Below are 144,179 nucleotides of genomic sequence, written 5' to 3'. Positions count from 1 at the left end.
CTTTAATTATTCAATTTTATTGTTTTTATTAATGTGTAAAATATACATAATCTTATGATAAATGAAATCTTCCTTCTTGGAGCAACATATACTTTTTGATATGCTCCTAGTGTGCACAGTCTTATTAGCTTGTGCTAAATATATACTCACACCACTATGTGTTGGCAAAAGTACAAACTATTTATTTATTTATGTATCTGTTATACTAATTTTCTCCTTTTTTTTTTTCTCTTATTCTATATTTCCTTCTCCAGGTTCCCCTTCTTTTAACAAGTTCTTATGAACGAAACTATGTCCTGGGATTTATAATCTTACCAAAACCATCCCCCTTTGACTCCCTCGGAACATATCAGAATATTGAAATCTGTATTTATTACATTCTCTTTTGCTTTATGTTTTATGCGCCCTATTTCTGTTACTCTCATCCAGTTATATCCATGCTTATATTACTTACATGTCTTGTCAAGGGAGATTCCTTGCTGGTACCGGTGCGCGCGCGCCGACCTGCCGATGGGCGGGCTGTGGGGATGACCTGCGTCGCCGTGCGCGCACGCCTGGGAGTCATGGTGACGCGTCCCGGCCTCCTGGACGTGCGCCTGATTGGCGGCGCTTGTGGCTTCCCCGCCCCTCGGCGGTCGGCGCGTGCGCCGCACCTGTCAGCATTTGTGTGAATCATCTCCCCATTGCCAACACTATTAAAAGTGATACAGCTCCCTCTTTTTTGTATACTGCCCCTGGAAAAAGCGCTCCCTTAGCGAAACGATCGTTGGGGGGGCCCCTCTCCTGCCCTTGGCGACCCTTCATCTCCAAACAGGTAACCATTGAGGTTTTTGTCCCTTTTATTTTGAGAACTATTACACTACTTCCCTCTGTAGTGACAAATACTTGTGCAGAGGGAACATTCCATCTGGATGCACGGTCTATACTGGTTGCCCTAGCACATAGACTGACCACCTAGCCTCCACATGGAGAAATATTCATTTTAATTATATTGTGGCTGATTCGAAATGCCAGTCTGTGTGTTTTGCTATTGCAGCCGCTATTAGATTCAGAACGTGTGTGTTCCCCTGCACACTTTTACTTCCCTCTACTGGACTTGCCCCCACCTTTTTGTTCCTATTACACTGGGTCGTTTCGTGCAGGAGAGGGGTCCTTTTATTGCTACTGTCCTTTTGTGCAGTTGATTCCTTGACATTCTACCTAATCCTTTGTCCCTGACCTAAATGTCTTTTGTATAATAATTTTTTCACTAAATAATAAAATATTTATATTTCACTATTACCCGTCTTTTTGGTTTTGTTCTTTTTTCCTCCGGTTTTCTCACTTGTAGTAATGTGCACTTCCTTATTTACATCCTGTAGCAATGTCTCCTTCTTGTACTAATGTCCCCATCCTTGTCCCCTTCTTGTAGTAATGTTCCCCATCATGGTCCTCATCCTGTAGTCATGTGCCCCATCCTTGTCTCCTTCTTGTAGTAATGTGCCCCATCATTTTCCTCATCCTATAGTAATGTCCCCATCTTGTAGCAATGTGCCCATCCTGGTCCCATCTTGTAGCAGTATGCACATCCTGGTCCCCATCTTGTAGCAATGTGCCAATCCTGGTCCCCATCTTGTAGCAATGTGCCTATACTGGTCCCCAATCTTGTAGCAATGAACCCATCCTGGTCCCCATCTTGTAGCAATGTGCCCATCCTGGTCCCCATCTTGTAGTAATGTGCTCAATGTGGTCCCCATAATATAGTAATGTGCCCATGCAGGGTCTCTTCTTGTAGCAATGTCCCCTTTACTTGACCTCTTCTGGAGATATCCTGGTCCCCATTGTGCCATCACACACAGACAGACAGACAGACAGACAGACAGACAGACAGACAGACACACACACCAAAACTTTCTTCTCAGCTGTTGTCCGTTCCCTCTGTCAGCTCTTCATCTGAAATTCAGATGAATGTTTTTCTGGCGCTGCGCAGTGTGCAGACTCAAGTTTTTCCTTGTTCTCTGTACAACTTAATATCAGCCGCTGGCCAATCAGAGGCAAGCAACTGAGCTCATTCGCGTCACCTGCTTGCCTCTGGTTGGCCGGCAGCTGCCATTGAGTTGTGCAGGGAGAGCTTGACTTTGCAGCGCTGGCAAAACGTTCATCTGAAAAAAAAAGTTCTGATGGCTGCGGCCCCTGCAGCGGCAGTGATCTTTACCAGGTCCATGGGACTGCGAGCCGCAAGAAACAGCCTCAGGAGCCGCATGCCCACATGTTTGAGACCCCTGCTCTACCCCCTTCTGATGTATCTTTATCCTCCTGCCTTTAACTGCATTTGAGTTATAGGGTGCTTGATTTAACTCATGGCACTATAACCTTGTTTGATAGCCTCCACTGTAATGGAGATAGGCTTTATTTTTTCCACTGATATTTTGTCTATAGAGTGTTTAACCCATGCTGTGCCACCATTGTACTTGATATCATTCATGGAATTACCTCTCTCTGACATCTTTGGACACACTGTATGTTAATTGGATACAGTACTTCAATGAAGAATGTGTTGAATATTTTTTCATAGGAATTTGGGAAAGTTACGAAATGTCCTATAAATGGCTGTTCTATTCCTGATCTAAGGCTACATTCACACACAGCGATTTTGCTGCGTTTTTTGAGGATAGGTTTGTCAGCTGCAAAAGCAGATCAGCTTTTTAAAAAACCGCATCAGCTGAAAGGTTTTTGAGCTCATAGAAAATGTTTTCAAAAGCAAAAGCAGATTAGAAAAACGCCACACAAACTGACATGCTCATTCTTTGTGAAAATCCGTTTTTGAGCCCAAAAACGGATCCTCACAAAACGATGTGTCTGAAGGTCATATCTTGAAACCCATTGACTTTGCTGGGATGCCTAGAGTCACTGCATTTCACTGCATTATTTTTACATCAATGTTCGATATGTTTGTGACAACAAAGAAATTGTTACCAAGTCACTGGCAGTAAGGTCAGAATCATACTCTCATACGAGTCTCTCATGGTAGAACCCGGTATGGCCGCACACTATGCATACAGGAGCGTCTGAGCTGCATAGAGATACATGCAACCGAGCCGCTCCTGTCAGGGGAGTGTGCGGCCAAGCCGGGTTCTACCATGAGAGACTCGCGCGAGTTACACGCAAGGCACTAGCAAGTGTGATTCTGGCCTGTAAGATACTAAAGCTCATCACACCTGCCAGTTTCTCCAGGCCTTAGTGGAAAAAGTTCTGCAAGATTATGAACTCAAAAAAGAACAGGTTCTTGCTATTGTAATGCACAATGTTTCTAACATGGTAAGTACAATTAAGCTGATGAATGAGAGTAATGAACAACAGCTAGAAGAAAATTTAGGATTCAGTATATTTGAGATGAAAGGCCACAGTCCTGTTCATATAACTGAGGAAGAAACAGATATTACAACAGAAGAACAGTAGAATGATACTTTAGAATTAGATGATCTTGCTGAAGCTGCTTTAAAACACTTTCATATTCATCACATGCGCTGTGTTGTGAACACGCTCCAGCTGGCAATAAGAGATAGTCTGCAAGAGGGACATGCTGGAAATTTGATTGGAGAAGTGAGGAAATTGGTTATTGCCGCCAGAACCCCTAAAATTGATTCCATCTTGAAGAGACGTGCTGGGAAAGGGGCAATTGTTGATCAAGCCACTCGGTGGGGCAGCACTTATTTAATGATTGAGCGATTGCTTGAACTAAAATCGTTTTTTATAAATATGGTGAACCCTCAGGTAACCCTAAATGAAGGTCAATGGAGACAGGTGGCTGAATTGAAGGAATTGCTTAATCACCCATTTATCATGACTAAAAAATTACAAGCTAAGGATTTTACTCCTTCCATTTTCATAAGGGAGTGGAAGAACTTGCTTAGTGCCTGTCCCAAAGAGGAGGTTTAACCGCAGATGGCATTTCTGCTTCAATGAAACGGAGAGAGACACAGCTATTGGAAAATAAAAATTCTTCTGGCAGCTGTTTATGTGGACCCAAGTCATCTTATACTGCTTGATGATCAACAGCTTACTGAAGGAAAAGAAGCTCTAACTGAGGTAGCAGTTAGGATGAGTGGCCTACAGGACTTCCAGGTGCAAGAGGACTTGGATCCTGACAGTGCTACTGCTGCCATATCTTCATCCTCATCCGATGAAGAGTTTAACTTTGACAAGTATTTGGTTGACATGGAGCAGGCAAAGCGTTGCCGCAAGGAAAGATTTTACTCCGTCTCCTATAGCAAGCAGATTAACCAGATTTCAGCAAAATGTTTCACTTGCTCTCAAAGAAATAGAAAAATTCAACCGTTCATCAAAACTGACTGTGCATGAGGCAATTCCTTTATACTCAGAAATTGTTAGAGATGTTGCCCATGTGGTTATGGCTTTGCCTCCAACCCAAGTTACTGTAGAGAGGTTGCTCTCTAGCCTTAAAATTATTAGGTCAGATTTGAGGTGATCTATGAAGGAGGATCTGATGGAAGCAATTCTATTTCTTAGAACAAATTCATAGACTGCACAAATGTTATTTACTATGTTTTTGTTGAAAACTGTTTTTTTGCCACTTACATAGTTTATTACATAGTGTTATATACATTATAACACTATGTAATAAACGACCGTATTTTTCGCTTTATAAGACGCACCCCCAAATTTGGTGAAGGAAAAGAGAATTTTTTTTAATGTTAAATGCGGTCCATCTTATAATGCCAGTGTCCCTCTAACAAATCATATAGGGTATATGTCCCTCATAGTCCCCCATAGTCCCCCATAGTCCCCCATCCTAAAATTAGCCCCCCTTAATCTGGATATGGCCCCCTTATATTGAATATAGCCCCCTTGTGCTGGGACACGTCCCCCAGTGATGCCACATGTTCCCCATTGATGACACACATCCCCTGTTGCTGGCACATGCCCCTATTTATGGCACATGTACCCCTGTGCTGCCCATGGCCCCCTATGGATTGCACATGTTCCCCTGTGCTGTCCATGGCCCCCTATGGATTGCACATGTCCCCCTGTGCTGCCCATGGCCTCTATAGATGGCATACCTCCCCTGTGTTTGATATGGCCCCCATGTGTGCTGCCCATGGCCCCTATCGATGGCACACCTCCCCTGTGTTAGATATGGCCCCCATGCTGCTGCCCATAGTAAAATAAAACACTCTTTCCCTACCTTCTCAGCGCTGTCCCTCCTCATGTCTCACTCCGTGCTGCTGCTCCTCCTCCACTTCCTGGTTCTCTGTGCCGGTCATGTGATCGGCACAGCAGAGTGATATCATCTCTGCGTGCCTGATCACAGCGGCAGCAGAGACAATGGGAGATCAGCGCTGGAGGTAAGTAAAGCTTTTTTTATTTTACTGTGGGCAGCAGTATAGGGGCCATATCTAACACAGGGGGGATCATGTGGTATCAAAGGGGGGCGCAGGCACATATAATATGCACCGCTGCTCCAGTCCATCACTGCAGTGCGGTTTCAGCACCACGGTGATGGACAGCGGCAATGCATATTATATGAGCGGGAGCAGGAGATCAAAGGCTCCCTCCTGCAGCTTTCACAAGCGCCCAGCACCACTCCAGAGCTGCCCCCACCTCCCCTGGAGCCTGCAGAGTTTGTGTGTGTGTGTGTTTATTATATATATATATATATATATATATATATATATATATATATATATATATATATATATACCCCCCCAGTATATTCAGATTATAAAAGACGCACCCCCTACTTTCCCCCAAAATTTGGGGGAACAAAAGGGCGTCTTATAAAACGAAAAATATGGTATGTAAGTGGCAAACAACAGTTAGCAACAAAAATATACTAAATAATATTTAGTATATTGCTTATATTTAAGTGAAAAATTTATTGTAGTACAATGTGAACATCAGACACCAGACATCAGACATGTGAACATTTACTCATTTTTGTGATACAATAATCAAGATATTTAGATAAAATATATTTATTGGAATACAACCTTAGAATATAAAAAACTAATAAATTGTAAATATGTAATACAATATGTAATATTTATATATATACACACACACACACACACACACACACACACAGTAATATATATATATATATATATATATATATATTACATATTGTATTACATATTTACAATTTATTACAGTTTTGTGTTCTAAAGTTGTATTCCAATAAATATATTTTATGTTCTACCGTATTTTTCGGACTATAAGACGCACCGGACTATAAGACGCACCCTGGTTTTAGAGGAGGAAAATGGGAAAATAAAACTTTAAGCAAAAAAAAGAGAATTTTGTTTACTTACCGTAAATTCTTTTTCTTATAGTTCCGTATTGGGAGACCCAGACATTGGGTGTATAGCTTCTGCCTCCGGAGGACACACAAAGTACTACACTCAAAAGTGTAGCTCCTCCCTCTGAGCTTATACACCCCCTTGAGAACCAGATCTAGCCAGTTTAGTGCAAAAGCTGAAGGAGAATAGCCACCCACAAGTAAAAACAGAGCAAGAACCGGAACAACCGGAGCCTCTGTCTAAGACAACAGCCGGTGATAACACGCGGAACAAGAAACTGCCAATAGGCAACAGGGAGGGTGCTGGGTCTCCCAATACGGAACTATAAGAAAAAGAATTTACGGTAGGTAAACAAAATTCTCTTTTTCTTTATCGTTCCTATGGGAGACCCAGACATTGGGACGTCTCAAAGCAGTCCATGGGTGGGAATAAACAGAAAAACTGAGAAGTAGGCGGAGCCTAACTTCACAAGTGGGCGACAGCCGCCTGAAGGATGCGTCTGCCCAAGCTCGCATCTGCCGAAGCATGAGCATGCACTTGGTAGTGCTTTGAAAAGGTATGCAGGCTAGTCTAATTGGCAGCCTGACAGACTTGCTGAGCCGTAGCCTGGTGCCTGAAAGCCCAAGAGGCACCGACGGCTCTGGTCGAGTGTGCCTTGATCCCCAGCGGGAGAGGCACCTGAGAACACTGGTAGGCATCCGAAATGGTTGACCTAATCCAACGGGCTAAGGTCGGCTTAGAAGCAGAGGGGCCCTTGCGCCGACCTGTGGTTGGCACAAAAAGAGAGGTGCACCGCCTAAGAGCAGCAGTGCGAGACACATAGATCCGGAGCGCCCGCACCAGATCCAGAGTATGCAACGCTTTTTCAAAGCGATGAACAGGAGCCGGACAAAAGGAAGGTAGGGTAATGTCCTGGTTAAGGTGGAAAGGAGAAACCACCTTAGGGAGAAAGTCCGGAGTCGGACGGAGAACCACCTTGTCTTGATGAAAAACCAAAAAAGGTGACTCCGAAGAGAGCGCAGCTAAATCAGAAACTCTCCTGAGGGAAGTTATGGCCACTAGAAAGACCACCTTCTGTGAAAGACAAAACAAAGAAACCTCATTAAGAGGCTCAAAGGGGGGTTTCTGCAAAACCGTGAGAACCAAATTGAGGTCCCAGGGATCCAAGGGCCGCCGGTAAGGCGGGATGATGTGAGACGCACCTTGCATGAAGGTGCGGACCTGAGCCAGCCGGGCGATACGCCGCTGGAACAGAACTGACAAAGCTGAGACTTGTCCCTTGAGAGAGTTGAGGGATAGTCCTAGCTGCAGACCGGACTGTAGAAAAGACAGAAGGGTCGGCAAGGAAAAAGGCCAAGGAGAATGGCCGGAAGAGCGACACCAGGACAGGAAAATCTTCCAAGTCCTGTGATAGATCTTGGCAGAGGAAGACTTATGGGCCCGTGTCATAGTGGAGATGACTTCAGGGGGGATACCAGAAGCCGCCAAGATCCAGGATTCAAGAGCCACGCCGTCAACCTGAGAGCCGCAGAATTCTGGCGGAAAAACGGACCTTGTGAGAGAAGGTCTGGACGGTCCGGGAGATGCCACGGCACCTCTACGGACAGATGGAGCAGGTCTGGGTACCAAGCTCGCCTGGGCCAGTCCGGAGCAATGAGGATGACTCGACGGACCTCCATTCTGATCTTGCGCAGAACTCTGGGCAAGAGGGCTAGAGGGGGAAACACGTAGGACAGACGAAACTGGGACCAGTCTTGAACCAGAGCGTTCGCTCCAAAGGCCTGAGGATCGTGGGAGCGAGCCACGTAAACCGGAACCTTGTTGTTGTGACGGGATGCCATTAGGTCCACTTCTGGAGTGCCCCACTTGCGGCAGATTGACTGAAACACTGCCGGATGCAGGGACCACTCGCCGCTGTCCACGGTTTGACGGCTGAGATAATCTGCTTCCCAGTTTTCCACGCCTGGGATGTGGACTGCGGATATGGTGGACTTGGAGTCCTCCGTCCATTGAAGGATGCGTTGAACCTCCAACATTGCCAGGCGGCTGCGTGTCACGCCTTGGTGATTGATGTAGGCAACTGCTGTCGCGTTGTCTGACTGGACTCGGATGTGCTTGCCCGCCAACAGGTGGTGAAAGGCTAGGAGAGCTAGAAGCACAGCTCTGGTTTCCAGCACATTGATCGAGAGGGCTGACTCGGACGGAGTCCAAGTGCCCTGCGCTCGGTGGTGGAGACATACCTCTCCCCAGCCGGATAGACTGGCATCCGTGGTGAGGATCACCCAGGGCGGGGCCAGGAAGGAGCGCCCCTGCGACAGAGAGAGGGGCCGAAGCCACCACTGAAGAGAGCTCCTGGTCTGTGGCGACAGAGCCACTAGCCTGTGCAAGGAGGAAGGCCGCTTGTCCCAACAGCGGAGAATGTCCAGCTGCAGAGGACGCAGATGGAACTGGGAAAAGGGAACAGCCTCCATTGACGCCACCATCTGACCCAGCACCTGCATCAGGTGCCTGATGGAAAAACGTCGGGGCCTCAGCAGAGAGCGCACCGCCAGGTGGAGGGACTGCTGTTTGACTAAGGGCAGCTTCACAAGTGCCGACAGTCTCGAACTGCATCCCTAGGTATGTGAGCCTCTGGGTCAGAGTCAGAGTGGATTTGGGCAGATTGACAAGCCACCCGAATTGGGCTAGAGTGGCGAGAGTGAGCGAGACACTCCGCTGACAGTCTGCGCTGGATGAAGCCCTGACTAGAAGGTCGTCCAGGTAAGGAATCACTTCCAACCCCTGGAGGTGCAGAACCGCAACCACTGCTGCCATGACCTTGGTGAATACCCGAGGGGCCGTGGCTAACCCGAAGGTGAGAGCCACGAATTGGAAATGTTCCTCTCCGATTGCAAAACGTAGCCAACGCTGGTGTGAAACTGCAATTGGCACATGCAGATAGGCATCTCTGATGTCGATGGATGCCAGGAAATCCCCTTGGGTCATTGAGGCAATGACTGATCGCAGAGACTCCATGCGAAAATGCCGCACCTGAACATGCTTGTTGAGAAGCTTGAGATCCAGGATGGGCCGGAAGGAACCGTCCTTTTTGGGAACTAGGAAGAGATTTGAGTAGAAACCTCTGAACCGTTCCCGGACGGGAACCGGTACAATCACTCCGTTGGCCTGCAAGGATGCCACGGCCTGAGAGAAGGCGGCGGCCTTGGAGCAGGGGGGAGTTGACAGAAAAAATCTGTTTGGCGGGCTGGAAGAGAATTCTATCCTGTAGCCGTGGGAGATGATATCCCGCACCCACTGATCGGAGACGTGTTGAAACCACACGTCGCCAAAGTGGGAGAGCCTGCCACTGACTAAGGACGTTGCTGGCGCGGACAGATAGTCAAGAGGAGGCTGCCTTAGTGGCAGCAGCTCCTGCGGTCTTCTGTGGATGCGCTTTTGTGCGCCAGCTGGATTTTTGGTCCTTGGCTGAGTTAGTGGACGAGGCCGAGGGCTTAGAGGACGACCAGTTGGAGGAACGAAAGGAACGAAACCTCGACTGATTCCTACCCTGGACAGGTTTCCTGGTTTTGGTTTGTGGCATGGAAGTACTATTCCCGCCAGTAGCCTCCTTAATAATTTCATCCAGCTGTTCACCGAACAGCCTGGACCCAGCAAAAGGGAGTCCAGCAAGGAACTTCTTTGAGGAAGCATCTGCCTTCCACTCTCGAAGCCACAGGATCCTGCGGATAGCGAGGGAATTAGCCGAAGCCACCGCAGTGCGGTGAGAAGCCTCCAGCATGGTTGACATGGCATAGGATGAAAAAGCTGAAGATTGGGAAGTTAAAGAAACCATTTCGGGCATAGATTCCCTGGTGAGGGAATGCATCTCCTCTAGAGAAGCAGAGATGGCTTTGAGAGCCCACACTGCTGCAAAAGTTGGGGAGAACGAGGCCCCTGACGCCTCATATACAGATTTGGCCAGAAGGTCAACCTGGCGGTCAGTGGAATCCTTAAGTGAGGTGCCGTCAGCCACTGACACAACGGTCCGGGCTGATAGCCTAGACACCGGAGGGTCTACCTTTGGTGAATGAGCCCACTCCTTGACCACCTCAGGTGGAAATGGAAACCGGTCATCAGAACCACGCTTTGGGAAGCGTTTGTCAGGACAGGCCCTAGGTTTGGACACAGCGGCCTGAAAACTGGAGTGGTTAAAGAACACACTCTTTGTCCTCTTAGGCGAGGTAAACTGGTGCTTTTCTGCCAGAGAGGGTTGCTCCTCTGATACTGGCGGATTGAGATCCAGTACAGAATTAATGGACGCAATCAAATCACTAACATCTGAGTCACTTTCGGACAGATCAATGGGGCACATGGAGTTAGCCTCCGAGCCCCCTGTAAAGGCATCCTCCTCGTCCTGCGAGTCAGCTCCTGAATCAGAGCCGCGGGACGAGGAGGGAGAGGGAGCCCTACGTCTCCTTTTAGGAGGACGGGGTCTGGGACCAGATGATGAATCCTCTGTGAGCTCCGCTGAGAGAGCCCTAACAGCAGAGGCACCCTGTGAAGGGGGCTGATGCATGTTCAGCAAAGTCCTGGACAGCTGTCCCATGGAGTCGGCAAAAGACTGGGAGATAGACCTAGAAAAGGATTCTACCCAAGCCGGGGGTTCAGCCACAGGGACCGGAGCAGCCTGAGAGACCACTGGGGGGGCGATTCCAGGCTGAGGCATCGTCAGGTTAGAGCAGGCATCACAATGTGGATAGGTGCTCGGTTCAGGCAGTAGGAGCTTATATGCAGTGCATACTGAATACAGCTTTGGAGCCTTGCTCCTCGTGTGAGACATGCTGCTGAAGTGGGGGCTCAGCCAGAATGACCCTCAGAGAGTATATACAGAAGATCCACAACCAAAGGTTGTGGCTTACCAGACCGCTGGAGCGGTTTGTGTGCTCTCCAGATCCCAAAGCCCGGACTCCCAAGCACCTCAGCAGGGATGCTGCAGCCAGCGCTGATCGCAGGGAAGAACACTGAGAAAATGGCGCCGGAGTGAAGAGAGGGGGCGGGACTCACTCTGAGAGCGGGATCTGGAGGGCCATAGAGACCTACAGGGGAGGAGACATGAACTCAGTGAGGAGTGTCTCTCCCCTGTGTAGAACGGCCGCTGGGCGGAGCCGCACTGTCCCTCTGCATGAATGACATGCGAGGGCAGTGAAACCGAAAGTAGGCCTCCGGCGAAGCCGGGGCCTAAATTTGAGCGGTCCGGCCGGCGCGCAGGCACCATCGGCGCGGTTCTCAGGCGACAGCCAGAGAACCCGCCGGAAATGTCACAAAAATCACTCAGCACACTCTCCCCCAACAATAAAGTACAAGGGACCCCCATATATAAACGTCTCAGGTACTTAGCTTGCGGAGACGCAGGGTTCCAGGTCCCTGGGGGCGAGTGCTCCGATCCAGCAGGATCCTGAAGGGCTGCGGATGGAGACCGGTCTCCTGCCAAGCATGGAGAACCGTGCTGGCTCCCACTTCAAGCCAGAGCCCAGAGGGATAGTGAAGGAGCACGGCATGTAAGGCTCCAGCCTTGGAATCAACCTTAACAGCACCGCCGACACAGTGGGGTGAGAAGGGACATGCCGGGGGTCCAGGCTAGGACCCGCTTTTCTTCAAACTCTTTCCAAAAATGAAAAATCAGATGAGAATGCATGTGTGGATGTATGCCTCCTGAACACAAAGCGATAAACTGGCTAGATCTGGTTCTCCAGGGGGTGTATAAGCTCAGAGGGAGGAGCTACACTTTTGAGTGTAGTACTTTGTGTGTCCTCCGGAGGCAGAAGCTATACACCCAATGCCTGGGTCTCCCATAGGAACGATAAAGAAAATGTGGTCATGACACACTGTAATGGGGCGAGGATCTGCTGCTGACACTGTTATGGGGGTAATGTCCCCAAATTCTCTACTAAGGTACCCCATTCTGGTAATGATCCTCCTGCCTTGTATATGATCCTGCTGTAAACCCCCATCCTGTTCATATACCCCCATCCTATTGATTTACCCCCCATCCATCCTGCTCATATTCCTCCATCCATCCTGCTCATATACCCCCATCCTGTTCATATACCCCCATCCTATTGATATACCCCCCCATCCATCCGGCTCATATTCCTCCATCCATCCTGCTCATATACCCCCATCCTGTTCATATACCCCCATCCTGTTCATATACTCCCATCCATCCTGCTCATATACTCCCATCCTGTACATATACTCCCATCCTGTTCATATTCCCCCATCCATCCTGCTCATATACTGCCATCCTGTTCATATACCCCCATCCATCCTGCTCATATACTCCCATCCTGTTCATATTCCCCCATCCATCCTGCTCATATACTGCCATCCTGTTCATATACCCCATCCTGTTCATATACCCCCCATCCATCCTGCTCATATACCCCATCCTGTTCATATACCCCCATCCTGTGCATATACCCCCATCCTGTTCATATACTCCCATCCTGCTATATGCCCCCATCGTGCTCATATACCATCCTGGTATATGGCCTGTATCCTATAGCACAGAGAAAAAAAAACAAACGTTTATACTCACCTTTTCCTCATTCCCTGCAGCCGATCATCTTCCTCTCTGCGCCGCTGACCTGTGTGTGTGTGTGTGTGGAGCCTTTCCCCAGCAGCATCGCGATGTCTTCCTGTCTGTGCCGATCAGCTGATCAGCACAGATCAGCTGACCGGCACAGACAGGAAGACATCGCGTGCTGCAGGGGGACGGCTCCACACACGGGGACGGGTGAGTGTACTGATTCACTGCGCCCCGCGCTGATGATGACGCGAGGGGGGCAGTGAATACAGCCGCACATGATCACTCCAGGCTGTAATTGCCAGGGGTGATCATGCGGACCGGCTCTTTACTATGTGCGCGTCCCCGCTCGTCCTCCCGCCCACCTGTCAGTGTCGGCTTCTGCGCTGAGAAATGGGCGGGAGGATGGGCGTGCATATGTAATGAGCGGGCCGACGTGGTCACAGCAGGCTGCTACAGCCTGCTCGTGCCCCCGATGACCCGCTCCACCGCAGCACCTCATTCCCTGCAGCCACAGTCAGACCATAAGACGCACCCCCAACTTTCCCCCAACATTTGGGGGAAAAAAAGTGTGTCTTATGGTCCGAAAAATACGGTAAATATCTTGATTATTGTATCGTAAAAATGATTAAAATGTCTGATGTTCACATTGTACTACAATACATTTTTCACTTAAATATAAGCAATATATGTGATAGTCGGAGTCGTGGAGTCGGGGCAAGGGAATTTGAGGAATTGGAGTCGGAAGTTTGGCTTACCGACTCCACAGCCCTGCTGGTGACATTAAGAAAACAATCTACATATATCAGAAAAAAATGCTTCACCTTACAAAACAGATTTTATTAAACCAAAATAATTTCACATGCAAAATAGAAACTAAAATAGGAGCAGAAATTAAAAGTGCTTGACATTAGACGGTTGTTGATGCAATTTTTCAGGTTTGTCTCTATATAACGTCCAACAGTAATCTGCCACCATGGAGTCATTCCAAAAACCCTGGTAGCGGTGTTCCATTACTTTAATGTCCTGGTGAAACCGCTCGCCTTGTTCATCGCTTACATCCCCAAGATTTTGAGGGAAGAAATCTAAATGTGAATGCAAAAAGTGCATTTTCCCTGCATGCGACATCCAAGACACTGGTATGCATTTAGCAGTTCCTCAACACCAACATATTCTGGAGACTTATTTTTTCATAAGACGTTTTCACAGATCCACTTGAAGCTTCTCCAAGATCTCAATTCCTTATCATTTAGAGTTCTTTCAAACACATCATCTCTCATAAGCTCTCTGATCTGAGGACCAACAAATACCCCTTCCTTCAGTTTTGCTGGTGAAATGCTGGAGAATTTCTGTGAAATTGAACCCTTGTGAATTTGTCTTTGCCATGGCTTTCACAAAGTGTTTAATCAATCCCAACTTTATATGTAGTGGAGGAAGAAAGATTTTTGTTGGCACAACTAAAGGATTATGCTGAACATTGTCTATACCTGGAGCATAAATGTTTCTCTGTCCACAACCACGACAAACAATGCTCTACTGTATTTCTACTGTCCCATAAACACAAGAAGCAACAATATTTTGTGAAACCTCCTTGCATTCCCATTAGTGACCAATCAATCCCTCTCAAATCTCCACAGTTTTTCCATTGATGATGCTTATGTTGTATAGCATCCAAAACAGCTGACAGATTTCTATAACTTTCCTTTAGATGACATGAGTGAGCACTAGGGATTGATGGTTTCATATTTCTATTGTGAAGCAAAACGGTTTTTAAACTTCTCTGGGATGAGTCAATAAACAAATCGTCAATCTGCAACAAAATACTCTTGATTCAGTTCTTTAAAGAGGCTATTCACATTGTTACAGTACACGATTGATCCATCAACTGTGAAAAATTGTGTTTAAGTGTTACTTCTGTTTTGGTAATAACACCTTTGACATCATCATGAAGAAGATTCTTCGGTTTCAACCTAGATGCAAGAAGCTCAGCTTTATCTTTTGACAATGAAAGGTCTCTGAGATCATTTAATTCATGTTGAGTAAAGTATTCTGGCTGCTCAGCTGCTCTATCAGGTACATACTCATCTTGACCTGAGGTCTCCATGTCTTCGCCAGTATCTTCAGCTCCATAGTCTTCATATTCTACTTCATTTTCATCCAATCCAGAAAACGGCGGTACAGGAACTGGCAAGGTATCATCATGTGGAACTGGCCTAAACGCAGATTCAAGTTCAGGGTAATTAATCTTATGTTTGTTCTTTGTAGAAAAGCTCTTCAGTTTGACAAAAGAAAAGTAGCAGTCATCACTATGATTTTTGAATTCTCTCCAAATCATGGGAACAGCAAATAGCATAGCCACTTTCTTCATATTCAACTAGTCACGAAGACCATTTGAACAACTTGAGCATATCACATGAGGGACCCAGCATACATTGAAAATGCAGAAATAACATAATAAAAATACTTCAATAGCAGAAACTTTATGTGATAGAGCAAAACTAAGCATACTTTTGGGATCAGCACATCAAACGCTATAAAACAGACATATTACCTTTGCTGATGATTTTTTTTGTGTGTTGACCAGTTTAACCCCTTTACCCCCGCACGATTTTTTTTTTTTTCGCTCCTGTTCTTCTGAGAGCCATAACTTTTTTTATTTTTCAGTCAATCTTGCCACGCGAGGGCTTGTTTTTTGCAGAACGAGTTATACTTTTAAATGAAGCCATAAGTTTTACCATATAGTGTACTGGAAAACAGCAAAAAAAAATTTCAAATGTGGAAAAATTGCAAAAAAAGTGTGATTGCACAATTGTGTTTGAGATATTTTATTCACTGTGTTCACTATATGGTAAAACTGATGTGTTGATGTGATGCCTCAGGTAGGTGAGTTCGTAGACACCAAACATGTATAGGTTTACAGTGGTACCTTGCTTAACGAGAACAATCCGTTCTGGGACTGTGCTTGTTAATCAAGGTACTCGTTCAGCAGAGCAAGGTTTCCCATAGGAAATCATTGCAATGCTGACAATCCGTTCCACAATGTGTAAAATGTCCCATCCTGGTCCCCTATTCTATCATTCCACACATGTACAAACGCACACAAACATGTACAAACACACATATTATATGCTCACCTTACCTTCCGTTCCATCGCCGGTCTCCTGGGACTTGCTGTTCTCTGGTGCGGGCCGTGTATCAGGTGACCATAACAACGAGGGCGGAACTTCCTGCCAGAGCGCTGACGTCAAAGGCAGAGCCGCTTGCCTCTGATTGGCCAGCGCGCTGCCTTTGACAAGCGGTGACAGGAACCAGGAAGTTCCTGCTTCGTTGTTATGGATGCCGATGCCTGGAGCGGAGCGGCACACTACAGGACCCAGGGGGCCGGCGATGAAATACGTAATTACTTACCGGTAATGTTTTTTCTGAACCCATGACGGCACCACGAGAGAGGGGATCCGCCCTTCAAGGACAGGAAACCTCCAGAATAAAAAGGGGCGGCACCTCTCCCCGCATCAATTGATTACCGAGCATGACAGGACCTCCGAAACAAGCAACATCGTTAAAAAACATATCCCGCCACCATAACCGCCCAGTGAAGAGGAGTGAAAAGGGAAGCAAACTAGCAACCCCCAAGTGCAGGGAGGGAATGTAAGGGTGCCGTCATGGGTTCAGAAAAAACACATTACCGGTAAGTAATTACGTATTTTTCCAGCACCCATGACGGCACCACGAGAGAATTACAGAGAGGAAGACCTAGGGAGGGACAACAGTTTGCAGAACCCGCCTCCCAAAGGTGATGTCGGTGAACGACAAATCAAGACGATAGTGATTAAAAAAGGTGGACGGAGAAGACCAGGTTGCCGCCTTACATATCTGCTCGATGGAGACCTCCGATCTCTCCGCCCAGGAAGATGCCATCGCTCGCGTGGAGTGTGCCTTCAAACCAGGAGGTACGTCTTCCCCCCCGGCTGCGTAGGCAACCGAGATGGCATCCCTGATCCACCTCGCCAAAGTGGATTTAGAAGCCTTAAGCCCCTTCCTACAGCCCTGGAAGACTACAAACAGAGACTTATCCTTCCTCCCCTCCGAGGTGACCAACAGATACCTTTGAAGACAACGCCTAACATCCAGGCAGTGCAATCCCATCTCCTCCGGAGTAGAAGGGTTGGCATAAAAAGAGGGGAGCACTATTTCCTGTGATCGATGGAAGTGGGAATGCACCTTCGGCAAATAGGCAGGGTCAGTACGTAAAACTACTCGGTCCTCAAAAAACTGGGTATACGGAGGAGAAACGGATAAGGCCTGAAGGTCACTAACCCTACGGGCAGAAGTGAGGGCTACCAGGAGAATTGTCTTAAGGGACAGATGCTTGAGAGAGATAGAATCTAAGGGCTCAAATGGGGGCCGTGTTAAAGCTGAAAGGACCAAGTTAAGGTCCCAGGACGGAAGAGGCATGGTTCCCCAAGGCTTAGACCTAGCACAGGACCTAACGAACCTAGATATCCAGGGATTACCAGCCAGGGCATGGTTATACAAGGCGCTCAGTGCGGAGATCTGCACCTTAAGGGTACTAACGGATAGACCCAGTTCCCAACCCTTCTGGAGAAATTCCCGGACAACCGGGACGGAGGGTGGCTTAGTAGGATCCGCACCCGAAGAGGTCAGGAATTTCGCCCAAATACGCCCATAAATGCGAGTAGTGACAGGCTTCCTGCACTGCATCAAGGTGGAGATCAGACCCTGAGAAAACCCCTTAGTGCCTAACAACGACCTCTCAAGAGCCACGCCGTCAGGTGTAACCTGGTGCGCTGTGGGTGGAAGGCTGGCCCCTGGGATAGGAGATCCGGTAGGTCTGGGAGAACCCATGGATCGGTGACTGACAGACGCGTCAGCCAATAAAACCAAGGTCTCTTCGGCCAAAAGGGTGCTATGAGAATCACGACTGCTTGATCCTCCCGTATCTTCCTGAGTACTGCAGGGAGGAGGATGAGTGGAGGGAAGGCATATGCGAGGCGGAAGTCCCACTTGAGCAACAGTGCGTCCACCGAGTGAGGACGATCCCTTGGATCCAGGGAACAGAATCGGGGAACCTTCCTGTTGGCCCGAGTTGCAAAGAGGTCTATCTCGGGAATCCCCCACATCCCTGTTATCCTGTTGAAAACGGACTGATTTAGAGACCATTCGCCCTGGTGAAACGGCGTGCGACTGAGAAAATCCGCCAAATCGTTCTCCTTCCCTCGGATGTGTACTGCCGACAAGGAACCCAGATGAGCCTCCGCCCGAGACATGATCCTGCTTGCGACGGACATGAGGTGTCTGGAGCGAGTACCCCCCTGGTGGTTGAGATAAGCCACTGTCGCTTGGTTGTCCGACAGAACTTTTACATGTTGACCCCTCAACCATGGCATGAAATGACCTAATGCCTTTTCCACCGCCAGCAATTCCCTTGTATTCGAGGAATTTTGAGCTTCTTCTCCAGACCATCGTCCCTGAATGAAATGAGCGTCCAGATGTGCCCCCCAACCGTAGAGACTGGCGTCGGTGGTTACCACCACGGGCTCTGGCGCCCTCCAAGGCACCCCTCTGCCCAAGTGGACTGGATCTAGCCACCAATAGAGGGACTGCAATGTGCGATGTTTGAGAACGATGAGTCTGTCCAGATGGTCCCCGGGAGCCGTCTGATGCTGTAAGATATTCCACTGCAGGACCCTGGTGTGTGCCTGAGCCCATCTGACGGCCGGGATGGTCGCAGTCAGGGAGCCCAGGAGGGACATCGCCCCCCGGAGAGTCAGACGCCGGTGCCTCAGAGTCCGGTCTATCTGGGTCCGAAGGGCTGCCACTTTGGAAGGAGGCAACCGACAGAGTTGAGTGTCGGAGTCCCAAGTGAGTCCCAGAAACAGCTGAACCTTTAATGGAAGTAATCTGGACTTTTCCTCGTTGATCAACCAGCCCAGCTCCCGCAGGGAAACTTGCACCTGCCGGAGAAGGGCCGCGCAATGAAGAGCCGAGGCGCCCACGATCAAGAAGTCGTCCAGATAAGGAATCAGAAGGACCTCTCTCTGACGCAGATATGCCGACATTTCTGCTATTATCTTTGTAAAAATCCTCGGGGCGATGGCCAGACCGAAGGGGAGGGCTTTGTATTGGAAATGGCAGACCCGACCATCCATGTGGAGGGCTATCCTGAGGAAGCATTGGAAGAGAGAGTGGATTGGGACATGATAATATGCATCTCGTAAGTCTATGACAGCCATGTGACAGTGGGGATACAGATATTTCACTATGGACCGCACGGACTCCATCTTGAAGCTGTCTATTTGAAGGAACCGGTTGAGGGCTTTCAGGTTGATGATTGTGCGATAGGAACCGTTGGGCTTCCCTACCAGAAAGAGGGTGGAATAGAACCCTTCTCCCTGTTCCCTTGAGGGAACTTCCACTAGAACCCTCTTGGAGAGGAGGTGACGGACCTCTGCTTCCAATGCCAGCTGTTCCGCCGGGGAACGACGCAGAGGGGTAACCACGAACCGGTGAGGAGGAGGCCGAAGGAAGGGGAGCCGGAGGCCGGAGCGTATAAGGGCCAGTATCCATGCACTTGAGGAAATCCTTTCCCAGGCCGGAAGGAACTGAGAGAGCCTCCCTCCGACCTGGGAAAGCGAGTCACTTGGACGACTTATTCTGATCTTTTGAGGAGCCCTTGAACATGAACCCCTTTCCCTGAGTCTTTCTATCGGACCAGGTATTCCGATCCCGCGGTCGGGTGGGGCGGCAAACAGGCTTCCTCCGAAAGGACCGCCGTGAAGAAGGAAATGATGGAAAGGGAAAGCCGCCCTTCTTGTCGCTAGCTTTTTCCAGGATGTCATCCAGCACCGGCCCGAACAGAAATTCACCTTGACAAGGGATATTGCAGAGTTTAGACTTAGTCTGCAGATCCCCTGGCCAGCATTTCAGTCAGAGAGCCCTTCTAGCCGCATTGGAGAGGGATGCTGACTTTGCAGCCAACTTAGTGGAGTCCGCCGAGGCATCCGCAAGGAAGGCCGCCGCCCCCCGCAATTTGGAGAGGGAGGATGCAATCTCCTCCTTAGGTGCTCGGGATCTAAACTGGTCTTCCAGTTCGTCAATCCATATAGTCAGGGATCTAGCCGTACAGGTAGCCGCAATGGCGGGTCTTAGTCCTCCGGCAGCAGCTTCCCAGGTATTTTTTAGGAAGTGATCAGCTTTCTTATCTAATGGGTCTTTCAGGGAGCCCATGTCCTCAAATGGCAAGGCAAACTTTTTGGATGCCTTAGCGACAGCCACATCCAATTTTGGCGCCTTATCCCATGTGGAGCAGGAGGCCTCCTCAAACGGGTATTTTCTCTTAAAGGCGCCAGGAATGGAATGCTTCTTATCAGGCCTCTTCCATTCCCGGGCAATTAAGGCTTGTATTTTATCCACCACCGGGAAGGAGCGTCGTTTCTTCTGTTCCATGCCCCCAAACATCCTATCCTGGATAGACTTTTCAGGTTTCTCATCCGTGAGGCCCATGGTGGTCCTCACCGCCTTAACTAACTTCTTCATATTATCGAGTGGGAAGCACTGGCGACCCCCTGAGTCACTATCAGAGGAGGAGCGGGAAGTAGAGCCAGAGGAATCACATTCCCCATCAGACCTATCAGAGTCCTCGTGGACCGGCGAAGGAGCCAGAGAACCCCCAGCACTTTGTGCTCCAGACAGTGATCGGAGGGAGTCCCTGACCTCTTCCCGTATGAGGGACCTGAGGTCGGAGGCAAATCCTGGCTGTTCCTCTGACAAAGTTTGCTGAATGCAGCCTTTGCACAATCTCTTAGTCCAAGAACCAGCAAGTTCTTTACAGCACAAGGCACATTCCTTATGTCTGGATTTAGATAAACACTTCTTAGGTTTACTGCGCTCCTATAAAAAAAACACAGACAATATGACCGCCATTAAAAGCGGAACATCTGAGGTGCACTCACCCACCGATGCCCAGAGGCTATACCGGTTCAGCAGGGCCCTCATCTGACTTCCGTCCTCTAGAAGGCCGTCTTCTGTCAGGAGAGTCAGGTTCCTTTCATTTGGAGGACCGGTCATCCGTCCCCCCACGCTTGCCCCCTGAGCCAGCGACACTGTCCTCCTTTCACCCCTTCTGCTGCCGCTTCAGGGAGGCTGTATCATGATCAGAGGGAGGTTTTGGAGAGGAGGGAGGCGAAGGAGACGCTGCTGACTGTTTGTCCGTCATGGCCACACAGCACAGGCACCATAGAGAGGATTGCCGCTCTAATTTTCAAAGACATGCTGGCGACTCCGCCCCCACTTCCGGCGGACGTCCCATCCGGCTCCACAGGCCGCACATTGGAACAAACGCGCGCCTGCGCACATCCCGGTATTTCCTATCCACAATATGGCGCTCCTCGGAAGCGCCACATCCTCAGCTGCCACGAGGACGCCCCGCAGGGATTGCAGCAGCCGCCCCCCCCATCTCGGCCGGCACGCGCCCGGACACTGTGTCCTCCAGAGGCGTCGCGGTTACATCTCTCCACTGACAGCTCCTCAGCAAACAGGACGCCGGTAAGGAGAGTAGGGGGGGAGGAAGGGAAGGAGCCCGTGCGCAGACATAACCCCCGTGGGTATGCTGCGACGGGAGAGCCCTGCGGACAGGTCCCCTGGAGGATCCACTTACCTGCCCCGCAGGCTCCTGGCGCTCCAATCGGGCGCGCTGCACGCACTCCGGACCCCCGTGGGTCTGATGCGGCAGCTCCCCAGCACCGCGGCCGACCGCAGCAGGACCCGTGCCGCTGCCAGAGCCGGTCGACCGGGCGCCGGACTTGAATCTTCGGCCCCTCAGGACCTTCTGGAATCGATTAGATCTCTGGAGGCTCCCTGTTCAAGGACAGGAAACCAACTGATGCGGGGAGAGGTGCCGCCCCTTTTTATTCTGGAGGTTTCCTGTCCTTGAAGGGCGGATCCCCTCTCTCGTGGTGCCGTCATGGGTGCTGGAAAAACGGAAGGTACAGATATTATATGCTCACCTTACCCTCCGTTCCACTGCCGGCCTCATGGTACTTGTAGTTTGCCGCGATGTACCCGGGAACTACAAGAACCATGAGGCCGGCGGTGGAACGGAAGGTAAGATGAGCATAATACTGTATGTGTGTGCATGGGTGTATGTTTGTGTGTGTGTGTGTGTGTGTGTGTGTGTGCGTACATGTGTGTTTGTGTGGATAGTGCAAGTGCGGGTCAGAGTGTGGTGGATGGACGAAACTGGAAGTGTGTGAGGTGAGAATTTCACTCGTACAGCAAAGCTTTCTCGTAAAGCGGGTTACAAATTTACAGAAAGCTTTGCTTGTTCTCGTTAAGAGGGTTATTCGTTAGGCGAGGTACCACTGTACTTTTATATAAGAGGTTAAAGGTTGCGATACAAAAGGTGACATTGTTCATATTTTTTGGAGCTGTCCTAAAATCAGAAGCTTATGGCAGAAAGTGTCTAAAATAATAAATCTGATAATGCACTCAAAAATAAGTCTAACCCCACAATTAGCTCTCTTATCGATAGATTCGGATACAATAAACATAAATTACAGGGCCATCGTAATTCATATCCTTCTAGTTACCAAAATCGAATTGAAGGCACGTTGGAAATCCAATAAAATTCCAAATATTTACGATCTAATAGAAAAAATATCCCTTCATAAGTTCTATGAAGAGAAGCATGCTCTAATTAATAACTCTTGGAACAGATTTCATAAAAAAATGGGACCCATGGACTGACTTTATTAACAACAATACATAAAATTTTAAATCTAATCTAGTTATAATTCTTGTATAAACATAATACACTATACTTATTTAATTAGTTTAACAAGAAAATTGTTTGTTTACATCTATCTCCTGACATATTATTTGAATATCATACTTTGTAAATACTTAATCCGACTGTATGTCATAGTTTTTACCAATGTTATTTGTTTGTTTCTCCTTTTGTATATGTCTACTGTATATTATTTGTTTGATATAGCATGAAGTAATGCTATACAGCACTTTGTTTTATTGTTTTTGTTAGAACTGTTTTATGTATAAACTTTGAAAACCTAATAAAAATTATTGAATCATATATAAGAGGTTAAAAACAGAAAAAAAAAGTGGCCAAAAAAAAAGTGGCGTACATTTTGTGCCATTTTCCACGACCCGTATCGTTCTCATTTTTCGGGATCTATGGCTCAGCCACTGCTTATTCTTTGCATCTCAAGCTGATGTTTTTAACGATACCTTTTTTTGCGCAGATGCTACATTTTGATCGCCTGTTATTGCATTTTGCACAAAATTTGTGGTGACCTTAAAAAACGTAATTTTGGAGTTTGTAATTTTTTTTACCGTTACACTGTTTACTAATCAAATTAATTGATTTTATATGGTGATAGACCAAATGTGTGTATTTTTTTTATTTTATTAACCCTTTAATTTTCAATGGAGCGAAAGGGGGTTGATTTGAACTTTTAGTTTTTTTTTTTTTTCCTTTTACTAGTCCCCCTAGGGGGCCATGAGGATCAGCTGTCTGATCGCTCATTCTTTTCTCCCAATCAGAGCAAGACCGCTCAGATCGGGAGAAATGCTCATCTCTTGTAACAGGCAGTACTCACCTGCTGGTTACAGGACCTGAGTCATTTGAGCTAAAGGTGTCATCACATGACCCTGTGCTACCATAACAGCCATCGGCTACACGTGATCACGTCACATGACTTGCGGTGGTAGCCGGTGAGTAAAGTTTTACCACGACTGCGATTTAAATGGTGCGGTCACATTTTGACAGCGCCATTTAAGGGGTTAATAGGCACGGGAAGATTGTGGATCTACTCATGCCTGCCAGGTACACGTTAGCTGTACAAATCAGGCTGCCTGCAGCAGTCGGTGGGGATTAACACCATGACTGCTAGGACGTAATATTACTGCCCGCTGTCATTAAGGAGTTAATTGATCCTTTGATATCTATACATTTGGTTTTGATTGTGTTGTAACGCCCCCATTTTTCTGTAGCCATTTTTATTAATCAAAGTTATTATGACCTGTCGTGTTTTTTTTTTCTCTCCATTTCTTTGGTTCCGATTTATAATCCGCTTGGTCTGTACTTATTCCTAACCCATGCACTCAGTATATTTAATAAATAAAAGAGTACATTGTACATAAGTATGTTGTGCATGTATGCTTTTTGTCTTGAGTTAATCGGTTCTGTATTAACTAGACACATCTGCCCACTCTATCATGACCATCAGCAAAGGCTTGTCTGTTGACAATAGTGTATGATGCAAAGTGCTATCCTTGACATCATAAATATTATTGGTGGCCATCATTTCTGCTCATCAACTTTCATCAGTTAGCAGTGAGATCTACTGGTCCCTCGTCCTGCAAGATGATGCCTGTGCCTGGTGGTGTGATCAGGTAACAATGCAGGTCATAACACAAAGACCCTCCTGTTGTAAAACGTTTCTATTGGTCTGACGTGACACTTTGTTGCCTCTCACCTCCCTTCCATGTGCCTGGAGTTGTGTGGCATTCATCATCAGGTTCCAAACGGCATTGTTCACAATGGAGTGGTCATTAGTATGAGATGTGGTTAAAGGACATTCACTTCTGTGTCTTTCTGTGACTCTTCCAGTCTCACTGTAGCTCTCTTGCAACCTGCTGATGACACTCTAAGCTTAGTTCCCTCTGAGAATATCCTGCTTTAACACTAGATGTCCCAGGAATTTCAAGCTCCATAGGGTTCCAATGGTAGAAATGTTAAATGACCCCTCTCTGGGACTTCTAGTGTTAAGACTCACAATGGTGAGGTACTGTATATCAATTGTTACATGTCGTCTAAAGGCCGCTTTACACGTAACGACATCGCTAATGAGATGTTTTGGGGGTCACGGTATTCGTGACGCACATCCATTCTCGTTAGCCACGTCGTTGCGTGTGACACGTACGAGCGACCGGTAACGATCAAAAATGCTCACCTTATCGTTGACACGCTGTCCAGTTCCCAAATATCGTTGCTGTTGCAGGATGCAGGTTGTTTGTCGTTGCTGCGGCAGCACACATCACTATGTGTGACACCGCAAGAACAAGGAACCTCACCTTACCTGCAGCAGTCCACAATGAGGAAGGAAGGAGGTGGGCGGGATGCTCGTCCCGCTCATCTCCGCCCCCTCCGCTTCTATTGGGCGGCCGCTTAGTAACGTCGCTGTGACGCCGAACAAACCGCCCCCTAAGAAAGGAGGCGGTTCGCCGGCAACGGCGACGTCGGAGGGAAGGTAAGTCCGTGTGATGGGTACTAGCGGTGTTGTGCGCCACGGACAGCGATTTGCCTGTGACGTACAACAGACGGGGGCAGGAACACACTCTAGTAATATCAGTAACGATATCGCAGCGTGTAAAGTGTCCTTAAGGCTCATGACGTCAAAATGTTAACAGCATGATGAGGAGCACTGTTCAATACCAATTCTAATTAAACCGCGAAAAGTATTGGGCAATTCATGGATCAAATACCTGTGGTGAATTTTGCCCCTGAGCTTCTTGTTACAGAACAGCAAGTTGTGCAAAAACTACCTGATCACTGGACAATTAGACATCTGCATTCAAAAGTTTAGACAAGGTCACATTAAGTTCACCTGAAAATGTAAGAGTGCATTTTAGAATCATCCTGAAATTTCACCCAAGAGCCAAAATATCCCTAATGGTTTGTGAGTAGTGTATGAAACACAAAACAAGCTCAGACATAGAAGACCCCCTAACGCCTAGAGGCACCATGTGTAAACAGATACAGGCAGCAGAATCTCCAGCATAAGTCCAGTTGCACACATTTGTTTTCCTTATAGGTGTAAAATGGTCTGTGTTTCTGTGAAAGTGTACATACAGCACACTTGAGGCGTTTTCAGTGTGCTGGACAAATTTTTGATACATGTGTTAGTTTTTACAATTCCTGTTGCATCCATTTTTTTAAGTGTATAGCGTAGTAGGGGGGGGGGGAGTGAGGGATGAGTGGAGAGAATATGGTTCTTTAATCCATGAAATACACAATATTACAAGATAATACAAGATATTCATTTGCTGTGCATTTTTTTTTAATGTTTATTGATGTGCATTGGCGAGCTTGATCATCACGGATCTAACTAGTACAGGTCTCCATTTTTATTTTGCAAACAATCAGTCCAAAATAGCAAAAAAAAAAAAAAAAAAAGCACATGTAAAACATGCACATTAATGGTATGGAAATGTTCACATGCAACGTTTTTGGTACATTATTTTCTGCCCCCAAAACCAGCTCTCATGTCAGGATTTTTAGTGCCTCGAGTACGGGTCGGATTACACGCGTGCTTCGATTACAGTACATGGTCAGCAACGTTCATTTTATTCACCTAAACACTTCAAAAATGTTTGTTTTTGCACTCAATGCTTTCCAGGGATGAAGAAAAACCCCTGAACGAATTCACATTCTACGGACTTAAAAACTACTGCAGTTCTCAAAATCATTCAGGAAAACCCCCCAAAAAATGTATGCATGAGATTTCTGAAATGTAAGCTTTTGTTGGTACTGGAAAAAGCAGCTGTTAATAGTCAGAAAAAAACACTCCATGTGAACATAGACTAATGGGTTTATGATCTATCCGCAAAACTAACATAGCACACGTGCCAAAACAAAGTGTATATGTGAATCTGGCCTAAGGGAGGAAGGCCATCATCAACACTGAACTATGGACTTGGAGATCTGTTTACATAAGGCAGCCGATTTAGCGTTTCATATGCCATTATATTTTGGTAAATTTTAAACAGAAAGCAGACATCCCTTTTAAAGGCGATCTGTCAGTTCTCATGATTTGTTTTAGCAAATAATTGGATTTTCAATAAACAAAAAACCCCAAAACTAAAAATGTTTTAAGAACTCTGGATTGTGCTGTTTCTTTAAGGCCCTGTGCGAACGCTGCGGACTTAGACACATTTTCTGCGGCAAATTAGCGGTTAACATTGTTGCAGTCCTTCCCCAGCAAAACCTATGGGTATAAAAAAGAAGCTGTGCGCACACTGAGGTTTTTTTTTTTTTTTTTATACCTGCGGGTTTACCCGCGGAATTTCCGCTGCGGAATTAATGTGCATGTCATTTCTTTTCTGCAGGTACCTGAGGTTTTTGCCATAGATAAATGGTAAAAATCCGCAGGCACCAAAACCTGCGGAAAATCCACAGTAAATCCGTACCAAACCGCACCAAAACCGCATGCAGATTTCATTGCGGTTTTGGTGCGCTTTTTTACCTCAGGTGCAGGATTCTTTCAGATGGTCCAGATTTTCCTTTAGAAAAAGTCAGCTTCTAGTGTGGACAAGGGCTTAGTTTCCTGAATGCCTCTAGATGTTTCATTTGACATTCATTTTCTCCATCTACTGCAATACATAGAACAAGTAATCAAATGAATAAAGAAAAAAAAATTCAAATTCCCATTTAACAAAAAAAAAAAAAAAAAAATCACCTTGTCCACATACAACAAAATAATCCAAACAAAACAACAGAATTGCTGTTTGACGTAGCTCATCCCCCCCCAACAATGCAGTAAGGAAAAAAAAAAAAGGAATGTGTATATCTCAAAATGGCTCCAATAAGAACATCAGCTCACCAAGCAAAGAAGGGAATTTTGTTTACTTACCGTAAATTCCTTTTCTTCTAGCTCTAATTGGGAGACCCAGACAATTGGGTGTATAGGCTATGCCTCCGGAGGCCGCACAAAGTATTACACTAAAAGTGTTAAGCCCCTCCCCTTCTGCCTATACACCCCCCGTGCTCCCACGGGCTCCTCAGTTTTGGTGCAAGAGCAAGAAGGAGGAAAAAGAATTATAAACTGGTTTAAAGTAACTTCAATCCGAAGGAATATCGGAGAACTGAAACCATTCAACATGAACAACATGTGTACACAAAAAAACGGGCGGGTGCTGGGTCTCCCAATTAGAGCTAGAAGAAAAGGAATTTACGGTAAGTAAACAAAATTCCCTTCTTCTTTGTCGCTCTATTGGGAGACCCAGACAATTGGGACGTCCAAAAGCAGTCCCTGGGTGGGTAAAATAATACCTCGTAAGAGAGCCGTAAAAACGGCCTCTTCCTACAGGTGGGCAACCGCCGCCTGAAGGACTCGTCTACCTAGGCTGGCATCCGCCGAAGCATAGGTATGCACCTGATAGTGCTTCGTGAAAGTGTGCAGGCTCGACCAGGTAGCCGCCTGACACACCTGCTGAGCCGTAGCCTGGTGCCTCAAAGCCCAGGACGCGCCCACGGCTCTGGTAGAATGGGCCTTCAGCCCTGAGGGAACCGGAAGCCCAGCCGAACGGTAAGCTTCGATAATTGGCTCCTTGATCCACCGAGCCAGGGTTGATTTGGAAGCCTGTGACCCTTTACGCTGGCCAGCGACAAGGACAAAGAGTGCATCCGAGCGGCGCAGGGGCGCCGTACGAGAAATGTAGAGTCTGAGTGCTCTCACCAGATCTAACAAGTGCAAATCCTTTTCACATTGGTGAACTGGATGAGGACAAAAAGAAGGTAAGGAGATATCCTGATTGAGATGAAAGGGGGATACCACCTTAGGGAGAAATTCCGGAACCGGACGCAGAACCACCTTGTCCTGGTGAAACACCAGGAAGGGAGCTTTGCATGACAGTGCAGCTAGCTCAGACACTGTGAAGTGAAGTGACTGCTACTAGAAAAACCATTTTCTGCGAAAGGCGTGAGAGAGAAATATCCCTCATTGGCTCGAATGGTGGTTTCTGAAGAACCATCAGCACCCTGTTCAGATCCCAGGGTTCTAACGGCCGCTTGTAAGGAGGAACGATGTGACGAACCCCCTGCAGGAACGTGCGTACCTGTGGAAGTCTGGCTAGGCGCTTCTGGAAACAACACAGAGCGCGCTGAGACTTGTCCCTTAAGGGAGCCGAGCGACAAACCCTTTTCCAGTCCAGATTGAAGGAAGGACAGAAAAGTGGGCAAGGCCAAAGGCCAGGGAGAAAAACCCCCAGCAGAGCATCATGACAGGAAAATTTTCCACGTCCTGTGGTAGATCTTGGCGGACGTTGGTTTCCTAACCTGTCTCATAGTGGCAATGACCTCTTGAGATAATCCTGAAGACGCTAAGATCCAGGACTCAATGGCCAGTGTCAGGTTGAGGGCCGCAGAATTCAAATGGAAAAACGGCCCTTGAGACAGCAAGTCTGGTCGGTCTGGTAGTGCCCACGTTTGGCCGACCGCGAGATGCCACAGATCCGGGTACCACGACCTCCTCGGCCAGTCTGGAGTGACGAGGATGGCGCGGCGGCAGTCGGCCCTGATCGTGCGTAACACTCTGGGCAACAGTGCCAGTGGAGGAAACACATAAGAGAGTTGAAACTGCGACCAATCCCGAACTAAGGCGTCTGCCGCCAAAGCTCTGTGATCGTGAGATCGTGCCATGAATGCCGTGACCTTGTTGTTGTGCCGGGACGCCATTAGGTCGACTTCCGGCCTCCCCCAGCGGCAACAGATCTCCTGAAACACGTCCGGGTGAAGGGACCATTCCCCTGCGTCCATGCCCTGGCGACTGAGAAAGTCTGCTTCCCAGTTTTCGACGCCCGGGATGTGAACTGCGGAGATGGTGGAGGCCGTGGCTTCCACCCACATCAAAATCCGCCGGACTTCCTGGAAGGCTTGCCGACTGCGTGTTCCGCCTTGGTGGTTGATGTAAGCCACCACTGTGGAGTTGTCCGACTGAATTCGGATCTGCTTGCCTTCCAGCCACTGCTGGAACACGTTTAGGGCAAGATACACTGCCCTGATCTCCAGAACATTGATCTGAAGCGAGGACTCTTGCTGAGTCCACGTACCCTGAGCCCTGTGGCGGAGAAAGACTGCTCCCCACCCTGACAGACTCGCGTCCGTCGTGACCACCTCCCAGGATGGGGGTAGGAAGGATTTCCCATGCAATAAAGAAGTGGGAAGAAAGCCACCCCCGAAGGGAAGCTTTGGTTAGGATGTCCCAATGAAGAGGACGCAGGTGAAACTGCGCGAAAGGGACTGCCTCCATTGCTGCCACCATCTTCCCCAGGAAGTGCATGAGGCCCCTCAAGGTGTGTGCCTGACCTTGAAGGAGAGATTGCACCCCTTTCTGTAGTGAACGCTGCTTGATCAGCGGAAGCTTCACTATCGCTGATAGGGTATGAAACTCCATGCCAAGATATGTCAGCGATTGGGCTGGTGTCAGATTTGACTTTGGAAAATTGATGATCCACCCGAAACTCTGGAGAGCCTCCAGAGAAGCGTCGGGGCTGTGTTGGCATGCCTCTTGAGAGGGTGCCTTGATCAGCAGATCGTCCAAGTAAGGGATCACCGAGTGACCCTGAGAGTGGAGGACCGCTACTACGGGAGCCCTAACCTTGGTGAAAACCCGTGGGGCTGTAGCCAGGCCGAACTGCAGTGCCACGAACTGCAGGTGTTCGTCTCCTATGGTGAAGCGCAAGAAGCGTTGGTGCTCTGGAGCAACCGGTACGTGGAGATAAGCATCTTCGATATCGATCGATGCAAGGAAATCTCCTGGGGACATTGAGGCGATGACGGAGCGGAGGGATTCCATCCGGAACCACCTGGTCTTTACGTGTTTGTTGAGCAGTTACGGGTCCAGGACAGGATGGAAAGACCCGTCCTTCTTTGTAACCACAAACAGGTTGGTGGAAAAAACCTTGACCCTGTTGCTGAAGAGGAACAGGGACCACCACTCCTTCTGCCCTCAGAGTGCCCAGCGCCTGCAGAAGAGCCTTGGCTCGCTCGGGAGGCGGGGATGACCTGAAGAATCGAGTCGGGGGACGAGAGGCGAACTCTAACTTGTAACCGTGAGACAGAATGTCTCTCGCCCAACGGTCTTTTACCCTTGGCAGCCAGGTGTCGCAAAAGCGGGAGAGCCTGCCACCGACCGAGGATGCGGATTGAGGAGACCGAAAGCCATGAAGAAGCCGCTTTGGTAGCGGCACCTCCGGTGGTCTTTCAGGACGTGACTTAGACCGCCATGAATCGGAGTGCCCTTGATCTTTCTGAGGCCTTTTGGACGAGGAGAATTGGGACCTGCCCGCGCCCCGAAAGGACCGAGACCTCGACTGCCCCTTCCTCTGTTGGGGTATGTTCGGTTTGGGTTGGGGTAAGGATGTATCCTTTCCCTTGGATTGTTTGACGATTTCATCCAAACGTTCGCCAAACAATCGGTCGCCAGAAATTGGCAAACTGGTTAAGCGCTTTTTTGGAAACAGAATCTGCCTTCCATTTCCGTAGCCACAAGGCCCTGTGGAGTACCACCGAATTGGCGGATGCAACCGCCGTACGGCTCGCAGAGACCAGGACAGCATTAATAGCGTAAGACGCAAATGCCGACGTCTGTGTGGCTGCGTCAATTTGCGCTTGACCTGCTGATAGCTTGTAGCACCCATACGGCTGCAAATGCTGGGGCAAAAGAAGCGCCGATAGCTTCATAGCTGGATTTCAACCAGAGCTCCATCTGCCTGTGAGTGGCATCTTTGAGTGAAGCCCCATCTTCCACTGCAAGTATGGATCTAGCCGCCAGGCTAGGATCCACCTTGGGACACTGAGTCCAACCTTTGACCACGTCAGGGGAACAGGATAACGTGTATCCTTAAGGCGCTTAGAAAAAAAAAAAAAACGCTTATCAGGACAGGCACGGTGATTCTGGACTGCCTCTCTGAAATCAGAGTGGTCCAGAAACATGCTCAGTGTACGCTTGGGAAACCTGAAACGGAATTTCTCCTGCTGAGAAGCTGACTCCTCCACTGGAGGAACTGAGGGAGAAATATCCAGCATTTGATTGATGGACGCAATAAGATCGTTCAATATGGCGTCCCCGTCAGGCGTATCAAGATTGAGAGCGGCCTCAGGATCAGAATCCTGATCAACTGTCTCCGCTTCATCAACCAGAGGTTCCCCCGCTGAGACCCTGACCAATATGAAGATGTCGAGGGGATTTCCCAGCGAGCTCGCTTAGTCGGTCAGGGGCTGGGGTCTGTATCAGAGACCTCACTCTGGGATCTATGAGACACCCCGGGGGGACTTTGCTGGTCCAACTGAGGGGGGCCAGGGAGCAATGATTCAACAGTGCCCCTGTGCTGAGATACCGGTCTGGATTGCTCAGTGGATCCTGCCGGTAGCGGGGTCGTACATGCGGCGCAGGCAGCATAGTAAGCCTGTGTTTGGCACTCCTGCCTTTTATGGGCGCCATGCTGTTGTCTTCCCTGAGCAACACAATATATATATCCAGAATCAACTGTGCACCATAAAGTGTAAAGTATATCTTATAAACATATAATTTAAAATTACACTCCTGCAGAAATGTGGCCAGCACCACAGATGCTGCATGCCCCCCGCTTAAAGCGGTTGTGAGGCCACCAGGGTCCCTGCCTGGGTCTGTCAGAATTTGTCCCCCTCTGCAGCGTTCAAGGAGCTGACAGGAATGTCCTGAGAGGAGGGAGCCGTGGGCGTGACCCAGAAAGTGCGGGAGCTGGTGCCTGCACTGTGCACAGTGAGGGGAGTGGAGTATGCAAAGCATGCTCCAGCCCTCAGTGCTGCTCGTCCTGTGCAGCGTCCCGCCCTTCCCCTGCTTGTCAGGGCTGTGGGCGGGAGGAAGAAAGACTAGGCCGCAAAAAGCCGGGGACTCGAGTAATAAACGCGGCCGCCGTAAAAGCGCGGCCGCGTGGAAGTCCCCGGCGCACTACAAGTCCCCGGCGCGCCTCAGTGTTAAACATGGCGGCGGCGGTAGTACGGTAGTCTCCCTACATAAACACACTCAGCGATGCTGAGTGTGTAATGGCACATTAACCCGGTCAGCGCCGCGGTCCCCGGTGCACTAGCACACCCAGCAATGCTGGAGTGTTGCTGTGCTCGGTCCCCACGGGGACACAGAGTACCTCCAAGTAGCAGGGCCATGTCCCTTAACGATACCCGGCTCCTATCCATCAGGCTCCCAGGAGTTGTGGATGAAGCCCGGTCTCAGTGCCTGGAGACCGATAGGATCCCACTTCCACCAGAGCCCTGAGGGGGATGGGGAAGGAAAACAGCATGTGGGCTCCAGCCTCCGTACCCGCAATGGATACCTCAACCTTACAACACCGCCGACAAGAGTGGGGTGAGAAGGGAGCATGCTGGGGGCCCTATATGGGCCCACTTTTCTTCCATCCGACATAGTCAGCAGCTGCTGCTGACCAATCTGTGGAGCTGTGCGTGCATGTCTGACCTCCTTCGCACAAAGCAAAAAACTGAGGAGCCCATGGGAGCACGGGGGTGTATAGGCAGAAGGGGAGGGGCTTAACACTTTTAGTGTAATACTTTGTGCGGCCTCCGGAGGCATAGCCTATACACCCAATTGTCTGGGTCTCCCAATAGAGCGACAAAGAAATACAAAGCCTGAAACAACCCCATAGACAGAAGAATATAAGTCTCGTAACGAGGACACACTAACCAAAAGAATGTGGTGAAAAAGAATACTAAAACAGTACGAGTCTATCATCGCCATAATCATACAGTCCTGGAGAATAAAGTTTCCAGGTCATTTTTAGCATGCAATGAATCTCATAAAAACAAAATTCCCAAAAAATAATGGCAGTAATTACATTTTTCACGATTTCACTCCAGTGCTTCTTGATTTCCATGCTTGGGTGCTTAGTACTCGTAACGAGCAGTCTGACAGCTTGACTTGTGTACCGAATATAATGCAAGTCAATGGAGAACTCAAACATTTGTCCAGAAGATCTTCGGGAAAAAGGCTCAAGTTCCTCATTCACTTACATTATACTACATACACGATTTGAGCGTCCAACTGCTCATTACGAGTACCAAGCACCTGAGCATAGTACTCGCTCTTCACTAGATTCAAATGTTTTATCAGCACAGGGCCAAGATATAGGGCCTCGTGCTGCCTAGTCCAAACACGCCCCCACTGATTGGCAGCTTTCGGTGTACAATGTATATTGACAGAAAATTCCTAATCAGTTTGTTGGGCAGGATTATACACAGCCCAGCATTCTGACCTCCACTAGATCTGCAGCAGAAAAAACTACAGTGGAACCTTGGTTTACGAGAACAATCCATTCTGGGACTGTACTCAAACCAATTTACTCATCTAGCAAAGCAAGATTTCCCATAGGAAATCATTGGAATGCAGACAATTCGTTCCACAACTTGTAGTAATATCCCATCCTGGTCCCCTATTGTGCCATTCCACACGCGCACACACATGCAGAAACACACGCGTGCGCGCACACACACACAAACACACGCACATTATGCTCACTTATCCTCCGTTGCCTCGCTATCCTGGTTCTTGCAGTCCGCCGGGAACCATGGCGGTCGATGCAAAAGCTGGCGCTGTCAGGCCTTCAGCGGTTGTCGTCATTGGCATGAGCTGCTTGCCTCTGATTGGTCAGCATGCTGCCATTGGGAAGCACAGCAGCAGGTCCTGTATCGGTCGCACTAGTTACCAGAACCACATATCAGCGGACTACAAGAACCAGGTATGAGGCCGGCGAGGTAACGCAGGATATGTGAGGATAATGTGTGTGTGTTTGTGCGTACGGAACCGAAAGTGTGTGCGGTATTTTGCTCGTACAGCAAAGCTTGCTCGTAAACTGAGATACAAATTTACAGCAAGCTTTGCTCGTATAGCGAAATACTTGCACTCCAAGTTCCTCGTAAACTGAGGTTCCACTGTATGATTCTATCATACCTGACATCCCTGGAATTGGGGTCTCTGTCCCTACATCATGCTGCTGTCAGATTACATACTAAAAGGGAATCTGTCAGCAGGTTTTTATTAAAATTTTTAAGCGGATTGGTTCAGAAAATAAATTTCAAACACCTTGTTCAAGTGTGATGTAATAATAGTGAGAGGAGCGTTGTCCAAATTCAGAAACCTCATTAACTAATCAGAGGGGAGAACATCTACTGCTTTCCAGCAATTTTATAGCAAATTGCTGGGGGTCTCGTTTTCATCTTATTGCCAGCAGACTCCCAAGAACAAGGGATTTTCCAAATACATAAAACCACTTTTTAGACGGCATCGCCATCATACAATAGAGTATGATCATACTGTGTTACAAGAGGTTTGTCAGAGACCCAAGTAACAAAATGATAGTAATGTGGAATTCATCAGATACCTTTATTACCCTTCTCCTTGTAACTATTAGAACTACTGTAATAAAATGACAAATGTAAAATATGCTGGGGTATAAATGCAGAGTTTAGTCAGCGGACCTCAACCTGATCTTCTACTTTATACTGATCTGAGAAAATAAAATATAAACGTGTGAAAACAAATACATCTCAGTGATGTCCACCACAGTACATTAGTCATAGAAAGAATATCAGAGCATGGATTTATTTCAATTCAGCACTCAGTCATCCTTTATTAAAATACATTAGGCATGGAAACCACTTGGCTGTAATAATAATTTTTTACAATTTTCCACACCAAAACAATTACGAGAAGCTCCCACTTCTGGAAATTCCAGAAAAAGGAGTGTTTGAAGACCGTGAAACCCTGATCTTTTGCATGTGTATTGTGCAAATCATTCCAGAACGAGAATCAGAAACTCCAGTCCAAAAGCAGAAGTAGTAACTGTGCCCCTGGATCAGAATATGGTCATATCAGTCAGTAAATTACAAATCATTACATGGTGCCAACCAACACCACGACCCCTTTATAAATTAAACACAGACAAGTATTGGCCAAGGAAGGGAAACACCAATATACTGTATCTTTACCCTTCAACAGCATCAAACCAACCCAAAGTTCATACTAGGTCAGCCCTTTGTGCTACATTATGGCAACTTATACTTATTAGATCCTTCTGGAGATGGTGGTGATGCACAGAGTATGAGGTAACAGAAAAAAAATCTCCATTAAAAAGTAGAGCAATAGCCACTGTTCGCACAAATGTAAAAAAGGAAGACAGGCCGTGGTGTGGTTACTTAGTACGTCCGGTTCATATCTCTTGAAATATTTAGAGTTGCCCCTCACATGCTGGTCAGATCATTGATGCTGGTCTTCATTGCTTGCACTTGGAGTTCGGCTTCTGATCTGACTGCGCAATTGCTCTATTAGTTCTGGGTTCTGTTGCTGCATTTGTTGAGCAAACTGTTGTCCTCTAAGAACAAAAAAAAAAAAAAATATCAAAATTATGTTCCCACAATCAATTAAAACTCTAATATTCATAGAGATTAGCTGAGTGATCAGGTAATAAATGTGCAAAAAAATCCCAGCTAGTAACTCCTCTTGCTGGAGGAAGATACAGCTGCTCATAATTTCTCTTACCGCAAAACAGAAGTACACAGATTACATTCAAATGAATGGGTAACTATGCAATAATAGCTGCTGCTCCCCACTTTGGTTAGGCTGCTTTCACACTACGTTTTTTTAACATGCGTCATGAACGTTTTTTGCTGCAAAAGTGGATCCTGCTTTTACAGCAAAAAAACGCATGCAAACGCATGTGTGTTTATGGGCGGGCATTGGAGTCATGTGACCGGGAGTGAGGGGAATTGAACGTGACAGACTGAGAGCCAGCATCTAACAGCTGTGGAGGCTCGTAACCAAGGTAAGCATCGGGTAACTTGCTTGGATACGCGATATTTACATTGGTTACGAGCGTCTGCAGCTGCTAGGAGCCGGCTCCCTGCACATGTTACCAACGTAAACATCGGGTAACTAAGACCGCGGTTACCCGATGTTTACCTTGGTTACGAGCGTCCTCCGCTCTCAGGCAGGGGAGAGTGGAGAGAGAGGGAGGGGGAGGCAGGGAGGTGGAGAGAGAGAGGGAGGAAGGGAGAGAGGGAGGGAGGTGGAGAGAGAGGGAGAGAGGGGGGAGAGGGAGGGAGGTGGAGAGAGAGGGAGAGAGGGGGGTGAGGGAGGGAGGTGGAGAGAGAGGGAGGGAGGGGGGAGAGGGAGGGAGGTGGAGAGAGAGACTGATCACCCGAGGCTGGTTTCTGTGCATGCTCAGTAGAGCAAGCAGGATCCTGTCAATCAGCATGCCAGCGTTCACATGTGTTTGCGTGCTGTTTAGTCAAGATCCAGCAATTTGCAGTATTTGGACGCAGCTCAAAAACGCTACAAGTAGCGTTTTTGAAATAAGTTAAAAAACTGCAAGTCGCTGGATCCTCACTATAACGCACGCAAACGCAGGTGAACGCATGTTGACGCGAGTCCATTGCAAATGCATTGAAATGAAAACGTATTTGCACTGGATCCGTTTTTGCGTTAAAAAACGTTAATGACGGATGTTAAAAAAACGTAGTGTGAAAGCAGCCTTAATAAGGGTGTTCACTTAGGACCTAAAGCAAACCTCTGCCTCACTTTTACTTTGTTTCATTTAAGGGTTTGTCCAGGCTTGGGGCACAGGTCTGCAGTATCTCAGAGATCCTTCTCAGCGCGCAGTGTGCTCAGGATTCTCTTATACTGGGAGCAGGCAGACACTTGACCCCAAATATGCGATCTGCATATATGTAGTCACGTGTCTGTTAAAGAGAACCTGTCACCACTTTTTTGTCGTATAAGCTGCGGCCACCACCACCGGGCTCTAATATACAGCATTCTAACATACTGTATATAAGAGCCCAGGCCACCCGGGTATAACATAAAAAAAACCACTTTAATACTCACCTAGAAGGTCACTCCGGTGCACAATGGTCGGCTAAAAGAGCCCAGTGTTGACGGCCGCAGCTTACAGGGCAAAAAACTGGTGACAGGTTCCCTTTAAATATGGGTAGCATCATTCAATACAAGTGAATTGAGCAAAGCCGGACAAGTCCACTCGGATTGTGACTGGAAATATCCAAATCACATACTTTCGGTCACCTGACTGCAAGAGAGTGACTGCAGACTTGCTCCCCAAGCCTAGAAATCCCCTTTAATACCCAAAATTGTAAAAGAAAAGAAACCCACTAGCCATAGATTGTTGCCATTCTCATCACTCATTCCGTCCAACGCTGTAGAAAACGTCACTGCTAAATAAATTGACATAATGAACCAATTCAACATTTATCCCAGTTCCTAACCAGGCATATTTTCAAGTTTTTTCATAGCTGCGGTTTAAAACTTCTCGTTTGAATATTCAAGTAATTTTTGTGTCTTTTTCATGATATGGAGTTCCATTTTTATGTCATTGTCATATTCTCTAATTTTTTTTGGAAGATAGTGAAAAAATAAGGGCGATAAGTGTCAAATTCCGATTTATTTTATTTTTTTATGACCACATGAGGCTACTAAGGGCTGATAGTCAGCCTCCAACTCCATCTCCTGCACTGTGACTGCTCCCTGATGTGACCTGAACATGCCACCTGGCTCTCCAGATCACAGCTCTAGGAGGAGACTACCGCCACCATCTCTGTGGAGCCCATAGCGTATACTATGTGCTTCACTTTCCCCCTGAGCATCGGGCCAGCAGTGATCTGTAACCTGGTACTGTACTATAGCTGTCACGCTGCGATCACCGATCAACCCCCTCCTCACATGTGACTCACCACCTTGGACCTCCTCTCCTGGTAGGTCCTCCTGTCTGAGCATTTGCAGGAGGCGCTTCTGAGAGACTGACTGGAGGAACTGCAGGGAGCGGAGGTCCGAGGTGAGTTAATTGTGGGGAGGGGGGGGGGGATTACAGTTTGCCGTCTATAGTACAATACCAGGCCGAGGCTGCAGATCGCCACTGGCCACCACCAGTACTCACTTCAGACCTCCGCTCCCAGGAGCTCCTGTCAGTTCTCTGTGCTCAGCACAGGGGGGGCACAGAGAGGCCGGGGGGGGTGGGGGGCTCGAGGGGCACAGAAAGCCCAGGGAAATACAAGGGGCACAGAGCACTGGAGAACGCAAGAGGCACAGAGAGCACTAGGGGTCGCTGGGTGCACAGCCAGACCTGGGAGATGCTGGGGGCACAGAGAGCACTGGGGGATACAGTAATAGGGGGTCATAGTGATATGGAGGCACAGTATACAGTGGAGCACTATGCCAGCTTTCCCCTGACACATTCCACAGTTCAGGATCACTTTCAGTCACCAACAAAATGGCTCCCCACTATAATCCAGAACTTCCTCCTCCCTTATCCTTTTGCAAACACCCAGAAAAGGAGGGGAGTGAGGTGTGACATCTCAAACATGAGAGCAGATTCCACCCACTTTTACTGCAGTTGTGAGGTAGTTTTACACTAGGTTTTCAGCAGCTGCTCTTCCTAGTGTTTAAGACTGACAAATATCAAACTTTTTACATTATTTTTTATATTTTTCTTAATTAAAAACAAAATGATGATATTTAAACAAAACATTAAAAACATGAATACTTTTCATTTTTTCAGTTACTGAATTTTTTTTTTTCTTGATGGCTACTTCTGGTTAAGGATGGCTACTGCCGTAAATCAAGTGTGCATCCTGCCCCAGATTCCAGAGGACATGCAGTAGGATGGGCTGCGTGAAGAATATCTGCTGATACAGAGGTCATGTCAGAGCAGTGAACTCACATTCCTTTGTTCAGTCAACCTGACAGGACACTGAGCAGAGTAGACTAAAGGAGAAGGTAAACACCTTTCCTGACTGAGAATGAAAATCCATCTCCTACTGATAAAGTAAGTCTTTGTACCGCGTTAGACAGTATCCATCTCATCCATCTCGGGCAGCCGGACCATTTTACTGCAGTGCAGGCAGTACGGCTGTCTTGCTCTTTATGCAGCTGTCATAGAACACTGCTAGATGGAAGTTACCATCTTTAAAATCCTGACAGTGTACTAGATAAAGCATCGCTTCTTGCTAAATAAAAAGTATTTAGAAAAATGAATAAATAAAATAATTTTGAATATTAATCACATTTCTCAGAGAACCCCTTAACAGATTAACAATTTTTTCTTTTAAAACACAAGTTTATCCTGCATAGAGATCTATGAAACAGTTCTATCTTCGTTCCTATAAAAACGTGCATGTAAGTGGCTCCAAAGTCCCTGCTTTTTTATTAGTACTCCAAATTGCATGCAATTTCCGTTGTTTTGCATCAGTCACAATCCGTCGCCTTGAGGAATTACGGTATCCTGCAAAATATTTTGCAGGAATCCTGTTTTTCATCATAGACTTCCATTAGTGACGGATTGCAACTGATGATGCTGCGTTGCATCCGCTGCGTCGCAGTCAGTCGTTTTTTAACTGACCGCCGGGCGGGAGCAACACAGCCTGTAACGTTTTTTGAGCAGCGCGATCCGTAGGATTTTGCTGTGCATGCTCTCACTGGCTCCCTGCACCCGTAACCAGGATACACATCGGGTAACCAAGCAATGCGCTTTGGTTAGTTACCCGATATTTACAGTGGTTACGGGTGCAGGGAGCCCGCGCTAAGCGGTGTACGCTAGTATCCAAGATAAATATCGGGTAACCAAGCAAAAAGTGCTTTGCTTTTAGTTACCCGATATTTACCCTGAATAGAGTGTGCAAGGAGGCCGACACTTCCCCACTCGGCTCCGCCCCCTCCCGCACTCCGCACGTGTACACACACACACACACACTTGTCCCCAGCCCTGCAGTCCCCGCGGCACTGATGTCCTCAGCGCCACGGCCCCGCTTGGCTCCGCCCCCTCGCGCTCCGCCCCCTCCCGCACTCCGCATGTACACACGCATGTAGAGACACACACACACACACACACACACACACACACACACACACACACACTCACCTGTCCCCAGCCATGCAGACCGCGGCACTGACGTCCTCAGCTCCGCCCCCGAGCTCCGCCCCCCGCACACAACGGAGTCCGACAATGAAATTCTTTTCTTTGTCATCCGTTGTAGAACGCATCAGTCACATGCGTCAAGCAACGCATGTGACCGATGCACAACAACGGAAATGTGAACTTAGCCTTAACTGAATGAAAACAAATCCCCTAATAATATATAATGTTTCAGAATATAAAAAAATAATCATGAGGAAAATTAAAACATTTCCATACGCTTGTATAAGACTGGCCAGGTCGGTGGGAGGCGTATTTCCTGCAGCTGCTGCTCCAGCCATGGGATTGCCAGAACCAGATATCATACCGGACATTCTGAAAAGAGAAAAATGGTAAAAACCTGTCTATCCCGCCAAGTTTCAATCTCAACTTGACAAGCTGAATTCATTTTAATAGAATTAATGAGAAAACCTGAAATCATGAATCTGAAACCTTTGCCAGAATTCATAGGCATTGGAATCTTTACTGACAGAGTCTAACAAACGTACACACGGGGTGCAACCAGTTTTGGACTCACTTAAATCAGTTTTTCAAGACATTCAGGATTTAAATGTGGAAAGGGATGATTGGACTGGTAGCAGGTCTCCCGACCCAAATTCACAGCTCATATATGCCTAGGATACTATAGAGTTTGGGCCAGAAGAACCTGCTGCCAGTCCAAACATGACTTCCCACATTCGGGAATATTGGATGTGAGAAGCCGGCCTAACATACCAAGTTCAATTGATGATGGCTTCATGCCGATATGCTTTCTTAATGGTGCTCCTTCTTTTAAACTACTCTGTTAGGCCGGTTTCAGACATCCATGGTTTAGGTACGTGTGACATCCGTTTTTTTACACGGATGCCACGCGTACCCATGTTATTCTATGGGCTTACTCACACTTGCGTGTCACCGTGTGGCTCCACACGCACACACTGAGACATGTCCATATTTTCCTCTGGCAACACCGATGTCACACGGCTCGCACACTGATGTGATCAGTGTGACAGGTACCGGAGACAACACGTACCTTTGAAATAAAATGATTTTCTATACTTACCTGTCTCCAGTGCTTCAGTCTTCAATGCTTTTTTTTCACTTGCTTCTGACCCCTGCTCATTAAGCTCATTCCATATGCACCGCCAGGACAGGTGAGCATCCAGCAGTGTGTGCAGTGATTTCATTGGAGTATCCAATGAACTCTGATGTCCTCCTGACGACACCCCTGCAACATCCGAGTTACCGCTGGTGTCACAACAGTGACTTCATGGGTTCATCAGAGTTCATTGTGAACTACGATGAACCTGTGACGTTACTGCCGCAACACCCGCTGTACCTCAGGTGTCATGGGGGTGTCGTGAGGAGGTCATCAGAGTTCATCGGGAACTCTGATGAACCAGTGACATCACTGCCGCACTCGCACACACACTGCTGAAGGCGCCCCTACAGTAACCTGGGCTCACCTTATGAGATCCAGGTCAACGCAGGGAAGCACACACAGCTGTACTCTTGACTGCTGATTGATCAAAGTGTCATGTCTTCATGAAACGATATGAGATATTTACAAAGCATGAAGGGTGTACTCACTTTTGTGATACACTGTAAATGAGAGAGTATTCTTGAGTAACATACCTTCACGTTCAGTGTTTCTTATACCTCATGTACAAGGAGCTGCTGATAAAACGTTGGCTTTACTCAGAAAGAAACGAGATAGGATGATGAAACTTTATATTTATTCCACATACTCTCCACTGATGTTAACACACTTCTTACATCAGTATTCCAAGTTCTGTAAGCCTTAGCCTAGCAAAAAAAAAAAAAAAGGATTTTGGTTGTGCCTCAAACCGGGCAGGTGTAGCAGCCACGGCATCAGAAATGGTGTGAAATTTGGTACCCAAGGTGTTTCTTCAGCTTTGGAGACTGATAGTTGGAGGGAGCTAGATCTGGTGAATTAGGTGATGATCAACCAGCTCTGCCAGTTTTGCTGTGGTCGCTTGTGCAGTGTGAGCGGACGTGTTGTCTTGCAGGAACAAGATTCTTTTAGACAGCTTGACGCGCCTTTTGGCATTCAGAGCTGCCTTCAATTGGACCAAAAGTTCAATATAATACCTTGCATTGATGGTGGAACCCTTTTGAAGGTAGTCCACTAGCAGCACGCCCTCCTTATCCCAGAACACAGACGCCATCACCTATAGTGCGTGATTCTTGCATCCTGAACTTCTTTGGATGAGGAGAACCACTTTGCCTCCACTCTTTTGACTGCTCATTTTCAGTGTCATACAATTAAATCCAGGTCTCATCCATAGTGACCAGTCGATCCAGGAAGTTCTTTTTCTGGAAACACTGACAAATGGACCGGGAAGTTGTCACGCGCATTCTTCTCTGATCTGTCGTCAAACATTTGGGGACCCACATGGCAGATCGCTTCATCATGTCCAAATGGTCATGGATAATGACACAAACACGTTCATGGGAAATTCCCATCATGTCTGCTATTGCTGTAGCTGAAATTTGTCGATTCTCTAGTATGAGGTTGTGCACAGCATCGTCTTATCTCCGGAACAACCACACCCGGGCGTCCAGGACGTTTCTCATGATTGGTGCTGAAGTGGCCTGTTTTACATTTGGCAACCCAATTCTTAACTGTGGAATATGAAGGGCATTGATCCCCCAATGTCTGCGACATATCACCATTAATATCCTTCACAGACTTTCCTTGCAGAAACAAGAATTTTATCACTCCTCTGTTCTTAGTTGCTGTGAATATCGCATTAGCATCCGCCATTTTATTTTCTCTCATGCGTAGAACAATGTTGCCATAAGCAACAAACACAAACTTTTGGAAACAATATTAGACACATAAGGCTTTCATGTGATGTAACATTAGTTACCAAAGAAACAAAAACAGATCACAAAGCCAAAGACTTATCAGCAGCCTCTCGTAATGCAGGTGAAAAAGTTTCTACTACTGTTTATTCCCACATCTCTTCCATTCCATACCCTGTCCCACAAAGTGGGGTCATGGATGCTGTAGCGGTCACTGATTGTGCTCCTAACAGAACAGAATTATCAAGCAGTCTGGAACCATATGCAGGCAGAGGAATCATCATCCAATCACCTCAATTTCCCTGCTGCTAAAAGAAACGTAGGATCACTGTTTATGTGTTACACATACAGTCATTACAGTAAAAGCTCGTCTGTCAAGCCGTATCACGTTGAACTTAAAACAGCTTTATTTTTTGTGTCATCAAATTTTCATATAACAAAACAACCAAAAAATATATACTTATTTATGGAACATGAAAATTAATGTCGCAAAACTCACAACTGCTGTACTTGGGGGTTATTCATAAGGTTTGATGCCTGGACAAAAACAAAAAAAGACAAAAGTTATTTCTAATTTAAATTGACATTCAGTACTACACAAAAAAAACAAGCCCAAAACATTGGCTTAGATTGATTGTGGACAGCGGATATCCATTGTATGTGTCTTTTATTGGGTAGAATAAGCACTCTGAAAATGGACTGACAGTGTGTATAGTGGATGCATGTGTCAAAAGAAGAATGGCAACAACTTGTCACTGCTGGAATATGTACACATTTGTGTTCAATACTTATGGATCATTACAGATCCCATTTCATTTTTTTTTTTAAATTCTTTATTTAACATTTTAGAATACAACATATATCGGTAGGGAACCATCATGACACTTTCTTACAAATTATGACAATGTGGATTCAGAAAAAACTTTAAGTATATTAACAACTTATAACACTGTCAGGTGGTTTCATGAATAAAGAAAAGGGGATGTAAGAACAAGAAGGTAGAAGGGGATGGGGGGAGAATTATGAGGAAGAATATAGGGGTATAATACGTGAGAGAGTAAGGTAAGAAAGGGGGAGCAACAGGAGCAAAGAGGAAAAATAAAATCTGCTACGTTTTCTGTTTTTTTTTTTTTGGTTTTTTTTTATCGAGCATTGCATGCTGATCAGACGCAACTTTTCAACTAACTTCTTAGTATGATAACGATGCATTTAGCCAAACTTCACAGTCATTTAAATCTTTTCCATGTTTGATTTTTGACAGTCTGATTTTTTCAAGTGTACCTGTCTGGACTGTCTCTCTGATCCATTCTTTAAATGAGGGTGGCTCTTCACTCTTCCAATGTCTTGTTATGACTATTTTAGCAGCATTAACTATTTGTGGTAACAGAATTTTTCCTAAGGAGTGACTTTGAGGGATCTAAGTTGAGGAGAATGAATTCGGAGGATATGGGTATTTCCGTATTGGTCACCTTTTTGGTCTCTAATTTTTTCCCAGTAATTTTGGATTTTTGAGCATTTCACCAGGATATGTGACAGGGTACCTAGTTCAGATCCACATCTCCAGCAGAGTGGGGAAATTGAGCTGTTTATTTTATTTAATATAATTGGAGTTTTAGGCTATATGCGCACGTTGCGTAAATTCATGCAGTTACGCTGCGCTTTGCAGCGCACCGTAACTGCATGCGTCCTGCGTCCCCTGCACAGTCTATGGAGATTGTGCAGGGGCCGTGCGCACGTGGCGTCTCAGAGCGCAGCGCTTCGGCTACTGCCGAAGCGCTGCGCAAAAAGAAGTGACATGTCACTTCTTCCGTGCGCTTTGCCGGCAGCTCCTGCTCTGTCTATGGGAGGAGCTGCAGGCAGAGCGCACGTTCTCGCCGGCACCATGCGCCTCAGAACGGAGCTTTTCAGCTGCGCTCTGAAGCGCACCTTTTACGGTGCTGGGCGAGTACGCAACGTGCGCACATACCCTTATACCATCTTGAGACTATTTTGTAGTTTAATTCTTGATACCTCACCGAAGTAGTGAGGGAGTGAATGTTCCCTAGAATTTTTAAAGGGCATAAGCAGATGCTTAAAGATGTTGTCCCCTTACTTTTACATTGATCCTTAGGATAGGTCATCAATGTCAGATCGGCCGGGGTCCGCCACTTCCCACCCCCGCCGATCAGCTGGCAGCCGAAAATACTGAATTCCGGAGTTGCTCAGTCTTCTGATTGTTCCCACAGCCGGGTACTGCACATCTGCCTTATATTCAGATTTATAGGAGGCCGATGTGCAGAACTCATCCGCGGATACTATCAGAAGACAAAACAGATCCAGAACTGAACATTTCCGGCTGCCTACTGCCGGCACAGAGAAAAGCTGATCGGCGGGAGAGCGGAGTGTCAGACCCTGGCCAAGCTGACATTGATGACCTATCCTAAGGATAGGCCATCATTATAAAAGTAGTAGACAACCCCTTTAAGGGCACGAGAACGGTTATGACAATTTCCGTTGTTACAACAGCTTTAATAATCCGCTTAAAATCAATAAAAACGGTTCAGTTCCAAAAGCAAAACTACATACTGCAAAACACCACAAGAACGAACCTGACCTTACCCCTTTGTGACCACAAATACGACTTTTTACTGACCTGAGATAAGAGAGTAGCATTCCCTATGGGAGAAATTGCAGCAGCTGTTAGCTGTACACTACAACTGACAACCTGCATCATCAGCCACCATCAATGTCACTGGCCATAGCCATTTAACCTCCTAAATGCTGATGTCAATAGTGACACTGGGGCAGGAGGATCTGGGGTGTGTGCCCTGAAAAACGGGCCCCGCGGATGTCCCTCTGGCCTGGGACAGAGCAAGGAGGCTCCACATTAACCCCTCCGCTGTATGGGCCTAAATTATACCTATACTTGGCATCTAGTGGCTGGCGGGTACCCGGGACTCCCTTCACTATACCCTGGCATATGTGAAACTGCCACCTGGCTGCCCAAGTTGGGTGAGAGAGCAGAGATACTCCTCTCTCTGGCTACATATCACAGAGGTACAGGACCAAGCGTGTTGGTGTACAGCAGGAGCGGGACACCTAATCCGCAAATACCCAGTGGGACACTATGAGCTGCCCCAAGCAGTCTGGAGCCATTGATAATTTGCCAGTGGAGATCAGGCAGACACTTCTAGGGCTAAGAGAAAAGCTTCTTTCAAGGGACAAGCATCGGCAGGAGATGATGCTGGAGATCAAGAAGACCTGATTCTGAGACAAGAATATGAACAACTCATGCAGGCGATCTCTACATGTAAAAGTTCTTTTACGGGGAAGATTGAGGAGATACATTCAGAAGTTGGCCTTCTACGCCAGGATGTGGCGACTGTGAGGGCCTTACTGAAGAGGTGAAGACAAGAGTATCTGAACTGGAGGATTAAACGATGCCGCTGACACCAAAGCGGACTAAGGTGGCTGGATCTATGAATGCGTGGCTTCAGAAAGCAGATGATTTGGAAAATCGGATGCACCGAAATAACATAAATTATCGGTCTAACAGAGCACTCTGAGGGCCAGTGCCCTGAACAGTTCTTAGAGGAATGGTTTAGTTTTAATCGACATTTGTGGTTGAAAGGGCACACACCGCCCTATCCAGGTGTGCAACCATAGCCTTTTTAGGCAAAAAAACCCCCCAAAACCTATGGAGGAGAAGCACAATAGGGTAACAATAGGATATATAAAAATTGAGGACCTCCTCTACGGCGGTTGTGCCAGTCACAACCCCTATAATAGCTGAGAATATGGGTGAATCAGCTGCAGCTCCGAGATGGACGTTAAGATTTCAGAGAAGACACGGGTGTTCAGCCGCGCTCACCACATCAGAACGTATTATTAATTTATGTCTTTTATTCTGTATGCTCAGGTCAATGCGTTTCAGGGGTCGCTGCCCCCTTCATCAGGACAACAAGCAAAGAACATAATCTTGTTTATGTTCTCTGCTTGTTGTCCTGATGAAGGGGGCTGTGACCCCTAAAACGTGTTGACCTGAGCATACAGAATAAAAGACATAAATTAATAATACGTTTTGATGTGGTGATAGCGTGGCTGAACACCCGTTTCTTCTCTGCAATCTTCAACGCAGCATTTTTTGGCACAGCTTCACAACTGTAAAAATAGAGATGCAACTCTCCGTCTGGCTCGGCAGAAGGGCCCTATCAAGTACAGCAATGCCACTCTCTCGATCTTCCTGGACTTCTCTGTGGACCTCCAGAAACAGAGGGCTCACTTCATGGAGTAGAAAAGAAAAGAAGGGATCGGAACATTTTGTATCCCATGTTGAATTCTGCTCAACTCCGCATAGGTCTATGAGGGATCGTCCCCGTTCTCTTCAACACCTGCAGAGGTAGAAGACTGGCTCCAACTCCACCCAGGGACTAAGGAGCAAATGCACAGAGACTGTGCTTTTGCTGGACGGTCATTTCTATGCCCCTCCACGGTCTTCCCTTCATATGTTATTTCCCTCATAGACATTCTGGATTTTAACAAGCGATGGAGAAATTGGCAGGGGACTGATACTTGCCGAATGGGAGCCCCGATTCTTGTTTTCCCATATCATCTATACCAGGACACTGTTCAGTGCCGGTATCCCCTTTTATACTTGGGATGCTTTAATGAGACTCTGAGAAGCTGTTTTGGAATTTGTCATGGGTTGTTTTTTTTTTTTTCAGTTTAAGGTTATATATAATAATCCTGTTCTTTCGTAAGGACATGCTCACTGCTGCTGGAACGCTAACTATATTATGTTGCAAGATAAGAAGCAACCGAGGGGAATTCGTAAGAGGTTGGATGTAGGGGGGAGATAATCCACTGGCTACAAGATTTTCCTTCCTACATCTGAGATCCTGGTTCTATTTATGTTGGTTATATAAAATGGGTTCAGAACTAGTGTTCATGACCTGGAATGTCAGGGGCCTCAAATCGCTTAAAAAGCGAATCAAGGCGTTTTCCCAAATCAGCGCTATAAAGCCCAATTGGTGGTGTTAGTCGTGGTCATCTTACGAGGGACACAGCTAGGTTGGTGAAAAAGCCATGGGTCCAACTGTTCATGTACACATTCCACACTAGTTATTCTAGAGGCGTCTCTTTCTTAGTCCATAAATCCGTTCGGTAGGAAGCTAAGGTGGTCAGGAGATATTCAGAGGGGTGAGTTGTCTTTGTGTACGCATCCATTGACTCTGTTCTATTATGCATTCACAATCCCCTGCCAGCTCGCACTTCTGTTCTCAAGCAAGCACTGAGCTTTGCCCTTAATTACCCGGAAGCGTGTGTCCTATGCATGGGAGACTTTAATCTTGTGGTTGACGAGGAGCTGGATAGGCTTCGGCTGGACGGTGGGGGGGACAACAATCAACCTCGACTGATTTGCGGAAATGTATTGAGGGAGGCAGGTGGGTTGACCTATGTAGACTGCGATATTCCAGTACACGGGAATTTACTTGCCACTCTTCTATGAGATGCACAATGTCACGTTTAGATGACATCTTTGGATCAAGTAACGTGGCAGCCTGGGTAGATGGCGTGGTAAACCGGGTACGGGGTATATCAGACCACTGTCCAGTAATTCTCATGCTTAGAGTCGGCCGGAACATCAGCAAACCCCTCTGGCGGCTGAACCCCTTTTGGCTTAAAATTAATTGATCAAAGTGACAGGACCCTAGCTCAATTAGAGGATCATCTAGTAGCTCACCCCAAACCCCGAAACAATAATCTTGTGTGGGATACCCTCAAAGCTTACCTTCGGAAAGGTTTAGCTTCGACCATAACACATATTAAACGATTGACTAAGGTGAAGGGTGAAGTAATTGAAAGAAGACTTAGGAACTCAGACAAGATATATATCTAGCCTGACTGATGGGAACAGGGCGGCTTGGATGCATTCATATACGTCACCGTTGGCTCCTAGAGATCCTGCACGTGTGGGCTTGCCATTCCCGCAGCAGTGTTATCCAGATGCTTGCTTGTCAGCTTCAGACGCGCACTGCACATGCTCAGGAGACTCCTGCGGTTCCGACCATGCGCAGTGCATGTCTAAAACCTACAAGCCAGCACCCGGATAATAAGGCTGCGGGAATGGCTAGCGCGCATGTGTGGGATCTCAAAGCGTTGACGGTGACGTTAATCATGTAAATCCATGGTATCATGCCAACAGGGGCGTGATGCCACGGATAGCATGCAAATGCCCAAGGGGCGATGCGACGGCCAAGGGACTAGACCTCTGATAATTTACATTGGGAACATGTAAGTAATACATTTTTGTTTTATATATTTTTTTCATACATTCATATTACACAATATTACAACACAGGAATGGGTAGGAAGGGGTTTTTAGGTCACACATCACCCTGCTTGTAGGTCAGAATGCATATGGGACCTGACAGGTTCCCTTTAAAATACTGCTAGTTTACTCATGTTAGGATTTAATCACATAGGACTACACAATGACCTTAACACTTAGTATATAGACTGGAGATCAAAATTGGATAACCATTCACAATATTCTATTGGGCGGTCAAGGAAAAGAATTCCATTTCTACCACTAACATTCTTTTAGCACCAGATTGCACATTTTCACAAGGGAGTGGGTAAAAAAGATCATCACAATTTGTCACACAATTTTTGTTGAATGTGGGAATACCTCATACGTGGCTGTACAGTACTGTTTGGTAATACAGCAGGGATCAGGAGGGAAGTAAAGGTATTTGACTCGAAGTAAAGATTTTCTTAGAATAGTTTGCAGACTCCATATGTAGAATGAATCCCTAAGTTCTATAACAGCAAAACCACCCTTCCTGCTCAAGTGTCACAATTTTGCAAACTACACCCCTCTGAGAATTCATTTACAGGCGTAGTGACTAATTTGATTCCACAGTGATTTCAAGAATGGGATTGTGGCATAGTGAAAATTGCAAATATGCCAGAGTAGTGGCCAATAATGTGCGCCTAGCTTGTTCTTCTGGAGACATTCACCCTATCAATTAAGTGGGCTTGCTTCACTACAGCACTGACAATCATGTGGAAGCTAGCTGTGGTTGATTCACACTGTGGGGCTCAAAGGAGGACGACACTTTGGATTTGGGCACTTTCATAGACCGTTTGTGTTCTCAGTAACATGGAAACCCCCTATGTTTCTGGTAAAAGATGATGGACTTGAGTGTGAGCTTATTTTTTTTGTGGATTGAGTTGTAAAACTTTCCTAATAAAAGCTTCAAGACATTTTGAATCACATTTATCCTGTTCTCTACACTGATCAATTACTCAGAGTTTCCATCTAAAATGTCAGAATGATGTGTTTTAGATTAAACCCCTGACCGATACATTCACTATAAATCACTCTTAGCAATAGTGTATCTTTCCAGAAGTGTACAAAATTGTAGTCGACTGTGCTTTTATGCATGCATAAAAAAATAAATCAAAATAAGACACCGACTGATCATGGGCCAGTACAAAGTGACTCCTTCTGCTTCATAGTGAATGTGCCACTGAGGGTGTTGTCTGAATAACACATTGCAGAGCTTTACACATAAACCCTGGAATATGTGCTCAACATAGAGCGCAGGATAAATGTAAGCCGAGCCTTAAGCTGCTTTCACACATCCGTTTTTGCAGTGCGGCTCAATCCGGCTCAAAAACCTATGCAACGGATGCGGCGAAAAAAACGGATCCGTTGCATAAGTTTTTCCATGCGGCCTGTCCGTTTAACGGATGCGGCTTGATACGGAGCATGCGCAGTGCAAAAAACCGCATCCGGCGGCCAGATGCGTTTTTTGCCGCAGGACGCCGCATCAGTCGTCCATAGGCTTGCATTGTAAATCGCGCCACATTGCGCCGGAGCCGGCACGATGCGTTTTTTTCGCTGCACAAAAAAACGTGCCAGGCAACGTTCCATCCGGCTGCCACATGGGCTAAATATGCCGCATCCGGCAAAAAACGGATGCAACGCAAGGCCATGCGGCACAATACGGCGCTAATGCAAGTCTATGCGGAAAAAACGCAACCGGCGGCAAAAAAAAACCCTTGCATTCTTTCTGCAAAGCGCGGTATTGTGCCGCTCAGCAAAAAACGGATGTGTGAAAGCAGCCTTACTGCGATCTCTTAGAGGCAGAACGGAAGACTCAATAGCATGTCAAGCATTGCTTTCATTATTTACGCCATTCACCATGCGGTATAAGTGATAAAAAGGACTATTCTTCAGGTCAGTATTATCACAGCGATAGCAGCTTTATATATTTTTTTATATGCTTGGATACTTTCACAAAGAAAAACCTTTTTGATAAAAAGCTATATCATTTCTATATTTCTGCTGAGTCATTTGATGGCTTGTTTTTTTGCGAGAAGAGTTTAAATTTTTATTGATACCATTTCCGCACACAACATGGATTGCTTTCTATTCTGATTTTTGGGAGGCAGAATGACCAAAAACACAGAAATTCAGAAATTGTTTTATAGGATTATTTTTTTTTTGATAAAGCGATAACTAAGACTGCTTTATTCTTTGGGTCAGTATAAAATTACAGTGATACTACATTTAAATGTTTGTTTGGTTTTTTTTTTTGCTTTGCCTCTTTTGCACAAACGTTTTGATGGAAAAAAAGTTTTTGCATTGCCATATGCTATTCAGAGCTGATCATTATTGGCACTCATTTTTTTTTTTAGAATCTGTACAATATCTTCAGAAATAAATGGAAATGTACTAAAGTTCTATCCTCAGGATTTTTTTAATTAGTGGTCCAAAGTAATACAACAATTAAAACATTGTTTGTCAACTTACATGTGGCAATTTCAAAGAAGAAACAGCGTGTGCAGCCATAAAGCCATCCCTAAATAATACTTGGTTGGAATCCTTTGGCATTGATGACAGCCCACAAATGTTCCTTACAGCCATCTATAAGCTTCTTGCACTTCTCAGGTGTTATTTTCTTCCACTCTCCCTTTGCAGTTTGTTCATGCTCTTGAATGTTTGCAGGATTTTTTTCCCCGATGGCAGATTTCAGCTCACCACAAAGATGTTCAATGGGCTTGAGGCCAGGATTCATTGCTGGCCATTTTAAAAACAGTCGATTTTTTGTTTTTCAACCATTCCTGTGTATTTTTGGATTGCAGGAAAACCCATGATTTTCGACTCAAACCAAAAGTTTTCTTACACTGGGTAGGCATTTTGCTCCATGATCTCTTCATAATGCTCCGATTTCATGATTCCTATGATACGGTTAAGGGCTCCAGTACCAGACGCAGCAAAGCAACCCCACAGCATTATGGATCCTCCACCATGCTTAACTGTTGGTAGGTTGCTCTATTCCGTATAAGCTTCATTGCATTGTCTTTAAAGAAATTGTTGCTTTGCTTTGTGGAAAAGGTCTATTTTTGTTTCATCTGTGGCTTGTCAAGGTACTCTTTGGCAAAGATCATTTGTTCCTTTTTATGTCTTTTCTTTAGCAATGGTTTCTTCCTTTGTCTAAAGACATCTCGTCAATTTTCCTCTTTCCCCACCGCCAGGGAAGTTCCTGACGGTTCCATGCTTGGCAAACTTCTTAACATTGCGCACAGTTGAAACTGGGATACCAAGGTCTTTGGAGATGGTCCTATAACCTTTGGAAGTCTTGTGCTTGCTAGCAATAGCAGTTTCGATGTTCTCGGACAGCTCCTTTGTATTCACCACTGTGACAAAAGGAATGAGGCCTACCATGTGGCTTTTTAAAACACGGACATAGTCATTCATTAGCTAATTCATGTCACATGGGCAATGACAATTTATTAGCGGTAACTCATTTGTGATTACCACAGGTAAGTCTAAATGTGTTTCCATACTAATTTAATGTAAAGGTTCCAATACCAGTGTCACAGCAGCTAAAGGTTTTTCTATTTTTCCATCCAATTTTTTTTTTTAAATATTTGCTCTTTTGTATTTAACATGAGCACTCTATACAAAAGAGCTGTTTCACTTCATGTTTGTCAGGAGATATTCCACATATGTACTTAAACTTCATGGGAGCTAATAACGATGAGCAGGACAGTAGCTTTTTTATTTTTCCGTAGATGGAGCTGAGTGGGGGCTTGTTTTGCTGAGGGATGAAATGATGTTTTCAAGGAAACTACTATTTACATTCTACTTCTTAAATCGCGTTTTATTCTACTTTTCAAAGGTTTTGAAAAAAAAAAAAAAAGCATGATTTTTGCCAAGCTTTTTTCATGGAGTTTACAGAAGTCACCTAATATGACAGTTTTATAATTGGACTGGATGATACAAATATTACCAAAAGTACACATATTTAGTATTTATTGGCATATATTTTGTTGTTTTATTAATACTTTTAAAAAAAAAAATTGTGACAGTTTTGATTTTTAACATGGTCCCTTCATGTGACTTAATAGCTTGATCACTGGTCTAAAACATTGCAATGCATTAGACTTGTGAGAGAGTGTTAAGGCCACTTTACACAGAGATAAATCTGCGGCAGATCTGCGGTTGCAGTGAAATTGTGGGCAATCAGTGCCAGGTTTGTGGCTGTGTACAAATGGAACAATATGTCCATGATTTCACTGCAACCACAGATCTGCCAAAGATTTATCTCTGCGTGTAAAGTGGACTTTACACTGACAAAAAGCCTTTTGAACCCTGCTCTTGGCATGGTCTACCAGGCCACTGTGGCTGGCAGACTAGGAGGTCATTAATGGACCTGCAGCTCTTATGACAACCATCGGGTCCCTGCGATCATGTTGCGGGGGTGCCGATGGGGCTAAACGCATTATTTATTGTGGTATTTAAAAGGAGGGGTGTTGAACAGCCAGGGGCAGTGCAGGCACTGGCCTTGGCTGTCACCACAGAAGCTCGACTGTCACTTAAACCGAGCTCCAGGCAGCGATCATGCAGACACAGCTTCAGTGCACACAATCGCCAAGACGTACGGTACGTCCATTTGTGGGAACGCACTGCAAAGTAGGACGTACCGGTACATCCAATACCGGGAAAGAGTTAGATAGTCATGGAAAAAAAAAACCTGAACTGGTTCATAAAAACCATACATGAAAATCAAACGAAATACTTTTTTTTTTACATTGCAGCAACATTCTAAAAGTTTAAACCGAGCCACTATAATTCACTTACCATACTCATAAAGCCAGGGTTATTCAGGAGCCCAGCCAGATCTAATCCTCCAGGAGCACCCATCTGCAGCAGATAACAAATTCGGTTTTCCAACAAATGCATAAAATACATGTTCCAAGCTTCAGAGAAACTGACCATAAAACTTACTGGACTTGGCATTTCTTTCATCTTCTGTTCGGCAATTTTAAGATTTGCTTTGTACGTGTCATTTTCTGGGTCTAACTCCAAGGCTCTCTTGTAGAAGCCCACAGCTTCAGAGTGTTTATTCAAGCTTGATAGAGCTAATCTGGAGAGAAAAAGTAATTACAAGAACCACAAAGAACAAGAGGAAAAAAAAATAAATACATGTCTAACCTGCCAAAAATTCTTAATGGTGTACTCATTTGTGGTTTGGGATACAATGTCATTTAACCAACATGGATCTATTTGCAAGCCGCAGTGAGAGAACAGCCATTGCATTGCATATGCATTAGTATTGGAGCAGATATTAAATCATCTTCTATTACATTAACTACATATGAGAACATCCCTTTTATCCAGCTGACATTTCCTAGTTAATTAGCTCCTCTCAGAAACCGCAATCATAGCACAAGATATGAAAACCAAATAGCTGTGAACTGCTACGTGGACAGAAATTAAATATCCCAAATATTAAAGGGAACCAATCATCAGGATTTTCGTGTATAAGATAAAGCCAGTGCTATACTGGTACGATCAGGCTGATTCTATACATACCTGTAGTGGTCACCTCTGATGTTTAGGCTTTCAAATCCAAGAAAGTGACGTTTAAAAATTCGTCAGCTTTTTGATTGACAGTTGCACCAGAGCAGATAATAACTGGGTGGGTATTCACCGCCTGTTCCTCCTTCCCTCTGGCTCTATGCTAATTTTTCTATTCAGGAAGATGGCGTCAGAGTTGGCGCCTGTGCATAGCGCTTATCTCAGGCGCCATTTTTCTGAAACCTGCGTTACCCCCTGCTGTTCTATTCTTCAGAGAGGGTGGCGCATATGCCCTCGCATATTCTGCTCTATTGTGACCGCGGGAGCGCGCGCGGTCACAACAGCAGAGGAGAACAGCTGATCGGAGGACACCGCGCCAGCGCCAGGTTGAAAAAGACAGAAAACCAGGATCGTGGAGGGATGAGAGGGAGGAATAAACATGGAGTCCCTAAGTATGTCTGTATATTTATTTCTAATAAAATATTTTTTTCTCTGTGTGGTGTCTTTTTTTAACCCTTTATTGGAGATTCTTAATGGATGGGTCAAACTTGGCCTGACATTAAGAATCTTGGACTTAATAGCAGCTGGTAAAACAAAGCTGGGATTAACCCCTTAATACCAGGGTCACTGGAAGAGTTGGATACAGCGATATAAGATGGCGCTTCTATGAACGCGCCATTTTCGGTGGCGGCTGCGGGAAGGGTGTCGAACAGAAAGCTTGGGCCACCCTGCCCTGCGGAGTCCAGTCTCCAGCTGCCTAGTTGTACCTGGCTAAATACAAAAATTGGGCGAAGCCCATGTCTTTTTTTTTTTTTTAATTATTATTATTATTATAATTATTTCAAGAAATTAATGAAATACTTAAAAAAAAAAAAAAAAAAAAAAAGAAAACAAAAAGGGCTTCCCTATATTTTTGGTTCCCAGTCGGGGACAAATAGGCAGCTGGGTGTTGGGGGTGGCCCGTACCTGCCTGCTGTACCTGGCTAGCATACATAAATATGGCAAAGCCCACGTCATTTGTGTTTGTTTTTTTTTTGTTTTTTTTAAATTCATTAAAAAAAAAAAAAAAATGCGTAGGCTCCTGCTGCATTTTATATTGCTAGCTAAGGGTAACCCAACCCCCAGGTATGTTACCAGCTTTGTTTGACCAGCTGCTATTAAGCCAGAGATTCTTAATGTCAGGCCATTAAGAATCTCAAATAAAAAGTTTAAAAAAAAAACCAAAAAACACCACACAGAGAAAAAAAACTTTATTAGAAATAAATACACAGACACTTAGGGACTCCATGTTTATTACTCCCTCTCACCCCTCCATGATCCTGGTCATCTGTCTTCTTCAACCTGGCGCTGCTACGGTATCCTCCAATCAGCTGTTCTCCTCTACTGTTGTGACCGGTTATTATCTGCTCCGCTGCAACTGTCAATCAAAAAGCTGACGAATTTTTAAACTTCACTTTTTTGGATTTGAAAGCCTAAACATCCGAGCTGACCACTAATGGTATGTAGATAATCTGCCTGATAGTGCCAGTATAGCAATTACTTGATATATGAAAATTCTGATGATTTAATACCTTTAAAGGTATTAACCAAGTAGTAAAATGAAAAAATAGATCTCCTGCAAATGAAAAGAAAAAAGAAAGTGGAGTTATAAAAAAAAAGAAGGGAATTTTGTTTACTTGCCGTAAATTCCTTTTCTTCTAGCTCCTATTGGGAGACCCAGACAATTGGGTGTATAGCTTCTGCCTCCGGAGGCCACACAAAGTATTACACTTTAAAAAGTGTAACCCCTCCCCTCTGCCTATACACCCTCCCGTGCATCACGGGCTCCTCAGTTTTGGTGCAAAAGCAGGAAGGAGGAAACTTATAAATTGGTCTAAGGTAAATTCAATCCGAAGGATGTTCGGAGAACTGAAAACCATGAACCAAAAGAACAATTCAACATGAACAACATGTGTACATAAAAGAACAAACAGCCCGAAGGGAACAGGGGCGGGTGCTGGGTCTCCCAATAGGAGCTAGAAGAAAAGGAATTTACGGTAAGTAAACAAAATTCCCTTCTTCTTTGTCGCTCCATTGGGAGACCCAGACAATTGGGACGTCCAAAAGCAGTCCCTGGGTGGGTAAAAGAATACCTCGATAAAAAGAGCCGAAAACGACCCCCTCTTACAGGTGGGCAACCGCCGCCTGAAGGACTCGCCTACCTAGACTGGCGTCTGCCGAAGCATAGGTATGCACCTGATAGTGTTTCGTGAAAGTGCGCAGACTAGACCAGGTAGCTGCCTGACACACCTGCTGAGCCGTAGCCCGGTGCCGCAATGCCCAGGACGCACCCACGGCTCTGGTAGAATGGGCTTTCAGCCCCAAAGGAAGCGGAAGCCCAGAAGAACGGTAGGCTTCAAGAATCGGTTCCTTGATCCACCGAGCCAAGGTTGACTTGGAAGCCTGCGAACCCTTACGCTGGCCAGCGACAAGGACAAAGAGCGCATCTGAACGGCGAAGGGGCGCCGTGCGAGACACGTAGAGCCGGAGTGCTCTCACCAGATCTAACGAGTGCAAATGCTTTTCACATTGGTGAACTGGATGAGGGCAAAATGAAGGTAAGGAGATATCCTGATTGAGATGAAAAGGGGATACCACCTTAGGGAGAAATTCCGGGACCGGACGCAGAACCACCTTATCCTGGTGAAAAACCAGGAAGGGGGCTTTGCATGACAGCGCTGCCAGCTCCGACACTCTACGGAGCGATGTAACTGCCACTAGAAATGCCACCTTCTGCGAAAGACGTGATAAAGAGACATCCCGCAGCGGCTCGAAAGGTGGTTTCTGAAGAGCCGTTAGCACCCTGTTAAGATCCCAGGGTTCCAGCGGACGCTTGTAAGGTGGGACTATGTGGCAAACTCCCTGCAGGAACGTGCGGACCTGCGGAAGCCTGGCTAGACGCTTTTGAAAAAATACGGATAGCGCCGATACTTGTCCCTTTAGAGAGCCGAGAGACAAACCCTTGTCCATTCCGGATTGAAGGAATGAAAGAAAAGTGGGTAAGGCAAAGGGCCAGGGAGTAAAACCCTTATCAGAGCACCAGGATAAGAAGATCCTCCAAGACCTGTGATAGATCTTGGCGGACGTTGGTTTCCTGGCCTGTCTCATAGTGGCAATGACATCTTTAGATAACCCTGAGGACGCTAGGAACCAGGACTCAATGGCCACACAGTCAGGTTGAGGGCCGCAGAATTCAGATGGAAAAACGGCCCTTGAGACAGCAAGTCTGGGCGGTCTGGGAGCGCCCACGGTTGACCCACCGTGAGATGCCACAGATCCGGGTACCACGACCGCCTCGGCCAATCTGGGACGACGAGAATGGCGCGACGACAGTCTGACCTGATTTTGCGCAGCACTCTGGGCAGCATCGCCAGAGGAGGAAATACATAGGGCAGTCGAAACTGCGACCAATCCTGAACTAATGCGTCCACCGCCAGAGCTCTGTGATCTTGAGACCGGGCCATGAATGCCGGGACTTTGTTGTTGTGCCGTGACGCCATGAGATCGACGTCCGGCGTTCCCCAGCGGCGACAGATCTCTCGAAACACGTCTGGGTGAAGAGACCATTCCCCCACGTCCATGCCCTGTCGGCTGAGAAAATCTGCTTCCCAGTTTTCTACGCCCGGGATGTGAACTGCGGAGATGGTGGAAGCTGTGGCTTCCACCCACTGCAGAATTCGTCGGACTTCCTGGAAGGCTTGACGACTGCGAGTGCCGCCTTGGTGGTTGATGTATGCGACGGCAGTGGCATTGTCCGACTGGATCCGGATCTGCCTGCCCTCCAGCCACCGATGAAAGGCCAATAGGGCTAGATACACTGCCCTTATCTCCAGAATATTGATCTGAAGGGATGACTATCGGAGTCCAGGTTCCCTGAGCCCTGTGGTGGAGAAAAACCGCCCCCACCCTGACAGGCTCGCGTCCGTTGTGACCACAGCCCAGGTGGGGGGTAGGAAGGATTTTCCCTGCGATAGAGAGTTGGGAAGGAGCCACCACTTAAGTGACGTCTTGGTTGCAAGGGAAAGAGACGTTCCTGTCGAGTGAAGTCGACCTCCTGTCCCATTTGCGGAGAATGTCCCACTGGAGTGGCCGCAGATGGAATTGCGTGAAGGGCACTGCCTCCATCGCTGCCACCAACTTCCCCAGGAAGTGCATGAGGCGCCTCAAGGGGTGTGACTGACCCCGAAGAAGAGATTGCACCCCTGCCTGCAGCGAAAGCTGTTTGTCCAGCGGTAGCATGACTACTGCTGACTGAGTATGAAACTCCATCCCAAGGTACGTCAGTGATTGGGTCGGTGTCAACTTGGATTTTGGGAAGTTGATGATCCACCCGAACTGCTGGAGAGTCGCCAGAGCGACGGAAAGGCTGTTTTGACACGCCATCTGAGAGGGTGCCCTGACCAGAAGATCGTCTAAGTAGGGAATCACCGAGTGGCCCTGAGAGTGTAGGACCGCCACAACAGATGCCATGACCTTGGTGAACACCCGTGGGGCTGTCGCCAGGCCGAAAGGCAATGCCACGAACTGAAGGTGTTCGTCCCCGATGGCGAAACGCAAAAAGCGTTGATGTTCGGGTGCGATCGGTACATGGAGATAAGCATCCTTGATGTCGATCGATGCTAGGAAGTCTCCTTGTGACATCGAAGCGATGACAGAGCGGAGAGATTCCATCCGAAACCGTCTGGTGCTCACATGTCTGTTGAGCAATTTGAGGTCCAGAACGGGACGGAACGAGCCGTCCTTCTTTGGCACCACAAACAAGTTGGAGTAAAAGCCGCGACCATGTTCCTGGAGGGGAACAGGGATCACAACTCCTTCTGTCTTCAGAGCGTTCACCGCCTGAAAAAGTGCATCGGCTCGCTCGGGGGGCGGAGATGTTCTGAAGAAACGAGTCGGGGGACGAGAGCTGAACTCTATCCTGTAACCGTGAGACAGAATGTCTCTCACCCATCGGTCTTGAACATGTGGCCACCAGGCGTCGCAAAAGCGGGAGAGCCTGCCACCGACCGAGGATGCGGTTCGGGGATGCCGAGAGTCATGAGGAGGCCGCCTTGGAAGCAGTGCCTCCTGCGGCCTTTTGGGGGCGTGACTTGGACCGCCACGCATAGGAGTTCCTCTGGCCTTTCTCCGGCCTGCTGGACAAAGAGGATTGGGGCTTGGCGGAGGGACGAAAGGACCGAAACCTCGATTGTATTTTCCGTTGCTGAGGTCTCTTTGGTTTGGACTGGGGTAAGGAGGAGTCCTTTCCCTTGGATTCCTTAATAATCTCATCCAATCGTTCACCAAACAAGCGGTCGCCAGCAAACGGCAAACCGGTTAAGAACCTCTTGGAAGCCGAGTCTGCCTTCCATTCGCGCAGCCACATGGCCCTGCGGACTGCCACAGAGTTAGCGGATGCCACCGCTGTACGGCTAGCAGAGTCTAGAACTGCGTTCATGGCGTAGGAAGAAAAAGCTGACGCCTGAGAAGTGAAAGACGCAACCTGCGGAGCAGAATTACGTGTGACCGCATTAATCTCAGCCAGACAAGCTGAGATAGCTTGTAGTGCCCACACGGCTGCAAAGGCCGGGGCAAAGGACGCGCCCGTGGCTTCATAGATGGATTTCACCAGGAGCTCTATCTGCCTGTCAGTGGCATCCTTTAGCGATGATCCATCTGCAACCGATACCACAGATCTAGCCGCCAATCTAGAGACTGGGGGATCCACCTTGGGACATTGAGCCCAACCCTTAACAACGTCAGAGGGGAAGGGGTAACGTGTGTCAGTAAGGCGCTTAGTAAAGCGCTTGTCCGGAACCGCTCTGGGCTTCTGGACAGCATCCCTGAAGTTAGAGTGATCGAAAAACGCACTCCGTGTACGTTTAGGGAACCGAAACTGGTGTTTCTCCTGCTGAGAAGTCGACTCCTCTACAGGTGGCGGCGGGGGAGAGATATTTAACACCTGGTTGATGGACGAGATAAGGTCATTTACTATGGCGTCCCCTTCAGGTGTATCAAGATTGAGAGCAACGTCAGTGTCAGAACCCTGAGCTGCGACGTCCGCCTCGTCCTCCAGAGAGTCCTCACGCTGGGAACCCGAGCAGCGTGAAGAAGTCGGGGAAGATTCCCAGCGGGCCCGCTTAGCCGGTCTGGGACTGTGGTCCGGGCCGGAGTCCTCCACGTGAGACCTAGGGCCCCCCCTGGGAACGTGCTGCGGCGCGGACAGAGAGGGGCCTGGAGGTGAAGATCCAACAGGGCCCGTGGCTTGTGTAAGGACCGGTCTGGACTGCAAAGCTTCAAGCAGCTTGGCAGACCATTTGTCCATAGACTGAGCCATGGATTGTGAGAGTGACTCAGAGTTTTTCAGCAAAAACTGCAAACTCTGTCCCTGCCGCCTGGACAGGGGGAGCAAGGGGTTCTGCCTGAGCCGAGGGGCCCACTAGTGACCGAGGCTCGGGTTGAGGAAGCAAAACAGGGGTTGAGCATTGCTCACAGTGAGGGTAGGTGGAACCCGCAGGTAACTTAGCCGCACAAGAGGTACAGGTCGCAAAATAACCCTGTGCCTTGGCACCCTTGCTCCTTGTGGACGACATGCTATCTCCTAGGAGCGTGATCACTGAGGGTATATGGAAAGGGTATACAGCCCGACCGAACAGAAATATATAAATATATATATAGTATCTATTCCGGCACCCTAAGGGGACCAGCACCGGGTGACCGGTGTGGCTTACCGACCGCTAAAAAGCGGAGTGTGTGTCCTCCAGATTCCCTGCCTTAGGTCTCCCAGCGTTGCAGAGCTCTTTCCAGGAAATCCTCCACAGGCAGAATGCCAAAGAAATGGCTGCCGGAGCTCTCAGGGGAGGAGTGGAGCCGTGGGCGGCGTTAGAAAAGTGCGGGAATCTGGAGTCCCCACAGTGATCAGTGAGGGGGGAGGAAACATACAGGATGCTCCGGCCCTCACAGCCGACGTCAGGCCGGCCGTCCCGCCCTTACCCCTGATAGACAGGCCCGGGGGCGGGAGTTTTGCTACTAGGCCGCAATTGAAGCCGGGGACTAAATTTAAGACCGCGGCCGACAAACAGGCGCGGTCGGCGCGGAAGTCCGCCGGCCGTCACAAATAAGCAGCTGCTGCAGCGTCCGGGATGAAGGCGCTCCATGTACATCCCCCATGGGGATACAGAGTACCTTAGTGATGCAGGGCCCGGTCCCTGAGGATAAATAAACTCCTGTCCGACAGATTCCCACAGGGGCTGCGGAGGGAGCACGGTCCCAGTGAATGGATGACCGCTCAGGATCCCACTTCTCCCAGAGCCGCTAAGGGATGGTGAAGGAGACGGCATGAGGCTCCGGCCTTTGTACCCGCAATGGGTACCTCAACCTTAACAGCACCGCCGACTTAGTGGGGTGAGAAGGGAACATGCCGGGGGCCCCGTGTGGGCCCACTTTTCTTCCAACCGATATAACTAATCTGAGAATGCATGAGTGGATGTGTGCCTCCTTCCACACAAAGCATAAAACTGAGGAGCCCGTGATGCACGGGAGGGTGTATAGGCAGAGGGGAGGGGTTACACTTTTTAAAGTGTAATACTTTGTGTGGCCTCCGGAGGCAGAAGCTATACACCCAATTGTCTGGGTCTCCCAATGGAGCGACAAAGAAAATCATGTTTATTGATATACTTTAAAAGTCATTGAATAAAAGATTGAATTGAAACACTTGTCCTTTGCGTTTTGATCAATAAAACGCTCTTATTCATACCAAAGAGATAATAGAACAAACAGTCATTTCTATGAACAAGTGAATATCAGCTCACCAAAAATCGGGGAAATTCTTAGAGGAGAGTCTGGACGGTGCTCACTGGATAGAGAAGGCTGGAGACAATTAGTAGAAGGCGGATCCCGGCACAAAAACGTCCAAAAATTCCAGAAGTATGTATAAAACTTCACATTTATTAAAAAAAATAAAAAAACAGCATAAAAATAACTCCTCCAATCAACGCGTTTCAGACGCGATCGTCCTTAGTCATGATCATGACTAAGGACGATCGCGTCTGAAACGCGTTGATCGGAGGAGTCATTTCTACGACTATTTGCAAAAAACAAAAGCAAATGCTTTCTCAGCAAGTTCAAAAGGGCACACCCCTAATTAAAAATAAGTGGAAACCGGTTTAGCCTCTACCTTAGGGAAAACGATTAGACATAAACAACAATGGGAACCTTGGGTGACATCTCCTTTTTGTCTCTCCCTTGCTTGTGATTGAGTTGGATATTCTCTCCCTCCGCCCTTTTTTTTTTCCCTTCCCCTATGTGTTTTATTTGTACGGTGGTGGTGGTGGTATGTGAGCATATTATTGCTGCTACAGTGCCATGTCAACTGGCTGCAAGTGTGATTTAGTTATTGCCAACACCTGTTAGGTGCCACAGGTAAGTTACAGGTGCTGTTAATTACACAAATTAGAGAAGCATCACATGATTTTTCAAACAGAGCCAATACTTTTGTCCACCCACTTTTTTATGTTTGGTGTGGAATTATATCCAATTTGGCTTTATGACAATTTTTTTTATTTTTTTTTCATTGCAAGCAAAATAAATGAAGATAATAATACCAAAGAATTTGTGATTGCTATCATTTTCAAGAAGAAACTGAGTATTATCTGACAGAATTGCAGGGGTGCCAATACTTTTGGCCAGCACTGAATGTACAGTTGTGCTCATAAGTTTACATAACCCAGCAGATTTTTTGCTTTCTTGGCTTTTTTTTTTCAGAGAATATGAATGATAAAATCTTTTTTTCCACTCATGGTTAGTGGTTGGGTGAAGCCATTTATTGTCAAACTCCTGTAGCTTTTGAATAGACAGTGGTCCAAATCACTTGGGCCATATTTTTTTCTTTTTGGAGGCAGTCTGGACATCTAGAAAAATGGTAAACAGGGACATATGTGGACCATCCTTGTAAGGGCGGGAGTTTATGGGAACTAGGGCAAGGTGAGCTGAATACAAGACCCCCGATGCCCACCTTTAACTCCGCCTGATGATGGTGCTGTAAAGGACAGGAGGAATCCCTGTATGGGTGAGATCCTTCCAATTCTATATTTTTTGTCGTTAATTGATATTTCTGAGGGACACTTATGATGGCCCAAGTGATTTGGACCACTGTCTATTCAAAAGCTATTTATTCCCTCTATGACTTAGACAAAAATATTTTTTCCTGTATGAATAGTTGATCACATACCTTTGAGGATGGCAACTCTTTTCTATTTATACCCTGCATTGATGTCTATGGGGTGAAACTGCCACTCAAGATAGGTGGTTATTGCACAGTGCACTTTTTAGGGCTCTGTGTTTTTGTATGTTTTGTTTTATAGGTTTGGGTTTTTCAATTTTTTTTTAACAAAATATTAAAGGTTACGTTTAATCCTATCCCTCACCTTGGTGCTATAGCTTGTTATAATTGTGAGGTAATAGTGCGGGAACATCAAATTGGTGTACCATTGCTGCATTAGTGTTGACATCTACCCATCCATCCATCCTAGATTTTTAGGTTGCGTGCCCATGATTAGGGTTTGCAGCATTTTGGACACAGAGTGTTTTTGCTGCGTTGTACAGTACAAGCACAGTGGAAGGATTTTTAGAAATCCAATGCCCACTATGCTTCTTTTCTCTGTAGGAAAAACTGACCGGTGGCACGGCTTCCCGAGCCTCAGCATGTCAATATAATTAATTTATGCTGTGGAGAAGAGAGTGTTCTCCGTGGGGAAAAAGGAGCTGAAGTCCACAGCGGCCTGAAGCCAGATCATGGGCCCAGGAAACTGCGTTCTCCCGTGGACAACACTCACATCTCCGCAGAAGGGCTAACACTGCCCGCACGGTAATGGGCACATAGCCTAAATGTGAGAAATTTGGCAATGCAGCAACATTTTTGTGAAGTTCCTCTGGATTAAAAATGTTCACTATACCCTTGAATAATATCCTTGAGGGGTCTAGTTTATAAAATGGAGTCACGTGTGTGTGTGTGTGTGTGTGTGTGTGTGTGTGTCTGTGTGTGTGTGGGGGGGGGGGGGGGGTCCTGCTGTATAGGTACCCTAAGGGCCCTGCAAATGTGACATGGTGCCCGCAATTTATTTCAACTTTTCTAAAATTCAAATAGTGCTCCTTCCGTTTCTAGTCATACCATTTGTCCAAACAGAGGTGTTTGGACACATGTGGCGTATCACTGCGGTCATAAATTGGATAAACTGTGGGGTCTTGAAAAAGTGAAAAATTTGGTGCTAAAGCAACATTTTTGTGGAAAAATGAAAATCTTCAATATGACAACCTAAGGTTATCGAATTCTGTGAAGTACCTGTGGGTTCAAAATGCTCACTATACCCCTGGATAAAAACCTTGAGGGGGTCTAGTTTTCCAGAATGGGGTCACTTGTGGGGAGCTCCACTGTTTAGGCACCTCAGGGTCTCTCCAAATGCGACACGGAGTCAGTTAATTATTCCAGCCAATTTTACAGTCAAATGGCGCTCCTTCCCTTTTGTTTACTGCTATGCGCGCAAACAGCTGATTTCCACCATATATGAGGTGTCGGCGTACTCATGAGAAATTACACAATAAATATTATGGTGATTTTTTCTCCTGTTACCCTTGTGAAAAAAAGCTATCTGGATGAAGTAACAATTTTGTGGTAAAAGTTTATTTTTTTATTTTCACGGTTCAACGTTATAAATGTCTGTGAAGCTCCTGGGGATTCAAGGTTCTCACCAAACATCTAGATAAACTCCCCGAGGGGATACGTTTCCAAAATGGGGTCACTTGTGCGGGGTTTCTGCTCTTTAGGTACCTTAGGGGCCCTACAAATGTGACATGGTGCGTGCAATCTGTCAGCCAAATTTAGGTTCCAAAATTCAAATATTGCTCCTTCTGTTCTGGGCCCTCACATTTGTCCAAACAAAGGTTTCTGGTCACATGTGGGGTATCAGGGCACTCAACAGAAACCGGGTAACAAATTTTGGAGGTCCATTTTGTTGTGTTATTTCTTTTAAAAGTGAATAAATTGGGGCTAGAGCAACATTTTTAGGTAAAATGATAACTTTTGTTGTTTTTCTTTTTTTTCATTCCACCATGCTATAGTTCCTGTGAAGCACCTGAAGGGTTAATAGACTTCTGGGGTGTGGTTTTGAGTACTTTGAGAGGCCTAGGTGAAAGAAAATACTTAAAAGTGACATCATTCTAAAAACTACACCCTTCAAAGTCACTTCAAATGTGATGTGGTCCCAAAAAAATGATTTTGAAAATTTCGTTGAAAAAAATGGGAAACTGCTGGTGAACTTTGAACCCTTCTAACTTCCTAACACCAAAAAAAATTGTTTCAAAAATTGCATTGATGTAAAGTAGGAGATATGGGAAATGTTATTTAGTAACCTTTTTTGTGACATAACTCTGGTGTAATGGCATGAAAATTACAAGTTTGAAAATTTCCAATTTTTTTCACCAATAAAAGCGAAAAATATTTTCCTAATATTTATAACCATCCAGAACTACAATATGTCATGGAAAAACAATTACCGGGATCCGCTGAAGCGTTCCAGAGTTATAAACCTATGAAAGTGACAATGGTCAAAATTACAAAAAATGGCCTAGGCGTGAAGTACAAAATTGGCTTTGTCTTTAAGGGTATGTGCGCACGTTGCTTTTTACCTGCTTTTTACCTGCTTTTTTGCTGCTTTTTCTTCTGCGCTGTTTAATGCCAAAATGGATGTGTTCTTCTATTCAAGCAAAGTCTATGGGAATTTGGGTTTCTTGTTCACACTATGTTGTTCAAAATGCTGCCTTTTTGAGGCAGAACTTTGGTCAAAAACTCAGCTTTTCAAAGAAGCAACATGTCAATTGTTTTTGCCATTTGGGTTTTGCACTGCAAAGCTGAGTTTTTGACCAAAGTTCTGCCACAAAAAGGCAGCATTTTGAACAACATAGTGTGAACAAGAAACCCAAATTCCCATAGACTTTGCTTGAATAGAAGAACACATCCATTTTGGCATTAAACAGCGCAGAAGAAAAAGCAGCAAAAAAGCAGGTAAAAAGCAGGTAAAAAGCAACGTGCGCACATACCCTAAGGGTTAAAACACATTGGGGTCAGTTTAATATATATAAATAAAAAAAAATATATAATGACAGGTTCCCTTTAAAGGGAACCTGTCATCAGAAATTTAGCTTTAAACCTAAAAGTTTCCCCCTCTGCAGCTTCTGGGCTGCATTCTAGCAATGTTCCTGTACTTTTTGTGGCCCCTTTTAAACCAAATTAAATACTTTATAAACTTGTACCTTTAGCTATGTAAATTTTTTAAATCGTCCATGGGGGCGGGCTCTCTGCTGACCGTTGCTGTTCCTCCAGCACATTGACGCCGTCCCCCCACGCTCCATTTCATCCATCAGGACGCCGCCCACTGCGCCCGAGGTGCCGCCCACGCCAGGATCGCTGGTGACGTGTGTCACAAGCACGAGATTATGGGCGGCGCTGTGATTGCATTGCAAGTGCCCGCCCATAATCTCGTGGGCGCGCCTTCCCCCACTGCCTCCAGCGTTCTGCGTAAGCGCTCGCCGGCCAAATGACCTGACGTCACCTCCTTCCCATCTTACCCTGCAGCAGGGCAAGATGGGAAAGAGGTGACGTCGGGTCATCTGGCCAGCAAGCGCTTGCGCAGAACGCTGGAGCAAGAGGGGAAAGTGCGGTCACAAGGTTATGGGCGGCACTTGCTGATGACACTCACAGCGCCGCCCATAACCTTGTGCCTGCGCAAAACGTCACCAGCGGTCACACGTGCACACAGTGCACAGTCCCGCTACAGTCGCACAGCGCATGACCACGGGCGCCATGGGGCGGCGTCCTGAGATATGAAATTCAGCGTTGGGGGCGGCGTAAATCTGCTGGAGGAACAGCAACGGTCAGCAGAGAGCCCACCCCCATGGACGATTTACAAAATTCACATAGCAAAAGGTACAAGTTTATAAAAGTATTTAATTTGGTTTAAAAGGGGCCACAAAAAGTACAGGAACCTTGCTAGAATGCAGCCCAGGAGCTGCAGAGGGGGAAACTTTTAGGTTTAAAGCAAAATTTCTGATGACAAGTTCCCTTTAACCGTCCACCTAGATATGGTTACTGGCCAGCACTGTTACACAGGATTCTATGCACTGAAACACGAATACTGCAAGGTCTCAATTATACAAAAGACCTATCATACGATTATTAGTTTTATATATATAATATAAAAACATTTGTGCTCCGTGTTTTATCAATTAGTGTTTATTTTTTTATGTTTGATATGTAACAGATATTATATTAAACATATTTTACTGCTTGTGTTCAGTTAAGTATCTAGTTGATTTGTACCATTAATGTATGAAATGCATTTCTTAGTTGCTATACTTCGTTTCCACTGTGAACATACTGAGAAGGCATTCGCTTTTGCTTTTTGCACACAGTCATGGATATATAAGACTGTTTATTCTAATCTCTCTTTGCTAGGATTAAGAGCATTTTATTACGCTGAAAACGTAAGGCCCCTCACACATTGCGTTTTTCTCTACGTCCACAGGTCCCGTCGGGGCATCCGTCCGGACCGCCCCTCCCCCACTCTGCAAAGCATGCTCCGGACGCATGCGCCCGACAGGGCCATTCACTGTTATGGAGCGCACTGCGTTAGCGTGTGCTCTGTTTTGTGCCATTTTGTGCACATATACGTTTCTGCAGACGGACACCCGAACGTAGACCACCTACGTTCGGGTGTCCGTCTGCAGAAACGTTTTGTGCACAAAATGGCACAAAACAGAGCACACGCTAACGCAGTGCGCTCCATAACAGTGAATGGTCCTGTCGGGCACATGCGTCCGGAGCACGCTTTGCAGAGTGGGGGAGGGGCGGTCCGGACGGATGCCCTGACGGGACCTGTGGACGTAGAGAAAAACGCAATGTGTGAGGGGCCTAAGTGTACTTTACTTAATCCCACTTTTTTAAAGTATATCAATAAGCAAGATATATTTATAAATCAACATTTTATTTCTTTTCGCAGGAATACCTGGGAACTGGCTCTTGGATTCTTCCATGCACCGTTTTCACCTGGAATGTCCACATGGCGTTGGTGAGCTGAGGTGACAATCCTCGATTTCAATAGGCGAGTAGGTAGAATGTATCACCTATAGGTGAACCTCTACAGTAGACTGGTGTGAGGAGTTGGAGCCACACCAGAACAGAGCACTTTTATACCAGTTGGAATAGTGTGGTAGTGCGCATGTTTGACCTCAGCTCTACTCATTCCTATGGGACCGCCAGAAGAAGGGAATTTTGTTTACTTACCGTAAATTCCTTTTCTTCTAGCTCTAATTGGGAGACCCAGACAATTGGGTGTATAGGCTATGCCTCCGGAGGCCGCACAAAGTATTACACTCAAAAGTGTTAAGCCCCTCCCCTTCTGCCTATACACCCCCCGTGCTCCCACGGGCTCCTCAGTTTTGGTGCAAAAGCAAGAAGGAGGAAAAAGAATTATAAACTGGTTTAAAGTAACTTCAATCCGAAGGAATATCGGAGAACTGAAACCATTCAACATGAACAACATGTGTACACAAAAAAACAGGGGCGGGTGCTGGGTCTCCCAATTAGAGCTAGAAGAAAAGGAATTTACGGTAAGTAAACAAAATTCCCTTCTTCTTTGTCGCTCTATTGGGAGACCCAGACAATTGGGACGTCCAAAAGCAGTCCCTGGGTGGGTAAAATAATACCTCGTAAAAGAGCCGTAAAACGGCCCTTTCCTACAGGTGGGCAACCGCCGCCTGAAGGACTCGTCTACCTAGGCTGGCATCCGCCGAAGCATAGGTATGCACCTGATAGTGTTTCGTGAAAGTGTGCAGGCTCGACCAGGTAGCCGCCTGACACACCTGCTGAGCCGCAGCCTGGTGCCTCAAAGCCCAGGACGCGCCCACGGCTCTGGTAGAATGGGCCCTCAGCCCTGATGGAACCGGAAGCCCAGCCGAACGGTAAGCTTCGATAATTGGCTCCTTGATCCACCGAGCCAGGGTTGATTTGGAAACCTGTGACCCTTTACGCTGGCCAGCGACAAGGACAAAGAGTGCATCCGAGCGGCGCAAGGGCGCCGTACGAGAAATGTAGAGTCTGAGTGCTCTCACCAAATCTAACAAGTGCAAATCCTTTTCACATTGGTGAACTGGATGAGGATAAAAAGAAGGTAAGGAGATATCCCGATTGAGATGAAAGGAGGATACCACCTTAGGGAGAAATTCCGGAACCGGACGTAGAACCACCTTGTCCTGGTGAAACACCAGGAAAGGGGCTTTGCACGACAATGCTGCTAGCTCAGACACTCTCCGAAGAGAAGTGACTGCTACTAGAAAAAAACACTTTCTGCGAAAGTTGTGAGGGGGAAATATCTCTCATTGGCTCGAATGGTGGTTTCTGAAGAACCATCAGAACCCTGTTTAGATCCCAGGGTTCTAACAGCCTCTTGTAAGGTGGAACGATGTGACAAACCCCCTGCAGGAACGTGCGTACCTGTGGAAGCCTGGCTAGGCGCTTCTGGAAAAACACAGAGAGCGCTGAGACTTGTCCCTTAAGGGAGCCGAGCGACAAACCCTTTTCCAGTCCAGATTGAAAGAAGGACAGAAAAGTGGGCAAGGCAAAAGGCCAGGGAGAAAAAACCCTGAGCAGAGCACCACGACAGGAAAATTTTCCACGTCCTGTGGTAGATCTTGGCGGACGTTGGTTTCCTAGCCTGTCTCATAGTGGCAAAGACGTCTTGAGATAACCCTGAAGACGCTAGGGTCCAGGACTCAATGGCCACACAGTCAGGTTGAGGGCCGCAGAATTCAGATGGAAAAAACGGCCCTCGAGATAGCCAGTCTGTTTGGTCTGGTAGTGTCCACGGTCGGCCGACCGTGAGATGCCACAGATCCGGGTACCACGACCACCTTGGCCAGTCTGGAGCGACGAGGATGGCGCGGCGGCAGTCGGTCCTGATCTTGCGTAACACTCTGGGCAACAGTGCCAGCGGAGGAAACACATAAGGGAGCTGAAACTGCGACCAATCCTGAACTAAGGCGTCTGCCGCCAGAGCTCTGGGATCTTGAGACCGTGCCATGAACATTGGTACCTTGTTGTTGTGCCGGGACGCCATGAGGTCGACGTCCGGCACCCCCCAGCAGCAACAGATCTCCTGAAACACGTCCGGGTGAAGGGACCATTCCCCTGCGTCCATGCCCTGGCAACTGAAATAATCTGCTTCCCAGTTTTCCACGCCTGGGATGTGAACTGCGGATATGGTGGATGCCGTGGCTTCCACCCACATCAAAATCCGCCGGACTTCCTGGAAGGCTTGCCGGCTGCGTGTGTCGCCTTGGTGGTTGAAGTATGCCACCGCTGTGGAATTGTCCGACTGAATTCGGATCTGCTTGCCCTCCAGCCACTGCTGGAACGCTTTCTGGGCAAGATACACTGCCCGTATGTCCAGAACGTTGATCTGAAGCGAGGACTCTTGCTGGGTCCACGTACCCTGAGCCCTGTGGTGGAGAAAAACCGCTCCCCACCCTGACAGACTCACGTCTGTCGTGACTACTTCCCAGGATGGGGGTAGGAAGGATATCCCCTTCGATAATGAAGTGGGAAGGAGCCACCACCGAAGGGAAGCTTTGGTCGCCTGAGAGAGGGAGACGGTCCTGTCGAGGGACGTCGGCTTCCTGTCCCATTTGCGTAGGATGTCCCATTGAAGGGGACGCAGGTGAAACTGCGCGAAAGGGACTGCCTCCATTGCTGCCACCATCTTCCCCAGGAAGTGCATGAGGCGCCTCAAGGAGTGTGACTGGCCTTGAAGGAGAGATTGTACCCCTTTCTGTAGTGACTACTGCTTGATCAGCGGAAGCTTCACTATCGCTGAGAGGGTATGAAACTCCATGCCAAGATATGTCAGCGATTGGGCCGGTGTCAGATTTGACTTTGTAAAATTGATGATCCACCCGACACCCTGGAGAGTCTCCAGGGAAGCGTCGAGGCTGCGTTGGCATGCCTCTTGAGAGGGTGCCTTGATCAGTATCCAAGTACGGGATCACCGAGTGACCCTGAGAGTGGAGGACCGCTACTACAGTAGCCATAACCTTGGTAAAAACCCGTGGGGCTGTTGCCAGGCCGAACGGCAGTGCCACGAACTGCAGGTGTTCATTTCCTATGGCGAAGCGCAAGAAGCGCTGGTGCTCTGGAGCAATCGGTACGTGGAGATAAGCATCTTTGATATCGATCGACGCAAGGAAATCTCCTTGGGACATTGAGGCGATGACGGAGCGGGGGGATTCCATCCTGAACCGTCTGGTTTTTACATGTTTGTTGAGCAGTTTCAGGTCCAGGACCGGGCGGAAAGACCCGTCCTCCTTTGGGACCACAAACAAGTTGGAGTAAAAACCGTGGCTCAGTTGCTGAAGAGGAACCGGGATCACCACTCCTTCTGCCTTCAGAGTGCGCAGCGCCTGCAGAAGAGCCTCGGCTCGCTAGTGAGGCGGGGATGACCTGAAGAATCGAGTCGGGGGACGAGAGGTGAACTCTATCTTGTAACCGTGAGACAGAATGTCTCTCACCCAGCGGTCTTTTATTTGTGGTAGCCAGGTGTCGCAAAAGCGGGAAAGCCTGCCACCGACCGAGGATGCTACTAGAGGAGGTCGAAAGTCATGAGGAAGCCGCTTTGTTAGCGGCGCCTCCGGTGGCCTTTTAAGGACGTGACTTAGACCGCCATGCATCAGAGTTCCTTTGTACTTTCTGAGACCTTTTGGACGAGGAGAATTGGGACCTGCCCGCGCCCTGAAAGGACCGAAACCTCGACTGCCCTCTCCTCCGTTGGAGTATGTCCGGTTTGGACTGGGGTAAGGATGTATCCTTTCCCTTAGATTGTTTGATGATTTCATCCAGACGCTCGCCAAACAGCCTGTCGCCAGAAATTGGCAAACTGGTTAAGCGCTTTTTGGAAGCAGAATCTGCCTTCCATTCCCGTAGCCACAAGGCCCTGCGGAGTACCACCGAATTGGCGGCCGCGACCGCCGTACGGCTCGCAGAGTCCAGGACAGCAATAATAGCGTAAGACGCAATTGCCGAGGTCTGGGTGGTAATGGATGCCACTTGTGGCGCGGCCGTGCATGTGGCTGCTTCAATTTGTGCTTGACCTGCTGAGATAGCTTGTAGCGCCCATACAGCTGCGAATGCTGGGGCAAAAGAAGCTCCGATAGCTTCATAGATGGATTTCAACCAGAGCTCCATCTGCCTGTCAGTGGCATCCTTGAGCGAGGCCCCCTCGTCCACTGCAAGAATGGATCTAGCCGCCAGTCTGGAGATTGGAGGATCCACTTTGGGACACTGAGTCCAACCTTTAACCACGTCAGGGGGAAAAAGATAACGTGTATCCTTAAGGCGCTTAGAAAAAACGCTTATCTGGACAAGCATGATGATTCTGGACTGCCTCTCTGAAATCAGAGTGGTCTAGAAACATACTCTGTGTAAGAGAAGCTGACTCCTCCGCCGGAGGAGCCGAGGGAGAAATATCCAGCATTTGATCGATGGACGCAATAAGAACGTTCAGTATGGCGTCCCCGTCTGGAGTATTAAGATTGAGAGCGCCCTCAGGATCAGAATCCTGATCAGCTGTCTCCGCATTATCACCAGAGATTCCCCCCGCTGAGACCCTGAACAATATGATGTCGAGGGAAATTCTAAGCGAGCCCGCTTAGTCGGTCTGGGGCTGGGGTTTAAGTCAGAACCCTCAGCCTGGGATGTATGAGATACCCCGGGAGGACATTGTTGGTCCAACTGAGGGGGGCCAGGGAACAATGATTCAACAGAGTCCCTTTGCTGAGATACCGGCCTGGACTGCAAGGCTTCTAGTATCTTAGCCATAGTCTCAGAGAGTTTTGCAAACTCAGTCCCCGTCACCTGGACAGTGTCAACAGGTGGCTCCCCCTGGGCCCCTCTTAGCAGAGGCCCTGGCTAAAGAAGTGTCACCGGGGCCGAACATGCACACAATGAGGGTCAATGGAACCTGCCGGCAGCTGGGTCGTACAAGCGCCGCAGGCAGCATAATAAGCCTGTGTTTTTGGCACCCCTGCCTTTTGTGGGCGCCATGCTATTGTTTTCCCTGAGTAACACACTAGGGTATATAGCCAGAATGAACTGTGCTCATACAGTGTAAAATATATACTAAAAACAAATAATGTATCAGTACACTACAGCACCATGAGGCTAGCACCACAGGTGCTGCTTACCAGCCGCCTAAAGCGGTTATGAGGCCACCAGAGACCGTGTCTGGGTCTCTCAGGATTTGTCCCTCTCTGCAGCGTCGTAGGAGCTGACAGGAAATGGCTGCGGCGTCCTGACGAGAGGAGGGAGCCGTGGGCGTAGCCGAGGTGCTCACACTGTGCACAGTGAGGGGGGTGGAGTATGGAAATCATATTCCAGCCCTCAGTGCTGCTCTTCCGTGCAGCGTCCCGCCCTTCCCCTGCCTGTCAGGGCTGAGGGCGGGAGAAAGGGAAACTAGGCCGCAAGCCAAGCCGGGGACTCGAGTATAAGCGTGGCCGCCGTAAAAGCGCGGCCAACGCCGAAGTCCCCGGCGAACTACAAGTCCCAGCCGCGCCGCAGTTTCCCATGGCAGCGGCGGTTAGCGCGGTAGCCCCTACATATAAACACACTCAGCGACGCCGAGTGTGTAATGGCACAGTTTAACCCGGTCCCCCGGTGCACTAGCACACCCAGCAAAGCTGAGGTGTTGCCGTGCGCGGTCCCCACAGGGATACAGAGTACCTTCACGTAGCAGGGCCATGTCCCTGAACGGTACCCGGCTCCTATCCAGCAGTCTCCACAGGAGTTGTGGATGAAGCACGGTCTCAGTGCCTGGAGACCGATAGGATCCCACTTCACCCAGAGCCCTGAGGGGGATGGGGAAGGAAAGCAGCATGTGGGCTCCAGCCTCCGTACCCGCAATGGATACCTCAACCTTAACAACACCGCCGACAAGAGTGGGGTGAGAAGGGAGCATGCTGGGGGCCCTATATGGGCCCACTTTTCTTCCAACCGACATAGTCAGCAGCTGCTGCTGACTAATCTGTGGAGCTGTGCTGTGCGTGTCTGCCTCCTTCGCACAAAGCAAAAAACTGAGGAGCCCGTGGGAGCACGGGGGGTGTATAGGCAGAAGGGGAGGGGCTTAACACTTTTGAGTGTAATACTTTGTGCGGCCTCCGGAGGCATAGCCTATACACCCAATTGTCTGGGTCTCCCAATAGAGCGACAAAGAAAAGACAAATATAGGGCTCCAGCAGTTCCAGAGAATTAATGTAGCAGCAGTTTAATATCTTTTTAAGTTTAGAACTCCTGATCTTTGGGGGTTAAGTACATAGAAAACATACCAAGTGTGGAATTGGCAATATACCGTATGTAAAATTTGATTACTTACCCCATTCTACCATAGGCTTTGCTGTAACTAGGATCAATTGTAATGGCTTCTTCACAGTCTCGAACTGCTCCAGCATAATTTCCTATTTTACTATAAGCTGCTGCCCTACAGAATATAAAAATACTTGTTATTTTCACACAAAAAAAAAAAATAGATTGCTATGAATGGACATTGGCAAAACAGTTCTTGTGATATATTACAAACGTAACCTTAAGGGGCAGCGGTCAGCAGATTGATGCAGACAGGCTCCATCAGTAGAGCCAGCCATGTTACACACTACTGCGTGGAAGGCTAGGTTCACATTTCTGTTAAAATGTATCAGTCACAATCCGCGACTATGGTAAACAACGCATGCCAATTAGCGGATTCCGTTGTGTCCCATAGACTTGTATTAGTGGCGGATTGTGACTGATTATCTTGCGTTGCATCCGCTGCGCCACGGTCAGTCGTTTTTCGACTGACCGCCAGGCGGGAGCAATGCAGAATGTAACATTTTTCTGAACGTCAAAATTAACGCGCCGCGCAGGAATCCGTTGCCATCCGTCAAGCTTGTAATGTAGGTCTATGGTGCTGGATTCCGTCGTAATCCTGCTTACGACGGAATCCAGCGCTGGATTCCGTCATGCTCTACTGAGAATGCCCAGCAGGTTTAGCACACCCACTGGGCTGTCCCAAACACAAAGGGATCATGACTGATCCGTCAAAAAACGGATGCAGAGCGGATGTAACGGACGCGACGGATCAGTTTTTTCACAGGATTCCTGTGAAAAACACATCCGTTGCGTCAGTTGACATCTAAAAAACGACTGATCCGTTGCTGACGGATTTAAAACAACGTAAATGTGAACCTAGCCTAAGGGGGAGCTCACGGTCCAGAGTCAGAGGAGAAGAGGCTGCTGGGCATCTCCCTGTGGCATCTCATCACCCAGCTTCATACACACGTCTCCCTATATGCAAAGGGACGTATCAAAGTGAGTGGGGTAGGCGGAAGCTACAGGGAGGTGTGGAGTGCTTAGCGGTTATTTCAGGCTAGGATTTCCAGAATTTGCTGCAAAGTAAGACATCTGTCTGTAGTGAAGGAGTGCGTTTCTATATTGCCCGTGGCATTTGTAGTAAAGAATAGCTTTCAGGTTCTGTTTGACAGCAAAGTTCTTTTTAATACCAAAGCAATTAAATGTTAATATGTTGACATTGCTCTAGTTTCCCGAGAAATTCATGTCCCTGGCATCAGCTGTTCTCACACCAATCACATCCTCTGAATGCTCTGCTCCCGTCTGGCTACCTAATGTCCCACCACTCCAGTGCTGGGCAGCAGCGAGCCCACCCCTGTAACTCAGTGTAAGGCTACATGCACATGCTGCAGTTTTTTCTGCACCTTGTCAAAGAGAGCCTGGAAATGTAAAAAAAAATGCTTGTAATGATGGTGCTTTTTTGATGCTTTTTTTTCCCATTCTTGTCAATTCTGACTTCATGTGTTTGTCAGTATAGAAAGTGACAAAACAGCGACAAAAAAGCAAGAATCAACATGATGCATTTTTTATCAGATGCTTGTGACAAATAAACTGCAGACAAATACACTGCAACGTGCGCACGGCAAACCTGAACTTTGCTGGGACGTCAAAAGTCAGAACTTGCTGACAACAAAACTGCACCAAAAAAAGCAACTAAAACTTCAGTGTGTGCATATAGCCTAAGGCCGGGTACACACATCCGGCTTTTCGCCGGTTTGACGGATGCGGCGCACGCCAGTACAGTGTATACAGTACAATGGCAGCGCAATAAGCGCCGGTCACATGCTGTCATGTGACCGGAGCATGTGACCCGGACGTTGCGGCGCTGCCACTGTACTGTATCACACTGTACTGGAGTGCGCCGCATCCGTCAAACCGGCGAAAAGCCGGATGTGTGTACCCAGCCTTAATCCCACACACTTCCCCAGCATCACACACAGTCAGCATGATCTCCTGCTCAGGACAGCGGTACAAAAGAAGGGAATTTTGTTACTTACCGTAAATTCCTTTTCTTCTAGCTCTAATTGGGAGACCCAGGCAATTGGTGTATAGGCTATGCCTCCGGAGGCCGCACAAAGTATTACACTAAAAGTGTTAAGCCCCTCCCCTTCTGCCTATACACCCCCCGTGCTCCCACGGGCTCCTCAGTTTTGGTGCAAAAGCAAGAAGGAGGAAAAAGAATTAAAAACTGGTTTAAAGTAACTTCAATCCGAAGGAATATCGGAGAACTGAAACCATTCAACATGAACAACATGTGTACACAAAAAAACAGGGGCGGGTGCTGGGTCTCCCAATTAGAGCTAGAAGAAAAGGAATTTACGGTAAGTAAACAAAATTCCCTTCTTCTTTGTCGCTCTATTGGGAGACCCAGACAATTGGGACGTCCAAAAGCAGTCCCTGGGTGGGTAAAATAATACCTCGTAAGAGAGCCGTAAAACGGCCCTTTCCTACAGGTGGGCAACCGCCGCCTGATGGACTCGTCTACCTAGGCTGGCATCCGCCGAAGCATAGGTATGCACCCGATAGTGCTTCGTGAAAGTGTGCAGGCTCGACCAGGTAGCCGCCTGACACACCTGCTAAGCCGTAGCCTGGTGCCTCAAAGCCCAGGACGCGCCCACGGCTCTGGTAGAATGGGCCTTCAGCCCTGAGGGAACCGGAAGCCCAGCCGAACGGTAAGCTTCGATAATTGGCTCCTTGATCCACCGAGCCAGGGTTGATTTGGAAGCCTGTGACCCTTTACGCTGGCCAGCGACAAGGACAAAGAGTGCATCCGAGCGGCGCAGGGGCGCCGTCCGAGAAATGTAGAGTCTGAGTGCTCTCACCAAATCTAACAAGTGCAAATCCTTTTCACATTGGTGAACTGGATGAGGATAAAAAGAAGGTAAGGAAATATCCTGATTGAGATGAAAGGGAGATACCACCTTAGGGATAAATTCCGGAACCGGACGTAGAACCACCTTGTCCTGGTGAAACACCAGGAAAGGGGCTTGGCACGACAACGCTGCTAGCTCAGACACTCTCCGAAGGGAAGTGACTGCTACTAGAAAAACCACTTTCTGCGAAAGTCGTGAGAGGGAAATATCTCTCATTGGCTCGAATGGTGGTTTCTGAAGAACCATCAGCACCCTGTTTAGATCCCAGGGTTCTAACGGCCGCTTGTAAGGTGGAACTATGTGACAAACCCCCTGCAGGAACGTGCGTACCTGTGGAAGTCTGGCTAGGCGCTTCTGGAAAAACACAGAGCGCTGAGACTTGTCCCTTAAGGGAGCCGAGCGACAAACCCTTTTCCAGTCCAGATTGAAGGAAGGACAGAAAAGTAGGTAATGCAAATGGCCAGGGAGAAAAACCCTGAGCAGAGCACCACGACAGGAAAATTTTCCACGTCCTGTGATAGATCTTGGCGGACGTTGGTTTCCTAGCCTGTCTCATAGTGGCAATGACGTCTTGAGATAACCCTGGAGACGCTAGGATCCAGGACTCAATGGCCACACAGTCAGGTTGAGGGCCGCAGAATTCATATGGAAAAACAGCCCTTGAGATAGCAAGTCTGTTCGGTCTGGTAGTGCCCACGGTTGGCCGACCGTGAGATGCCACAGATCCGGGTACCACGACCTCCTCGGCCAGTCTGGAGCGACGAGGATGGCGCGGCGGCAGTCGGCCCTGATCTTGCGTAACACTCTGGGCAACCGTGCCAGCGGAGGAAACACATAAGGGAGCTGAAACTGCGACCAATCCTGAACTAAGGCGTCTGCCGCCATAGCTCTGGGATCTTGAGACCGTGTCATGAACATTGGTACCTTGTTGTTGTGCCGGGACGCCATGAGGTCGACGTCCGGCACCCCCCAGTGGCAACAGATCTCCTGAAACACGTCCGGGTGAAGGGACCATTCCCCTGCGTCCATGCCCTGGCGACTGATATAATCTGCTTCCCAGTTTTCCACGCCTGGGATGTGAACTGCGGATATGGTGGAGGCCGTGGCTTCCACCCACATCAAAATCCGCCGGACTTCCTGGAAGGCTTGCCGGCTGCGTGTGCCGCCTTGGTGGTTGATGTATGCCACCGCTGTGGAATTGTCCGACCGAATTCGGATCTGCTTGCCTCCCAGCCACTGCTGGAACGCTTTCAGGGCAAGATACACTGCCCGTATTTCCAGAACATTGATCTGAAGCGAGGACTCTTGCTGGGTCCACGTACCCTGAGCCCTGTGGTGGAGAAAAACCGCTCCCCACCCTGACAGACTCGCGTCCGTCGTGACTACTTCCCAGGATGGGGGTAGGAAGGATTTCCCCTTCGATAATGAAGTGGGAAGAAGCCACCACCGAAATGAAGCTTTGGTCGCCTGAGAGAGGGAGACGGTCCTGTCGAGGGACGTCGACTACCTGTCCCATTTGCGTAGGATGTCCCATTGAAAGGGACGCAGGTGAAACTGCGCGAAAGGGACTGCCTCCATTGCTGCCACCATCTTCCCCAGGAAGTGCATGAAGCGCCTCAAGGGGTGTGACTGGCCTTGAAGGAGAGATTGTACCCCTTTCTGTAGTGACTGCTGCTTGATCAGCGGAAGCTTCACTATCGCTGAGAGGGTATGAAACTCCATGCCAAGATACGTCAGTGATTGGGCCGGAGTCAGATTTGACTTTGGAAAATTGATGATCCACCCGAAACCCTGGAGAGTCTCCAGGGTAGCGTCGAGGCTGCGTTGGCATGCCTCTTGAGAGGTGCCTTGATTAGCAGATCGTCCAAGTACGGGATCACCGAGTAACCCTGCGAGTGTAGGAGCGCTACTACAGTAGCCATAACCTTGGTAAAAACCCGTGGGGCTGTTGCCAGGCCGAACGGCAGTGCCACGAATTGCAGTTGTTCGTTTCCTATGGCGAAGCGCAAGAAGCGCTGGTGTTCTGGAGCAATCGGTACGTGGAGATAAGCATCTTTGATATCGATCGATGCAAGGAAATCTCCTTGGGACATTGAAGCGATGACGGAGCGGAGTGATTCCATCCTGAACCGTCTGGCTTTTACGTGTTTGTTGAGCAGTTTCAGGTCCAGGACCGGGCGGAAAGACCCGTCCTTCTTTGGGACTACAAACAAGGTGAAGTAAAAACCGTGGCTCTGTTGCTGGAGAGGAACAGGGATCACCACTCCTTCTACCTTCAGAGTGCGCAGCGCCTGCAGAAGAGCCTCGGCTCGCTCGGGAGGCGGGGATGATCTGAAGAATCGAGTCGGGGGACGAGAGGTGAACTCTATCTTGTAACCGTGAGACAGAATGTCTCTCACCCAGCGGTCTTTTATTTGTGGCAGCCAGGTGTCGCAAAAGCGGGGGAGCCTGCCACCGACCGAGGATGCTGCTAGAGGAGGTCGAAAGTCATGAGGAAACCGCTTTGTTAGCGGCGCCTCCGGTGGTCTTTTTAGGATGTGACTTAGACCGCCATGCATCAGAGTTCCTTTGTTCTTTCTGAGACCTTTTTGGACGAGGAAATGGGACCTGCCCTCGCCCCGAAAGGACCGAAACCTCGACTGCGCTCTCCTCTGTTGGGGTATGTTCTGTTTGGGCTGGGGTAAGGATGTATCCTTTCCCTTGGATTGTTTGATGATTTCATCCAAACGCTCGCCAAACAGCCTGTCGCCAGAAATTGGCAAACTGGTTAAGCGCTTTTTTGGAAGCAGAATCTGCCTTCCATTCCCGTAGCCACAAGGCCCTGCGGAGTACCACCGAATTGGCGGCCGCAACCGCCGTACGGCTCGCAGAGTCCAGGACAGCATTAATAGCGTAAGACGCACATGCCGAGGTCTGAGTGGTAATGGATGCCACTTGTGGCGCGGACGTGCATGTGGCTGCTTCAATTTGCGCTTGACCTGTTGAGATAGCTTGTAGCGCCCATACGGCTGCGAATGCTGGGGCAAAAGAAGCTCCGATAGCTTCATAGATGGATTTCAACCAGAGCTCCATCTGCCTGTCAGTGGCATCTTTGAGCGAGGCCCCATCTTCCATTGCAAGTATGGATCTAGCCGCCAGTCTGGAGATTGGATGATCCACTTTGGGACACTGAGTCCAACCTTTAACCACGTCAGGGGGAAAATGATAACGTGTATCCTTAAGGCGCTTAGGAAAAAAAAACGCTTATCTGGACAAGCATGGTGATTCTGGACTGCCTCTCTGAAATCAGAGTGGTCTAGAAACATACTCGGTGTACGCTTGGGGAACCTGAAACGGAATTTCTCCTGCTGAGAAGCTGACTCCTCCGCCGGAGGAGTTGAGGGAGAAATATCCAGCATTTGATTGATGGACGCAATAATATCGTTCACTATGGCGTCCCCGTCTGGAGTATTAAGATTGAGAGCGCCCTCAGGATCAGAATCCTGATCAGCTGTCTCCGCATCATCAACCAGAGATTCCCCCCGCTGAGACCCTGAACAATATGAAGATGTCGAGGGAAAGTCTAAGCGAGCCCGCTTAGTCGGTCTGGGACTGGGGTCTAAGTCAGAACCCTCAGCCTGGGATGTATGAGATACCCCGGGAGGACATTGTTGGTCCAACTGAGGGGGGCCAGGGAACAATGATTCAACAGAGTCCCTTTGCTGAGATACCGGCCTGGACTGCAAGGCTTCTAGTATCTTAGCCATAGTCTCAGAGAGTTTTGCAAACTCAGTCCCCGTCACCTGGACAGTGTCAACAGGTGGCTCCCCCTGGGCCCCTCTTAGCAGAGGCTCTGGCTGAAAAAGTGCCACAGGGGCCGAACATTGTACACAATGAGGGTCAGTGGGACCTGCCGGCAGCTGGGTCGTACAAGCGGCGCAGGCAGCATAATAAGCCTGTGTTTTTGGCACCCCTGCCTTTGTGGGAGCCATGCTATTGTTTTCCCTGATTAACACAATAGGGTATATAGCCAGAATGAACTGTGCTCATACAGTGAAAGAGTATACTATAAACAAATAATGTATCAATACACTACAGCACCATGGGGTTAGCACCAACAGGTGCTGCTTACCACCCGCTTTAAAGCGGTTGTGAGGCCACCAGAGACCGTGTCTGGGTCTCCCAGGGTTTGTCCCTCTCTGCAGCGTCGGAGGAGCTGACAGGAATGGCTGCGGCGTCCTGACGAGAGGAGGGAGCCGTGGGCGTGGCCGAGAAAGTGCGGGAACTGGTGCTCACACTGTGCACAGTGAGGGGGGTGGAGAATGGAAATCATACTCCAGCCCTCAGTGCTGCTCGTTCCGTGCAGCGTCCCGCCCTTCCCCTGCCTGTCAGGGCTGGGGGCGGGAGAAAAGGAAACTAGGCCGCAAGAAAGCCGGGGACTCGAGTATAAGCGTGGCCGCCGTAAAAGCGCGGCCAGCGCCGAAGTCCCCGGCGAACTACAAGTCCCAGCCGCGCCGCAGTTTCTCATGGCAGCGGCGGTTAGCGCGGTAGCCCCTACATATAAACACACTGAGTGTGTAATGGCACAGTTTAACCCGGTCAGCGCCGCGGTCCCCGGTGCACTAGCACACCCAGCAAAGCTGAGGTGTTGCCGTGCGCGGTCCCCACAGGGATACAGAGTACCTTCTAGTAGCAGGGCCATGTCCCTGAACGGTACCCGGCTCCTATCCAGCAGGCTCCACAGGAGTTGTGGATGAAGCACGGTCTCAGTGCCTGGAGACCGATAGGATCCCACTTCGCCCAGAGCCCTGAGGGGGATGGGGAAGGAAAACAGCATGTGGGCTCCAGCCTCCGTACCCGCAATGGATACCTCAACCTTAACAACACCGCCGACAAGAGTGGGGTGAGAAGGGAGCATGCTGGGGGCCCTATATGGGCCCACTTTTCTTCCATCCGACCTGGTCAGCAGCTGCTGCTGACCAATCTGTGGAGCTATGTGTGCAGGTCTGCCTCCTTCGCACAAAGCAATAAAACTGAGGAGCCCGTGGGAGCACGGGGGGTGTATAGGCAGAAGGGGAGGGGCTTAACACTTTTGAGTGTAATACTTTGTGCGGCCTCCGGAGGCATAGCCTATACACCAATTGTCTGGGTCTCCCAATAGAGCGACAAAGAAAATAGAAATAATGCACAAAGCACCAGCCCTATCGATAAAGAATATTCTCGATGACCCCTCATTTAAGAATACAATAGGGCCAGGAGGGATGGCTGGATTGGGAAAGAGGAATGAATGTGTTCAAATCATAGAAAGTATATAGCAGGGTGTATATACAGTACCCTGAGTATACACTAGTGTGCTGTATACATACAGACTCGGGTCTACAGGTCTGCAGCAGAAGCAGGTAACAGTGGGAGCTCTGCTGAATGGTCATTAGACCTTTCACGGTAAGAAGAGGATGTGCCAATCATTGATATTGCCCTGTAAATCACTCAGGCAGACCTGCATACATATTCTCACAACAGTGTCAATCCTCCTTAGGGTTTGTTCAGACAACCGTAGTTTTGACTGAGGGCAATCTGTGATATAAATGCACAGCACTAGGGCCAATGTTATTCAAAGGGGCAGTGAAGATCGTTTTTTCCACTGAATCTGTGTGCTCAAAAAATAAATAAATAAATCATGTTGCGATTGGACTATGAAATCGGATGAGACTGATCCACTCAAGTCTATGGGTGTGAGAAAATAAAATATAAAATATAATCAGATGCTACAGTATGGATTCATAGCAATTCTGTAACAAAAATGACTGGTCCTGTAAATGATAATTACCACTGGAGTAAAAACACAGATTGCACACAGATGACAAGCGAGGGAAAAAACAACCCACTTTTCTGGTCGAAAATCAGACAGTTATTTTAATACGGTCTCGTGACTTTGGCCTTACTGTGAAGATCTTTCAAACCCCTCTCAGGCTAGATCAGGAAAAAGAAAAATAGAGCACACCATACATTGCACAGGCGACACTGCAAGTACATCAAGAGACTCAGCAAGCGCCTGCGTACTTGGCTTCTGCATGGAAAGGCACTGTGCACGCAAATGCTCTGCGCTTACTGCAAGTATCAGGCAGGGCTGGTTGTAGACAGAGTGTAGGCACTGGCCCTACATGCTAATACATTGCACCATCACACAAACATTTACACAAGGTGACTACAGACCTTTAAACAAGAGTGATCACCTGCATTATGAGTAAAGCTACTGTATATATGCATGTACTGAAGTTTATTAATCATCTGCCGCCTCTCTCAGGATCCGGCACCGCTCTAGTCCTCTTCTCAGAGGCCGCACAGCACTTCAGAATTCATGATCATGCAGAGTACAGAGTGACCCAGAGAGTCTGAAGAGCGATGACATCACTGAGAAGAAGACCAGAGCAGCACTGAACCCCGGATAAGGAGACGGTGGGCGAAAATAGTAAACTTACACATTTACAGAGATTCAATGGAAACAAAAAAAATTAAATTAACAGGAGAGTTTCTTTAAAGACATTTGGGGCAAGTGTATAAGCCTTGTTATACAGTCTGCTGAATAATGGAGATAGAACAATCACAAACAGGCATCATACATATCACATTATCAACAGCATATCTCTTGTATAAGCCTCTTTACACAGACTGATTACCTTGTATACGCTGGGCAATGTATGGCTGAGAACAATGGTCCTGAATCATTCATCCATTACTAGTCCTTCTCATTCCCCATATTTGCTGCCATTAAAAAAAAAAAAAAAAAAAAAAAAAAGGCTTATGCTCGCAGCCCAATGCTGGCTCTCACGGGACTCACAAGAGGTTGCTACATCACATGAGCCCTACACCCAATCACCGTTGACTTCACTGTCCCCTAGTCCAGACTTACAAGTAATCAACAGGTGAGAGCTGTGGCTGGCCATTCACTTCCTGTTAATTACTTATATGTCCGAAGGCGGGAAGACTATGATTGGGTGCGCTGCTTGTGTGGCGTAACAACCTTCCGTGAGCCTTAGGCTATGTGCGCACTGGAAAGAAGGGAATTTTGTTTACTTACCGTAAATTCCTTTTCTTCTAGCTCCTATTGGGAGACCCAGACAATTGGGTGTATAGCTTCTGCCTCCGGAGGCCACACAAAGTATTACACTTTAAAAAGTGTAACCCCTCCCCTCTGCCTATACACCCTCCCGTGCATCACGGGCTCCTCAGTTTTGGTGCAAAAGCAGGAAGGAGAAAACTTATAAATTGGTCTAAGGTAAATTCAATCCGAAGGATGTTCGGAGAACTGAAAACCATGAACCAAAAGAACAATTCAACATGAACAACATGTGTACACAAAAGAACAAACAGCCCGAAGGGAACAGGGGCGGGTGCTGGGTCTCCCAATAGGAGCTAGAAGAAAAGGAATTTACGGTAAGTAAACAAAATTCCCTTCTTCTTTGTCGCTCCATTGGGAGACCCAGACAATTGGGACGTCCAAAAGCAGTCCCTGGGTGGGTAAAAGAATACCTCGATAAAAAGAGCCGAAAACGACCCCCTCTTACAGGTGGGCAACCGCCGCCTGAAGGACTCGCCTACCTAGACTGGCGTCTGCCGAAGCATAGGTATGCACCTGATAGTGTTTCGTGAAAGTGTGCAGACTAGACCAGGTAGCTGCCTGACACACCTGCTGAGCCGTAGCCCGGTGCCGCAATGCCCAGGACGCACCCACAGCTCTGGTAGAATGGGCTTTCAGCCCCAAAGGAAGCGGAAGCCCAGAAGAACGGTAGGCTTCAAGAATCGGTTCCTTGATCCACCGAGCCAAGGTTGACTTGGAAGCCTGCGAACCCTTACGCTGGCCAGCGACAAGGACAAAGAGCGCATCTGAACGGCGAAGGGGCGCCGTGCGAGACACGTAGAGCCGGGGTGCTCTCACCAGATCTAACGAGTGCAAATCCTTTTCACATTGGTGAACTGGATGAGGGCAAAATGAAGGTAAGGAGATATCCTGATTGAGATGAAAAGGGGATACCACCTTAGGGAGAAATTCCGGGACCGGACGCAGAACCACCTTATCCTGGTGAAAAACCAGGAAGGGGGCTTTGCATGACAGCGCTGCCAGCTCCGACACTCTACGGAGCAATGTAACTGCCACTAGAAATGCCACCTTCTGCGAAAGACGTGATAAAGAGACATCCCGCAGCGGCTCGAAAGGTGGTTTCTGAAGAGCCGTTAGCACCCTGTTAAGATCCCAGGGTTCCAGCGGACGCTTGTAAGGTGGGACTATGTGGCAAACTCCCTGCAGGAACGTGCGGACCTGCGGAAGCCTGGCTAGACGCTTTTGAAAAAATACGGATAGCGCCGATACTTGTCCCTTGAGAGAGCCGAGAGACAAACCCTTGTCCATTCCGGATTGAAGGAATGAAAGAAAAGTGGGTAAGGCAAAGGGCCAGGGAGTAAAACCCTTATCAGAGCACCAGGATAAGAAGATCCTCCACGTCCTGTGGTAGATCTTGGCGGACGTTGGTTTCCTGGCCTGTCTCATAGTGGCAATGACATCTTGAGATAACCTGAGGACGCTAGGAACCAGGACTCAATGGCCACACAGTCAGGTTGAGGGCCGCAGAATTCAGATGGAAAAACGGCCCTTGAGACAGCAAGTCTGGGCGGTCTGGGAGCGCCCACGGTTGACCCACCGTGAGATGCCACAGATCCGGGTACCACGACCGCCTCGGCCAATCTGGGGCGACGAGAATGGCGCGACGACAGTCGGACCTGATTTTGCGCAGCACTCTGGGCAGCATCGCCAGAGGAGGAAATACATAGGGCAGTCGAAACTGCGACCAATCCTGAACTAATGCGTCCGCCGCCAGAGCTCTGTGATCTTGAGACCGGGCCATGAATGCCGGGACTTTGTTGTTGTGCCGTGACGCCATGAGATCGACGTCCGGCGTTCCCCAGCGGCGACAGATCTCTCGAAACACGTCTGGGTGAAGAGACCATTCCCCCGCGTCCATGCCCTGTCGACTGAGAAAATCTGCTTCCCAGTTTTCTACGCCCGGGATGTGAACTGCGGAGATGGTGGAAGCTGTGGCTTCCACCCACTGCAGAATCCGTCGGACTTCCTGGAAGGCTTGACGACTGCGAGTGCCGCCTTGGTGGTTGATGTATGCGACGGCAGTGGCGTTGTCCGACTGGATCCGGATCTGCCTGTCCTCCAGCCACCGATGAAAGGCCAATAGGGCTAGATACACTGCCCTTATCTCCAGAATATTGATCTGAAGGGATGACTCTATCGGAGTCCAGGTTCCCTGAGCCCTGTGGTGGAGAAAAAACCGCCCCCCACCCTGACAGGCTCGCGTCCGTGGTGACCACAGCCCAGGTGGGGGGGTAGGAAGGATTTTCCCCGCGATAGAGAGTTGGGAAGGAGCCACCACTGAAGTGACGTCTTGGTTGCAAGGGAAAAAGAGACGTTCCTGTCGAGTGAAGTCGACCTCCTGTCCCATTTGCGGAGAATGTCCCACTGGAGTGGCCGCAGATGGAATTGCGCGAAGGGCACTGCCTCCATCGCTGCCACCATCTTCCCCAGGAAGTGCATGAGGCGCCTCAAGGGGGTGTGACTGACCCCGAAGAAGAGATTGCACCCCTGCCTGCAGCGAAAGCTGTTTGTCCAGCGGTAGCATGACTACTGCTGACTGAGTATGAAACTCCATTCCAAGGTACGTCAGTGATTGGGTCGGTGTCAACTTGGATTTTGGGAAGTTGATGATCCACCCGAACTGCTGGAGAGTCGCCAGAGCGACGGAAAGGCTGTTTTGACACGCCATCTGAGAGGGTGCCCTGACCAGAAGATCGTCTAAGTAGGGAATCACCGAGTGGCTCTGAGAGTGTAGGACCGCCACAACAGATGCCATGACCTTGGTGAACACCCGTGGGGCTGTCGCCAGGCCGAAAGGCAATGCCACGAACTGAAGGTGTTCGTCCCCGATGGCGAAACGCAAAAAGCGTTGATGTTCGGGTGCGATCGGCACATGGAGATAAGCATCCTTGATGTCGATCGATGCTAGGAAGTCTCCTTGTGACATCGAAGCGATGACCGAGCGGAGAGATTCCATCCGAAACCGTCTGGTGCTCACATGTCTGTTGAGCAGTTTGAGGTCCAGAACGGGACGGAACGAGCCGTCCTTCTTTGGCACCACAAACAAGATGGAGTAAAAGCCGCGACCATGTTCCTGGAGGGGAACAGGGATCACAACTCCTTCTGTCTTCAGAGCGTTCACCGCCTGAAAAAGTGCATCGGCTCGCTCGGGGGGCGGAGATGTTCTGAAGAAACGAGTCGGGGGACGAGCGCTGCCTTCCATTCGCGCAGCCACATGGCCCTGCGGACTGCCACAGAGTTAGCGGATGCCACCGCTGTACGGCTAGCAGAGTCTAGAACTGCGTTCATGGCGTAGGAAGAAAAAGCTGACGCCTGAGAAGTCAAAGACGCAACCTGCGGAGCAGAATTACGTGTGACCGCATTAATCTCAGCCAGACAAGCTGAGATAGCTTGTAGTGCCCACACGGCTGCAAAGGCCGGGGCAAAGGACGCGCCCGTGGCTTCATAGATGGATTTCACCAGGAGCTCTATCTGCCTGTCAGTGGCATCCTTTAGCGATGAGCCATCTGCAACCGATACCACAGATCTAGCCGCCAATCTAGAGACTGGGGGATCCACCTTGGGACATTGAGCCCAACCCTTAACAACGTCAGAGGGGAAGGGGTAACGTGTGTCAGTAAGGCGCTTAGTAAAGCGCTTGTCCGGAACCGCTCTGGGCTTCTGGACAGCATCTCTGAAGTTAGAGTGATCGAAAAACGCACTCCGTGTACGTTTAGGGAACCGAAACTGGTGTTTCTCCTGCTGAGAAGTCGACTCCTCTACAGGTGGCGACGGGGGAGAGATATCTAACACCTGGTTGATGGACGAGATAAGGTCATTTACTATGGCGTCCCCTTCAGGTGTATCAAGATTGAGAGCAACGTCAGGGTCAGAGCCCTGAGCTGCGACGTCCGCCTCGTCCTCCAGAGAGTCCTGAAGCTGGGAACCCGAGCAGCGTGAAGAAGTCGGGGAAGATTCCCAGCGGGCCCGCTTAGCCGGTCTGGGACTGTGGTCCGGGCCGGAGTCCTCCACGTGAGACCTAGGGCCCCCCCTGGGAACGTGCTGCGGCGCGGACAGAGAGGGGCCTGGAGGCGAAGATCCAACAGGGCCCGGGGCCTGTGTAAGGACCGGTCTGGACTGCAAAGCTTCAAGCAGCCTGGCAGACCATTTGTCCATAGACTGAGCCATGGATTGTGAGAGTGACTCTGAGAGTTTTTCAGCAAAAACTGCAAACTCTGTCCCTGCCGCCTGGACAGGGGGAGCAAGGGGTTCTACCTGAGCCGAGGGGCCCACTAGTGACCGAGGCTCCGGCTGAGCAGGCAAAACAGGGGTTGAGCATTGCTCACAGTGAGGGTAGGTGGAACCCGCAGGTAACTTAGCCGCACAAGAGGTACAGGTCGCAAAATAACCCTGTGCCTTGGCACCCTTGCTCCTTGTGGACGACATGCTGTTTTCTCCTAGGAGAGTGATCACTGAGGGTATATGGGAAGGGTATAGAGCCCGACCGAACAGAAATATATAAATATATATATAGTATCTATTCCGGCACCCTAAGGGGACCAGCACCGGGTAACCGGTGTGGCTTACCGACCGCTAAAAAGCGGAGTGTGTGTCCTCCAGATTCCCTGCCTTAGGTCACCCAGCGTTGCAGAGCTCTTTCCAGGAAATCCTCCACAGGCAGAATGCCAAAGAAATGGCTGCCGGAGCTCTCTGGGGAGGAGTGGGGCCGTGGGCGGCGTTAGAAAAGTGCGGGAATCTGGAGTCCCCACAGTGATCAGTGAGGGGGGAGGAAACATACAGGATGCTCCGGCCCTCACATCCGACGTCAGGTCGGCAGTCCCGCCCTTACCCCTGATAGACAGGCCCGGGGGCGGGAGTTTTGCTACTAGGCCGCAATTGAAGCCGGGGACTAAATTTAAGACCGCGGCCGACAAACAGGCGCGGTCGGCGCGGAAGTCCGCCGGCCGTCACAAATAAGCAGCTGCTGCAGCGTCCGGGATGAAGGCGCTCCATGCACATCCCCCATGGGGATACAGAGTACCTTAGTGATGCAGGGCCCGGTCCCTGAGGATAAATAAACTCCTGTCCGACAGATTCCCACAGGGGCTGCGGAGGGAGCACGGTCCCAGTGAATGGATGACCGCTCAGGATCCCACTTCTCCCAGAGCCGCTAAGGGATGGTGAAGGAGACGGCATGAGGCTCAGGCCTTTGTACCCACAATGGGTACCTCAACCTTAACAGCACCGCCGACGTAGTGGGGTGAGAAGGGAACATGCCGGGGGGCCCCGTGGGGGCCCACTTTTCTTCCAACCGATATAACTAAAATGAGAATGCATGAGTGGATGTGTGCCTCCTTCCACACAAAGCATAAAACTGAGGAGCCCGTGATGCATGGGAGGGTGTATAGGCAGAGGGGAGGGGTTACACTTTTTAAAGTGTAATACTTTGTGTGGCCTCCGGAGGCAGAAGCTATACACCCAATTGTCTGGGTCTCCCAATGGAGCGACAAAGAAATGGAATTTTCTCAAGAAAATTCCGCAGGTATTTAAAGATTACCGCACCCGCGGTAAAAAACCGCGGCAAACCGCACCCGAAAACCGCATGCGGTTTGCTGCGGTTTTACCGCGGCATTGCCGCGTGCGGGTTGGTATGTACTTTACTGCATTCAATGCAATAAAGCACATTGAAAAAAAAAAAAAAAATCATTTCCTTCTTTTAGATAGATAGATAGATAAAGAGACAGAAGAATACATAGAGGGATAGATAGATAGATCGAGGACAGATCGCTGCATTTCCCACGGTCGGCAGTGAGTTCACATTACCGGCCGTGGGAAATGACCGGTAATTACCTCTGCTGTCTCTTCGCTCAGGTAATTACTTCTGCTGTCTCTTCTCAGCGCTGTGACAGTCGCGGCTGGATGTAAGCAGCGCAGGACCTGTGGATTACGCCGGAGCTGTGGATTACGCCGGAGCTGTGGATTACGCCGGAGCTTTGTTTCGGGAGGGGTTAATAAAATGGTGAACGAGGCTTGTTTGTGTTTTATTTAAAATAAAGGATTTTTCTGTGTGTTTTATTCACTTTACTTACGGGTTGATCATGTCAGCTGTCACATAGACGCTGCCATGATCAAGCCTGGAGTTAATAGCGGTGATCCACCACCATTAACCCCTTGTATTACCCTGACTGCCACTGCTACACGGCTGCAGGAAGAGCCGGGGACACGCCGGTACTGCCGCATAATGCATGCGACAGTGGCGGGGCAGCTGCGGCTGATATTCTCCGCTGCGGGAGGGGGAGTGAGGCGGGGGACATTAACCCTGCCCCTCGCCCTCCCCAGCCTGAGAATACCGGGCCGCCGCTGTGTGCTTACCTCGGCTGGACGGTAAATATACAGCGGAGCCCACGTGGTTTTTTTTCTATATTTCCGTTTGATTTCTATGTGTGTTCTATGTGTCTGTGATGTCTGTGTGTGTGTGTGTGTGTGATCTGTGTGTTTGTTTACTCTCGGCTCCGCTTCCTCTTCCTGTAATGACATCACTTCCCTGAAAAACTGCAGACAAGCGATGTACATTACCGGAGGTAAACCGCGAAATACCGCAGGGAATAACGCAGGAAAACGCAGTGAACCGCACAGAATTTGCTGCCTGCGTTATTCCCTATGGGATTTCACGATTAACATTGGAGTCAATTGAGTGAAATCCCGCAGCGATGTGCGGAAAGAATTGACATGCAATTGTTTTTGGTGCGGGAATCCCGCAGAAAAACATGCAGCTGTCAAATTCCGCCTAGTGCGCACAGGATTTTTTTTTCCCATAGGTTTTGCTGGTGATTCACTGCAGAGATGTTATGAACATTTTCTGCAGCGAAACATGCGGCAAAATCCGGTAAGTGCGCACAGGGCCTTAGGAGGTAAAGTGCCGCCACTGCTAGAACAGCGCCAACATGGGAGAGGAGTATAAGCTTTTCTTTATTTCAATGGAGGCAAACAATGGGAATGAGGTGGGGTTGTCCTAGTAGTGGAAAACACCTTAAGACTGACATTTTGCATGCCAGTATTACTGAATGGGGCCGATGGAGTAAGAGAAGCCTAAATACACTAAAAGGCACACACCTCTTAATGAATTAAGACTATTAGGCTATGTGCGCACGTTGCGTACAGTTCACTGCAGAAATTTCTGCAGCGATCTGAAGAGCACATGTGCGCTTTAAAATCGCTGCAGAAAGAGTCCGTAGTGAAGCAGATTCCATGCGCTCTGCCTGCAGCTCCTGCCATAGACAGAGCAGGAGCTGCCGGCAAAGCGCACGGAAGAAGTGACATGTCACTTCTTAGAACGCAGCGCTTCGGCAGTAGCCGAAGCGCTGCGCTCTAATATGCCACGTGCGCACGGCCCCTGCACAATCTCCATAGATTGTGCAGGGGACGCAGGACGCATGCAGTTACGCTGTGCTACAAAGCGCAGCGTAACTGCATGTATTTACGCAACGTGCGCACATAGCCTTAGAAGTGCCATGCACTTCCAGCAGAAATTATCTCCAGTCTGAGACTTAAAAGGGAACCTGTCACCAGATTTGTCCCCTATAAACTGCAACCACCACCAGTAAGCCCTTCTATTAAGCATTCTAGAATACTGTATATAAGAGCGGCTCTGTATCACATATAAAACACCTTTTATTATGGTCACCTATGGAGCGGTCGGGTCCGATGCCTCCTCTCTTCCATGCATTGCCATCCTCCATTCCTGCTCCGTGTGGATGATGCGTCCTACATCACCCACACAGAAGTCTCCATTGAGCTCTGGCACATGCGCACTTTGATCTGCCCAGCTGAGGGCAGAGTAAAAGTACTGTAACACACAGGCGAGGGGAAAGGTTAAAGAACGCCTGCGCACTACAATATTTTAATCTGTCCTAAGCAGGGCAGATCTAAGTGTGCGTGTGCAGGAGTGTAATAGCGGCCTGAGTGTGGATGACGTAGGAGACGGTGTTTTTTAATGTTATACAGAGTGGCCTGGGCACTTAAATATAGCATTCTAGAATGCGGTTTGTTCCCCATCCTAACATTGGCTTTGGAATCAGGAAATCACTTGCAGTAAAGATGCCCTCATGCACAGTTTCAAGCAGACTTCAATTTTGGAGCCCAACATCGCATTTGGGTGATTAAGGAAACTTCAAACAAAAATGTCACATAGAAAGTTAAAATGAGGGGAAGCAAATTATAAATCTTATTGACACTACAGTACTACTGAGAAAAAGAAAAAAGAAAAAAACAACAAAACGTTGAAACTGCAGTTTCTCTAATTCTGGAAGGAATGCTCCATAGAGTTGACAGGCTGCACTATGCCTAGTGCTTACGTTTTGCATTAAAAATTGGATTTTTTTTTTAAAGAGAACTCCTCGGCCATTCATTCAAAAGCGGAAAATGTACTAATCTGAGGGTCAAATTGCTGGTACCAAAAGGACATCCTGAGAACAAGGCTCTGCGGAGCCCCAGCACAGACTATTGGACTGGTGGAAATGAGTCCAGCGTTTCAGGTGGGACTCTGCAGAGCCCTGTACTCCGGAGAACAGGAGCTCCAGCATTTGGACTCCAGCAATCAGTAACTTATCCCCTAATTTAGGAATAGGGCATCATTTTCAATTTTGTGAATAACTCTACCTTAGAGCATTGAAAGAAAATAAGTCACAACGTGGGTAAAATGTACCTGTTGCAGAAATACACTGCATTTCTTGGATTCAGATCGATGGCTTTAGTGTAGAAGGAGACCGCGCTGTCAAAGTTTTCTAATTTCATCTGCTCATTGCCTAAATCACAAAAATGAATGTTATGTGTAAGTCATATGAGTACATGTACAGATGGTATTTCTGGTAGGGTACACCCTGCTTACTACAGTATATATCTGCTGAAACTGCTCCTCAGATTTATTAACTTCTACAGTAGCATTTAGAGTAGTTGTACACAGGGCTGTGGAGTCGGTAAGCTAAACCTCCAACTCTTAACTCCGACGCCTCAATTTCTCTGATTTAGACTCAGACTCCCTCATACTGTTGAAACCAGAAGTTTACATCCACTATCTATATAAAACACATCTGCAGGTTTTTCCTCCACTATCTATAAAGACACACCTACAGGTTTTTCTCACCATTTGACATGAAATCAGAATAAACCTTTCCGGTTTTAGGTCAATTAAGAACCAAAATTATTTATATTTGCCAAATGCCAGAATAAATCGGAGAGAGAGAGAATATTTTAAGGCATTTCTATTACTTTCTGCAACGTCAAATGTTTACATCCATTTCCTTAGTATTTAGTAGCATTGTCCTTACACCATATGACTTGGGTGAAACGTTTATGATATCCTGCCACAAGCTTCTCATAATAGCTGGTAGGTATTTGGGCCCATTCTCCTGACAGAACTGGTGTAACTGAGCTATATTTGTAGGTCACCTTGCTCGCACCAACCTTCAGCTTTGCCCACAAATTTTCAATCCGATTGAGATCAGGGTTTTGCGATGGCCACTCCAAAACATTGACTGCTATCCTTAAGCCACTTTGTAACCAGTTTGACAGTATGCTTCGGGTCCTTGTCCATTTGGAAGACCCATTTCCGCCAAAGCTGTAAGTTCCTAGCTGATGTCTTGAGATGTTGCTTCAGTATTGCCATGGTGCCATCTATTTTTTGAAGTGCACCAGTCACTTTTGCAGCAAAACAACCCCACAACATGATGCTGCCACCCCTTTGTTTCAAAGTTAGGATGATGTTCTCAGGCTTTAAAGCTTCTCCCTTTTTCCTTCAACTGTAAAGATGCTCATGGCCAAACAATTCAATTTTGGCAGACCACAAGACATGTCTCTAAAAATTAAGGTCGTTGTTCCTGTGTGCATTTGCAAACATTAATCTGGCTTTTTTAGGGTTTTTTTTGGAGTAATGGCTTCTTCCTTGCAGAGTGGCCTTTCAGCCCATGTTGGCAGAATATTAATTTCTCTGTGGATAATAATACAATCTTACCAGCTTCCGCCAGCATCTTCACGAGGTCTCTTGCTTTTGTTCTTGGGCTGATATGTTCATGTCTGACCAAACCACATTCATCTCTGATATATAGAACCCGTCTCCTTCCTCAGTGGTATGATGGCTGGACATTCCCATATTACTCATACTTGCATTTAATTGTTTGTACAGATGAACAAGGCACCTTCAGTTATTTGGAAATTGCATCCAAGGATGAATCAGACTTGTGCAAGTCCACAATTGTCTTCCTGAGATCTTGGCTAAATTTCTTTTGACTGTCCCATGATGCTACACAAAGAAGCAATGTGTTTCAGCTGTGCATTAATACAGGTGTGTCTCTAACTCAGATGTTGCCAATAAACCTATCAGAAGCTTCCAAAGACATGACATCATCATATGGACTGTCCCATATTTTTAAAATTATTGAATGTTCTCAGTGAGAGGAACACAATTATAATCTTGTGATACCTTTTAATGGCTAACTAAAATAAAATAAAGTGATGTTACAAAGCAAGCTTTCGAGACATCTCAGGTCCCTTCATCAGGCATGGTATGACACAATATCTGAAGAAACACAAATATATGCACAAACAGAGCAGAGGCATGGCATAATAAAAAGACATTTAAATAAACACTGAGCTTAGAGAGTGAATCCTTAATTAGCTTTGATTAGTGGTCAGCGATCAGCAGTGCACGCTGGGCTGTAGGTGCCGGGTTTAAAGCGCCAGCAGCCAGGGAAGTGCGGCTGCCACCGACCCATACGTTAGCAGGAGAACAGAGTCAGAGCCGTTTGACGTAACGTGCTTGGCTCTGCTCACGTGGATAGGAGGGAAAGAAAGCGAGAAGGGAAGCATGACTCATGGCCATGACAACGGGACACCGACCGCAGCTTCCGCTACTTGCGAATGCGCAGTTTGTGCCCCGAAGCTGCGGTAACGTGTATGTTCAAACTGGTCCTGCGCAACTGTGCCGCAGTGCATGACGGAGTAGGGTTACAGAAACTGCCAATTATGTATACGCACGTTTGCCGTGAAGCATGGCACACGGAGAGACATATGCGATTTTAACATCAGTGAAAAATATCTTTTTCACAGATGTGTGAAACAGGCCTTACACAGAGCTCATGAATATGCTGGACTACCTTGCAGCACGTCAATGATAATCTACTGCTGATTAATCAGAGATTTTATCAAAACTATACTAAGCAGCCCAGTAAGTGACACACCGCTAGAATCAGGATCTCTGCCCCTACATGAGGTAGTAAAAACCTTATGACATATCTTTATTTTCAACCTTTTAGGTTCTACAGCCTCTGTCTGAGGTTGGCTATAGAATAAATTAACAGAGGATTTTTCATTTGGGGTTGACTTTGGTGTGGTCACAGACCAAAGGAGCTACTGAAAATAAGCAGGTAAGCGTTACAGACTGCCTTCAACTGATTCTAAAAGGCTTGTTCACACAGCCCGAGTGACAGCGCAATATGACTGCCAACTGGTAAACTGATAGGGTATGTTCACACAGGGCTTTATTGATGCAGCAAAACTATCTTTTGGCAGAAAATATCCTGCGTTTTTTCACTTCATTGATTTGTATGGGTGAAAAACGCTGCAAAAGCGCTGAAAGAATGGACATGCTTGTTCTTTCATTAAACGCAGCAAAAACCAAGCAATCTGACATTTCACTCATAAAGAGCGCAGGTGTTATTGTGTGTGTCAATGTGCGCATGTGATTTCTGGAATCTTATAAGCTTTGCTGGGACTGTGAAGGCAGCGTTTTATTAGCATGGATTTGCATAAAAACCCTTAACAATTGGTGGTTTAACTGTTTACATAGGTAGACCAAAGTGAACGATGCTCATTGGGTGATCCATCTTACAACACTCAGTGCCTAACGTGCCCTAGTTCTCAGCAGTGCCAGTGCAGTGTATACAGGACGGTGCACTGCCAAGAGCGCTGATCTTTTATGCACCATGAGATCATTTTACCCCTTTTTCTTAGTTTATCGGGTGATTTTTAAACACAATTTTCTTGCAGTATAAATGCCCCTTAAATTAACTCATTCTGCAGCCAACAATATCCAATGCAAAAAAAGAGGCTGTAGGACTCAAACAGAACTAAAACATTTGGCTCAGAGTACAGCAATAAAGTTATACAATTCAATTAATTTTTTTTTAAAATGACAAAAAACATTCAAAATCAATCCACTTTTCCTGATTCAACAACAAAGAAAAAATTCTCTTTTTTTGTTCCACTTTGAATTTTTTTTCAGCCCCTCACCCAATAAAATGCAGGATAAAAATTGAATGCACAACAAAAAAAAACATGTATAAAAAATAAATGGGAACACTTCAACAACACAATTTAACGCCAAGTGAAATGATCCTGTCCAGTTACGAAGCAACACTGATTGTGAATCAGTCCGGTAAAATAATAATAAAAAAAGTAACCCAAAAAAGTTTAAAAAAAAAACAAACTTAAACCCTAAAATTTCAAATCACCCCCCCATAAAGCCCATTGAAAGTTAAAAGGGTTAAAAATATAAAAAATATACACAGAAATGCCCAATCAAAATATAAAATCAATTAATCTGATCCGTACATGGCATAGCGGCAAAAAAATTCCAAACACCAAAGAAGGGAATTTTGTTTACTTACCGTAAATTCCTTTTCTTCTAGCTCCTATTGGGAGACCCAGACAATTGGGTGTATAGCTTCTGCCTCCGGAGGCCACACAAAGTATTACACTTTAAAAGTGTAACCCCTCCCCTCTGCCTATACACCCTCCCGTGCATCACGGGCTCCTCAGTTTTGGTGCAAAAGCAGGAAGGAGGAAAAACTTATAAATTGGTCTAAGGTAAATTCAATCCGAAGGATGTTCGGAGAACTGAACCATGAACCAAAAGAACAATTCAACATGAACAACATGTGTACACAAAAGAACAACCAGCCCGAAGGGTACAGGGGCGGGTGCTGGGTCTCCCAATAGGAGCTAGAAGAAAAGGAATTTACGGTAAGTAAACAAAATTCCCTTCTTCTTTGTCGCTCCATTGGGAGACCCAGACAATTGGGACGTCCAAAAGCAGTCCCTGGGTGGGTAAAAGAATACCTCGATAAAAAGAGCCGAAACGGCCCCCTCTTACAGGTGGGCAACCGCCGCCTGAAGGACTCGCCTACCTAGACTGGCGTCTGCCGAAGCATAGGTATGCACCCGATAGTGTTTCGTGAAAGTGTGCAGACTAGACCAGGTAGCTGCCTGACACACCTGCTGAGCCGTAGCCCGGTGCCGCAATACCCAGGACGCACCCACGGCTCTGGTAGAATGGGCTTTTAGCCCTGAAGGAAGCGGAAGCCCAGAAGAACGGTAGGCTTCAAGAATCGGTTCCTTGATCCACCGAGCCAAGGTTGACTTGGAAGCCTGCGAACTCTTACGCTGGCCAGCGACAAGGACAAAGAGCGCATCTGAACGACGCAGGGGCGCCGTGCGAGACACGTAGAACCGGAGTGCTCTCACCAGATCCAAAGAGTGCAAATCCTTTTCACATTGGTGAATTGGATTAGGGCAAAATGAAGGTAAGGAGATATCCTGATTGAGATGAAAAGGGGATACCACCTTCGGGAGAAATTCCGGGACAGGACGCAGAACCACCTTATCCTGGTGAAAAACCAGGAAGGGGGCTTTGCCTGACAGCGCTGCAAGCTCCGACACTCTTCGGAGTGATGTAATCCTGAAGACGCTAGGAGCCAGGACTCAATGGCCACACAGTCAGGTTGAGGGCCACAGAATTCAGATGGAAAAACGGCCCTTGTGACAAACTAAGTTGAGAATGCATGAGTGGATGTGTGCCTCCTTCCACACAAAGCATAAAACTGAGGAGCCCGTGATGCACGGGAGGGTGTATAGGCAGAGGGGAGGGGTTACACTTTTAAAGTGTAATACTTTGTGTGGCCTCCGGAGGCAGAAGCTATACACCCAAGTGTCTGGGTCTCCCAATGGAGCGACAAAGAAATTACGTTTTTTTGTCGTCGCAAATTTTGTGCAAAATGCAATAATTAGGCGGCCAAAATGTAGAGTCTGTGCAAAAATAGTACCATTAAAAATATCAGCGCGAGATGCAAAAAAATAAGCCGTCACTGAGCCCCAGATGCTGAAAAATGAGAACGCTACAGGTTGTGGAAAATGGCGCAAAACGTACGCCACATTTTTTGGACAAACTTTGAATTTTTTAAACCCCTTAGATAAATCGCATCACACATTGGTTTTACCATACAGTGAACATGGTGAATAAAATATCCCAAAAACAATTATGCAATTGCACTTTTTTTTTTAATCTTTCCGCACTTGGAATTACCGTTTTCCAGTACACTATATAAGAAAACCTAACGTTTCATTTAAAAGTACAACTTGTCCCACAAAAACATGCCCTCATATGGCAAGATTGACAGAAAAGTTAAAAAGTTACGGCTCTCAGAAGAAGGGGAGGAAAAACAAACGAAAAATGGAAAATTGCCTGGTCATGATGGGGTTAATAAAGAAGGGAATTTTGTTTACTTACCGTAAATTCCTTTTCTTCTAGCTCTAATTGGGAGACCCAGACAATTGGGTGTATAGGCTATGCCTCCGGAGGCCGCACAAAGTATTACACTCAAAAGTGTTAAGCCCCTCCCCTTCTGCCTATACACCCCCCGTGCTCCCACGGGCTCCTCAGTTTTGGTGCAAAAGCAAGAAGGAGGAAAAGATTATAAACTGGTGTAAAGTAGATTCAATCCGAAGGAATATCGGAGAACTGAAACCAAACAACATGAACAACATGTGTACACAAAAAAACAGGGGCGGGTGCTGGGTCTCCCAATTAGAGCTAGAAGAAAAGGAATTTACGGTAAGTAAACAAAATTCCCTTCTTCTTTGTCGCTCTATTGGGAGACCCAGACAATTGGGATGTCCAAAAGCAATCCCTGGGTGGGTAAAATAATACCTCGTAATAGAGCCGTAAAACGGCGTCTTCCTACAGGTGGGCAACCGCCGCCTGAAGGACTCGTCTACCTAGGCTGGCATCCGCCGAAGCATAGGTATGCACCTGATAGTGTTTCGTGAAAGTGTGCAGGCTCGACCAGGTAGCCGCCTGACACACCTGCTGACCCGTAGCCTGGTGCCTCAAAGCCCAGGACGCGCCCCCGGCTCTGGTAGAATGGGCCTAGAGCCCTGAGGGAACCGGCAGCCCGGTAAGCTTCGAGAATTGGTTCCTTGATCCACCGGGCCAGGGTTGATTTGGAAGCCTGTGACCCTTTACGCTGGCCAGCGACAAGGACAAAGAGTGCATCCGAGCGGCGCAGGGGCGCCGTACGAGAAATGTAGAGCCTGAGTGCTCTCACCAGATCTAACCAGTGCAAATCCTTTTCACATTGGTGAACTGGATGATGACAAAAAGAGGGTAAGGAGATATCCTGATTGAGATGAAAGGGGGGTACCACCCTTGGGAGAAATTCCAGAACCGGACGCAGAACCACCTTGTCCTGGTGAACACCAGGAAAGGGGCTTTGCACGACAACATTGCTAGCTCAGACACTCTCCGAAGTGAAGTGACTGCTACTAGGAAAATCACTTTCTGCGAAAGGCGTGAGAAAGAAATATCCCTTATTGGATCGAATGGTGGTTTCTGAAGAACCATCAGCACCCCGTTCAGATCCCAGGGTTCTAACGGCCGCTTGTAAGGATGAACGATGTGACAACCCCCTGCAGGAACGTGCATACCTGTGGAAGTCTGGCTAGGCGCTACTGGAAAAAACACAGAGAGCGCTGAGACTTGTCCCTTAAGGGAGCCGAGCGACAAACCCTTTTCCAGTCCAGATTGAAGGAAGGACAGAAAAATGGGCAAGGCAAAAGGCCAGGGAGAAAAACCCCGAGCAGAGCACCACGACAGGAAATTTTTCCACGTCCTGTGGTAGATCTTGGCGGACGTTGGTTTCCTAACCTGTCTCATAGTGGCAATGACCTCTTGAGATAATCCTGAAGACGCTAGATCTAGGACTCAATGGCCACAGTGTCAGGTTGAGGGCCGCAGAATTCAAATGGAAAAACGGCCCTTGAGACAGCAAGTCTGGTCGGACTGGTAGTGCCCACGTTTGGCCTACCGTGAGATGCCACAGATCCGGGTACCACGACCTCCTCGGCCAGTCTGGAGTGACGAGGATGGCGCGGCGGCAGTCGGCCCTGATCGTGCGTAACACTCTGGGCAACAGTGCCAGCGGAGGAAACACATAAGGGAGTTGAAACTGCGACCAATTCCGAACTAAGGCGTCTGCCGCCATAGCTCTGTGATCGTGAGAGCGTGCCATGAATGCCATGACCTTGTTGTTGTGCCGGGACGCCATTAGGTCGACGTCCGGCCTCCCTCAGCGGCAACAGATCTCCTGAAACACGCCCGGGTGAAGAGACCATTCCCCTGCGTCCATGCCCTGGCGACTGAGAAAGTCTGCTTCCCAGTTTTCGACGCCCGGGATGTGAACTGCGGAGATGGTGGAGGCCGTGGCTTCCACCCACATCAAAATCCGCCGGACTTCCTGGAAGGCTTGCCGACTGCGTGTTCCGCCTTGGTGGTTGATGTAAGCCACCACTGTGGAGTTGTCCGACTGAATTCGGATCTGCTTGCCTTCAAGCCACTGCTGGAACACTTTTTAGGGCAAGATAAACTGCCCTGATCTTCAGAACATTGATCTGAAGCGAGGACTCTTGCTGAGTCCACGTACCCTGAGCCCTGTGGTGGAGAAAGACTGCTCCCCACCCTGACAGACTCGCGTCCATCGTGACCACCTCCCAGGATGGGGGTAGGAAGGATTTCCCATGCGATAATGACGTGGGAAGAAAGCCACCCCCTAAGGGAAGCTTTGGTTGCCTGAGAGAGGGAGACGTTCCTGTCGAGGGACGTCGGTTTCCTGTCCTATTTGCGTAGGATGTCCCAATGAAGAGGACGCAGGTGAAACTGCGCGAAAGGAACTGCCTCCATTGCTGCCACCATCTTCCCCAGGAAGTGCATGAGGCCCTTCAAGGGGTGTGCTTGACCTTGAAGGAGAGATTGCACCCCTTTCTGTAGTGAACGCTTGTTGATCAGCGGAAGCTTCACTATCGCCGATAGGGTATGAAACTCCATGCCAAGATATGTCAGCGATTGGGCTGGTGTCAGATTTGACTTTGGAAAATTGATGATCCACCCGAAACTCTGGAGAGCCCCCAGAGAAGCGTCGGGGCTGTGTTGGCATGCCTCTTGAGAGGGTGCCTTGATCAGCAGATCGTCCAAGTAAGGGATCACCGAGTGACCCTGAGAGTGGAGGACCGCAACTACTGTAGCCCTGACCTTGGTGAAAACCCGTGGGGCTGTAGCCAGGCCGAACTGCAGTGCCACGAACTGCAGGTGTTCGTCTCCTATGGTGAAGCGCAAGAAGCGTTGGTGCTCTGGAGCCACCGGTACGTGGAGAAAAGCATCTTTGATATCGATCGATGCAAGGAAATCTTCTGGGGACATTGAGGCGATGACGGAGCGGAGGGTTTCCATCCGGAACAGTCTGGTCTATACGTGTTTGTTGAGCAGTTACGGGTCCAGGACAGGACGGAAAGACCCGTCCTTCTTTGTAACCACAAACAGGTTGGAGAAAAACCCGTGACCCTGTTGCTGAAGAGGAAAAGGGACCACCACTCCTTCTGCCCTCAGGGTGCCCAGCGCCTGCAGAAGAGCCTCGGCTCGCTCGGGAGGCGGGGATAACCTGAAGAATCGAGTCGGGGGACGAGAGGCGAACTCTAACTTGTAACCGTGAGACAGAATGTCTCTCGCCCAACGGTCTTTTACCCTTGGCAGCCAGGAGTCGCAAAGGCGGGAAAGCCTGCCACCAACCGAGGATGCGGATTGAGGAGACCGAAAGCCATCAAGAAGCCGCTTTGGTAGCGGCACCTCCGGTGGTCTTTTTGACTTAGACCGCCATGAATCGGAGAGCCCTTGATCTATTCAGAGGCCTTTTGGACGAGGAGAATTGGGACCTGCCCGCGCCCCGAAAGAACCGAAACCTCGACTGCCCCATCCTCTGTTGGGGTATGTTCGGTTTGGGCTGGGGTAAAGATGTATCCTTTCCCTTGTATTGTTTGATGATTTCATCCAAACGTTCGCCAAACAGTCGGTCGCCAGAAATTGGCAAACTGGTTAAACGCTTTTTTGGAAGCAGAATCTGCCTTCCAGTTCCGTAGCCACAAGGCCCTGCAGAGTACCACCGAATTGGCGGAAGCAACCGCCATACGGCTCGCAGAGTCCAGGACAGCATTAATAGCGTAAGACGCAAATGCCGACGTCTGTGTGGCTGCGTCAATTTGCGCTTGACCTGCTGAGATAGCTTGTAGCACCCATACGGCTGCAAATGCTGGTGTAAAAGAAGCGCTGATAGCTTCATAGATAGATTTCAACCAGAGCTCCATCTGCCTGTGAGTGGCATCTTTGATTGATAGACGCTATAAGATCGTTCACTATGGCGTCCCCGTCAGGCGTATCAAGATTGAGAGCGGCCTCAGGATCAGAATCCTGATCAGCTGTCTCCGCTTCATCATCCAGGGATTCCCCCCGCTGAGACCCTGACCAATATGAAGATGTCGAGGGAATTTCCCAGCGAGCTCGCTTAGACGGTCAGGGGCTGGGGTCTGTATCAGAGACCTCACTCTGGGATCTATGAGACACCCCGGGGAGACCTCTGGTCCAACTGAGGTGGGCCAGGGAGCAATGATTCAACAGTGCCCCTGTGCTGAGATACCGGTCTGGATTGCTCAGTGGATCCTGCCGGCAGAGGGGTCGTACATGCGGCGCAGGCAGCATAGTAAGCCTGTGGTTTGGCGCTCCTGCCTTTTATGGGCGCCATGCTGTTGACTTCCCTGAGCAACACAATATATATACAGAATCAACTGTGCACCATACAGTGTAAAGCATATCTTATAAACATATGATTTAAAATTACACTCCTGCACAAATGTGGCTAGCACCACAGATGCTGCATACCCCCCGCATAAAGCGGTTGTGAGGCCACCAGGGTCCCTGCCTGGGTCTGTCAGAATTTGTCCCCCTCTGCAGCATTCAAGGAGCTGACAGGAATGGCTGCCCGCTTCTGAGGAGAGGACAGTGAGGGGGGTGGAGTATGCAAAGCATGCTCCAGCCCTCAGTGCTGCTCATCCTGTGCAGCGTCCCGCCCTTCCCCTGCTTGTCAGGGCTGTGGGCGGGAGGAAGAAAGACTAGGCCGCAAAAGCCGGGGACTCGAGTAATAAACGCGGCCGCCGTAAAAGCGCGGCCGCGCGGAAGTCCCCGGCGCACTACAAGTCCCAGCCGCGCCTCAGTGTCAAAACATGGCGGCGGCGGTCAGCGCGGTAGTCTCCCTACATAAACACACTCAGCGATGCTGAGTGTGTAATGGCACGGCTGCCGGCGTCCTGAGAGAGGAGGAAGCCGTGGGCGTGACCCTTAGAAAGTGCGGGAACTGGTGCCTCACAGTGCAGTGAGGGGAGTGGAGTATGCAAAGCATGCTCCAGCCCTCACTGCAGCTCGTCTGTAAAGCGTCCCGCCCTTCCCCTGCCTGTCAGGGCTGTGGGCGGGAGGAGGAAACACTAGGCCGTACAAGCCGGGGACTCAAGTAATGAGCGCGGCTGCCATGAAAGCGCGGCCGCGCGGAAGTCCCCGGCGCACTACAAGTCCCAGCCGCGCCTCAGTGTTAAAAACATGGCGGCGGCGGTAGTACGGTAGTCCCCCTACATAAACACACTCAGCGACGCTGAGTGTGTAATGGCACATTAACCCGGTCAGCGCCGCGGTCCCCGGTGCACTAGCACACCCAGCAATGCTGGAGTGTTGCTGTGCGCGGTCCCCACAGGGACACAGAGTACCTTCAAGTAGCAGGGCCATGTCCCTGAACGATACCCGGCTCCTATCCAGCAGAGTCTTAGGAGCTGTGGATGGAGCACGGTCTCAGTGCCTGGAGACCGATAGGATCCCACTTCACCAGAGCCCTGAGGGGGATGGGGAAGGAAAACAGCATGTGGGCTCCAGCCTCCGTACCCGCAATGGATACCTCAACCTTAACAACACCGCCGACAAGAGTGGGGTGAGAAGGGAGCATGCTGGGGGCCCTATATGGGCCCACTTTTCTTCCATCCGACATGGTCAGCAGCTGCTGCTGACCCATCTATGGAGCTGTGCGTGCGTGTCTGACCTCCTTCGCACAAAGCAAAAAACTGAGGAGCCCGTGGGAGCACGGGGGGTGTATAGGCAGAAGGGGAGGGGCTTAACACTTTTAAGTGTAATACTTTGTGCGGCCTCCGGAGGCATAGCCTATACACCCAATTGTCTGGGTCTCCCAATAGAGCGACAAAGAAATATACCAGATCATTAACTACTTCATTTTTATTTTTGCTTTTTACCTTCTGTTTTCAGTCGTTCAGCTTCTGTTATGTCCTCATCGGATAGAGAAGTCCAATCTGAGGTCGTCGGTGAGGATTCCTTACCAAGAGAAGCAAATTTATTAATGTAATTATATAATAATTCCAGATGAATCCACTGAAACATGTCTAAATTAAACAGATATGATATTAGATTGACTAATCAGCTAAAACAAAGTCTGATATATTAGTCCTATAGACCAAGTTGCAAGAAGGAAAACAAAATGCAACAAAAAACATGAAATAATATGCATCTAGCTTCTAATCTACTGACGTGCCCAATGTCCGTGTTATCAGGACAGCTGGTTGTAATGACACTGCTGCGCCACTGAAGACTGGCAGGGGCATCAGTGTATGCATTGTGGCTTCACCTTTAAACTGTCCGTTGTTTTGGTGGTAAAACTAGTGCTATTTGCAAATTCAGGATCAGAGCCTCCCAGTAGGGTTATGGAAAAAGGCTGTGAGCCGGGGACAGATGTGTGAAAACTGGCGGTTACAGCTGTTCTGATGTGTGACGGAGGGGGAGCAGTGAGCAGCTCCAGTCACACGGAATTACAGGTATTCTAATAAAACTGCACTGGGCAGCTCATCTTCATAGTGTATGAGGGCAGGAACAGTACAAACATTTTTAATCTCACCGAAGTACCCCTTTAAAGAGAAGCGGTCATCAGAATTGTGTAGATCTTTTTATATCCACTTGGTGGTTTAGAAAATGTGGAATTTATAAAATCCTGATGACTAAGTAATGGCATGTATGTAAAGATGCTTTCATGTGTATTCAATCCTTACTTTTCTTGTAGAAATGCATTTTGCTGTTATAGAGAAATCCATAGTTGAACCTGTATGCCAATGAGCTGCAGCGGGCGGGCATTACACTTACAGCTCTTCTGCTTCTCTCCCTATCTCATGCCCGCGGTTTCCAGTCTCTCAAGTTTCAGTTACCTGTCAGTCAGGTACAAGTGGGGAATCAGGAGAGCTGTTAGTATAATGATCACCAGCTACACTTGCAGCTCACTGGCATATAGTTTCAACTATGGATTTCTCTAAAACAGCAAAATGCATTTCTACAAGAAAGACAATAATTACTTACTGGTAATTGGATTATCCAGAGCCATGACAGCAGCGTACGTGAGAGAGTGTCCGCCCCCAGGAACAGGAAACCTTTCTGACATAAAAGGGGCAGCCCCTCTCCAAAGCCCCAGTGTGTTTTTAGAGCCTTTGGTGTAATCACTTTATTATTAATAGGTACAGTGGAACCTTGGTTAACGAGAACAATCCATTCTGGGACTGTGCTTGGTAACCAAGTTACTCGTTCAGCAAAGCAAGATTTCCCATAGGAAATCATCGCAATGCAGACAATTCGTTCCACAACTTGTTAAATGTCCCATCCTGGTCCCCTATTCTATCATTCCACATGTACACACACACACCACACACACACCACACACACACCCCTTCCGTTCCAACGCCGGTCTCCTGAAAATTGCTGTTTGATAGTATGGGCTGTGTATCGGGTTACCATCGCGACGAGGGCGGAAATAGCGCTGACGTAAAAGGCAGAGCCACTTGCCTCTGATTGGCCAGCGCGCTGCCTTTGAGTAGCGGTGACAGCCGAAGTTCCTGCCTCGTCGCGTTGGTTGCGGATACACATTCTGGAGCGGCAAACTACAGGACCCAGGAGGCCAGCGATGAAAGCTACACATATTATATGCTCACCTTACCTTCCGTTCCATCGCCGGCCTCCTGGGTCTTGTAGTTCTACAAGAACCATGAGGCCGGCGATGGAACGGAAGGTAAGGTGTGCATAATACTGTATGTGTGTGCGTGCATGTTTGTTTGTGCGTGTTTGTGTGTGTTTTGTGCGTGCTTGTGTGAACTGAAAAAGCGGGTCAGAGCGCGGTGGATGTACGGAACCGGAAGTGTATGCGGTGAGTATTTGCTCGTCCAGCAAAGCTTTCTCGTAAACCGAGTTACAAATTTACAGAAAGCTTTGCTTGTTAAGCGAAATTCTTTACTCGTTAAGCGAGGTTCCACTGAATATCCATTATCAAATAGAAGAAACTCCCATTTTGCTGTACCCATTCTACATACTGTGAGACCAAACACTTATTTTATATATTATTTATATACCAGTAAGTAATTATCGGCTTTTCCCTTCCCATGACAGCACCGTACACGACAGAATAAAATAGAAGAATTCTAAGGTGAGACCACCGCAGAGACTCCTTTCTCGGATGGAGTAAGAACAGACAGATTCACATCCAAATGGTAGTGCTTAACAAAAGGCAGAAGGTGAAGACCATACTGCAGCCTTACAGATCTGCTCTACCGAGGCATCCGCCCAAGAAGTGGCTATAGCCCTAGTAGAATGGACCCTAATCACCTGAGGAGGGGCTACTCCTCTCTTACCCACCTATCAGTGGAGCTGGTGGCCTCAATCCCTCTATTTGGACTGCCAAAAGAGCAAACATGGCAGAGGATTTTCTTTAACTTATCTCTAGGAAAAGATTGTCAACTTGATAAAGATTATTTAATGTAGATATACACTTGAGCCTGAAATTGTGCATCTTGGGAGTAGTAGGAGAGGAGGTAGGTCCTGCTGCTACACAACTCGCAATATCGAAACTTGTGTATCAGATCAGGAAAACGATTGCTAGACACTGGTTGGCCTCTAGCCCACCTGGGATGTCAGAGATAATTGTTAGCCTAAATAATAGAAAAGAATTTATATCAAAAGAGGCGCCATTCCCAAGTTCGGTAAACAATGGGCTAAGTAAGAGGCGCCATTCCCAAGTTCGGTAAACAATGGGCTAAGTAAGAGGCGCCATTCCCAAGTTCGGTAAACAATGGGCTAAGTAAGAGGCGCCATTCCCAAGTTCGGTAAACAATGGGCTAAGTAAGAGGCGCCATTCCCAAGTTTGCTAAACAATGGGCTAAGTAAGAGGCGCCATTCCCAAGTTCGGTAAACAATGGGCTAAGTAAGAGGCGCCATTCCCAAGTTCGGTAAACAATGGGCTAAGTAAGAGGCGCCATTCCCAAGTTTGGTAAACAATGGGCTAAGTAAGAGGCGCCATTCCCAAGTTCGGTAAACAATGGGCTAAGTAAGAGGCGCCATTCCCAAGTTCGGTAAACAATGGGCTAAGTAAAGGTCCAGTCACACTAAGCAACTTACCAGCGATCCCAACAACGATAGGGATCGCTGGTAAGTTGCTAAGATGTTGCTGGTGAGATGTCACACTGCGACGCTCCAGCGATCCCACCAGCAACCTGACCTGGCAGGGATCGCTGGAGCGTCGCTACACGAGTTGCTGGTGAGCTCACCAGCAACCAGTGACCAGCCCCCAGCGCCGCGTGGAAGATGCTGCGCTTGGTAACTAAGGTAAATATCGGGTAACCAACCCGATATTTACCTTGGTTACCAGCGCACGGAGCTACACGTGCAGAGAGCAGGGAGCAGCGCACACTGAGCGCTGGCTCCCTGCTCTCCTAGTTACAGCACACATCGGGTTAATTACCCGATGTGTGCTGCAGCTACATGTGCACAGAGCAGGGAGCAGCACACACCGCTTAGCGCTGGCTCCTTGCTCTCCTAGTTACAGCACACATCGGGTTAATTACCCGATGTGTACTGCAGCTAAATGTGCACAGAGCAGGGAGCAGCGCACAATGCTTAGCGCTGGCTCCCTGCTCTCCTAGCTACAGCACACATCGGGTTAATTAACCCGATGTGTCCCGCAGCTACATGTGCACAGAGCAGGAGCCGGCACTGACAGTGAGAGCGGCGGAGGCTGGTAACAAAGGTAAAAATCGGGTAACCAAGGACAGGGCTTCTTGGTTACCCGATGTTTACTGTGGTTACCAGCCTCCGCAGAAGCCGGCTCCTGCTGCCTGCACATTTAGTTGTTGCTCTGTCGCTGTCACACACAGCGATCTGTGCTTCACAGCGGGAGAGCAACAACTAAAAAATGGCCCAGGACATTCGGCAACAACCAACGACCTCACAGCAGGGGCCAGGTTGTTGCTGGATGTCACACACAGCAACATCGCTAGCAACATCGCTGTTACGTAACAAAAGTTGTTCGTTAGCAGCGATGTTGCTAGCGATGTTGCTTAGTGTGACGGGGCCTTAAGAGGCGCCATTCCCAAGTTCGGTAAACAATGGGCTAAGTAAGAGGCGCCATTCCCAAGTTTGGTAAACAATAGGCTAAGTAAGAGGCGCCATTCCCAAGTTTGGTAAACAATAGGCTAAGTAAGAGGCGCCATTCCCAAGTTTGGTAAACAATAGGCTAAGTAAGAGGCGCCATTCCCAAGTTCGGTAAACAATGGGCTAAGTGGATTCGAAGTCCTTCTGTGGTTCCAGATGAGCTTGCCAGCGATTTATTCTTTAATTGTTTGCTTTTATGATCTTGTATTTGGTATGACTTGTATTGCAAATTTTTCTCACTGCAGGGTTTAGTTAAGGGGATAGTGGGACGGGGGGTGGGGGGGGGGGGATAAAAGGGATGGGCTCTTAGTTATGTAAAGAATATTGATGAGATAATCAACCTTGACATATATTGCACTCTGATGATGCCATGATCTGTTATTACTATAATGTGTCTAATTGAATTTGTTTGATTTATATTAAAAAAAAAACAGCAAAAAAACAAAACAAAACGCATCTTTACATACATGCCATTACTTTGGGGTATAAAATCCCTATGACAAAATTCTCTAAGCCACAGAGTGGCTGGCATCCAGTGGATATAAAAAGTCTAGGCGCCCCTGTTAAAAATGCTGTTTTTGTCATATATTTAAAAAAAAAAAAGGGGATCATGCCAGAAAAAAAATCAAATTTTTCCCGACCCATAGTCAGCGGGGGATTGATCTGCCAGTCCTCCGTAACGCAGGGACAAAACGCAAAAAGAATTGACATGCTGCGTCTTCAAAAACGAAGCCAAAAAGATGCCCTGTGCGGACAGCAAAATAGACATGTCAGACTTTGCTGGGGGGAAGGAAATACATGCATATGGGTGCATCTTTGTAACCTCAAAAATGCATCAGAAAAGCAGTGAAAGATGCAGTGTGTGAACATAGCCTAATAGCCCAATTTTCTGCTTGCCTTTCATCAATTTCTGAGGCAGCAGTGTCACTGTTGTGCCGCATTTGATCCACTTCTTGATGACCGTTTTTACAGTGTTCCATGCTATAACTAATGCCTTGGGACAGTTTTTTGCACCCTTCTCTTGACTGATCACGTTCAAAGATGATATCCCTATGTATTGTAAGCTGGTTATGGATCATGGGTTTACTCTAAAATGCAACTAAGAAAATGTCAGGAAAATCCTACACGTTCTGAGGTGATTTTAAATGACAAAAACCTGGCATTTTAATAAGGGTGTGTAGACTTTTTATAGCCACCGTACATATACACCAATTATTTGTCCCCAAAAACTGAATACACTTCAAAACCACGCATGTGCTAAGTGACAGCAGCACCTTCAGAGAGCACTGTTCTTGTTACAGGACGCCAAGGTTTGGCCACTGCGGAGTATGCACCAAATGACAATAGGTCCCCCTATAACAAACTATGTCATAAAATACAAATCCCCCGATACCTGCAGTGTAGCTCCAGCAAATAACTCTGGCAGGGTCTGCAATACGGCGAGGCTTTGATCTTCCATAGAAACATCAAATGCGGTTTCAAGACACTGGATTGCAACTGTACAGAAAAAATAAAAAAGGACAAAGTGAAGAATTGTATTACTATATACACAAAGATTCTAGCTCTCAGGCGCCCTACAATAATTAAGAGAGAGGTCATCTCCAGAAAAGGGGCCCCTGACTTGCCATCTCACTGGAGTTATGTGGCCATTTGCATATAGGTGAATAAAAGGAAAAAAAAAAAAAAAAAAAGAAGACCGTGCATCTGAGGATCTCCCTCACTCACTAAAACGCAGAGTAAGTGGCTTACTATACATACTTTAGCTGTAGTGGAAGGTTTTAAAAACATATCCAGGTCAATATGAGTTTGTGGATACCAAACATGTAAAGTGTTATTTTTGTTATTATTGTTTCTTAAGTCATTTGATTTAACCAGTTAAGGATCAAACCAATTTTGCACCTTAGGCCTAAGCCACACGACGAGAAAAACAGTGCAAGTGGAGTGCGATAAAACATCGCATTCCCCTCGGACTAATTCTAGCCTGTGTGTCAGCACACATGAGCGATTAGTTTGTCAGCCCTAATCGGACCGAGAAAACAATCGCAGCATGCTGCGATTGTAATGCAAGACTTTTTCTCTCGCACCCATTCAAGTGAATGGGGCGAGAGAAAAATCGCACTGCACTCACAGTACACCGGGTGTACCGCGAGTGCAGTGCAAGAATCACAATAGCCGGCTACGCAGGAGAGAGGGAGAGAAATCCCTCCCTCCCCTCCTGAGTGCCGGCCCGCCACCCGCAGCTGAGGTCTGCTCGCACGAACGGACCTCAGTTGCAAGGACACACGCATGACACTCGGCTCTGCTGTACTGCCAGCACGAGCCGAGTCTCATGCAAGGGGATCGCAGTAGTCCCCGTGTGGCCCCGGCCTTAGAGCGAGTGGAATGCAATGTTTTATCGCATTCCACTCGGACCAATTCTAGCCTGTGTGTCAGCGCACATGAGCGATTATTTTCTCAGCCCTAATCAGTCAAGAAAACAATGGCAGCATGCAGTGATTGTAATGCGAGACTCTTTCTCTCGCACCCATTCAAGTGTATGGGGCGAGAGAAAAATCGCACTGCACTCGCGGTACACCGGTGTATCGCGAGTGCAGGGCGAGAATGTCAATAGCCGGCTACGGAGGAGAGAGGGAGAGAAATGAGCCAAGTGTCATGCAAGGATCCTAGTAGATCCCCGTGTGGCCCCGGCCTAACGCCAGGCCAAATTTTACAATCTGACCAGTGTCACTTTATGAGGTTATGACTCTGGAACGCTTCCACAGATCTCGGTGATTCTGATAGCCTTTTCGTGGCATATTGTACTTCATGATCGTGGTAAATTCAGGATGAAAAGTTTTGCTTTTATTTGTGATAAAAAAATAGGAAATTTGAGAAAAAAAAATTTTAAAATTTCACAATTTTTAAACTTTTAAATTTTATGCCCTTAAACCAGAGAGTTATGTCCCACAAAATAGTTACTAAATTACATTTCCCACTTGTCTACTTTACATCAGCGCAATTTTTGGAACAAAACTTTTTGGGGCGAGGAAGTTAGAAGGGTTCAAAGTTCATCAGCAATTTCTCATTTTTTCAACAAAACCATTTTTTTTTAGTGACCACATCATATTTGAAGTGACTTTGAGGGGCCGAGGTGACAGAAAATACCCAAAAGTGACCCCATTCTAAAAACTACACCCCTCACAGTGCTCAAAATCACATCCAAGGAGGTAATTAACCCTTCAGGTGCTTCGCAGGAACTAAAGTGATGTGGAAAAAAAATTAAAAAAAAATATTTTTATATATATATTTATTTATATTTTATATAAAATGATTTTACCTAAAAACATTGCTTTAGCTGCAATTTATTCACTTTTAGAAGAAATAATACAACAAAATGGAACCCAAAATATGTTACCCAGTTTCTTCTGAGCACCATGATACCCCAAATGTGATCAGAAACCTGTTTGGAAAAATGGGAGGACCCAGAACAGGAGGAGCAATATTTGAATTTTGGAACAGAAATTTGGCTGAAATAGATTGCCGGCACCATGTCATATTTGCAAGGCCCCTAAGGAACCGACAAAGCAGAAACCCCCCACAAGTGACCCCATTTTGTAAACTAGTCCCCTACTGGCCAGATAAATATAACAAAAAGAGGGTAAGCAACTAACAAAAAATTCAAAAACACCTCTAAAACAATTACTTTATTAAATATGGTTAAAATGGGTAGTGATAATTGTAGACAAAATTGGAGGCAGGAATAGAGGCTAAATTGCCTGACTGCGTAGGTGAATACACCAGACGTTTTTGGGCACCCCCACTCAACGTCTGCTTACCCTAAAAAGTCCCTACTGATAACCTCTAGCCATTCTAAATGGTATCCATCACCAAACAACAAAGTGCAAAATGTGCTAACAACACAATCTCAAGTCTCAGATCACACATTTCACACTATTTCTGAACATAATCATAAATAAAGTTAGTCTAATGACTCAAACATAAATATGTAATGTGGCCTATAAAAAATTACTCAGGTAGCAGGAAATCCAAAACGGTCTCATACAGCTGAGGCCTATACAAATATAACCCTACCCACATATAATTTTACTTATCTGCTGGGTTAAGAGAAGTCTTCAAGCGTTTCCCCCCCCCTTTTTTTTTGGGGGGTGGGGGCCATCATTAGATGTCGGACTTTTAAATCGGTACCAGAGTATTAGGTCATCTTACTAATCACTGGCTACCCTAGACACGGGCAGGTAATAGCCCATAAGGAGATGCCCATCATCCTCCAAATGCAGGAGGCTTTAATTGAAATGCACAGCGTCCCACCACAGGATACTATGGAGTGGGGGAGTAGTAGTCTCCTAACCATAAAGAGGTGACCCTCGTCCTCCAAGTGTAGGGCATTTTCAATAGAGTCACTGTGTTTCACCGCAGGATATTCCAGAGTGTGGGGGCAATCAATCGTGCGGTGGGATGTGGCGACTATTGAAACGCGACTACCACTCCCGAAAACAGAAACCTCACACAAATGACCGCATTTTGGAAACTAGACCCCTCAAGGAATTTATCTAGATGGTTGGCGAGCACCTTCAACCCCAGGTGCTTCATGGCATTTTATAAACTTGAGCTGTGAAAAGTAAAAATAATTTACCACAAAATTGTCACTTCAAATAGGTAGCTTTTTTTCCATAAGGGTAACAGGAAAAAAAATGCACCAAAAAAATGTATTTTGCAATTTTGAGTACGGTGACATGACATGATATGTGGTGGAAATCAACTGTTTGGGCGCACGGCAGGGATCGGAAAGGAAGGAATGCCATTTGACTGCAAAATACGTAATTACTTACCGGTAATGTGTTTTTTCTGAACCCATGACAGCACCACGAGAGAGGGGATCCGCCCTTCAAGGACAGGAAACCTCCAGGATAAAAAGGGGCGGTACCTCTCCCCGCATCAGTTGGTTTGCAGAGCATGAAAGGACCTCCGGAGGAAACAACATTATAACATAACCAGCACCAACATGAACCCCGTGCAGCTAAAAAACAGCCAATTATCCACATGCAGGGAGGGAATGTAAGGGTGCTGTCATGGGTTCAGAAAAAACACATTACCGGTAAGTAATTACGTATTTTTCCAGCACCCATGACAGCACCACGAGAGAATTACATAGATAGAGGAATAAGCCAAGGGGGGGGAAAAAATCACAGAACCGAGCTCCCCCGGTGAAGCCAGCAAGGATAAGGCCAACTTATAGTGCCTATAGCGAGTGAAAGGGGAAGATTACGTGGCCCCTGACAAGCTGCTCAAAGGTGACATACGATCTTGCAGCCCAGGAGATGTCATTGCCCTTGTGCAGGGAACTTTCAGACCTACAGGCACATACCTACCACAAGCCGAGCAGACGAAGAAGTGGCTGCGCAGATCCACCCACCAAGTGGATTTAGAAGCCTGGAGCGTCTAGCTATCACCCTGAAAGAAAACAAACCGGACCTGCCTCTGCTGCAGACAGATATTCCATAAGGAACCGCTAATGTCCAGCAAATGGCTCCCCCCTCCCCTTCCTGATCTTGCCGACTATCCCAAAGGATGGAAGAACAATTCCCTTTTGAATTAAGAAAACATGACGTACTATCAGGAGGCAAGGAGGGGCAGGTTTCAGGACACCTTATCCTTGAAAGCTGAGTAATGGTGGAACTAAGATAGTGCCTGGAAGTCACTATCCCTACAAGCCGATGTGACGGTGTCAGGAAGTCTGTTTCAGAGGCAGAGTAGTTAATAACATGGACTCCAAGGGATCAATGGGGCTTTGTCAGGGCAGATAGAACGAGAATAAGGCCCCAAGGGGGCAAGATACATTGCGCAGAGGGCTAGACCATACCCGAATGAACCGGGAGGCCAGCGGACTCCAGACTGGACACAATAGTAACAGGTAGCAAGGGCCCCTTTTTCGAACTCTTGGTGAACGCAATGACAGAGCCAGTGTCAACCCCTTCCGGAAAAACTCCACGATTGCCGCAACAGTCGTCGGTCCATCAGGGCTCACCCTTGGAAGACAAGAATATTGTCCAGGCCCCTTTTTTTTTTGTTTTTTTTTTTTTTTCAACCGGCTTACTACTCCGAAGAAGAGTAGGGACAAGAACAAGAGAAAACCCTGAGTCGTAAGGTGACCTTTCAAAAAAGACCACACTGTAAGATGCAATATGCCTGACAGGGGGTGAAGATCTGGAACCTGAGTGAGGAGGACCAGTATGACCCCCGGCCTCGAGAACGACAAGTTACCAGGGAATAAAATCATGGTAATCTGGCAAAAAATGGCGCTATCAGGATCATCACAGCCCTGTTCTCCAGGATTTTCTTCAACACGGCTGGAAACAGGCTATGAGTGGACAGGTACAACAAGGTCACATCTACATTCGAACAGCAGGGCGTCCACCACATGAGGCAGATCCCTAGGATTTAGAGAACAGAACCAGTGAACCTTATTTCAGGCCACAACGAGGTCTATTATCAGAACACAGGCAACGTATAGCGAAGTGGCGATGGACTGACGGAGGACCCATCCCCCGTCTCAACCGGCCGCTGCCGAAAACAGTCCAAACCGATTACTCTTCTCCATACAGGAACTGACGACCAGACAGGGAGGGTAGGGACCAGCCCACCGCTCAGTCTACAACCAGCCATATCCTGGCAATTTTTAAGAAAAGAAAAGAAAACAAACCATGGGATTCGCTTCCAGACCACACACCGCAGAACAGGTGACCCCGAAGGCGGGCTCCTTTTTGAAGACGTGCGCCAAAAGCAAGCACCTTAGGATCTCAAGTCATCTGAAGCGTGTTTCATTACTTCACCGGTTCAACCAGCAATGTAGGGATTCGAATGTGCCGGAGCGCAAGCACTTGGTCAATGATCCTCAACAATTGCTTGAGTCCCCAATATGTCCCACTGAAGGTCACTACCGTGTGCGCCCGGTCCCACCGAACTGTCGCAATGGCGGATGTAAGGGAACCCTGAAGGGACATAGCACCTTTGAGGGACACCTTGGTGCCTCTGGTGCCGGATCCATTAGGACCGGAAGACGAAATACCCGAACTTCTGAATCGAAGTAAGCCATAAAAGAAGGGAATTTTGTTACTTACCGTAAATTCCTTTTCTTCTAGCTCCAATTGGGAGACCCAGACGATTGGGTGTATAGCTACTGCCTCCGGAGGCCACACAAAGCATTACACTAAAAAGTGTAAGGCCCCTCCCCTTCTGGCTATACACCCCCCGTGGGATCACGGGCTGCTCAGTTTTAGTGCTAAAGCAAGAAGGAGGAAAGCCAATAACTGGTTTAAACAAATTCAATCCGAAGTAACATCGGAGAACTGAAACCGTTCAACATGAACAACATGTGTACCCGAAAAAACCAAAAATCCCGAAGGAAACAGGGCGGGTGCTGGGTCTCCCAATTGGAGCTAGAAGAAAAGGAATTTACGGTAAGTAACAAAATTCCCTTCTTCTTCGGCGCTCCATTGGGAGACCCAGACGATTGGGACGTCCAAAAGCAGTCCCTGGGTGGGTAAATTAATACCTCAAGTTAGAGCTGCAAAACAGCCCTCCCCTACGAGGAGGAAACCGCCGCCTGCAGGACTCTTCTACCTAGGCTGGCGTCCGCCGAAGCGTAGGTATGCACCTGATAATGTTTGGTGAAAGTGTGCAGACTCGACCAGGTAGCTGCCTGGCACACCTGTTGAGCCGTAGCCTGGTGTCGTAATGCCCAGGACGCACCCACGGCTCTGGTAGAATGGGCCTTCAGCCCTGATGGAACCGGAAGCCCAGCAGAACGGTAGGCTTCAAGAATTGGTTCCTTGATCCATCGAGCCAGGGTGGATTTGGAAACCTGCGATCCTTTGCGCTTACCAGCGACAAGGACAAAGAGTGCATCCGAGCGGCGCAGGGGCGCCGTGCGGGAAATGTAGATTCTGAGTGCTCTCACCAGATCCAACAAATGCAAATCCTTTTCATACCGATGAACTGGATGAGGACAAAAGGAAGGTAAGGAGATATCCTGATTGAGATGAAAAGAGGATACCACCTTAGGGAGAAACTCCTGAATCGGGCGCAGCACTACCTTGTCCTGGTGAAAAACCAGGAAGGGAGCTTTGGATGACAGCGCTGCTAGCTCGGATACCCTCCGAAGAGACGTGACCGCTACCAGAAAGGCCACTTTCTGTGAGAGTCGAGAAAGTGAAACATCCTTCAGAGGCTCGAAGGGCGGCTTCTGGAGAGCAACTAGTACCCTGTTCAGATCCCATGGATCTAACGGCCGTTTGTACGGAGGGACGATGTGACAAACCCCCTGCAGGAACGTGCGTACCTGAGGAAGTCGTGCTAGACGCTTTTGAAAAAATACAGATAGCGCTGAGACTTGCCCTTTAAGGGAGCCGAGCGATAAGCCTTTTTCCAAACCAGATTGCAGGAAGGAAAGAAAAGTAGGCAATGCAAATGGCCAGGGGGACACTCCCTGTGCCGAGCACCAGGATAAGAAAATCTTCCACGTTCTGTGGTAGATCTTAGCAGACGTGGGCTTCCTAGCCTGTCTCATGGTGGCCACGACCCCTTGAGATAATCCTGAAGATGCTAGTATCCAGGACTCAATGGCCACACAGTCAGGTTCAGGGCCGTAGAATTCAGATGGAAAAACGGCCCTTGTGACAGTAAGTCTGGCCGGTCTGGTAGCGCCCACGGTTGGCCGACCGTGAGATGCCACAGATCCGGATACCACGACCTCCTCGGCCAGTCTGGGGCGACGAGCAAGACGCGGCGGCAGTCGGACCTGATCTTGCGTAGCACTCTGGGCAAGAGTGCCAGAGGGGGAAACACATAAGGCAGCTGGAACTGCGACCAATCTTGCACTAAGGCGTCTGCCGCCAGAGCTCTGTGATCGCGAGACCGTGCCATGAACGTTGGGACCTTGTTGTTGTGCCGGGACGCCATTAGGTCGACGTCCGGCCTTCCCCAGCGGCGACAGATTTCCTGAAACACGTCCGGGTGAAGGGACCATTCCCCTGCGTCCATACCCTGGCGACTGAGGAAGTCTGCTTCCCAGTTTTCTACGCCGGGGATGTGAACTGCGGATATGGTGGAGGCCGTGGCTTCCACCCACATCAGAATCCGCCGGACTTCCTGGAAGGCTTGCCGACTGCGTGTCCCGCCTTGGTGGTTGATGTATGCCACCGCTGTGGAGTTGTCCGACTGAATTCGGATCTGCTTTCCTTCCAGCCACTGCTGGAAGGCTTGTAGGGCAAGATACACTGCCCTGATTTCCAGAACATTGATCTGAAGGGTGGACTCCTGCTGAGTCCACGTACCCTGAGCCCTGTGGTGTAGAAAAACTGCTCCCCACCCTGACAGACTCGCGTCTGTCGTGACCACCGCCCAGGATGGGGGTAGGAAGGACCTTCCTTGTGATAATGAGGTGGGAAGAAGCCACCATTGAAGAGAGTCCTTGGCCGTCTGGGAAAGGGAGACTTTCCTGTCTAAGGACGTCGACTTCCCGTCCCATTGGCGGAGAATGTCCCATTGAAGTGGGCGCAGATGAAACTGCGCAAACGGGACTGCCTCCATTGCTGCCACCATCTTCCCCAGGAAGTGCATGAGGCGTCTTAAGGGGTGCGACTGGCCTTGAAGGAGAGAGTGCACCCCTGTCTGTAGTGAACGCTGCTTGTCCATCGGAAGCTTCACTATCGCTGAGAGAGTATGAAACTCCATGCCAAGATATGTTAGTGATTGGGTCGGTGACAGATTTGACTTTGAAAAGCTGATGATCCACCCGAAAGTCTGGAGAGTCTCCAGCGCAACGTTCAGGCTGTGTTGGCATGCCTCCTGAGAGGGTGCCTTGACAAGTAGATCGTCCAAGTAAGGGATCACCGAGTGTCCCTGAGAGTGCAAGACTGCTACCACTGCTGCCATGACCTTGGTGAAAACCCGTGGGGCTGTCGCCAGACCAAATGGCAGGGCTACGAACTGAAGGTGTTCGTCTCCTATAACGAAGCGTAGAAAACGCTGGTGCTCTGGAGCAATCGGCACGTGGAGATAAGCATCTTTGATGTCTATTGATGCTAGGAAATCTCCTTGAGACATCGAGGCAATGACGGAGCGGAGAGATTCCATCCGGAACCGCCTGGTTTTCACGTGCTTGTTGAGCAGTTTTAGGTCCAGAACAGGACGGAAAGAGCCGTCCTTTTTTGGCACCACAAACAGATTGGAGTAAAAACCTTGACCTCGTTCCTGAAGAGGAACAGGGATCACCACTCTTTCTGCCCTTAGAGAGCACACCGCCTGCAGAAGAGCATCGGCTCGGTCGGGATGTGGGGAAGTTCTGAAGAACCGAGGCGGAGGACGAGAACTGAACTCTATCCGGTACCCGTGAGACAAAATGTCTGTTACCCACCGGTCTTTGACCTGTGGCAACCAAATGTCGCAAAAGCGGGAGAGCCTGCCACCGACCGAGGATGCGGAGAGAGGAGGCCGAAAGTCATGAGGCAGCCGGCTTGGAAGCGGTTCCTCCGGCTGCTTTCTTTGGGCGTGAGTGAGCCCGCCAGGAATCTGAGCTCCTCTGCTCCTTCTGAGTCCTTTTGGACGAGGAGAATTGGGCCCTGCCCGAGCCTCGAAAGGACCGAAACCTCGACTGTCCCCTCCACTGTTGAGGTTTGCTTGATCTGGGCTGGGGTAAGGAAGAGTCCTTACCCTTGGACTGTTTAATGATTTCAGCCAATTGCTCACCAAACAGTTTGTCCTGAGATAATGGCAAACTGGTTAAGCATTTTTTGGAAGCAGAATCTGCTTTCCATTCCTTTAACCATAAGGCTCTGCGTAAAACCACAGAGTTGGCGGACGCCATTGACGTACGGCTGGTAGAGTCTAAGACCGCATTGATAGCGTAAGTCGCAAACGCAGACATTTGCGAGGTCAAGGACGCCACTTGCGGCACTGATGGACGTATGACAGAGTCCACCTGCGCCAGACCAGCTGAAATAGCTTGGAGTGCCCACACGGCTGCGAATGCTGGAGCAAACGACGCGCCGATAGCTTCATAGACAGATTTCAACCAAAGGTCCATCTGTCTGTCATTGGCATCTTTAAGTGAAGCCCCATCTTCCACTGCCACTATGGATCTAGCCGCAAGCCTGGAGATTGGGGGGTCCACCTTTGGACACTGGGTCCAGCGTTTGACCACGTCAGGGGGAAAGGGATAACGTGTATCCTTAAGACGTTTGGAGAAACGCTTATCTGGATAAGCATGGTGTTTCTGGACTGCTTCTCTGAAGTCAGCGTGGTTCAGAAAAGTACTCAATTTACGCTTGGGATACCTGAAATGGAATTTCTCCTGCTGTGCTGCTGCCTCCTCCGCTGGAGGAGAAATATCCAGCAGTCTATTGATGGCCGCTATAAGATCATTCACCATGGCGTCACCATCAGGGGTATCCAGGTTGAGAGCGGTCTCAGGATTAGACTCATGATCACCTAGCTCTGTCTCATCATACAGAGAATCCTCTCGCTGAGACCCTGACCAGCGTGATGACGCCGAGGGTCTCTCCCAGCGAGCTCGCTTAGGCTGCCTGGGACTGTCGTCCGAGTCAGAGCCTTCAGCCTGTGATGCCTGGGACCCCCTTGGAGCACGGATTAGTTCCAACTGAGGGGGACCGGGGAACATTGAATCAGCAGTGCCCATGGTCTGAGTGACCGGCCTGGACTGCAAAGTTTCTAGAATTTTTGTCATAGTCACAGACATCTTATCAGCAAAAACTGCAAAGTCTGTCCCCGTCACCGGGGCAGGGTTCACAGGCGTCTCTGCCTGGGCCACTACTAGCATAGACTCCGGCTGACGAAGTGGCACAGGGACCGAACATTGCACACAATGGGGGTCAGTGGAACCTGCCGGTAGATCAGCCCCACATGCGGTACAGGCAGCATATAAAGCCTGTGCCTTGGCACCCTTGCTTTTTGCGGATGACATGCTGTTGTCTCCTCAGAGCAATATAGGGGTATAAGCCAAGAAGCGACCGTACAGTGCAATATATAGGTACAGACAAAAGTACACAAAACAACACTGTGGCACTAGTGGAGTCAGCACCTAGGTGCTGCTTACCGCCCGCTTAACAGCGGGTGTGTGGTCGCCAGAATCCCCTGTCTGGGTCTCCCAGGGCTATGTCCGTTCTCCAGCTCAGACTGCGTGCAGGAATGGCTGCCGGCGTCCTGTGAAGAGGGGCGGGCCGTGGGCGTGCTGCAGACAAAGAGCGGGAAACTGGCGTCCCACTGTGCCCAGTGAGAGGGCTGGAGTATGTAAATAAGACTCCAGCCCTCGGCGCTGACTATTGTACAGCGTCTCTCCCCTTCCCTGACTGACAGGGCTGGGGGCGGGAACGAAACGTAACTAGGCCGCAGAAGCCGGGGACTAGATTTATAAGCGCTGCCATCGTAAAAGCACGGTCGGCGCGAAGTCCCCGGCGCACCACAAATCTCAGCCGCGCCGCAGTCTCCGGGGGCGGCCGGCGCGGGAGTTCCCCACACATAAACTCACTCAGCTAAGCTGCAGTGAGTATAACCCAAGCGCGCAGCGCTACTGTCCCCGGCGCACTAGAACACCCAGCAACGCTGGAGTGTGTCTGTGCCTGTCTGTACGGGGACACAGAGTACCTGAATGTTTCAGGGCCTTGTCCCTGACGGTACCCAGCTCCGTATCCAGCAGGATCTCCGGGTCTGTGGATGGAGCCCGGCCTCAGAGCCTGGAGGCCGGTAAGATCCCACTTCACCAGAGCCCTCAGGGGGATGGGGAAGGAAAACAGCATGTGGGCTCCAGCCTCCGTACCCGCAATGGGTACCTTAACAAACACCGCCAACAAGAGTGGGGTGAGAAGGGAGCATGCTGGGGGCCCTTTAGCATGGGCCCTCTTTTCTTCCATCCGATATAGTCAGCAGCTACTGCTGACTAAACAGTGGAGCTATGCGTGGATGTCTGACCTCCTTCGCACAAAGCTTGAAAACTGAGCAGCCCGTGATCCCACGGGGGGTGTATAGCCAGAAGGGGAGGGGCCTTACACTTTTTAGTGTAATGCTTTGTGTGGCCTCCGGAGGCAGTAGCTATACACCCAATCGTCTGGGTCTCCTAATGGAGCGCCGAAGAAAAGAAAATTAGGACTGTCCTTGGACACAATCCTGAGTCTCCTAGTGGATGAGCCTTTTCCGTGTGAGCAGGAAGAACCCCCTCCCGCAGAAAGGCGGCACGATGACAGGCAGGCCTGCCACCAAACAAGAAGTTGCCGAGGTAAGGGAAGATAAGCACTTCTCTGCACCGTAACGTCTGAACATCTTGCGAAGACTCCCAGCCCATCGACATCCCTTGGAAAGGTTGCATACCGGAAACGTCGAATGTTTCCTTCCATATACAGGCTACTCTGAGGAACACTAAACGACGTTGAACTGGACATGATAGTATGCATCCGTCAGATTCACTACGGGTATGTGACCGCCGGGAATAAATGTTTCATACTGGACCTCCCGGACACTATTCCGAAACAGGTTTACCACGAGAGAACTGGTTGCCAGTCTGGGTGAGGCCGCAGATGAGTCTAAAAGGAACGCTGCCGCTCCTTGTGAGAAGAGGAGTGGGGACATGATCCGTCTAGGGGCTCTCTGGCATAGCCTAACCTTGATGTGTTCAACTCATACTGCCAGGGACTCCATTGTGGAAGCAGCTTCATTAGCTGTTGCAAGCCCCAGCTGAAAATTCCCAGGTATTTGAGGAAGTGGCGTTATTTCCATCCTAGAACGCTGGAAGACCTTACCTCCCTCATTTTCACAGAACAGGGAATTGCCCCCCCAATCCCTTCAGCCGTTACTTGTCCAGTCTCAACTGTAGAGCCGCTGTGAGCTAACAAGGGCAGGCACAAGCAGCCTAGAGCGGCCGATGACTATTTGAAAACCTGAGAGCAGCGACAGTCAGCTTAAGGGCCCCTGCGACAGAAGGAACAAGCTGCTTCCTCAAAGGGCAGGCTGGGTTGAACTTTGCCTATCCGCCTGTGGCCCTTATATAGCAATGAGGGACTATACATTATCAACAACCGGGAGGCATCACGTTTCCCTCTTCTAGGCCACAACATACTAAATCGAGACATCACTTGGGTGCCACTTCAGGGATGCCCATAGCGGGCCCGACCACAGTCACTAGTGTCACATTGTTCTCCATCGAGAAGTCTGAACAACCCGAGATACTGTCAGACATTGATGGGGAAGCTGAAGAATTCCACTCACCCTCTGACCTGACAGTCTCCATAACCAGGGAAGGCAGGCCTGAATTTCCGAAGGCCATGACGCTGCAAAACTGTCAAGCCAACATCGGGCTTGACAGCCCTAAGCCAAGTCCTCACCTGAGAGGTTGTGCTCAATACCCTTCTGGCACCACTTCTGAGACCAGGTAACAGACATCTCCTGATTAAAGGGAGCGTGGTCCAGGCATTGAAGTGTATCCATTGAGTCCGCCCCAAAAACAGGCAAGAGTGGCTCTGAACAAAGTGAACTTTCATGAAGGTCACTTACCACTCTGATGCAGAGGCGGAACTGGGGTAGAAGGAGGAATGATGGCATCTGATCAATCTCCCCTGCAGGCTCTGGGCGTCGGTCCTGCTGGATTTTAGACTCCACTAATTGGACCAGGTGCCGATCCTTCCAGAGAATCACATGAGCTAGTATACCCGTCCGCGTTGAGGCTTGCAATCACACTGCCCCAACTGCGTGCCAGCCTGCGCTGTCTGGTAGGAGCAGAACTGGAGGTTGCCTCAGTGAGCCCCCTTTTTTTTTTTTTGAATGACATGACTGCTCACATCTAAGGGTTATCAGTCATTTGAGCGCGACCGACCAGAGCCATATGAGTGCAGCAACTGCCAGCAACCAGCTCCCTCTGTCCCCCAGCTGTCAACACGGAGCTGTTACCGTGTACATAGCAGTCTGCAAGAACGGAGTCAAACCCATAACGTTATAGGAGCCATGTCGCTAATGCGGAGGCCGACCCACACCAAGGGTCTCCAACACCAGGCCCGCAGGCCACATGCAACCCTGGAAGCTGTTTCCAGCAGCACGGGGACAGCCGTATTCCACCGGAGGGGGTGAAGCCTTCAGTTCATCTCACTGCAGCCGAGTCTCCGCACACAGCCGGTGTCTCTTCCAGGAGGTGACGTCAGCTGAGCGTCATGCGAGAACCCAGAGAAGATCCCGCGCCTGCGCGCGCGCACACACACACACACACACACACACACACACGGCAGCGGCCATCCTCAAGATGGCATCCCCCGTTGTCTCTCCTGCCCAATCACCCGGAGTGGCCGGACAGATACTTGTGAGGCCCTGAAGCACACTGTGGGACACCACCACTGACCTCTAGGCCGGTAAGACAGCGTCACTGCTCCTGCAGCATTGGAGCGTGGGAGACACTGACATTCACAGGCATAGCCCCTGTGGGCTGCTGGGGCGAGTCCTCAGACTTGCTGCTGGTAGGCTCCGCTACTCCCAGGTGAGGCCAAAGAAACAAGTACATCCCCCGTGGGCCTGCAGCTACGAGGACGCCACCGCAGGGAAGCGCAGCAGCAGCCACGAGGACGCCACCGCAGGGAAGCGCAGCAGCAGCCACGAGGACGCCACCGCAGGGAAGCGCAGCAGCCACCTCCATCACAGCCCCTGTGCCGGTGGTAAGGAGAGGGGGGGGGGGGGGAAGGGAGGGAGCCCACGCGCAGACGGAACCCCCGTGGGTTTGTTGCGGCGGGAGAGCACTTGCGGCCGACCAACCCTTACCTGGTCCCCGCAGGCTCCACACCACGTCCTCGCGCCTGGAATCCGTCCTGGCGTCACCGGAGGATGGTGTGCCGCACGCAGGCCCGACCCCCGTGGGTCCGCTGCGGCAGCTCCACGGCACCTCAGCCGACCGCAGCAGGACCCATGCCGCTGCCAGAGCCAGCCGGCTGGGCGCCGGTTTTGAATCTTCGGCCCAAGAGGACCATCCTGGATCTCTGGAGGCTCCCTGTTCAAGGACAGGAAACCAACTGATGCGGGGAGAGGTACCGCCCCTTTTTATCCTGGAGGTTTCCTGTCCTTGAAGGGCGGATCCCCTCTCTCGTGGTGCTGTCATGGGTGCTGGAAAAAATTGGCTGGAATCATTAGTGAACGCCATGTTGTGTTTGGAGAGCCCCTGAGGTGCTTAAACAGTGGAGCTCCCCCAAATGTGACCTCATTCTGGAAAAAGGACCCCTCGAGGATTTTATCCAGGGGTATAGTGAGCATTTTGAGCCCACAGGTACTTTCACAGAATTTGATAACCTTTGGTCGTTAAATTGAAAATTGCAATTTGTTTTCATAAAAACGTTGCTCTAGCACAAACTTTATCACTTTTTCAAGACACAACACCAAAATGTGGACATTGCAGGTTGTTACCCACTTTCTTATGAGTGCAGCGATACCCCACATGTGACCAAAAACCTCTGCTTGGACAAACTGGAGGGCTCGGAACAGAAAGAGCACTATTTGAATGTTGGAAAAGCTGAAATAGATTGTTGGCACCATGTCGCATTTGCAGGGCCCCTAAAAGATACCTATACAGCAGAAACCTCCCACAAGTGACCCCATTTTGGAAACAAGACGCCAAGGATTTTATTCAGTGGTATAGAGAGCATTTTGAACCCTGGGAGCATCACAAAAATGTTGCTGTAGCAGCAAATTTCTCACTTTTAAGGGCGCTTTACATGCTACAATATATCTTACGATGTGTCGACGGGGTCACGTCGTAAGTGACGCACATTCGGCATCGTAAGTTACATTGTAGCATGTAACAGCTACGTGCGATTGAACGGTAAAACGTTCATCGCATGCACGTCGTTCATTTCCTAAAAATTGAATGTCAGATTGTTCATCGTACCCGATGAACAGATCTTACCTGCGTCCTGCGGCTCCCGCCGGCAATGCAAAAGGAAGGAGGTGGAGGAGCCTCCCTACACTGCCAGAGAGGCTCCTCCACCTGGTCCTTCACAATTACTATACCCCTACACTGCCAGAGAGGCTCCTCCACCTGGTCCTTTACAATTACTATACCCCTACACTGCCAGAGGAGGCTCCTCCACCTGGTCCTTCACAATCACTATACCCCTACACTGCCAGAGAGGCTCCTCCATCTGGTCCTCCACAATTACTATACCCCTACACTGCCAGAGAGGCTCCTCCATCTGGTCCTTCACAATTACTATACCCCTACACTGCCAGAGAGGCTCCTCCACCTGGTCCTTCACAATTACTATACCCCTACACTGCCAGAGAGGCTCCTCCATCTGGTCCTTCACAATTACTATACCCCTACACTGCCAGAGAGGCTCCTCCACCTGGTCCTTTACAATTACTATACCCCCTACACTGCCAGAGAGGCTCCTCCACCTGGTCCTTTACAATTACTATACCCCCTACACTGCCAGAGGAGGCTCCTCCACCTGGTCCTTTACAATTACTATACCCCTACACTGCCAGAGGAGGCTCCTCCACCTGGTCCTTTACAATTACTATACCCCTACACTGCCAGAGAAGCTCCTCCACCTGGTCCTTCACAATTACTATACCCCTACACTGCCAGAGAGGCTCCTCCACCTGGTCCTTCACAATTACTATACCCCTACACTGCCAGAGAAGCTCCTCCACCTGGGCCTTCACAATTACTATACCCCTACACTGCCAGAGAAGCTCCTCCACCTGGTCCTTTACAATTACTATACCCCTACACTGCCAGAGAAGCTCCTCCACCTGGTCCTTCACAATTACTATACCCCTACACTGCCAGAGAGGCTCCTCCACCTGGTCCTTCACAATTACTATACCCCTACACTGCCAGAGAGGCTCCTCCACCTGGTCCTTCACAATTACTATACCCCTACACTGCCAGAGAGGCTCCTCCACCTGGTCCTTCACAATTACTATACCCCTACACTGCCAGAGAGGCTCCTCCAGCTGGTCCTTTACAATTACTATACCCCTACACTGCCAGAGAGGCTCCTCCACCTGGTCCTTTACAATTACTATACCCCTACACTGCCAGAGGAGGCTCTTCCACCTGGTCCTTCACAATTACTATACCCCTACACTGCCAGAGAAGCTCCTCCACCTGGTCCTTCACAATTACTATACCCCTACACTGCCAGAGAAGCTCCTCCACCTGGTCCTTCACAATTACTATACCCCTACACTGCCAGAGAAGCTCCTCCACCTGGTCCTTCACAATTACTATACCCCTACACTGCCAGAGAGGCTCCTCCACCTGGTCCTTCACAATTACTATACCCCTACACTGCCAGAGAGGCTCCTCCACCTGGTCCTTCACAATTACTATACCCCTACACTGCCAGAGAGGCTCCTCCACCTGGTCCTTCACAATTACTATACCCCTACACTGCCAGAGAGGCTCCTCCACCTGGTCCTTCACAATTACTATACCCCTACACTCCCAGAGAGGCTCCTGCTGAAGAGTGTTGCTTTACAGGCATCTGATATTTGTATTTATAAAACAGAAAAAAACAAAAAGACAAGCACCAGAAATCTGTTGAGGAAAATGAAATAACAGACCATGGTAATGACAAATACTACACCTTCCAGGCTCTCTTGGGCGTCAGAGGAAAGTCCACCGTTATGAAGCTGGTCTTGGAGATACTGGATGATGGAAAATGCCAAACGCTTCTTATCTGCCATGGTATATGTTAACTCCTGTCCTCACAAGAGTAGCACCTGTAAACACATGAGGCCAAGTGTTAGGCATTTCACTATGTAGACCAGGGTAATGATATCTGCAGCAAGAAGATCAGTCAAGTTGGGAATCGTATTTCAAAGACCTCTTCCATGATACTAAGCGATGGCTATGACAGCAGCAGAGGAGGCCAGGACTGAGCACGTGAGAACATGCAACCTACACATGCTCAATGGCACAAAAGAGCTGTCCCCAAATCCCAGTGACTTGTGAGATCACGCTAGGCATTCTGGCAGCACTGAATGAAATGGCACTGGAAGTAGAAATAAAAAGCTGAGTAAAGGAAGAGGAGGAATATCACTGGCGATTAGAAAATTGTTTGGTTTTTTCCAAGTGGAGTTGCATGGAATAAAGTTTATACAACCCCTATAATCAGTAAATTAAACAAGTATAACATTATAACTTCCAAGTATAGATATTATTTCTACTCCATGATATAAGCATGAAATGAAAACCTAAAAAGTAAAAAAAAAAAATAAATAAATAAAAAATCCCACACATCAGCATGTTTCTCTGACATGAATCAGAATAAACATTTCCTGTTTTAGGTCAATTAGGAACCAAAATTATTTCTATTTGCCAAATACCAGAATAATGAGAATGTTTTTAGGCAATTTTATTACTTTCTGTAAAGTGAAAAGTTTCCATACACTAAAAGTACTATGCCTTTAACCCATATGGGACAGCCCATATGATGTCAATCTTGGGTGCAATTTCCAGATACCTGAAGGTGCCTTGATCATCTGTACAAACAGTTATACAAAAGTACAGTACGTACAAGATGGGAATGTCCACACATCATAATGCTCAGGAAGGAGACGGGTTCTGTGTACCAAAGATGAACGTGCCTTGGTCAGACATGTGCATATCAACCAAGAACAAAAGACCTTGTGAAGATGCTGGTGGAAGCTGGTAAGGTTCTGTCATTATCCATAGTGAAACAAGTACTGTATCAACATGGGCTGAAAGGCCACTCTGCTAGGAAGAAGCAATTACTCCAAAAGAAACATAAAAAAAAAACAGATTAATGTCTGAAAATGCCCACAGGAACAAAGACCTTCATTTTTTGGAGACATGTCCTGTGGTTTGACTAAACTAAAATTGAACTGTTTGGTTATAATGACCATTGTTACATTTGGAGGAAAAAGGGAGAAGCTTTGAAGCCTAAAACACCATCCCAACTGTGAAACACGGGGATGGCAGCATCATGATGTGGGGTTGCTTTGCTGCAGGAGGGACTGGTGCACTTCACAAAATAGATGGCATCATGAGGAAAGAAGATTATGTGACAATACTGAAGCAACATCTCAAGACATCAGCCAGGAACTTAAAGTTTTGGAGGAAATGAGTCTTCCAAATGGACAATGACCTGAAGCATACTGCCAAGCTGGTTACAAAGTGGCTTAGGCTAAGTTCACACTTCAGTTGTTTTGCATCAGTCACAATCCGTAGCCTTGCGGAATTACGGTATCCTGTAAAATATTTTGCAGGAATCCTGTTTTTCCCCATACGCTTCTATTAGTGACGTATTGTGACTGATGATGCTGTGTTGCATCCGCTGCGTCGCGGTCAGTCGTTTTTTAACTGACCGCCGGGCGGGAGCAACGCAGCCTGTAACGTTTTTTGAGCAGCGCGATCCGTAGGATTTCGCTGCGCATGCACTCTCTGGCTCCCCGCCCCCATAACCAGGATAAACATCGGGTAACCAAGCAATGCGCTTTGGTTAGTTACCCGATATTTACAGTGGTTACGGGTGCAGGGAGCCCGCGCTAAGCTGGTATCCAAGATAAATATCGGGTAACCAAGAAAAAAGTGCTTTGCTTTTAGTTACTCGATATTTACCCTGGATACAGTGTGCAAGAAGGCCGACGCTTCCCCACTCGGCTCCGCCCCCTCCCGCACTCCGCATGTGTACACTCAGACACACACTCACACTCACTTGTCCCCAGCCCTGCAGTCCCCGCGGCACTGACGTCCTCAGCTCCACGGCCCCGCCCCCTCCCGCACTTCGCATGTACACACTCATGTAGACACACACACACACACTCACCTGTCCCCACCCATGCAGACCGCGGCACTGACGTCCTCAGCACCGACCCCTGAACTCCGCCCCTCGAACTCTGCCCCCCACACAACGGAGTCTGACAAAGAAATTCTTTTCTTTGTCACCGTTGTCATCCGTTGTACAACGCATCAGTCACATGCGTCAAGCAATGCATGTGACTGATGCAAAACAACGGACGTGTGAACTTAGCCTTAAGGATAACAAAGTCAATGTTGTAGAGTGGCCATCACAAAACCGATCTCAATCCAATTGAAAATTTTGGGCAAAGTTGAAGGTTGGTGCGAGTAAGGAGACCTCCAAACATGGCTCAGTTATACCAGTTCTGTCAGGAGGAATGGGCCCAAATTCCTACCAACTATTGTGAGAAGCTTGTGGAAGGATATCTAAAACGTTTGACTCAAGTCACAGAGTTTAAGGGCAATGGTACCAAACACTAATTAAATGGATGTAAACTTTTGACGTTGCAGAAAGTAATAAAAATACATTAAAACATTCTCTCATTATTCTGGCATTTGGCAAATATAAATAATTTTGGTTCCCAATTGACCTAAACCGGGAAAGGTTTATTCTGATTTATGTCAGATAGTGAGAAAAACATGCAGATGTGTCTTTTTAGAGAGCAGAGGAAAAACCTGCAGATGTGTCTTTTTAGAGAGCAGAGGAAAAACCTGCAGATGTGTCTTTTTTAGAGAGCGGATGTAAATCTCTGGTTTCAACTGTGCCCCAAGTACCCCATGATATTTTTCTGTACTGTTAAATGTTACAGCAGGGTATGTGCTCATTTCCAATCTTAGGTTTTGCCTGTGAAATTGGCCACAGTGTGGCCATGCTTGTATGTTGTTTTTTTTTATTAACCAAGAAATTAGTCTGCAATCAAGTGAATGAGAACACACTTGTTTCCATTCAAAGGCAGCAACCCACAGCTGGTCCAGCTCCTATGAGAAGTGGAGGCAAATGTACATAGTTGCCTGTGCTACTAGCCAAGGACTGTGGGGTTTTTAGATCACCTTTCTTTTGTCTTGTGGCATCTGTTGACTTTTGCTAGCCTTTTTTTTTTTTTTGCACTCAAGCCATACATTTTGTGAGGAAAAAAAAGGCTCTGTTTTTTTGCCTTTGACATTATTTTTACACTTTTCAGCATAAAAGGTTGCATGCTTCACAAAACACGCACAGGCGTTCAGTAAATCATTTCAGGGGATATAATTGAGCAATTATGTTTTGACTTTTTAAAAAAATGAAAAGATGTGGAAACCCCATACCGTGCCCCCATGACAATCATTCAAAACAAAAAACAGGCAAACAAATAAAGCAGACTAGAAACAGCCCAAATTAAAGGAATAATAGGACAAAGGAAACAAAATTCGGGGGGTTCTCTGGGACCTTGCCTTAGGATCTGATATTCTATGCTCCGGTCTAATGTGAACTAGGGGCTGAAGATGAGTGAAGCTTTGGAGGTTCAGATCGCTGGCAGCAAACAAGCCTACCTCCACAGGCTGCAGCTTGACCCCCAAATCCAGTCTCTGATTGTGAGTCTCCGCCCACATACAGCCAGCCATAAGCAGATCACTTCCAAGGGAGGGTGGACAGGTCTTGTCAAACTTTTATTTGTTGTTGCACACTACATGTGATCACGCTGTTCTTACCCCAATGTGCGCTGTTCACACACTGCACGTGGCTCGCCCAGGGCTGAGCACAGCGATGCACCAGTGTTGTTCACATGTACAGTATTCAATCCTCGAACCTGAACCTTGATTTTTAAATTTGGAGTTCGGTTTGAAAACCAAACCTTTGGTTCACTCATCTCTACCAGGGGCTCCTCTGCCTATTACGTAGCAGTCCGGTAACACAGAACAGCCGCAATTCTGGTGTCAGACCCCACCGACCCGATATTGGTGATCTCTCCTAAGAATGGTTCATCAGTATCTGATCAGTAGGAGCCCCATCAGCCGTTCTATGCTCCGGTCTAATGTAAATCAGGGGCACATCTGCCTATTACGTAGCAGTCGGGTAACACAGAACAGCCCAATTCTGGTGAGCTCTAAGAACAGTTCATCAGTGGCATAACTGGACATAATGCAGACATGTAGAAGCGCATTACCACGAGGGATAGCACCTCAGTTATGTCAACTACACTATGTGGGCGCATCCATCCAAAAACAAGCCCTTCCCCATAAATAAGCTCAGCTTGATTTTTAGGGATTTTTGAAGTAGGCTTTAAGCTTTAAATATAAGCCCTACTCCAAAAATAAGCCCTAGTAAGTCAGCGCCTCCAGGGCTAGGTTATGTCACTAACATCACAGACAAAACCACAGACCTAATGCTAGAGGCGCTGGAATAGTCCTAATGTAGCTCCCAAATCATCCTGTAGCTTCCTCCCCCCATGGCAGAGTAAAATCTGCTCACCTGCTCCGAGTCCCGCCTCCTGAGTAATGCCGCCTGGTTCCTGCCTGCTGGCCACTACAGCGCTATGATGTTTGCTTGGTTGCCGCTCCTGAGTCCTGCCTTCCGAATGTTGCCACCTGGCCGCTACTGCGCTATGGTGTGGGCTTGGCTGCTGCTCCATAGCCCCACCTCCTGCCTCCCGAGTGCCGCCTGTTAGATCCCACCTCCTGGCCGGCTCTGCTCGCTCCCGCAGAAGTAGCCACGTGTGACCACCATTCCCGAGTCCCGCTCCAGGCTCCCACCTTCTGCCCCCTCCCAGCCGCATAGACAAGAAGAGTGCCACTGTCACACAAAGTGTTTTCAGGGTGCCAGTAAGTGTTATCATAAGAGACACTGAGACTGCACCTGAAATTGTGAATGTAAGTTAGGGTTACGGTTACTAACCCTAAAGCTGGCCATACACCTTCAAGGTAAATTGAAGTCTAAACTCTAAAGGGGGCTTTACACGTTGCGACATCGCTAATGCGGAGTCGTTGGGGTCACGGAATTTGTGACGCACATCCGGCCGCATTAGCGATGTTGTTGCGTGTGACACCGATGAGCGATTTTGCATCGTTGCAAAAACGTGCAAAATCGCTCATCAGGGACATGGGGGTCCATTCTCGATTATCGTTACTGCAGCAGTAACGATGTAGTTCGTCATCGCTATGTGTGATGCCGCAGGAACGAGGAACCTCTCCTTACCTGCCTCCTGGCTGCTATGAGGAAGGAAGGAGGTGGGTGGGATGTTCCGGCCGCTCATCTCCGCCCCTCCACTTCTATTGGGCGGCCGGTCAGTGACGTTGCACGGACCGCCCCCTTAGAAAGGAGGCGGTTCGCCGGTCACAGCGACGTCGCCGGGCAGGTAAGTATGTGTGACGGGTCTGCGCGATGTTGTGCGACACAGGCAGCGATTTGCCCATGTCGCGCAACAGATGGGGGTGGGTACCCATGCTAGAGATATCGGGACAGATATCGCAGCGTGTAAAGTAGCCTTAAGGCTAAGTTCACACTTGCGTTGTTTTGCATCAATCACAATGCATCGCCTTGAGGAATTACGGTATCCTGCAAAATATTTTGCAGGAATCCGTTTTTTTCCCACAGGCTTCTATTAGCGACGGATTGTGACTGATGACCCTGCATTGCATCCACCGCGTGTGGATCAGTCATTTACTGATTGGACATAAAGGCAGGAGCAACACTGAATGTAACGTTTTTTGTGTTCGGCGGATCGTTTTTTTTACTGTGAGCATGCGCACAGTAAAAAAACATGATCTACTGTAAATTCAGTTCCAGCAGCAGGCCGGTCACCCGATCGCTCACAGCGGCCGGCCGGTCACCCGATCGCTCACAGCGGCCGGCCGGTCACCCGATCGCTCACAGCGGCCGGCCGGTCACCCGATCGCTCACAGCGGCCGGCCGGTCACCCGATCGCTCACAGCGGCCGGCCGGTCACCCGATCGCTCACAGCGGCCGGCCGGTCACCCGATCGCTCACAGCGGCCGGCCGGTCACCCGATCGCTCACAGCGGCAGGACGGTCACCCGATCGCTCACAGCGGCCGGCCGGTCACCCGATCGCTCACAGCGGCCGGCCGGTCACCCGATCGCTCACAGCGGCCGGCCGGTCACCCGATCGCTCACAGCGGCCGGCCGGTCACCCGATCGCTCACAGCGGCCGGCCGGTCACCCGATCGCTCACAGCGGCCGGCCGGTCACCCGATCGCTCACAGCGGCCGGCCGGTCACCCGATCGCTCACAGCGGCCGGCCGGTCACCCGATCGCTCACAGCGGCCGGCCGGTCACCCGATCGCTCACAGCGGCCGGCCGGTCACCCGATCGCTCACAGCGGCCGGCCGGTCACCCGATCGCTCACAGCGGCCGGCCGGTCACCCGATCGCTCACAGCGGCCGGCCGGTCACCCGATCGCTCACAGCGGCCGGCCGGTCACCCGATCGCTCACAGCGGCCGGCCGGTCACCCGATCGCTCACAGCGGCAGGACGGTCACCCGATCGCTCACAGCGGCCGGCCGGTCACCCGATCGCTCACAGCGGCCGGCCGGTCACCCGATCGCTCACAGCGGCCGGCCGGTCACCCGATCGCTCACAGCGGCCGGCCGGTCACCCGATCGCTCACAGCGGCCGGCCGGTCACCCGATCGCTCACAGCGGCCGGCCGGTCACCCGATCGCTCACACCGGCCGGCCGGTCACCCGATCGCTCACACCGGCCGGCCGGTCACCCGATCGCTCACACCGGCCGGCCGGTCACCCGATCGCTCACACCGGCCGGCCGGTCACCCGATCGCTCACAGCGGCCGGCCGGTCACCCGATCGCTCAGTGGCCGGCCGCCTGTAAAACAAAACAAAAAAAAAACAACAACAACGGATGGTTGTTTTGCAGCATCAGTCACATCAGTTGTGCCACTATCTACAACACATCCATTGTATCAGTCACACAACTGATTGTAACAGATGGAAAACACCACAAGTGTGAACTTAGCCTTAATGTGTCATTGCTGTTCATAGAATAAAAAATAATTAAGCCCCCCCCCCCCAAAAAAAAAAAAATAAGCCTGGCCTTTTTTTGGAAATGAAAATATTATAAGACCCTGTCTTATTTTTGGAAAGTCACCCTATTACATAGCAGCATCGTGGGGGGCATCTCAGCAGCTGCGGCAGGTGGGAGTATTACAGTACACCGCCCCATAGGGTTACTGGCCACAGATCCAGCCCTGCCCAGGATGTTCTACACCTATAGACCCAACCATCTCTAGTGTTCTCTGCTATCAGCCACTTGCTGCAGAACAGCTGATGTGCACAGGATCCCCTGCCTTATGTCATATACAGAAGAGCTCCTCCTCCAGCAGCACGGCCGCCTCCACACACAGCGATAAGCCACTAGGACCCCGGGGTAATTAAAGGCGTCTCTTACCAGCAATACACACATGCGACCACCGTCCCTGGCAGCGGATGCGGAAACAGCTGAAGTGAGCAGCACAGGAAGTGACGTCATCCGCGACTCGCTGTAAAGGAGGCGTGAGTGTTTGTGCGATACAAGGCACACAGCGCCGGCCATATTGTAAGCACAGTGCTACAGATAGCACAGCACAGAGCGACTGTATAGAAACTATAGACGCGCCTCCCCGCACACGTGACCGCTGCTCCCACACTGCACTGCGCGGCCGGTCTGGAGGCTTATCTGACAGACGGAGCACATGGCGCCCACAGGTACCGGTAGAAGCGTCCTGTGTGGGGCGGGCCCCCGGGGATATGGTGGGCGCAGCGGCTGTAGAGCACGGTATTACAGGGATCAGCTGAGGCGGAAATAGCATGTGACCAGTGCTGCCTGTGTAGATACAGTGTGGCCAGTGCTGCCTGTGTAGATACAGTGTGGCCAGTGCTGCCTGTGTAGATACAGTGTGGCCAGTGCTGCCTGTGTAGATACAGTGTGGCCAGTGCTGCCTGTGTAGATACAGTGTGGCCAGTGCTGCCTGTGTAGATACAGTGTGGCCAGTGTAGATACAGTGTGACCAGTGCTGCCTGTGTAGATACAGTGTGGCCAGTGCTGCCTGTGTAGATACAGTGTGGCCAGTGCTGCCTGTGTAGATACAGTGTGGCCTGTGTAGATACAGTGTGACCAGTGCTGCCTGTGTAGATACAGTGTGGCCAGTGCTGCCTGTGTAGATACAGTGTGGCCAGTGCTGCCTGTGTAGATACAGTGTGGCCAGTGCTGCCTGTGTAGATACAGTGTGGCCAGTGCTGCCTGTGTAGATACAGTGTGGCCAGTGCTGCCTGTGTAGATACAGTGTGGCCAGTGCTGCCTGTGTAGATACAGTGTGGCCAGTGCTGCCTGTGTAGATACAGTGTGGCCAGTGCTGCCTGTGTAGATACAGTGTGGCCAGTGCTGCCTGTGTAGATACAGTGTGACCAGTGCTGCCTGTGTAGATACAGTGTGACCAGTGCTGCCTGTGTAGATACAGTGTGACCAGTGCTGCCTGTGTAGATACAGTGTGACCAGTGCTGCCTGTGTAGATACAGTGTGACCAGTGCTGCCTGTGTAGATACAGTGTGGCCAGTGCTGCCTGTGTAGATACAGTGTGGCCAGTGCTGCCTGTGTAGATACAGTGTGGCCTGTGTAGATACAGTGTGACCAGTGCTGCCTGTGTAGATACAGTGTGGCCAGTGCTGCCTGTGTAGATACGTGGCCTGTGTAGATACAGTGTGGCCAGTGCTGCCTGTGTAGATACAGTGTGGCCAGTGCTGCCTGTGTAGATACAGTGTGGCCAGTGCTGCCTGTGTAGATACAGTGTGGCCAGTGCTGCCTGTGTAGATACAGTGTGGCCAGTGCTGCCTGTGTAGATACAGTGTGCCAGTGCTGCCTGTGTAGATACAGTGTGACCAGTGCTGCCTGTGTAGATACAGTGTGACCAGTGCTGCCTGTGTAGATACAGTGTGGACCAGTGCTGCCTGTGTAGATACAGTGTGACCAGTGCTGCCTGTGTAGATACAGTGTGACCAGTGCTGCCTGTGTAGATACAGTGTGACCAGTGCTGCCTGTGTAGATACAGTGTGACCAGTGCTGCCTGTGTAGATACAGTGTGACCAGTGCTGCCTGTGTAGATACCAGTGTGACCAGTGCTGCCTGTGTAGATACAGTGTGGCCAGTGCTGCCTGTGTAGATACAGTGTGGCCAGTGCTGCCTGTGTAGATACAGTGTGGCCAGTGCTGCCTGTGTAGATACAGTGTGGCCAGTGCTGCCTGTGTAGATACAGTGTGGCCAGTGCTGCCTGTGTAGATACAGTGTGGCCAGTGCTGCCTGTGTAGATACAGTGTGGCCAGTGCTGCCTGTGTAGATACAGTGTGGCCAGTGCTGCCTGTGTAGATACAGTGTGGCCAGTGCTGCCTGTGTAGATACAGTGTGGCCAGTGCTGCCTGTGTAGATACAGTGTGGCCAGTGCTGCCTGTGTAGATACAGTGTGGCCAGTGGCTGCCTGTGTAGATACAGTGTGCCAGTGCTGCCTGTGTAGATTACAGTGTGACCAGTGCTGCCTGTGTAGATACAGTGTGACCAGTGCTGCCTGTGTAGATACAGTGTGACCAGTGCTGCTGTGTAGATACAGTGTGACCAGTGCTGCCTGTGTAGATACAGTGTGACCAGTGCTGCCTGTGTAGATACAGTGTGACCAGTGCTGCCTGTGTAGATACAGTGTGACCAGTGCTGCCTGTGTAGATACAGTGTGACCAGTGCTGCCTGTGTAGATACAGTGTGGCCGGGCTGTGGCGGCCAGTGCTGCCTGTGTAGATACAGTGTGACCAGTGCTGCCTGTGTAGATACAGTGTGGCCGGGCTGTGGCGGCCAGTGCTGCCTGTGTAGATACAGTGTGGCCAGTGCTGCCTGTGTAGATACAGTGTGACCAGTGCTGCCTGTGTAGATACAGTGTGACCAGTGCTGCCTGTGTAGCTACAGTGTGACCAGTGCTGCCTGTGTAGATACAGTGTGACCAGTGCTGCCTGTGTAGATACAGTGTGACCAGTGCTGCCTGTGTAGATACAGTGTGACCAGTGCTGCCTGTGTAGATACAGTGTGACCAGTGCTGCCTGTGTAGATACAGTGTGACCAGTGCTGCCTGTGTAGATACAGTGTGACCAGTGCTGCCTGTGTAGATACAGTGTGACCAGTGCTGCCTGTGTAGATACAGTGTGACCAGTGCTGCCTGTGTAGATACAGTGTGACCAGTGCTGCCTGTGTAGATACAGTGTGACCAGTGCTGCCTGTGTAGATACAGTGTGACCAGTGCTGCCTGTGTAGATACAGTGTGGCCAGTGCTGCCTGTGTAGATACAGTGTGGCCAGTGCTGCCTGTGTAGATACAGTGTGGCCTGTGTAGATACAGTGTGACCAGTGTGGCCTGTGTAGATACAGTGTGGCCAGTGCTGCCTGTGTAGATACAGTGTGGCCAGTGCTGCCTGTGTAGATACAGTGTGGCCAGTGCTGCCTGTGTAGATACAGTGTGGCCAGTGCTGCCTGTGTAGATACAGTGTGGCCAGTGCTGCCTGTGTAGATACAGTGTGGCCAGTGCTGCCTGTGTAGATACAGTGTGGCCAGTGCTGCCTGTGTAGATACAGTGTGGCCAGTGCTGCCTGTGTAGATACAGTGTGACCAGTGCTGCCTGTGTAGATACAGTGTGACCAGTGCTGCCTGTGTAGATACAGTGTGACCAGTGCTGCCTGTGTAGATACAGTGTGACCAGTGCTGCCTGTGTAGATACAGTGTGACCAGTGCTGCCTGTGTAGATACAGTGTGACCAGTGCTGCCTGTGTAGATAGTGTGACCAGTGCTGCCTGTGTAGATACAGTGTGACCAGTGCTGCCTGTGTAGATACAGTGTGGCCAGTGCTGCCTGTGTAGATACAGTGTGACCAGTGCTGCCTGTGTAGATACAGTGTGGCCAGTGCTGCCTGTGTAGATACAGTGTGGCCAGTGCTGCCTGTGTAGATACAGTGTGGCCAGTGCTGCCTGTGTAGATACAGTGTGGCCAGTGCTGCCTGTGTAGATACAGTGTGGCCAGTGCTGCCTGTGTAGATACAGTGTGGCCAGTGCTGCCTGTGTAGATACAGTGTGACCAGTGCTGCCTGTGTAGATACAGTGTGACCAGTGCTGCCTGTGTAGATACAGTGTGACCAGTGCTGCCTGTGTAGATACAGTGTGACCAGTGCTGCCTGTGTAGATACAGTGTGGCCGGGCTGTGGCGGCCAGTGCTGCCTGTGTAGATACAGTGTGACCAGTGCTGCCTGTGTAGATACAGTGTGGCCGGGCTGTGGCGGCCAGTGCTGCCTGTGTAGATACAGTGTGACCAGTGCTGCCTGTGTAGATACAGTGTGACCAGTGCTGCCTGTGTAGATACAGTGTGGCCGGGCTGTGGCGGCCAGTGCTGCCTGTGTAGATACAGTGTGACCAGTGCTGCCTGTGTAGATACAGTGTGGCCAGTGCTGCCTGTGTAGATACAGTGTGGCCGGGCTGTGGTGGCCTGTGCTGCCTGTGTAGATACAGTGTGACCAGTGCTGCCTGTGTAGATACAGTGTGACCTGTGCTGCCTGTGTAGATACAGTGTGTCCAGTGCTGCCTGTGTAGATACAGTGTGGCCGGGCTGTGGCGGCCAGTGCTGCCTGTGTAGATACAGTGTGGCCGGGCTGTGGCGGCCAGTGCTGCCTGTGTAGATACAGTGTGACCAGTGCTGCCTGTGTAGATACAGTGTGGCCGGGCTGTGGCGGCCAGTGCTGCCTGTGTAGATACAGTGTGACCTGTGCTGCCTGTGTAGATACAGTGTGACCAATGCTGCCTGTGTAGATACAGTGTGACCAATGCTGCCTGTGTAGATACAGTGTGACCAGTGCTGCCTGTGTAGATACAGTGTGGCCGGGCTGTGGCGGCCAGTGCTGCCTGTGTAGATACAGTGTGGCCGGGCTGTGGCGGCCAGTGCTGCCTGTGTAGATACAGTGTGACCAGTGCTGCCTGTGTAGATACAGTGTGGCCGGGCTGTGGCGGCCAGTGCTGCCTGTGTAGATACAGTGTGACCTGTGCTGCCTGTGTAGATACAGTGTGGCCAGTGCTGCCTGTGTAGATACAGTGTGGCCGGGCTGTGGAGGCCAGTGCTGCCTGTGTAGATACAGTGTGACCAGTGCTGCCTGTGTAGATACAGTGTGACCAGTGCTGCCTGTGTAGATACAGTGTGACCAGTGCTGCCTGTGTAGATACAGTGTGACCAGTGCTGCCTGTGTAGATACAGTGTGACCAGTGCTGCCTGTGTAGATACAGTGTGACCAGTGCTGCCTGTGTAGATACAGTGTGACCAGTGCTGCCTGTGTAGATACAGTGTGACCAGTGCTGCCTGTGTAGATACAGTGTGACCAGTGCTGCCTGTGTAGATACAGTGTGACCAGTGCTGCCTGTGTAGATACAGTGTGACCAGTGCTGCCTGTGTAGATACAGTGTGACCAGTGCTGCCTGTGTAGATACAGTGTGACCAGTGCTGCCTGTGTAGATACAGTGTGACCAGTGCTGCCTGTGTAGATACAGTGTGACCAGTGCTGCCTGTGTAGATACAGTGTGGCCAGTGCTGCCTGTGTAGATACAGTGTGGCCAGTGCTGCCTGTGTAGATACAGTGTGGCCAGTGCTGCCTGTGTAGATACAGTGTGACCAGTGCTGCCTGTGTAGATACTGAGTGGACGGGCTCGGGCTGTGGAGGCCAGTGCTGCCTGTGTAGATACTGTGTGGACGGGCTCGGGCTGTGGAGGCCAGTGCTGCCTGTGTAGATACTGTGTGGACGGGCTCTGGCTGTGGCGGCCAGTGCTGCCTGTGTAGATACTGAGTGGACGGGCTCTGGCTGTGGCGGCCAGTGCTGCCTGTGTAGATACTGAGTGGACGGGCTGTGGCGGCCAGTGCTGCCTGTGTAGATACTGAGTGGACGGGCTGTGGCGGCCAGTGCTGCCTGTGTAGATACTGTGTGGACGGGCTCTGGCTGTGGCGGCCAGTGCTGCCTGTGTAGATACTGTGTGGACGGGCTCTGGCTGTGGCGGCCAGTGCTGCCTGTGTAGATACTGTGTGGACGGGCTCTGGCTGTGGCGGCCAGTGCTGCCTGTGTAGATACTGTGTGGACGGGCTCTGGCTGTGGCGGCCAGTGCTGCCTGTGTAGATACTGTGTGGACGGGCTCTGGCTGTGGTGGCCAGTGCTGCCTGTGTAGATACAGTGTGGCCGGGCTGTGGCGGCCAGTGCTGCCTGTGTAGATACTGTGTGGACGGGCTCTGGCTGTGGCGGCCAGTGCTGCCTGTGTAGATACAGTGTGGCCGGGCTGTGGCGGCCAGTGCTGCCTGTGTAGATACTGTGTGGACGGGCTCTGGCTGTGGCGGCCAGTGCTGCCTGTGTAGATACTGTGTGGACGGGCTCTGGCTGTGGCGGCCAGTGCTGCCTGTGTAGATACTGAGTGGACGGGCTCTGGCTGTGGCGGCCAGTGCTGCCTGTGTAGATACTGTGTGGACGGGCTCTGGCTGTGGCGGCCAGTGCTGCCTGTGTAGATACTGTGTGGACGGGCTCTGGCTGTGGCGGCCAGTGCTGCCTGTGTAGATACAGTGTGGCCGGGCTGTGGCGGCCAGTGCTGCCTGTGTAGATACTGTGTGGACGGGCTCTGGCTGTGGCGGCCAGTGCTGCCTGTGTAGATACTGTGTGGACGGGCTATGGCGGCCAGTGCTGCCTGTGTAGATACTGAGTGGACGGGCTATGGCTGTGGCGGCCAGTGCTGCCTGTGTAGATACTGAGTGGACGGGCTATGGCTGTGGCGGCCAGTGCTGCCTGTGTAGATACTGTGTGGACGGGCTATGGCGGCCAGTGCTGCCTGTGTAGATACTGAGTGGACGGGCTATGGCTGTGGCGGCCAGTGCTGCCTGTGTAGATACTGAGTGGACGGGCTCTGGCTGTGGCGGCCAGTGCTGCCTGTGTAGATACTGAGTGGACGGGCTCTGGCTGTGGCGGCCAGTGCTGCCTGTGTAGATACTGTGTGGACGGGCTCTGGCTGTGGCGGCCAGTGCTGCCTGTGTAGATACTGTGTGGACGGGCTCTGGCTGTGGCGGCCAGTGCTGCCTGTGTAGATACTGAGTGGACGGGCTGTGGCGGCCAGTGCTGCCTGTGTAGATACTGAGTGGACGGGCTTTGTAGCCTTTCTTTTTTTCTTCATGGAACCTTATTAATATTCAGCACTGAGAGGTCATTGTTTCTTTGAACTTAAAGGGAGCCTGTCAGGTGCAGTATGCACAGGAGCAGGAGCAGTTCTGGGGGGATATTGCTAATCCTTGCCTAACCGTCCCTGTATACACTAGCATAGATAGAGAGATCTTTACAATAAGATTACTAAAGATCTTTTTTCTTATGCTAATTAGCACAGGGGAATAGTCATAAGGGTGTTACTTCCCCTGACTAGTCCGTCCTCTTAGCATGTTATCCCGCCCACAGGGGTGTACTAACATGCTATTCAGTGCAGCGTCACGAGCAGTGATGCAGGTACCGGTGTTCGCGGTGAATGCGCTGCTGAATGCATGGCACTTCCGGTCATGCGCACTATGAAGCCGGGTGTACACGTCCTGTCTTCAGAGAGGTCTCCTGTGCATGACTAGAAGTGCGGGACATTCAGAAGCATAAGCACAGGTATCAGCGCGGGAGAAAAAGATCACACACAACAGAGGCGCACATCAAACCGTGATAACAAGAAAGAATCTCTATAATTTTATTGAATCCATAGAAAACACAATAAAATCAATTAAGAACAAGGATTCTGAAACCCGACCTCTGCAGATGTATACAAAGCTGTGCCTGACAATCAATAGAGGCCAGTATAGAAAAATGGTACAATATAAATACACAATTATCATCATGAGGTACTGCACATAGCTA

General features: G+C 48.7%; 1 protein-coding gene across 1 annotated transcript; it reads right to left on the bottom strand.

The window, feature by feature from the left end:
- Positions 1–35,259: 35,259 nt before the first annotated feature.
- Positions 35,260–136,768, bottom strand: LOC142317209 (small glutamine-rich tetratricopeptide repeat-containing protein alpha-like). The gene is made up of 11 exons (XM_075353304.1): positions 136,671–136,768; positions 129,099–129,234; positions 111,860–111,963; positions 106,245–106,323; positions 94,507–94,606; positions 75,802–75,906; positions 54,743–54,881; positions 54,596–54,658; positions 43,958–43,995; positions 40,870–40,965; positions 35,260–36,042 (listed from the first exon to the last, which is right to left on the bottom strand). The coding sequence occupies exons 2-11, from the start codon at positions 129,196–129,198 to the stop codon at positions 35,928–35,930; spliced, it is 939 nt and encodes a 312-aa protein (XP_075209419.1). The 5' UTR covers positions 129,199–129,234; positions 136,671–136,768; the 3' UTR covers positions 35,260–35,927.
- Positions 136,769–144,179: the final 7,411 nt, after the last annotated feature.

This window comes from Anomaloglossus baeobatrachus, chromosome 1 (genome assembly GCF_048569485.1).
Source record: "Anomaloglossus baeobatrachus isolate aAnoBae1 chromosome 1, aAnoBae1.hap1, whole genome shotgun sequence".
Taxonomy (NCBI): domain Eukaryota; kingdom Metazoa; phylum Chordata; class Amphibia; order Anura; family Aromobatidae; genus Anomaloglossus; species Anomaloglossus baeobatrachus.
Note: the sequence above shows the minus strand (reverse complement) of the source record. Positions and strands in the feature narration are given on the sequence as shown.

Excerpts from the sequence above, each read along its gene's own strand:
- LOC142317209 (XM_075353304.1), bottom strand. The coding sequence starts at position 129,198 with ATGGCAGATAAGAAGCGTTTGGCATTTTCCATCATCCAGTATCTCCAA. Across the intron at positions 111,964-129,098 it reads CGCCCAAGAGAGCCTGGAAG|TTGCAATCCAGTGTCTTGAA; the intron begins GTGTAGTATTTG and ends TTTTCTGTACAG. Across the intron at positions 43,996-54,595 it reads ACCCTGGCTTTATGAGTATG|GCATCAAACCTTATGAATAA; the intron begins GTAAGTGAATTA and ends GTTTTTGTCCAG.